This window comes from Scyliorhinus torazame, chromosome 11 (genome assembly GCF_047496885.1).
Source record: "Scyliorhinus torazame isolate Kashiwa2021f chromosome 11, sScyTor2.1, whole genome shotgun sequence".
Taxonomy (NCBI): domain Eukaryota; kingdom Metazoa; phylum Chordata; class Chondrichthyes; order Carcharhiniformes; family Scyliorhinidae; genus Scyliorhinus; species Scyliorhinus torazame.
In genome coordinates, this window is record NC_092717.1 from 20,154,325 (window position 1) to 20,298,503 (window position 144,179).

General features: G+C 45.2%; 1 protein-coding gene across 1 annotated transcript; it reads right to left on the reverse strand.

Moving 5' to 3' along the window:
* Positions 1-441: 441 nt before the first annotated feature.
* Positions 442-99,582, reverse strand: dspa (desmoplakin a). The gene is made up of 24 exons (XM_072467012.1): positions 99,043-99,582; positions 93,390-93,486; positions 80,096-80,247; positions 74,634-74,817; positions 72,021-72,149; positions 68,614-68,682; positions 68,362-68,523; positions 68,032-68,136; positions 63,439-63,534; positions 60,433-60,558; positions 59,614-59,778; positions 58,189-58,343; positions 57,966-58,092; positions 54,411-54,618; positions 48,580-48,743; positions 45,868-46,040; positions 35,654-35,792; positions 31,312-31,505; positions 27,307-27,469; positions 24,422-24,505; positions 24,219-24,326; positions 13,937-14,035; positions 11,827-13,644; positions 442-4,215 (listed from the first exon to the last, which is right to left on the reverse strand). Exons 1-24 carry the CDS (start codon positions 99,321-99,323, stop codon positions 1,063-1,065), a joined length of 8,151 nt encoding a protein of 2,716 aa, XP_072323113.1. The 5' UTR covers positions 99,324-99,582; the 3' UTR covers positions 442-1,062.
* Positions 99,583-144,179: the final 44,597 nt, after the last annotated feature.

Consider the following 144,179-nt stretch of genomic DNA (forward strand, 5'->3'; position numbering starts at 1 on the left):
TGAGCAGCCGCTCTAAAAAGGCAGAGTCTCACCGGTGCCATCCACATCTGGTCGCAGCCGGCGGGAACTCTGCGCGCAGGGTCGGGGGCGGCCTGTGGGGGGGGGGGGGGGGGGACTCCGACCCTGGGGAGGGGCCTCCGATGGGACCTGGCCCGCGATCAGAGCCCACCGATTGGTGGTCCGGCCTCTCGCTCCTCGGGCCTATTTTCTTACGCACCGATCCCTGAACTCCCGCGCCATGATGCGTCGGGGCCGGCACGTTGAGGGAGGCCACTGCGCAAGCGCGGGTTGGCGTGGCGTACAGTTCACGCCGGAATGGGAGGCGATGGCATTTCTGACGGCGTTGGCACTCTTGCTGCCGAATGGGCGAATCCCGCTCATGATATTTCAACAAGTGAACATGGTAGCATTGATAATCTAAGTAGTTAATCATATACAAAGTTACTTCAAATAATGTAACTTTATTCATGAAGAAAAGCAAGAATACACAATTCAGCATGCATACAAACTGAAAAATCACTCATTTTCATTACATATGGCTGGAAAATCTTGATACTGAATATTCATCGTTCAAAAAAAAAAAATTACATTTTAAGCACAATTTCCTCTTCCTCCTCCTCCCACCCCTTACAAGAAACATCCCACTACAAGTCAGTATGAAACTACATTCACTACAGTGGAGCCCATTTAAGATCAATTTATGTTCCTCTGTACAGAAACTTTGCACTGCAGAGTAAAACATCAATGCTGTACAATAAAATTCCTCCGGTTTTACCATTTTTAAACTGTTTCTCTGCATTGGCACCAATCCATGGCACTTCGAAACTGCTACATAGCGCATAGCATTAACTATGTAAAATAGAATTTCTTATTGTTAGAAACCTTGGGCTATGGATTACTAAATTCAATGCAAATTAATTTTCCCTCAGTAATATAAAGCTACTGACCTTGACAGGGAACCAGTGTATGATTAAAAACACGAGAGTTTCAAAAAGAAAAAGAAAAATTTGGATTGTTAAACATTTTGAAAATGCACAATATTTAGATATTTGTAGCAAAAGATTAGTGTGAGGAAGAACTGCTTACTACGGTTGTAAATGTACTGACAGATGTGTTGTACGAGGTGGCATCAAAACTTCCTCGTCTCGACCCACTTCGTGAACCCGACCGGGAACCTGAACGGGAATTTGGTCCCGAGAAGCCGCCTGCATTATAAGGACTGTTAATTCCTTTTGTAGAAAATGATGCCGCTTCCAACAAGCGCAGGGCGGTTTTATCTTCAACCATTGAACGGTCTACTGCTTGTTTATATGAAATCTTCAATTTTGTTTTGGGACAGGTTAGGATTTTTGAATGACTACTGGTGTCTTGCAGTTTTTCAGCTGTTTTGGCACTAATCAAGCCTTTACTTACTGCTTCATCAATGGTGATGCGTCCTGCACTATTTGGCACAACCAATCCACCTGTAACCATCTGGTACTCGAGGAAGCGTTGTCCAGCTTCATACGGTAGCCAACTTTCTTGCATTGCTTCTGCTACAGAAAGCCTTTTTTTGCTCTTCACATCATCAAAACCAACATATGCTTTTTGGGCTGGCTTTAATCTCTTTCCCATGTCTTCATCAACAATAGCTTGACATATAGCATCTTGAATGGACAACTTTTGACCAGTTCCAGGATTTATTATACCTCCTGTACAGGCCTGGGCTTCCAACAACCTCTGCCCTGTAATAGCATCAACAATATTACGACGCATGGCTTCGGAAATTGTTATTTTTTCCAATGTTTCAATATCAAATATGGCTGCAATGGGAGTGGAATCATCAGAAAAATCATAAGCCGTTATTTTAAAACTTGGCAATGGACTTGGACAATTGTTTGTTAAACTATTTGGTTTGCTCTCAGATGTGTTGATGTTGATCTTATCAGTGAACATATCTGCAAACTGCGTTAGTGTCATCCTTCCAGAGCGGTAGTCATCAAAACTCTTTTTATCAATTACACCTTTCTTTAATGACTCATCAATGTCATATTGATTACCAGTTTTTCTGTCAACAATAACTGTTTTTGTGGTCCCATCTGATCCTGTAATTGTTATTTCTTCCCACTCTGCCTCTTGTTCAGAAAGTTCCAGAAAAGTCTCATAATCTATCAAGTCTTTATGGTAGGCCTCGCGCACCGACATTTCGTGATTTGTTTCAGGATCTACAATAACAACTCTACGCTTTCTCACCGCAGAAGACCTGGTGGATTTGGATTCCTTTTTCTTTTCCTTCAGCGGCAACAAACAAAGACCTGTGGCTTTATCACTAATGCAACGGTCCATTAACTGAAGGTAGGTAAGATTTTCTTCTGTGTTGGGATCAAAGAAGCCTTTAGTGTCATCACCTGAATCCACCAGAATTTCATTCAGTTCTTTATCAAAGTAATTCCATTGGTAAGCGACTTCAACTTGCAAACGAAGGCTATACTTTGGATCAATAATTCCACCGGTCGCAATTTGGGCTTCCAGCAAGCGAACTCCATGAGTGTGTTCAATCAGGCCTTTTCTCATTGCCTGAAACAATGAGATGATATTCCCAGTTTCAGGATCTTTATAACCTGTAACAGCCCTCTCTGCTGAAAGAAGTTTATTTAAGAATTCTGGACCCACAAGTCCTTTTGTAGCAGCAGCCTCAACTGTCAGCCTTTGGTTATTGACGGGATCAATTATATGCCCTGTGGCTGCCTGAGCTTCCAGAAGTTCAAGAGCTGTGCCCTGTCTCAGCAAGCCTTTCTTCATGGCATGATAGATTGGAAGCTTCTCCTTTGTGGCTTCAACATACACTCCCGAGATACTACTCTTGCCTTGCAGGTAACCTCTACACAGTTCATAGAGTCGATCTAATGTCATGAGTCCACTTTTAAAAGCAGCAGCTGTAGCTTCATCTATAATCTTGGCTTCCAAAAGATGGTCTACTGACACATCTTTTCTAATCCCTGGTAATGTTATTTCATTCTTTTGTACTGGCAAAAGAAGCAAGTCTGTTCCAGGATCTGTTCTACAGGCTAATTTCAGCTGTTGATAGGAAACTTTTGTATTTGTATTTGGGTCAACAAAAATTTTTGAATCATCAAAAGGAGAAGTAAGTGTCTGATATATTTCTGCATCAATTAGCCCACGTTTATACGCAAGCTCTTTTGGTAAATATACACTGTTTATTGAATCAATTATTCCACCTGCTGCAATCTGTGCTGCAAACAAGCGGAGAGCTGTTTCTCTGCCAACAATATCTTTTTTCATTGCTTCATACAGGGAGATAACTTTTCCTGTGAACGGATCTTTAAATCCAGTTGCAGCCTTCTCTGCTACCAGAAGTTTGTCTCCGTCTTTGTGGTCGACCAGGCCCACCGCAACAGCTTCTCCCACTGTCATCTTTTTGTTTTTGTTTGGATCGGTGATGTACCCAGTAGCTGCTTGTGCCTCTAAAAGTAACAGGGCCACATCCGGAGCAAGAATATTCCTCTTCGTTGCTTCTGACATCGAGAGTTTCTCTCCATTTTTCTGTGAGTAGACTCCAGCTATGTTCTCCAACCCATGAAGATTCAATTTAATTTCACCCGAAACATCCATGACTGTTTTTTGTCCTCTTAGCAGCTGATCTAAAGTCGATTTATCAATGAGCTGACAATCATACAACTGGTTTGCTGAGACGCTTCTACGGACTCCATCAAATAAAAGTTTTGAAGAATCTACCGTGAATACATAATCTGTTTGAGTCTGCTTGTCGAGTGTTGGCGGCTCCTGTCTGAGCATGTCAATTTCTAATTGTGTTTTTATGCGCAGTGCTTCTAGTTCAGATCGCTTTGCTCTTTCACTTTCTCCAAGTTTTTGCCTATAGTTTGCTTCCGTCATTCTCAGTTCTGTCTGCAGTCTGTCGATTTCAGCCTTCAAACGCTCAAACTCACTACTCGACTTTTCTTTATCTCGCCGTCCTAGGTCTGCTTGATTCTTTAGGTAACTTAGATCAGATTTGATCACATCATTTTCATCCTGAATTCGCAGTTTCAAGCGGGATTCAGCTTCTAGCAGTGCCTTTATTCGAGTTAATTCATCTTCATAATGTTGAAGTCTTAATTTATCCTGCTCCAATAGTTTGATCTTCAGTAGAAGCGATTCTTTTTCTTGCAAAATGTCTTTATGAGCAGTACGTGTCTGTTGAATCATATTAGTTGCCTATGTCAAGGTAGAAGATAAATATTATTTTTTTCACATTTCAAACATGAAGTCAACAATACGAAACTTTTAAAAATGAGTATTGCTGAAAAATGAGATATAATTGTCAAAGCTTTTAATCTTGCACTCATCAGGACAGTTTGCAAGAATACCAAAGGGAAAAGGAACAACCATTTATACTGCATGAGAGGAGTGCGCTGATTGATTGGCATGTGGACTGATTGATCAGGGCATTGCCATGGGGAATGAACTAGAGGATAACTTTTTTTTAAAAAAATCGTTCACAGGTTGAGGGTATCACTGGCTAGGCCAACATTTATTGCCCAAGCCTAGTTGCCCTTCAGAAGGCGGTGGTGAGCTGCCTTCTTGAACCATTGCATTCCCTGAGGTGTAGGTACACCCACAGTGTGGTTAGGGCTGTTGAAAAAGGCACAATGCATGGACATGTACCTTATCGGCAAAGGACAGGGTCATGTGTGAGAACATATGTAGCTTCTAGCATGTGTACGTGAGCCACCGTGAGAGTCTGACTGATAATCCTAAATTGCTTTTCAGTGTAATTCTTAGCACAATCAGGATTGTTTAGCAGGTGCTGTCCAGTTGCAGAATCACATCTAATGTTGAACACTATGTTTTATGTTTTGCAAGGATGGGCTGGTTGGGCATGGTCTGTATTTAGCCTTTTGCAAAAAGCCAAAGGGTGATCTGCCAGCCGATGGGATGTATAACCTACATAACTGGCATCTACAAGCAGTGCCTCTACCAGAATCTACTTGCCAACTAATAAGTATTAGTAGTTGTTCCCTTTACTATTGATATTCTGGCAAACTGGCCTGAGGAGTCCCAGACAAAAAGCTTTGAAAGCATGATTCTTTTTTTCAGCAATATTTAAATTCTGTCTGACAGAATGGCATTTTAAAATGGTTATTTTAAACCAGACTATTGTTCTTCAGAACTATTCTTCCAACTGTCAACAGTTTTAAGGGATCTATATTTGTATTGTTAAATATTAGAAATAAGAGAGAGTTTTAAGTGGGTTTAATTTAATGTTTCTGTGTAAGGATGGATAAACCTATAGTTAGATTGGTGTTTGCAACTGGTTTTTGTTGGTTTCAGATAAAACTGCTTCTGCTATGCTTAGAGAGTGCTTACGGTGTGAAAATTAAACAAGCTGGCAGAGGCATAAAGTCCTGGCTTAGCAACCAGAGTGGGGGAAGGCTTTTAACTGATTTCATATCAGTTGGTTATAGGAGGCTAAAGAGGGAACATCTCTCTCAACTTTGCCAGAAGAAGAAACTTAAAAGACAGCTAGTTAAGGAAACTAGAGAAATGAAGACAAGTTTCCAGGGAGTCTTAAGTTAAAGGAAAAGAGGAACTGCCTTTGAGAACAAGATACTATTTATGAAAATTAAAAGACTTTGGAAGTCTTTTAATGATGAGGTTGGATACAAGCCACATAACTGAAGCGAATCTAAGGGTTGTGAGATTTTACTGCAGCCTGTGGAACGGGAGTTGAAATAATTGTGGAAATCAGTGGCAAAATCTCAGAGTTTGTAAAAGCACTTGAGCCAAAGGAAACCTGAAAGGAAAGATGGAAAGCCTGATACTGGTTCTTTCGGAAACTTAGTTTGAAAGGAGTTAGAAAACCTGGAGTGGGTTCTTAATGCAAACAGCCGATGGAAATCATTGTTTGAAAGAGGGTTTTAAAGTGTGGGGTTTTTTTGGGAGTGGAATTTGGAAACTCTCGTGACAATCATCTGGAGGGATTGTGAATGAAATCCACAGAAGGTCAGTCGAGTGCCAATGGCCATTTGATTCAGAGTGGTGTGTTATTTTAGAAAATTGTGTACATTTGTGAAGCTAAAGTATTATAATCAAACTTTTCATGTTTAGTAATGTTTTTTTTGCTGTGAAGTCCTGTAATTCTGTTCCTTCACATTTTCTTTAAAAAAAGGTTAAAACTTACGATATTTTGAGCCAGGATTCCATCTTGGAACCTTCCCGCCCAGTAGTGACACCATTTAGGATCGTAACACAACTAATTTCTAGCTATTCTTAGTATATGTTAACTATTCCTTGTTGTACGCCCTTTCTCAATTTCAAGTTTGTGTTGAAGAAATTAATCTTTCAAATGAGGAGCCAGGTTATTCTATGTTATGAGTCTCAAAAATATTCCTCCGGTGATTAGCTATCTATTTATAATCACATCACTATATAAAGAAAACAGGTAATTCTGAAATCGATTTATTGAAGGGGTTATATGCCTCCATTGTTGATTGTATGCAACTGGGCAGTCGCATTTTAAGACAGCAGAAATCCTCGTAGTCAAATTCTTCCTCCTTCCGACATTGGCAGCCAAGTTCTGGGTAATAGCCAAAGGTTATGCTGTTAAAGCGCCTTGCCTACTTAATGAAAAATTATAAATGACACACCAATGATTTTCTGGTGTATCCTGGTACTGAGCATGCATAGGAAAAATGTGGTCCAATTAATTATTGTTTGTCCAAGTAAGATTTGACAATACTCAACAAAAGCAGTATAGAACTTATTTGGAAAAAATATAACCAGATAGTACTGGAAAGAAGATCAAGATTACAAGCATTCTTTTAGAAAACCATGGAGATATGATTATCCACCTGGTAGTACATGAATGGAAAATCAACTTGTATATATATATTTAAGCCCAGGATACTGATGACGTTTTGAGCCTCAGTTGCATTGCTTCTAGAATCAGGAATCTCTATAATGCAGAAGGAGCCATTCAGCCCATCGAGTCTGCACCGACCCTCTGAAAGAGTGCCCTATTTAGCCCCCCCCCCCCCCCCCCCCCCACCCTATCCCGTAACCCCACCAACCTGTAGAACCTTGGACACTCAGGGGCAATTTATTATCTTGGCCAATCCACCTAACCTGCACACCTTTGGACTGTGGGGGAAAACCGGAGCATCCGGAGGGGAACCCACGCAGACACGGGGAGGAAGTGCAAACTCCACACAGTCACCCAAGGCCGAAATTGAACCCGGGTCCCTTGCGCTCTGAGACTGCAATGCTAACCACTGTGTAACCCTTCTTGAAGAGGTTAAAATCATTGAATGCCGCAGAGCTCCCTGTGAATTGATTACAGTAAAGATCCCCTGGGAAACAGCTGTGAAAATTCTGTGACGTTCCCACAGCTGTAAATGGGCTGCACAAACAAGATGAACAATGGACAAAGAGGATAGGAATTTTGATAAAGCAGAAGGAGGTAACAAGCCATGGCTCAAGATAACGGAACTTTAATTGTTCCCCATTGGGGGCCGAGTAAACAACTGCCCGAGGCCAAAGGTCTTGAACCCATCCCTAAATCTCTACCTCTAGACCTCAGTTCCTCATTTTACGGGAATTCTTAAAAGCCTACCTCCTCTTTGACCAAATTTAGTCATCTGCCCCAATACCTCTTGTAGCTCAGTGTTATATCTTGTTCTGAAATGCCCTGGAGTGTTTTATTACATTTTAAGGTGCTACATGTTGTCTCTTCCATGTGTTTCAGAATAAGTAGAATTGTTTGTCTCCTTTTGGCAAGTCAGAAGATAATCTTGGAATCGGAGTATTCCCAGAGAATTTGGGGAACAAACATTCATTCAGCTAGGTATTTCAAAAGTTGAAGGAATCCGGTTGTTTCAAAGAACAAAGAACAGTACAGCACAGGATCAGGCCCTTCGGCCCTCCAAACCCGTGCCGACCATGCTGCCCGACTAAACTACAATCTTCTACACTTCCTGGGTCCGTATCCCTCTATTCCCATCCTATTCATGTATTTGTCAAGATGCCCCTTAAATGTCACTATCGTCCCTGCTTCCACCACCTCCTCCGGTAGCGAGTTCCAGGCACCCACTACCCTCTGCGTAAAAAACTTGCCTCATACATCTACTCTAAACCTTGCCCCTCTCACCTTAAACCTATGCCCCCTAGTAATTGACCCCTCTACCCTGGGGAAAAGCCTCTGACTATCCACTCTGTCTATGCCCCTCATAATTTTGTAGACCTCTATCAGGTCTCCCCTAAACCTCCTTCGTTCCAGTGAGAACAAACCGAGTTTATTCAACCGCTCCTCATAGCTAATGCCCTCCATACCAGGCAACATCCTGGTAAATCTCTTCTGCACCCTCTCTAAAGCCTCCACATCCTTCTGGTAGTGTGGCGACCAGAATTGAACACTATACTCCAAGTGTGGCCTATAAGGTTCTATACAGCTGCAACATGACTTGCCAATTCTTATACTCTTATAATTCTTATACAATGTGAACAAATGTGGAGAGTCATGCTATATAATAGTTGTATGGTGAACAGTAAGTGAGAGTTGAATCAATGATATGTTGTGGGAATCTACTCAAATAAACCAGAAGGTTAACGTTGTCAGACAATTCACAAATTCTATAGCCAGACAGAACTGAAACAGGTTTAGACAAACTAACTCGAAGAATAAAGCGGAGTCCTTGTAACATGTCTAGATAAGAAAAGAATAAAGGTGAATACATTGGCCATAATAATCATGGTGAGCTTCTGCTATTGTTCTTTAGGCCATTTTACAAGGAAAATGTTTTTCCTAATTTACAACAGTAATTACACTTAAAAAGTAGTTAACTGGGCTGTAAAGTGCTTTGGGATGCCCTGAGCTTGTGAAAGACACTGGTCTGGAAATTTCCACTCCCATGAACGCATGACACATTGTCCCCTGCCCGTATGCCTGACTAATTCCCCACCCCTGTAAAAGAAAATCTATTCACAGTGGCATGATGGCAGAACGTGGTGAACCTTGACTAGTCTCCAAAGGTGTGCATCAGATAAGCAGACATCCCAGGGGAGCACAATTGAATGCAGTGCTCGGTGGGGGGTGCGGGGGGAAGAAAGAGACCGGGTCATGCACAGGTAGTACCCTGGCACATCCAGCAGTGCCCAAGCACCTCCTTGTACTGCCCAGGGCAACCCTGCACTGCCTAGGTAGTACCAGGGGGTGCCCTGGAACATTGACTGACACAAGAACATCTTTGAAAAGGACTCTTCGATCGAATTTTTAAAAAAATTAAGTCAGAAAATAAATAAAACCCTTATGAAACATTTAGAACATGGAATAATTTAAAAGAATGAACAATACTGCGCAGAGGCAGATAAAATAAAAGATTCAGGATGGAAAAGATTGGACATCCTTAATGTTTCACTGTCACATCAATTACAAAAAACAAAACAAAGGGTTTTAGTGGCAGAAAGAGAGCAATTTAAAGGAGTGCCAAACATAAAATATGAAAAGAAAAAAAAAAAACTTCCATTTATTATAGCATCTTTCATAACCTCAAGGTGTCTCAAATCACTTTACAGGGATTAAAGTGCTTTTGGATTGTTATCACTGCTGTACCATAGGGAAAGCTGCAGCCAATTTGTACACAGTAAGATCTCACAATGAGATAATGCCCGCATAATCACTTAAAAAATAATGTCAGTTGAAGGGCATCTATTGCCCCCTGCACCAGGAGGAACTCTCTGCTTGGTGAACCTCAGACAAAAGCTGTAAATGTTCATTTAGTCTTTTTCTGTGTGTTCCTGCACCAATATATGACCATGAAAGGTCAAGAAACTGAATAATTCCATCCCATGGGGGACAACAAAAGGGAATGTAATTTTGTAGTGCTACAGAGATTTTCTTTTATTCATGTGGACATCACTGGCAAAGTCCATCGTAAATGTCCTCGAAGGTGGTGAACTGCCTTTTTGAACCACTGCAGTTCGCATGGTTAAGGTATTCACAACGCTACAGCGTTCTACGATTTTGGCCCAATATACTTCCAAATCAAGATGGAGTGTGACATGGAAGAGATTTTGCAATTACTTGTGGCCCTTGTTCCTTTAGATAATGAAGATTTGGGAGCTTTTACGATTGAAAGAATCACTGGATTCATAGCGGTCATAGTTTGAGGATATGGGGTAAACCTTTTAGGACTGAGGTAAGGAGAAATTTCTTCATCCAGTGAGTGGTGAATCTGTGGAATTCGTTACCACAGAGTAGTTCAGGCCAAAATGTTGTGCAATTGCAAAAAGGAATTAGATATAGCTCTTGAGGCTAAAGAGTTCAAGGGATATTGTGGGGGGGGGGGGGGGGGGGGGGTAGGAAGCAGGATCAGTGTATTGAACTTGATGATCTGCCATAATCATAATAAATGGCGGGGTAGGCTCGAATGGCCAAATGGCCTCCTCCTGCTTCCATTTTCTATGTATAATCACAATGTCACTGTACTCAAAACACCTCAAGATGCTACTTAAGAAAATTGAAAACAATCATTTTTTTACTGCCACAATTAGACTGATGAATGTTGATAGGGGTCCCCAATCTTTTTGTAACTTTGACAGAAGATCAATTGGTAGAAAACAACTGCTTTGCCATTTTTCTGGGCTTGACAATTTTCTGCATGTTATGACAAGCGTTCGGAAAAAAAGGCACTGTTGATTGGTTTTAGAATTATTTTTATTTGTGGGGTTGAACAGTGCTCACATTTATGAAGTAAGTAATTAGTGAAGTAGTCAATTTATAAAAAAGTGCTGAGCACTGTAGTGATGTTTGATCATAATTGTTTTAATTAAAATTTTAAATCCCGGATTCTGTAAATATAGATAAGCAGCAATCAGATAAAAGCAAATGACTGCATATGCTAAATTTCTGAAACATAAACAGAAAATTCTGGACATTCTCAGCAGGTCTGACAGCATCTGTGGAGAATGAAGTGACTCTGGGTGACTCCTTGTCAAAGCTGGAGAGAACTGGAAATAGGGTCAGATTTATACTGTGAGGGGCGGGGGGAGCATGGAGCGGTGGTTAGGGGGCCAGGGATAGGTGAAAATTGACAAAGATGTTGAGGGCAGAAGGCAGAAAGACAAGAGGAACATAAATGGGGGTGATTAAGACTAAGAAGGGTGGTGACAGTGGCACAGAAAGAGATTAGTATGTGTGAATTGCAGAACAAAGGTGAGCAGTTTGTCAAAGGGCAACTAGGAACAGATGGCCACGTGGGATGGGAGGAGGGGGAACAAAGGTGAGGGGAAACTAGATCACTGGGAGAAATGAAAATAAATTGATAAAAATAAAAATAAGGTGAATGTGGAGAAAGAGAGTTCACCGTCTGAAGTTGTTGAACTCAATGTTAAGGCTGTAACGTGCCTAATCGGAAGATGAGGTGCTGTTCTTCCAGTTTGCGCTGGGCTTCACTGGAACAGTGCAGCAGGCCAAGGATGGACATGTGGATGTGAGAGGAGGATGGCGAGTTGGAATGGCAATTGACAAGAAGGTCCGGGTCCTACTTACGTACGGGGGTGTTCTGCAAAGCAGCAATACCTTCTGCAGGGGTTCACTCATTAGGTTATGCAACTTGAATGAAAATCCAGACAACAAACAGCCATTTTACCAATCTGCTATGTTGGGAGATTGGGGCATTCCCACAGGAATTCTGCCTTAATTTACTTCCATAACTAGGGGTGCCCTAGTACGAATACTGAGGTTTTTTTTTTTTTAAACACGGAGTAAAGATGGTTAATAGAACTGATAAAAAATACTTTACATGATAAAACAGTAAAACTTGCATGTACCTCTAGAGCCTGCTTTTGGAATGTTTCAACCTCCAGTCTCAACTTTTCCCTCTCATTCTTTAACTCATTAATTAGCCCTTGAAGGTCAGAGGTTCTTTTTTTTGTTAGTTCAAGCTGGAGCCTCAGTTCAGAGATAGTTTTTGATTTATCATCTTCGGCTTCATTTTGGACTCTATGAATATCATCATAATTTGACCTCAAATTCCTTAACTCTTCTTCCAGCTTGAGTCGTTCTTTTGTGAGATTTTCTACAGTTGAACGCAGTCTGTCTATGTCGCTTAATCTTTCATTCAAAGCCTTGGTTTTTTCTTCAATAGTCTTTTGCAAATTTTCATTTCTCTGACACGCCTGTCTTGTATTTTCTTGTTCTTGATTCAACTGGCGACGCAATGTTTCTACATCAACATATAGTCTGTTCAATTCCCCTGAGCTGATATTCTTTTCTTTCAGCTGTTGGTCAAAAGCTTTCTGCTGCTGGCAGAGGTCATCTTCAATTTTTTTCTTCATGATTGAGATATGCTCAATCTGCTGCGTGAGCTGTGTAATTGTGAGCGTATGCTCCCAGAGTTTCTTTTCAACGCGTTCAGCTTCTTCTTCAGCCCTCTTTCTCTTTGAAGATTCTTCAAGTACATTCCTCCTCAGGTGTATTAATTCCTCGTCTACCTTATATTTGACATTGTTTGCTTCCCTTGTATTGTTCTGGAGACGTGCAATTTCTTGCTCCAGTTTAGATTTTTCTCTGGATAATTTCTCATGTTCTATCTTTATGATTGTAATCTCCTGCTCTGTAATTTTAACTTTACTAATTCTTTCTGTGTCCTTCTTCTGAAAATCAATTTGCAGTTGTTTTAATTTGTCATTTTCATTTTCTAAATATTTCCGTTTTTTGACTTCTTCGTCGAATAAACTTCTTAGTTTATCAATCTCCTTTCCTTTGTCTTGTATAGCCTTGGATGTATCTTGCTGAAGTAATTTAAGCCTCAGCGTTTCATCTGTTTTAAGTCTGGTGAGTGTTTGAATTTCTATTTCAAGTTCCTGTCTCCTTCTCGATTCCTCAACGCAAGCTGATTTCTGCTGCAAAGCATCATTTTCTGTTGTTTTTCTCCTGAATTCGGTTTCTCTGATGGAACTTCTTAATCGTTCTATTTCATCCGTGAGATTCTGTTTCTCTTTCAATGTTTTCTCCAACTGAATTTTCAAAGTTGTAATACCATCTTCCTTTTGTTGACCCAGCGTTGCAATCGTGGTTTCTTTTATATGAATCTCTCTTTCAACCTGTGACTTCAAACTCCTGTTTTCCTGCTCAAACCTGTCCCTAAGCTTATCTCGTTCACTTTCAAAATGTCTGACTTTTGAAGACTCTTCCTGCAATGCATTCCTAAGCCTTTCTATCTCTCTCTCTTTGTCTTTGATTGATTTCTCAATTTCCGATTTCTGCCACAAAGTCTCATCCAGTCCTTTCTGCGTCATCCGCGAAGCTCTGTCATGCTCATCCTTTTGCTGTTCGTACCGGTTTTCAACTGCTTTTCTCTTTCTTCTTTCCTCGTCAATTTCAAATGTCAGCTTTGTAGTGCTCTCATTAATTTCTTTTATTTGGAGAAGATGTGTATCCTCCCTCTGCTTTATGGTATCACGGTCCAACTCAATATTTCGCTTCTGCTCTTCGAGGATCATAATCCTTCTCCTCAAGTCTGTACAATCAGTTTGAACCTGGCTCAAATGTTGATCAAGAAACTTCTTCTTCTGAATACTATCAGCATTCTCATCTTGGGAATGTTTAAGTGTCTCTTCCAAAAGTTCTATTTTTGTGTTTTTTATCTGTATAATTAAAATTAGATGGAAGTGGCCTGTGATATTTTGCTTTGTATCCTACATTTTTAATACAAACAAAAATGCAATCTAAAAAGTTATTTATATTTGTAACCATAGTTATTTTTTAGAGAGTAAATAAAAGGCTATTCAATTGGTAAATATACATCAAACTATATTACAAAAGAAAATACATTTTACTTCCTATTGGAAAACAGCCAGCTACCATTGCAATAGTTTCAGGAAGAGCAACAATGTGAATATTAACTTTCTTGGAACAGGTAAAGAAAAATATGTTCACCTTTACTTCTTCCATGTTCTTTAGCATCTCACTTAGATACTTGTAGTAGTCACCAGATCTTGTAAGAAGTTCTACGTAACGAGATTGCAGATCTGCAGACTAAATGAAAACAAGAAGGGATTTTTACAAAAGCCTCCAGAGATATTTCTGGAACTCATATTACCATGTTCACTGAATTCACATCTTGCTAAAATAGTTATTGGCATGACCTCTGGATTACTAGTTTACTATCATAACCACTATTACTATATCCAGTGACCTACATCAACTGCTGCAGTCAATTAGCACCAGAAGTTCAATGACAAAATGTTTGATCACTCTCCTCACCTGATATCAGCCTCATTAAAGAATGTTTTCTGGCAGCCTTTGGGAAGGGTGGTGCCCTGGCACCCTGGCAGTGCCAGCCTAGCACCTTAGCAGTGCCAACTGGGTGCCAGGCTGGCACTGCCAGATGGTAACAGCCAGGCTGCTGCAAGGATGCCAAGCAGATATTTTTCGTACACGATAGGGCTGGGGGTGTCCTGCTTGGGTGTTGGGGTGCAGGGCGGGGACTCTCCCATAGTGCGTTTGGGCTGGGGTGGTGGGGTTCGAGGATCACTTCCATGTTTGAATCAAGGCTGTTATGGCAGAACCCAAACTGAGCACCATTGAGCAGGTAATTGCTGAGAAAATGCCAGTGATAGCATTGTTGATTACACCTTCCATCACTTTAAATTTTCTGTGTCCATGCCGTTGATTCAATTGGGCCAAATGCAGGCAAATGGGGTTAGCTTGGATGGGCTTTTTGGTTGGCATCGAACAGTTTGGGCCGAAGGGCCTGCCTCCGTGCCATAGATTCTATGATTCAGACTGCATTTCATAAGATGGAACGCAAATTAATTCACACTGTGTTCTTGTTAAAGCAGAAAATGACCCACAGCCTCAGTTTCGCAAGGCCCTGCTGGAAAGCATCAGCTGGCCTGACACTGAGGGTGCACAAAGGAAAAGAGATTGGGACTGAAAGGCATCAAGGAGAAGCATAGAAAAAATAACGCATGAGGTAAGAAGGCAAATAGATTGTTTTACTTAAAATATTTCTGCAGGACTGGAACATTTAGGATTATGGGCTATTTAGTCCCTCAAGCCTGTGCTGCCAACCAATGAGATCATGGCTGCTCAGCAACCCGTCTTTGGATAACAAATATCTACTAATCACAGATTTAAGAATTAGAATGATCTAGCATCAATTTCATGTTCAGAACACTCTACCAGACATGTAGAAGCATTTCCTCGGTTGGAATTTTACAGATCCATTGGGGCCGAGAAATGCCCGGAGCTGTTCAGAAGTCCATAGACTTCGACAATGGACTCCAGCAATTGTATTAGCCAAAACCAGTCCACTTTCATATACTTACAATCTGACATATAACAAATTTGGCACTGGCACAATGACCAATTATTATCTACACGTAGTTAGAGTACAGAATCTGTACCAGATGTTTTTACAAGTGGCAGACCCGACTTCAGGACTACAACTGCCAAAGTTATGACAGAACCATCCACACAACCAGAGACAGTTCCCGAGTTGGTTTCGCTAGATGTAACACCAACCAGTGTACAGAACGATACTCCTAGTACCTCTTAAGAGTCAAGTTCCTGAATGCTTGGTTCTGTCAACAGAGACATACATCATGTGGATGCCAAGTTGCTGGCCAAAATTTTGGCCTACAGGATTGAAGATTGTGCGCCGGATGTGATTATGGAGGATCAAACCGAGTTTGTCAAGGACAGGCAGTTGGTGGCCAATATAAGAAGGCTGCTGAATGTGATCATGATGCCCCCGGAGAGAAGGGAGATTGAGGTAGTTGTGGCAATGGATGCGGAAAAGTCGTTCGACCGGGTGGAGTGGGACTATCTACGGGAGGTGCTGGGACGATTTGGGTTCGGTAAGGGCTTTATCGACTGGGTCAGGCTGTTGCAACAGGCCCCGGGGGCTAGTGTAAGGACGAATAGGATGACCTCGGTATATTTTAGACTGTACCGGGAGACAAGACAGGGGTGCCCCCTCTCCCCACTGTTGTTTGCGTTAGCTACAGAGCCGCTGGCAATTGCTCCAAGAGCTTCAAGGGGCTGGAAGGGGCTGGTTCGGTGGGGGGGATGAAACATAGAGTCTCGCTGTAGCGGACGACCTGCTCTTATACGTATCGGATCCAGGGGCAGGGATGGGAGAAATTATGGCGATTTGGGGGAAGTTTGGCCGGTTTTCGGGGTATAAACTAAGTACGACAAAGAGTGAGATGTTTGTAGTCCAGGCGAGGGGTCAGAAGGGTCGACTGAGGGAGCTGCTGTTTAGGTTAGTAGGGGACAGTTTCAGGTACTTAGGGGTACAAGTGGCGCGCGACTGGGGCCGGTAACACAAGTTGAACTTATCCCGGTTGGTTGAACAGATGAGGGGCGAGTTTTGGAGATGGGATGCACTCCCGCTGTCGTTAGCTGGGAGAGTGCAGATGGTCAAAATGACGGTCCTACCTAGATTTCTATTCTTATTTCAGTGTCTCCCAATTTTCATCCCGCGGTCCTATTTTTAAGAGGGTTAATAAAATCATCCTGGGCTTTGTATGGGCAGGTAAGTCCCCACGAGTGAAGAAGGTGATGCTCGAGCAGAATCAGGGGGAGGGGGAGGGCTTGCGCTGCCGAATTTTAGTAATTATTACTGGGCGGCTAACATAGCCATGATAAGGAAGTAGGTGGTGGGGGCGGGGTCGGTTTGGGAGCGTATGGAGGCAGCCTCGTGTCGGGGCACCAGTCTGGGGGCGTTGATAACGGCATCTCTGCCGTTCCCGTCGGTGAGGTACTCCACCAGCCCCGTAGTGGTGGCAGCCCTGAGAATCTGGGATCAGTGAGGAGGTACGGTGGAGCAGTGGGCGCATCGGTCTGGTCCCCAATATGTGACAATCACCAGTTTGTCCCGGGGGAGCTTGGATGAGGGGTTCAGAGTATGGCGAAGGCCAGGAATTGAGAGTATGGGGGACTTGTTCTTAGAGGGGAGTTTCCCTAGCTTGAGGGCGCTGAGGAGAAGTTTGGGTTGGTAAGGGGGAATGACGTTTAACACATACAGATGCGGGACGTTCTGCGTAGGCAGGTATCATCTTTCCCACTCCTGCCCCGAAGGGGGATCCAGGACAGGGTAGTGTCTAGAGGATGGGTGGGGGAGGGGAACGTCTTGGACATCTAAAAAGAACTCATGGGGTCGGAGGAGACGCAGACCGGGAGCTGAGAAGTGGGAGGAGGAGCTTGGTGGTGAGATGGAGGATGGCTTACGGGCGGACACGTTGAGTCAACGCGACCGCAACATGCGCCAGGCTCAGCTTGATCCAATTCAAGGTGGTCCACCGGGCCCACAATGACAGTGGCCTGGATGGGTAGATTCTTTGGGGCAGAGGACAGGTGTGCAAAATGTGCGGAAGGACCAGCGAACCATGTTCACATGTTCTGGACGTGTCCAAAACTTTGGGGATATTGGCAGGGGTTTGTGGATGTCCTGTCCAGAGTATTGAAAATAAGGGTGGCAATGGGTCCAGAGGTGGCGGTTTTTGGGGTTTCGAAGGACCCGGGGGTCCAGGGGGAGAAAGAGGCTGACGTTTTGGCCTTTGCTTCCCTGGTAGCCCGGACATGGATGCTGCTAGCTTGGAGGGACTCAAAGCCCTCGAAATCGGCGACCTGGCTAACTGACATGGCGAGCTTTCTCGGCCTAGAGAAGACTAAGTTCGCCCTGAGAGGGTCACTGCTAGGGTTCGCCCGGGAGGTGGCAACCATTCATCGACTTCTTCGCGCGAACTGATCGTCAGCAGGGGGCTAGGGTAGGGTAGAATAGGGGGTCAATTAGGCGGGTCTTGGTGGGATGGGAGTCGGTGATTGCACTATGTTTATTGTCCTTTGTACATTGTTTTATACTGTTGATGTTTGTAATGCCAAATATACCTCTTTAAAATTGTTTATTAAAAAAACCAGACAGACATCCACCCAAGAGAGTGTCTTAAATATGTTAGTTATGACATTGTGTGTTGGATCTGTTTTAAATGTTTGATTAAGTAAAAATGCCAGGGACACTAAAGGAGTAATGAGGGAGGGACGTTATGTATCAGAGTGTAATGGTGTAATGTCACGTGTTCCGCAATGACATCGTCGGAGTGTTTCACAGGCTTTTGTGGAGTTCACCATTGTACCAGTTTGAGCAGCATCTTGTAAATAAACCCCATGCACTATGTTTTACGAATTCAACATGTGCCAACTCAGATTCCCTCTCTTTGCAGCTGCAACAAAGAACATAACAGAATACACCCCCTAGTTTGTATAATTTCTCTTTGTAAATTAGCCTCTGCACTCATTCCAAGACCTTCCCAAGGTGTGGTACCTGAACTGCTCAAGTACTTCAGGTATGGTCTAACCAGAGCTTTGTATAACTGACAAAGCAAGACATCACCCTCCTTTCATTCCAGCCCTCCAGATACTCAGGCTAGCATTTCATACGTTTTTCAAATCATTCTCTGGTTCATGGCACCTTAATGATCCATGTTGATAAAGGGTCATCTGGACTCGAAACGTTAGCTCTTTTCTCTCTCTACAAATGCTGCCAGACCTGCTGAGATTTTCCAGCATTTTCTCTTTGGTTAATGATCTATGTACCTGGACCCTTACAGTTTCTAGCATTTAGGAAGTACCGTGTTCTATTCTATCTAACTCCCAAATGGACAACCACCCATTTACCTATACCAAAATCCATTTGCTCCAGTTTTACCATTCAATTAATCTACAAAATATCTGTAATTTTATGCTTCTATCAGCACCGCTTATAATGCTGCCTATCTTTGTCCCATCAATGAATTTGGACATGCAACTTTCTACCCCAATACCGGTCCTTTGAGACAGCATTGGTTATATCCTGCCAATTAGAAAATTTGCCCCTTATCCCTGCTTTCTAACTCCTACCACTCAATCAATTTCTGAACCAGGTCTGTAATTTTGCTTACAAAACTCGATTTACTTCAGGCAACAGTCTTCTATGAGAGATTTTATCAAATGCCTTCTGAACACCACATAAATGACAACCGGACATTCCCCATCCACAATTTTCGTCACCTTTTCAAATAAATTCAATCAGGTTTGTTGGGCAGGGGATACTTTTTACAAATCCAATGTTGGTCCTCTGTCGACTGAAAATTTTCAAGGTGCTTGTTTAGTCACCTTATCCTTAATTATAGACTCCCGGCAGCAGATGTTTAGATCTACAATTCCCTCGGCTGTCCACTCACTTTTGTTAAATAGTAAAATGACGTGTGCAATTTTCCAAGCTAAAGGAACAGCTTTCAAAGAAAGAGTGCTTTGGAGGATTATGGTTAGGGCATTTCATCCATTTCCTCTGAATCATCTAGTCCTGGAGATGTGTCACTCTTTAGCGAACCAAAATAGTTTCCTTGTGCTGCGGAATCTAGAAGGGGATTTGTCTCTGGATAAGGGACCAGACATTTAGGACTTCAATGACGAGAAATTTCATCCCACAATGGGTTGTGGATCTTTTAAATGGGTCAATACCAGTGGCTCTGGAGGCTCAATCATTGAGTATATTCAAGATTGAGATCATCAGATTTTTAGGACTAAAGGAATGAAGAGATCTGGGGAAAGTGGAATTGAGCGCAAACATCAGCCATAATCTTATTTTGCAGAATAGGCTCATACGGCAATATGGCTTGCTACTATTTCTTACATTCTTATCACCTCCGGTAATTTTTGCATGTGCTCAAAATTACTCTCATCAATTCAAAAGCTGGAATATTGTTTTTGTGGTTATAGCTTAATTTTGCAATGCAGGATTCCATTTTTACAGTTCTATCATCACAGCATTGCTGACACAAGCAGCTATCAACCTCTGCTCTAATCATCCTGCTTAATATAGGCATTTCGCAAACATAACTGAGGGGATTTTCTGCCCGTTTTTGGTGGGAGTGGTGGTGGTGGAGATTCGAGGGGGGAGTCCCAAAACAGCTTTCATGCCAGAGAAATTTATTATTTATTTTTTAGATCTGGGTGCCCTTTAAAAACAGCGTCCCAATCTCTAGAACGCCAGGGTTGAGACAGGGTGAGCTCATTCAGAGCCAGTGTGATATCTGGGGACCCGCCTCCAGGTTTTTTGACTGTGTCCAAATGTATGGTGGGAAAAGCCAGCAGTGCTACACCACTCCTTTCACTCAAGTTGACGCTTAGTCAAAAAATGAGAAAATTCCACCCAAAAGAAATTGACAGACAGGATGGGGTGAATTTTCCCCTTCAAGTCACGAGCCCAATATTGGGCTCATTTTGAAGTTGTAAATTCGATACATGCATGGCAAACAAATGGGCACAACTTTCGCAGAAAGGGCCAATTAAATCAATGCCTCCGGGAACACTGGAGCACCAGTTAAGGGCAATGAGCACCTGAGGATTTGGGAAGGCCAGAGCGCCCAAAGTGAAGGGCAGCCAGCAGAGCCACTATGAATGCCCCCTGCTACTGAAGGAGAGACAAAGGATGGAAGTGCCAGATTCTCCAAGTCCGTGTGAATCTTCCGTACTTTGGGCCAGGGCACATGTGGATGAGAATGGGTGCAGGTATTTGGCAGCGCGGTCTTGGAAGGGAATTTCCCCCAAAGTTCATCGAGGACCACCCTCCCCTCCACAATGCAAATCATAGAATTTACAGTGCAGAAGGAGGCCATTCGACCCATCGAATCTGCACCGGCCCTTGGAAAGAGCACCCTACTTAAGCCCACGCCTCCACTCTATCTCCGTAACCCAGTAACCCCACCTAACCTTTTTGGACACTAAGGGTAATTTATTATCGCCAATCCACCTAACTTGCACATCTTTGGACTGTGGGAGGAAACCGGAGCACCCGGTGGAAACCCACACACACACCCGGGAGAAGGTGCAGACTCCGCACAGACAGTGACCCAGGCCGGGAATCAAACCTGGGACCCTGGAGCTGTGAAGCAACTGTGCTAACCACTGTGCTACCGTGCTGCAAATCCTGCTCTCACTTCCACTTTTTCTCTGCAGAAAACACTTTAACTGCCTTTGATGTGGTCAAAGAGTTGTCAATCATTGCTCGATGTTTATAAACTTGGTGGTGGCACAAACCCACTGCCGCCTCACAGCTCCAGGGCCCCCGGTTCAATTCCCGCCTCCGGGTATTCCAGTTTCCTCCCATAGTCCAAAGATGTGCAGGCTAGGTGGATTGGCCATGCTAAATTGCCCCTTAAGTGTCAAAAAGGTTAGGTGGGGTTACTGGGTTATGGGGATCGGGTGGAGGCATGGGATTAAGTAGGGTGCTTTTTCCAAGGGCCAGTGCAGACTCAATAGGTCGAATGGCCTCCTTCTGCATTGTAACTTCGATGAAACATGGTTAGTTTCACAGCTGACTACTTGAAATCCACTCGAGTGTGAAGGGAAATGAGATTAAATAATCCAGGGAGCTGGTGGTGTGTGGAAGCTGTCAGTCATAGCCCAGTAAAATCAATTTCACATTTATATGAATGAAAACATTCCAGATCAAAGATCTAAGGGGGTTTAAAGTCAGCTGATGTGGCTTTCTCTTTCTGTAAATTGACAGGCGCTGCTTCCTCTGCCTGAGCCAGCAGGTTTATTGCACAGGAGAGTTTTAAAGCAGCGATTTTTTTCCCCCCCCTGTCTCTATCTGGATTGTTCCAGGCAGGGGTCTCTGTAATGGGGGGGCGTTTCTGATTGGGGTTCAGGTCACCCTTGTATTGTTGGGGGCAGATTAACAGAAAATTGCATGTTGAAGGTGCAGGATTGCATTGTTTGGGGGGGGGGGGGGGGGGGAGAGGAAGAGAAGAGGAGGAAGTCGCCAGACCTCGCTATGAAGCCGCCTGCTCATAATGGCAGCCCAATAGTGGGATTTGCAAAGAAATACCTTGCCTCGTGAATCACCTCTGATTTGTGCTCCCAAAACAGCCTCCCAAAAGGAGAATTCTGGCCAATCTCCAAAGGATCGATCTGCAGATGACTCAAGACATTTCAAGCTTTGGTCTGCAGATTACATAGATTACATAGAACATACAGTGCAGAAGGAGGCCATTCGGCCCATCGAGTCTGCACCGACCCACATTAATCCCTCACTTCCACCCAATAACCCCTCCCAACCCTTATGGACACTACGGGTAATTTAGCATGGCCAATCCACCTAACCTGCACGTCTTTGGACTGTGGGAGGAAACCGGAGCACCCGGAGGAAACCCACGCGGACACGGGGAGAACGATAGTCCGAAAGATATCCTGACTTAGGGTGACCCTTGCATATACATCCTGTGGCACTCCAACCTCACGTGCTGCTGTCATCTCCTGTGAGTAGACAAGCTGCAGACATGTAGGGTCAAACTACCATGGGCTGGATTCTCTGTTCCTGAGACTAAGGGCGACGCCAGAGGAGGATCCGTGGTGTTTCACGATGGGAAAATCTGCGTGAAACCCTCACCGATTCCTCTACCAGTGACGGGCTAGCACCGGTGTCGTGTGAAACACCCGCAGAATGCATAGAAATTTTTGGAGAATCACCGGGTCCGTCCTGCACAGGCGCAGGGCGGACAGGCCATACGCCTACACACCCCACACACGCACTGATTGCGCCGGAAAAGATGGCTCCAAGCTGCGCTGGACCACATACCCGCCCACCGAACCCCCCCCACTGCCCCCAGCCCTGGCAGGAGCCCCCGGCCAGCGGCACGGATCTCAGCCAAGTGTGGCGGTGCTGGACACTGTCCACACGCCCTCTCGCTCTCCCTCCACAGGCGCCATGCCAGGCTCATGGCTGCTGAGACCACACATGGCCCGCACCGTCGGGAACTCGGCCCAATGGAGGCAGCGAAACATGGGTGGGCCTGCGAATTACATTCCAACGGGGTTGCGACTGCGTGCGGCGCATGTCTCGATGTCGCCGACTTGGAGGGGGTGGAGCATCGCGACCCGGCGTCAAACCAGTGCCTGCTGCAATTTCGGCGTCAGGAGCCATTCTCCACCCGATCGCCTTCCAGATTTCGACGTAGGGCTGTGGAGAATCCCGCCATATAACTTTCCAAAACTGTTATTGGCTTCCCACCGCGAGTGGGTGGATTGCTGCCACTGCTCTGGAGGCACCACTGGTAAAAGTGCAAGGAGGCAGTCCTCTCCACTTCCCAAAAAAACGCCCCCTACCCCGAACCAAACCTGTCAAGGGTGCCAGAAATGCCCCCCCGGTCAATGCTTCCCTTCCCTGATACCCCATAATGTCTACACCTCAAACTCCAGCTCAACATTCTGGGAGATGAAGCTGCTCAAGGTGAAAATACTTTCTGCTGATGTGATTAGCTGGGACTATAATATTCTCCAAACTCCGATGTGCTATACTGCCATTCATATATGAACTTGCATTATTTATTTTATTAAATTAGCCTTGATTGGAGGGGGGTGGAGCTTAAACTATGCAACTATAACTAGATGATAAAAGGGAGAAAGAAAACCCAGAGAGTGGAAAACATGGGAAATTTATGAGCAATAATTTAAATATAACTTTTAATAGTATTGGATTTATTAGGATTAATTAAGATTTAAATGCTGCTTTAACTGAGAATGCAGGAAGGTCTAGGAAAAGCGTTTGTCTGTAGTTATCACCAGTAGTAATCGGTTGCTTATTGATTGTCATGCAGCTTGATAGAAAATGTAATTTTACAGCAACTTTCAAGTACAGGAACACACAGCACATCTTAATGCCGTTTCTAAAACAATGGCCAGAATTTTCCGGCTGTTCCAGACAGCGGGATCTCCTGGTCACACTGACGGCAACCCCCCCACCCCCCCACCAATGATGGCCCCAGTGCAAACAACAGGAAACCCCGTTGACATTGATGGGACCATGGAACCAGAATATCCTGCTGCCAGCCAAAGGCACTCTGCCTCTGTCGTGGCGAAACGCGTCATGATAGGCGTGAAATATCCCGCCCAATATTTCTGATGTGTGGGCTAACATTCAGAAACACACGTTTTACACTTCAATGAGCACCGAACAAGGTTAGCAAATTATTTTAGGTTGCATTAACAACCAGATGTTTAATGGGTTTAAATAAATGGATTTATGCCGTAATTCAAATAGTGAACAGAGAATGTCATGTCAAGGGATTAAGAATTTAATTACTATTTTAGTCAGTCGTAACTTTTGTGCTCAACTCAAGATAAGGAAATAGATTGCAGCAAAAGTTCAGAACAAGTAAATGTTTCCTACCTCATGAAGAATTGTACTGGAAATTGATTGAGTCAGCTGTCTTTTGACTGGAATATTGAGCAGTGTTTCCAAACCAGCACTGTATGACGCTAGTTGTAGCTCATAATCCTGTTGAATAAATAATATTATGTATATAACATATACCACAATAACACATACAAAATTAAATTATTCACCTACAAGACCGTATTGGAGTTTCTTACCTTTACTGACGTTGCACATAGGTCTGCATGCTTTTGGTAATCTTCAACATTGCCTCGTTTGCTCTTTACTTCAGAGTACAACTTCTGTTCAACAGTAAAGTATGTTTGCATTCAAGTAGGAAAACATTTTCAATAAAATTAGTCCATCTCAGTTATAATAATGAATGGTTGGTAATTGAATTAACATTCATTTCAGAGTTGAGGTGAATGGGAGGAAAGTCATATGCGAATCGAAACATTAAACTCAGTTTCTCTCTCCAATGTTACTGCCAGGCTTGCTGAGTATTTCCAGCACGGTTTATATTTTAAATTCTTGTCAAATCCCTCAATGACATCACTACCTCCCCATCTCTGTAACCTCTTTGAGCCATACAAACCTTTGAGACGCTGTGCTTCTTAATTCTAGCCACCCTGCACCACACCACCCTCCCTTACCCCACTTCCTCCAATTTTAATAACTTCTGTCTTGGTTGCCATGCCTCCAACTGCCTAGGCCCAAAACTCCAGAACAACATTCCTCCTCCCGCACCCCCATCTCAGCCTTAGGGATGCTTGTGAAAATCTCACTTTTTGACCAGGCTTTTGATTATCTGCCCCAAAACCTCAAAATTGTGTTTAATAATACTTCACCGACATGTCTTCAGACATTAAACCATGTCAAACATGCTGTATAAATCCAATTTGTTGATGAAAGCATCCCTGGCTGTTGCTTTCCCCCCACAGTAGGTCATTACCAATGTCACAAGACGGAAAGGACACAGATTTCCTTTCCTACACTGGACCCAGGCCACTGTCAGGGTAATGAAACACACTGGGTTTCCGCGAATGTCTTGAACGCAGCTGTATGCTGCCTGACAGACACTTCAGCACCTTCCCAAAGACGGTTGTGAAAAACTAGAATGAGGTGCAACAAAGCCATAATGATGAGTCTTGCAACAAGTAGGCAAGAGAATCAACAGGGAACTTGAGGTGGTGGATTTCCCACTCTCAATCCACAACTGTTGTGTGCCGTGGAAAAACCAGAAAAGTGGGGAAAATAAAATGGTGTGGAGAAGCAAAACAGACACGTTATGATGATCCTACAATTTATTTTAATCATTGCCAGTGTATAATTCAGGGCCCAGATTTATGCTAAAAATAACAATGACGCCATGGGCACTCACTCCTTTTATGGAGTAAATTGGACAACTTCCAAAGCACGCAGGTGTACAATTAAACATGGAAATCCTAAAGTTGCTTTTTAAGTTACCCCATTCCTCCCAGACGCCCAGAATTGAAATCCATGCAACAACATGAAGTTGCTGTAATTGCCCACTGGGCATAGTGGAATAAACTCACCCTGGTGCTTTCAAGTGTAATACCCAAACGGGCGCTGTAGTGTGACAACTAGGGGATTTTCACAGTAACTTCACTGCGGTATTAATGTAAGCCTACTTGTGGCACTCGTAAAGATTATTATTATTAATTTTTAAACAGCATGCCATGTCAGAATTATTTCCAAATAACCTCTCTGGCACTAAAAATTTAACTTTACAAGTGTGGAGTCAGATTCCGTCAGCGTTTTTTAGGGTTAAGAATTAACTATTTTTCTGTCCCTTATCTCTCAATCTCATCTGTCTTTCTCTCTTTATTTTGGTTTCAGCATGATTTAGATTTCCTAAAGCTTACGAGAGTGAACAACTCGCACCATTTCTTGGCTCCAACCCCAAAATTCAGGCAAAATAGATACCAAACAGTTACTGTAAATCTTATTTTTTTTGTGGAAATATCCAATACCACAATTGGTCATCAGCTTTTTTGAGATGCACGATGTACAATCTGGAGAGCAAGGATCAACAGAGAGAGGCAGACCCGGCCAGTTACAACAACGGGGGAAAAGAGAGCAGCTTCAGCACGAGAAACAGCACGGTGAGAGGCGGACCAGGCCACTTAGAACAGCAGGGGAAGGGAGAGTAGCTACAGAACGAGAAACAGCACAGAGAGGATCATCCAGTCAGTTAAAGCAACAGGAAAAGGGAGAGGAGATTCAGAGTGAGAAACAGCATGGAGAGAGGTGGACCCAGCCAGTTAAAGGTAAAAAGGAGAAATATTTAACAGATTAAAAAAAACTAAATATCAGCAGGAATTTCTTTTTAAAAATACAAAAATTAAATAAAATAGAGATGCAAGGCCAAGCGATGTGCTGTACCTGCATGATGTGGGAGCTGGTTACTAGTTACCACATCTGCAGCAAGTGTTGGTTTCTCGGGAAACGTCAGCTCAGAGTTGACACGCTGGAGTCTGAGCTTCGGTTGCTGCGATGCACGAGGGAGAGCGTATGTTCCCTGGGCACTGTATTTCAGGAGACAGCCACTGCCCCCTAGATTACCTTGAATTTGGACAGTGCTCAGGGACAGGAGGTAGGGTTGTAGCAGTTTCAGCCCCTGTCCAACAGGGCAAAATTCTTTCTCCTTGGGTGGATGAGAGCGGAGTCTGTAGAGAGGATGAGCAAACTGACCACAGCACCGTGGTATAGGGAGCCATTCAAGCGGGGGGAGAAAACAGAATTGTAGCCGTAATTGGGGATAGCATAGCTAGGGGCATAGACACTGTTCTCTGTGATCAAGATCGAGAGTCCCAAAGGTTGTGATGCCTACCTGGTACCAGGGTTCGGGATATCTCATCTGGGCTGCAGAGGAACTTGAGATGAGATCAGCCATGATTGTATTAAATGACACCGCAGGCTCGAGGGGCTGAACTGCCGAGACTCCTGGTTCTTACATTCTTATGAAACTTTCACTGGATTTAACCAGTTAAATTGGTTTGAAATCAATACACGAATAAAATGACTTTCTCCAGTAATTACAAGAAGACAGTATAGTTCAAAAAAGTAAATTCATACAAACCTTCTGCTCATTTAGCTGATCCACTAGGATATTTATATCCCCAAATCTATTAACTTGCAATGTATCCTGTTTCTGTTTTGTCACGTCAATCCACTTGCTCAGGTTCTGGAACAATTCTCCATAGTCTTTCAATTGCCTATGTTCCTTATCCAAGTCTAAATATCTGCAGAACAAAGAAAAAATACATATCTCATTCCATGGGTGTAATAATGAATTGATTGCAATGTCTTTATGATTTAACTTTTATTCTTTTCTTGTAAATTATTAGCCAGTAAAATTACTGACATATCATGGTTTCTAGCCACAATTTCAGAAATGTTATGGGCTGTAGCAAGGAACAGCTGCGGAGAAGCATGAATAAGAGAAGCTATGAGTGAGTAACTTAGAGTGAAGAGAGTCACAGCCTTGACATCAAGGAGATTGTGGCATCAAGGTGCCTCAGCAAAACTGGAGTCAATGGGTATCAGGTGGAAAACTCTCCACTGGCTGGAGTCATACCCACAAAGAAAATAGTTGCAGTTGCAGGAGGTCAATCATTTCCATTCCAAAATATCACTGCAGGAGTTCCTCAGGGTAGTGTCTGAGGCCCGACCACCTTCAACTGATTCAATGACCTTCCTTCCATCTTAAGGTCAGAATGGGGGATGTTTGCTAATTATTACACAACGCGCAGCACCATTTGCAACTCCTCAGATACTGAAATAACCCATGTCCAAAGGCAGCAAGATCTGGACAATATCCAGACTTGGGTTGACAAGCAGCAAGTAATCTTCACACCATGCAAGTGACAGGAACTAACCACCTCCAACAAGAAAGAATCTTAGATTCATCATCCCCATGTCATTCAATGACATTACCATTACCGAGTCCCCCACTATCAACATCCAGGGGATCACCATTGACCAAAAACTGAACTGGTCTTGCCAAATGATTATGCGGCATTTTCTAGCCCTTTCTTCCAGCATGCTCCTCCAGTACTGCTGAAGGTTCCCCGGTGATGGGACTGTCGAGCGAACCATGCAGAATGCTATAGACTTCAGTGGGACCAGACGATCTGCCAGCGGCCAAAGACGAGCTGCCTCCATCGCTGGAAAGGTGCAAGGGAGGATGGGGGGCTACTAGAAACTCCCGGCCACCATGGCTGTAACAGATCAGAGGCTGGGAATCCTGCAATGAGTAACTCATTTCCCAAAGCCTGTCCATGATTTACAACGTACAAGCCAGGAGTGTGACGGAATCCTCCCCATCTGCCTAGATAAGTGCAGCTCCAACAACACTCAAGATGTTCGACACCATCCAGGACAAAACACGCTTCGTGGCCCCGATCGACAAACATTCATTCCCTCTACCATCGACGCACAGTGGCTGCTGTGTATCTTTAACGCACTGCAGACTCACCAAGGCTCTTCAGCCAACACTTCCCAAATCCTTGGTCATTACCAACTGGAAGGACAACCCAACGGACTCAGAGAACACCACCATCTTGAAGTTCCCCTCCAAGCCACTCAATTTCCTGGCTTGGGCATATATCACCGTTCCTTCATTGTAGCGGAGTTAAAATCTGAGAACTGTATGGTGCGTGTACCTACGTCACAAGGACTGAAGTAGTTCAGGAAGGCAGCTCACCACCACCTTCTCAAGGGCAATTAGGGATGGGGAAAAAATGCTGGACCAAATATATAAATGAAATTTTAAAAACGTGAACATTACAATACAATATGTATTATGCTGCTTGTCAACTGCTTGGTCCAGTATTTACGTTGAAATCACAATCTTCCCCAAATGTAAATGAACTGCTATTGGGCAGCTAGTGCTGACTGATGCTAATCCTAAAAGAGTCCTACAAACATCAGTGAACATTAAGAATCTGCTTTGACCTGCTTTTGTCAATATGGGTGGCATTAAACTGGGTTCAGAATTGGTCCACTTCAACACCCTTTACTTTGGAGTCCGCAAACATTTAGACCCTTTTCCTGAAATTGTTTGGGACGCAGGCACTTAAGTTTTTTTTCCCCCACTTGATTACAGATCTGGACATCCCTCAACATCTTCACATACCAAACATCAATATACTTTCACATCAATATAAGAATTCGCTGAATGGCCATCTTCTGTAGGGATTCTATAAAAATGGGGTAGAGATTATGATATAAAATGGGTGACTTAATTTAAAGGGCGGCATGATGGCATAGTGGTTAACACTGCTGCCTCACAGCGCCAGGGACCCGGGTTCAATTCCAGCCTTGGGTCACTGCCTGTGTGGAGTTTGCACTTTCTCCCAGTGTCTTTGTGGGTTTCTTCCAGGTGCCCTAGTTTCCTCCCACAATCCAAAGATGTGCATGTTGGTGGATTGGCCATGATAAATTGCCCTTTAGTGTCCAGGGATGTGGTCAGGTTATGGAGTTACGAAGATAGAGGGGATGGGCATGGGTAGAGGACTTTTTCGAAGGGTCGGTGTAGACTCGATGAGCTGAATGGCCTGATTCTGCACTGTAGGGATTCTATGAAAATGGGGCAGAGATTATGATATACTCATGACAATTTTTGTGAAATGCTTTGATGTCTATCTTTGGGAGTATCCAAATCCTTCTCCATAAGAATTAATACTTTTCATTTCACTATAATAAGAATCTTTATTATTGTCATAAGTAGGCTTACTTTAACACTGCAATGAAGTTACTGTGAAAAGCCCCTTATTAAGACACTTCTACCTTCCTTAGCTGCCATGTTTCCCCACCACTAGATTTCAAGCTCCACATTCTCTACTAGGGGACAGTCTGGAGTGACCTCAGCCTCTAGTCAGTAATGGAGACAAATGAGGCTATTCCACCAGAAAACTGGGTATTGACATAGAATCCCTACAGTGCAGAAGGAGGCCATTTGGCTCATCGAGTCTGCACCGGTGATTTGAAAGACCATCCTGCACAGACCCAATCCCGCCCTATCTCTGTAACCTCACCAAAGCTTTGCACACTTCGGGGCAATTTAGCGTGGCCAATCCACCTAACCTGCACATCTTTGGACTGTTGGAGGAAACCGGAGCACCCGGAGGAAATCCATGCAGACAGAGAGAATGTGCAAACTCCATAGACAGTCACCAGAGGTCGGAATCGAACTGGGGTCCCTGGTGCTGTGAGGCAGCAGTGCTAACCACTGTGCCACCGTGTCGCCACAAACTATTAGTCTAAGGCCACAACACTCTGGCTCCAGAAGCCATTTTATTCAAGATGTTGCCTTTCCTTCAGGCAGGCTTCTTGCTGAAGATGCCTTTTGAACCACCCCCAAAGGAATATAAATTGAAATGCACAACCAATCTTACCAAGTCCAGCATGTTGGAATTGGGCGCACTCCTTCAATTACTGTTTGTTTACAAATATTATCTTCTTATGGCAATTCGACCATTCAAAATTCAAATCCTGAATGACCCATCCACAAAGTCAGTGCGTGGATGGCACTGCTGCATCACTGCGCCAGGGAGCTGGGTTCGATTCCGGCCTTGGGCGACTGTGTGGAGTGTGCATGTTCTCCCAGTGCCTGCGTGGGTTTCCTCTGGGTGCCCTGGTTTCCTTCTACAGTCCATAGATGTGCAGGTTAGGTGGACTGACCAAGCTAACATTGCCCCTTAGTGTTCAGGGGTGGGTCTAGGTAGGGTACTCTTTTGGAGGGTCGGTGCAGACTCACTGGACTGAATGGACTGTAGAGATTTGATGGTTCTATGTATGACAGCTACCAATACTTCAGCAGGATTTTGTACATTTATCGGAGGTACAATAAACTGGATGTGTTTAGTGGTGTTCAAACTATTAGTTACCTTTCCTGTTCTTGTGTATCCTCCCTTCAATTTACAACTAAAACCCAGTTCCGTGCAGAATTGACAAGCTCAAACTTCCAGGATCCTTGACAAGAAATGTGAACCTATAATCTCTTCATTCAGGACAAGATTTCTACCGACTGAACTGAACTAATATACTTAATTTTTAAAATTTTAAATAGGCAATATCCAACCTGCTATCAATTTCTTTGTAAATTCTCTGCCATCGGTCAGACATCTGCGTGACCTTTTCATTGTATTTAGTGAGGTCAATATCACATTTGTAGAAAGATGGCATTATGTCATTGTTGATTCGAAGGGACTTCTGCATATTTTGCTGCATAGTCATAATTAAGTCTTTCTTCTGATCCAGTTCACTCTTCATTTTCTAAGAAAAAAAAAAGTGTAAAACATTAGTGCACATAGCTACTTTTAAAAAAAGACAATGGGCGGAATTTTCAATTCCCTGCACAGCCGGGAATCCAGAGATCAGGGCAGCGTTTTAATGAGAGCTCTGATCGGCGATATGCAACACCGGAACCCCCCCCCCCCCCAAAACAATGCACAGATACCACCCTACCCCCCCCCCACAAAATCAATAAGAGGAATCCCCCCCCCCCCCCCCCCCCCCCCCCAGTGGAGCTCTTCAGTGGTCCCACTTCCAGCACCCTGACACTGTCCCATCAAATTACTTCTCAGACTTCCAATTTGCATGGTTTGGCTTTTAACTCTAACATTAATACTAGCCAGGTGTGCCAGTGTAAAACTGGCGGGAGATGGGCAGGGTGGGAGATAAAACCACCCAGTGACGTTTGACGAATCTTGTCCTATTTTCTAGATTCCTCAGTTAGGTATAAGAGCATAAGAACATAAGAACTAGGAGCAGGAGTAGGCCATCTGGCCCCTCGAGCCTGCTCCACCATTCAATGAGATCATGGCTGATCTTTTGTGGACTCAGCTCCACTTTCCGGCCCGAACACCATAACCCTTAATCCCTTTATTCTTCAAAAAACTATCTATCTTTATCTTAAAAACATTTAATGAAGGAGCCTCTACTGCTTCACTGGGCAAGGAATTCCATAGATTCACAACCCTTTGGGTGAAGAAGTTTCTCCTAAACTCAGTCCTAAATCTACTTCCCCGTATTTTGAGGCTATGCCCCCTAGTTCTGCTTTCACCCGCCAGTGGAAACAACCTTGCCGCATCTATCCTGTCTATTCCCTTCATAATCTTATATGTTTCTATAAGATCCCCCCTCATCCTTCTAAATTCCAACGAGTACAGTCCCAGTCTACTCAACCTCTCCTCGTAATCCAACCCCTTCAGCTCTGGGATTAACCTAGTGAATCTCCCCTGCACACCCTCCAGTGCCAGTACGTCCTTTCTCAAGTAAGACCAAAACTGAACACAATACTCCAGGTGTGGCCTCACTAACACCTTATACAATTGCAGCATAACCTCCCTAGTCTTCAACTCCATCCCTCTACCAATGAAGGACAAAATTCCATTTGCCTTCTTAATCACCTGTTGCACCTGTAAACCAACTTTTTGCGACTCATGCACTAGCACACCCAGGTCTCTCTGCACAGCAGCATGTTTTAATATTTTATCATTTAAATTATATTACCCTTTTGCTGTTATTCCTACCAAAATGGATAACCTCACATTTGTCAACATTGTATTCCATCTGCCAGACCCTAGCCCATTCACTTAGCCTATCCAAATCCCTTTGCAGACTTCCAGTATCCTCTGCACTTTTTGCTTTACCACTTATCTTAGTGTCGTCTGCAAACTTGGACACATTGCCCTTGGTCCCCAACTCCAAATCATCTATGTAAATTGTGAACAGTTGTGGGCCCAACACTGATCCCTGAGGGACACCACTAGCTACTGATTGCCAACCAGAGAAACACCCAATAATCCCCACCCTTTGCTTTCTATTAATTAACCAATCCTCTATCCATGGTACTACTTTCCCCTTAATGCCATGTATCTTTATCTTATGCAGCAACCTTTTGTGTGGCACCTTGTCAAAGGCTTTCTGGAAATCTAGATATACCACATCCATTGGCTCCCCGTTATCTACCGCACTGTTAATGTCCTCACAAAATTCCACTAAATTAGTTAGGCATGACCTGCCCTTTATGAACCCATGCTGCGTCTGCCCAATGGGACAATTTCCATCCAGATGCCTCGCTATTTCTTCCTTGATGATAGATTCCAGCATCTCCCCTACTACCGAAGTTAAGGTCACTGGCCTATAATTACCCGCTTTCTGCCTACCTCCTTTTTTAAACAGTGGTGTCACGTTTGCTAAGACCACCCCAGAGTCTAGTGAATTTTGGTAAATTATCACTAGTGCATTTGCAATTTCCCTAGCCATCTCTTCTGGCACTCTGGGATGCATTCCATCAGGTCCAGGAGACTTGTCTACCTTTAGCCCCATTAACTTGTCCATCACTACCTCCTTGGTGATAACAATCCTCTCAAGGTCCTCACCTGTCATAGCCTCATTTCCATCAGTCACTGGCATGTTATTTGTGTCTTCCACTGTGAAGACCGACCCAAAAAACCTGTTCAGTTCCTCAGCCATTTCCTCATCTCCCATTATTAAATCTCCCCTCTCATCCTCTAAAGGACCAATATTTACCTTAGCCACTCTTTTTTGTTTTATGCATTTGTAGAAACCTTTACTATCTGTTTTTATATTTTGAGCAAGTTTACTCTCATAATCTATCTTACTCTTCTTTATAGCTTTTTTAGTAGCTTTCTGTTGCCCCCTAAAGATTTCCCAGTCCTCTAGTCTCCCACTGATCTTTGCTACTTTGTATGTTTTTTCCTTCAATTTGATACTCTCCCTTATTTCCTTAGATATCCACGGTCGATTTTCCCTTTTTACCGTCCTTCCTTTTTGTTGGTATAAACCTTTGCTGAGCACTGTGAAAAATCACTTGGAAGGTTCTCCACTGTTCCTCAACTGTTTCACCACAAAGTCTTTGCTCCCAGTCTACCTTAGCTAGTTCTTCTCTCATCCCATTGTAATTGCCTTTGTTTAAGCACAAAACACTAGTGCTTGATTTTACCTTCTCACCCTCCATCTGTATTTTAAATTCCACCATATTGTGATCGCTCCTTCCGAGAGGATCCCTAACTATGAGATCCTGAATCAATCCTGTCTCATTACACAGGACCAGATCTAGGACCGCTTGTTCCCTTGTAGGTTCCATTACATACTGTTCTAGGAAACTATCGCGGATACATTCTATAAACTGCTCCTCAAGGCTGCCTTGACCGACCTGGTTAAACCAATCGACATGTAGATTAAAATCCCCCATGATAACTGCTGTTTTTCGCCTTACTATTCCTGATTTCCACCCAAATGGATTCAACCTTATCCTCCATAGCACCAATGTCATCCCTTACTGTTGCCCGGATGTCATCCTTAAATAACAGAGCTGCACCACCTCCCTTACCATCCACTCTGTCCTTCCGAAAGATTTGATACCCTCGGATACTCCCAGTCGTGACCATCCTTTAACCATGTTTCAGTATAAGTCATCTAATATCTCAAAGTGTGCCTAGCAGAGGCAGATCAAAGTGGGCTTAGCAGAGGCAGTTTTTTCAGGGGAAGATTTGCTGATTCACTGACTGCTATTGGAAAGTGTATGCATGTTGTGGGACTACAGATCCAGTCTTGGATGTGATTCCCTCCATCACTGAATAACCTAACACTCACTGTTTTCACCCTAAAAATGATCTCTTTGTACTGCAGGGGTACAAATGTTTATTGAGATGTATCCCAGTGATAATTTGAGCAGATCACATCGACTTTGTAGAAATCAATGGGACCAAAATAGGACAAGTTCTACAATGGATGGGCAATCAACCACAACAATTTAACTATCTACCCCCCAAAAAGGTGAAAATTACCCCCAATGTGTTTAATGAGAACTGAAAGTAACACAAGTGGCTCTGATACAGTGAGGCTGTGGCACAGTGGTATGGCGAGGCAGAGGAGCAGTGGTGTTGTCACTAGTAATCCAGAAACCCAAAATAATACTCTGGGGACCCGGATTCAAATTCCACCATGGCAGATGGTGAAATTTGAATTCAATAAAAGTCTAATGATGACCATGAAACCATTGTCGATTGTCGTAAAAAGCCACCTGGTTCACTAGTGTCCTTTAGGGAAGGAAATCTGTCGTCCTTACCTGGACTACATGTTATTCTAGACCCATAGCAATGTGGCTAACTCTTAAATGCCCTCTGAAATTGTCTAGTAAACTACTCAGTCCAATAAATGAATGAAATGAAAATCACTTATTGTCACAAGTAGGCTTCAAATGAAGTTACTGTGAAAAGCCCCTAGTCGCCACATTCCAGCGCCTGTTCGGGGAGGCTGGTACGGGAATTGAACCGTGCTGCTGGCCTGCCTTGGTCTGCTTTCAAAGCCAGCGATTTAGCCCTGTGCTAAACAGCCCTGGCCCAGCCAGTGACGCTCTCACCTCCTGAACGAATAAAATCAATTCGGTTTACCTTGAGATTGAATCGGTGTAATTCTATTTTATCCAAACTCATTGGGACTGTTTCCTCTTCAGTTAGTCGAGCTTCATAAACTTTTATCACATCCTCCGCCTCCAGAATATTTTGAAAGAGCAACTTCAGTGCTTTCATTCTAAAACCAAATTAATGCAATTAGTGCATTCATGCAAAAATAGAAATAAACAATTAACATGGGCTCACAAATAACACTCCAGCATGGTTCTTAAAGCTGAGAAGAGGGGATTCTACAAAGGGCCACATCTCTTATCATTTAGAAATCGATACAATGCCTGATATCCTCTCTTGGTTAAGTTACAATAAAGCAGAAGGATATATTTTTGATTCAGTTGCAATGGAGAAGTCTTATTCAACAATAATTCTTATGTCTATGTTCGGATGGTAGCACAGTGGTTAGCATTGATGCTTCACAGCATCAAACTGCTTCAAACCCAGGTTTGATTCCCACTTGGGTCACTGTCTGTGCGGAGTCTGCACGTCCGGGGGCTCCTCCTACAAGTCCCGAAAGATGTGCTGTTAGGCGAATTGGACATTCTGTATTCTCCCTCAGCATACCCGAACAGGCGGCAAAGTGTGGTGACTAGGGGCTTTTCCCAGTAACTTCATTGCTGTGTTAATGTAAGTCTACTTGTGACACTAATAAAGTTTATTATTATTGTGGGTTTTTCCCAAGTACTGCAATGGGTATGGGCCCACAACAACATTCTAGCAGTACCAGAGACTTGTGCTCCAGAACTATCCAAGCTATTCCAGTACAGCTACCACACCAGCATCCACTAGAGTTGTCGCTGAACTGGCATCTATGTGGAAAATTGCCCAGGTATGTCCAGTCTACAAAGGCAGGACTAATTCAACCCGGTCAAATACTGCCCCATCAGTCTACTCTCAATCATTAACAAAGTCATGGAAGGGGTCGCTGTCAGTACTACCAAGCGGCACCTATTCTGCAACAACTTGGTTCACTGATGCTCAGTTTGCTTCTACCAGGGGCACGGTACCCCTGACCTCATTACAGCTTTGGTCCAAACATGGACAAAAGAACTGAATTCCAGAGCTGAGAGTGACCCAAAAAATCCTGGCACAATTGAAGTCAATGGGAATGATGGAAAAGTTTGGTTGGAGTCATACATTGAATCTCTACAGTACAGAAGGAGGCCATTCAGTCCATTGAGTCTGCACCGACTCTCTAAAAGAGCACCCTACCTAGGCCCACTCCCCTGCCCTATCCCCATGCCGTTGGACACTAAGGAGCAATTTAGCATGGGCAATCCACCTAACCTGCACTGTAGGAAGAAACCAGAGCACCCGGAGGAAGCCCACGCAGTCTCGGGTGAGAATTTGCAAACTCCACATAGTCAGTACGGTCGAATCGACCCCGGTCCTGGCGCTGAGAGTTAGCAGTGTTAACCACTGTGCCACCCTCATCTTCAGCTGCTTCAATGATCTCCTGCCCATAAGGACAGATGTGGGATGATTGCGTAACATTTAGCTTAATTTGCAACTCCTCAGATAATGAAGCAGTCTGTGGTCCACATGCAGCAAGGCCTGGACAACATTCAGGCTTGGGCTGCTAAGTGGCAAATGACATTCATGCCACACAAGCGGCAGGCAACGACCATCTCCAACAAGTGAGAATCTAACCATCACCCCATGATATTCAATGGTATCACCATCACTAAATCCCCTACTATCAACATCCTGGGGATTGCCACTGACTAGAAACTTAACTAGACCAGCCATATGGATACTGTGACAACAGGAGCAGGTCAGAGGCTGTGAATTTTGAGCTCGGCAACTCACTTCCTGACTCCAGAGAGCCTGTTCACAAAGCACAAATCAGGAGTGTGATGGAATACTCTCCACTTGGCCGGTACTACTCCAACAACACTCAAGAAGCTCAAAACAATCCAAAACAAAGTTGCATGGTTTATCAGCACCCCCCCCCCCCAGCCCAAATATTCACTCCCTCCATCAATGATGCAGTGGCAGCAGCGTGTACCATATACAAGACGTCCCAAGGCGCGTTACATCAGCGAGACCATGCAGATACTAAGACAACGGATGAACGGACATCGCACAACAATCACCAGGCAGGAGTGTTCTCTTCCAGTCGGGGAACACTTCAGCAGTCAGGACTTTCAGCCTCTGATCTTCGGGTAAACATTCTCCAAGGATGCCTTCAAGACACACGACAATGCAGAACCGCCGAGCAGAAACTGGTAGCCAAGTTCCGCACGCACGAGGACGGCCTCAACTGGAATCTCGGGTTCATGTCACTTTGCATGTAACCCCCACCATACTGCCCGGGTTTGCAGAATCCTACTAACTGTCCCAGCTTGAGACAATTCACACCTCGATGACCTGTGATTGTCCCTCATTCCACTCACACTGTTTGTACCTGTAAAGACTTGTTTACCTGTAAAGACTTGCATTCCAACCATTCTTCACATTTTAACCTGTAATTGTCTTTGCAATTGTGTCGCTGCCTATGTATGCTGTGTTTATGAACCTGCCTCCACTTCATCCATGAAGGATCAGGCGCCGAAAGCTTGCGATTTCTAATAAACCTGTTGGACTTTAACCTGGTGTTGTGCGACGACTTAATATGCAAGATGCACTGCATTAACCCATCAAGGCTCCTTCAACAGCACCTTACAAACCCGTGAACACCACCACCTGGAAGGACAAAGGCAGAAAATGCATGGGAACACCACCAGCTGTTAAGTTCCTCTCCAAGCATGCGGACTTGTATCACTGTTCCTTTACTGTTACTGGGTCAAAGTCCTGGAACTCTTTCCAAATGGCACTAAGATTGTATCAACATCGTACGAACTGCAGCAGTTCAAGAAGGTCACTCAGCACCACCTTCTCAAGGACCATTAGGCGTGAGCAATAAACTCTGACATCCCATGAAAAAATAAAAAGGGAAGACTTGTCATTGATCGTGTACTCTGGCTACCAGCTTCCCATGATTATTCAAAATGCTTTCTAAAAAAAAAAATCAGCTGTTTTTCCCCTGCAAACTGTAATTTTTTATATCCAAAAATAAGGGTTTGAACTAGATTTAAAAAACATATTTCACAATAAGATGACTAAATGGACTAACAGAATTGAGATGTTAAATCTTCATGTGCCTACATTAAAGCTTATACCTGATCTCAGCCTTTAGAAAACGCCTGGGCCAAATTCAAACCAGTTATAACATTGGCGTAACTACGATCTGAATTTGGATCATGCAGTCTGTACATGTACAGTTCCCTAATTTCTTAGGATGCATCCTTACCAGTCTTCTGTGCTAATGGAATATTTTTAATCTGAAGAACTACTAACAAACAAAATTTGACAACACCATAATGCAATAGCAGGTGGCCAAAAGCTTGGTCTACGAGGCAGGTTTTAAGTAGTAAAGGACTGAAGTGAGTGAGTGGCTGGGGGTTGAAGGAATTCTAGATGCTTTCTAGAAGAATTCTAGAGGCAAATGAAGGCAGAGCCACCCATGAAGTAGTGGGAAAAAGAACAGATGAGAGCAGATATCAGAGGGTTGAGGGAAGTTAGAGAGATATAGAGAGGGGAAACACTGACAAAGTTTGAAAGCATGGATAGAATTTTTTTAATGAATAATTAATTAATAATCATTTAAAATTAGGGAATTGCTGAACAAAGAGCCAATGGTCAGTCAGTGAGTACAGGGGTAATGAGTGATTGGGGTTTGGGCATGCAGGGTTTTGGATGAGTGGAGAATGCAATGTGAACGATTAGTCAGGGAAGAACTGGGATCGTGGAGTCTGGACGTAACACAAGCATGGATGAGGGTTTCAACAGCAGACACATAGGGTCCGTGTGGAAGTAGACAATGGCCAAGATTTTCTGCTCCAATTTGCATTGGGCGAGTTTGGAAATGGGAGCAGAGGACTTCCGGGTGCGGCGATGACCAGCTGAGTCGCACGTTTCGGCAGCTCCCTGTGAAACGGACTTTTGGGCTCTTGATAGGAGCCCCAACGGCAATTTTAACGGCTGAAAACACCGTGCGGTAAAACCAGAAGGGTGTTCCCCCTGGACACTGATGGGAAAAAGGAGAGGAAAGTGGCCGGATTGCAGCGGATCCTTTGGAACAACGGCAAGGAAGGCAAGCAGAAACCAAGATGGCGTCGGAAGGTGGCAGTTTCATATGGGGCCCTGAACAACAAGAGTTTTTGAAACGCTGCGTGGAGGAGATAAAAAAGGAAATGAAGAAAGAGTTGTTGGCCCCGATACTACAGGCGATTGAAGGGCTGAAAGAGGAACAAAAGACCCAGGAGCAGGAGCTTCGGGTCGTGAAGGCGAAAGCAGCAGAGAATGAAAACGACATACAGGGCCTGGTGGTGAAGTCGGAGATACAGGAGGCACACCAGAAACGATCTGTGGAGAGGTTGGAGGCACTGGAAAATAACGCAAGGAGGAACAACTTGAGGATTCTTGGCCTTCCTGAAGGTGTGGAGGGGGGCGGACGTCGGGGCATATGTGAGCACGATGCTGCACTCGTTAATGGGAGTGGAGGCCCCGACGGGTCCGTTGGAGGTGGAGGGAGCATACCGAGTTATGGTGCGAGGACCGAGAGCAGGAGAAGCTCCCAGAGCCATAGTGGTGAGATTTCTCCGTTTTAATGGATAGAGAAATGGTCCTTAGATGGGCGAAGAAAACTCGGTGTAGTAAATGGGAGAACGCGGTGATCCGCGTCTATCAAGATTGGAGTGCGGAGGTGGCGAGAAGGAGGGCGAGCTTTAATCGGGCCAAAGCGGTACTTCACAAAAAAAAGATAAAGTTTGGAATGCTGCAACCGGCAAGACTGTGGGGTCACATATCAAGGGAGGCACCACTACTTTGAGACGGCGGATGAAGCGTGGACTTTTATTGTAGAAGAAAAATTGGAATGATTGGACTACGAAAATGAACGTTTGGACAAAGTGGTGGGACGAGTGGGGGGGGGGGGCGAAGAGGGATTGTATGATTAATCCTGCGGTATGGTAACTTTTCTTTCTCCCACAGGTGGTGAGGGGGGGAGGTGGGGGAGGGAGAGGAGATGGGGCGTTGGCCATGGGAGGCGGGGGCCGAGGGAGGGGCGCGGGCTTGGTTCCCGCGCTATGATAATTATGGCGGGAATAGAGAAGCAGGAAGGAGGGGGGCGCCGCACGGGGCGAGCCGTGATCACGGGGGGAAGCCGAGGTCATGCCAGAGTTTGCTGACTTCTGGGAGCAACATGGGGGGAGTAATTACGCTAGCGGGGGGGTCTAGCGGGGGGGGGGGGGGTGGGGGGGGGGGGAGGGGGGGAATTACTGGGTTGCTGCTGCTGGGGAAAGGGGGGAGTGGGTGCGGGAAAGGATGGGCGGGGGGGGCACCGTCTGGGAGAAATACATCTCCTTTCGTAAGAAATTTCTGAGTTGCAGGTACCTTAGCTCGTTCCCCCCGGCTAGCTGGAATTTGGTTGGGATAGGGTGGCGGTGTTGACCTTGGGTAGGGTGCACTTTCTGAGAGCCGGTGCAGACGCGATGGGCCGAATGGCCTCCTTCTGCACTATAAATTCTATGATTCTATGATTCTATGACTCGGGATCCCTTTGGCGGCCGTTTCCTGGGGCGTCCTGGCCTAGATGGGCCAGGCTGCGGCCCGGGCGACTGGACTTGGGGAAGCGGGTAATGTTCGAGGCAAAGACTATAGTGGCGGATAACGGGGGCAGATACGTGATGGTGAGTGGCAAATTACAGGGAGAGATGGTGGTGTTGGTAAACGTGTATGCCCCGAATTGGGACGATGCCAATTTTATGAGGCGAATGCTAGGACGCATCCCAGACCTAGAGACCGGAAAGCTGATAATGGGGGGAGACTTTAACACGGTGTTGGAACCAAGGCTGGATAGGTCGAAGTCCAGGACTGGTAGGAGGCCGGCAGCAGCCAAGGTGCTTAAGGATTTTATGGAGCAGATGGGAGGGGTGGACCCGTGGAGATTCAGTAGACCTAGGAGTAAGGAGTTCTCGTTTTTCTCCTATGTCCATAAAGTCTATTCACGCATAGACTTTTTTGTGTTGGGTAGGGCATTGATCCCGAGGGTGAGGGGAACGGAATATACGGCTATAGCCATTTCGGATCATGCCCCACACTGGGTAGACTTGGAGATAGGGGAGGAAACAAGAGGGCGTCCACCCTGGAGAATGGATATGGGACTAATGGCGGATGAGGGGGTGTGCTTAAGGGTGAGGGGATGCATTGAAAAGTACTTGGAACTCAATGACAATGGGGAGGTTCAGGTGGGAGTGGTCTGGGAGGCGTTGAAGGCGGTGGTTAGGGGGGAGCTGATATCAATAAGGACACATAAAGGGAAGCAGGAGAGTAAGGAACGGGAGCGGTTGTTGCAAGAACTTTTGAGGGTGGACAGACAGTATGCGGAAGCACCGGAGGAGGGACTGTATAGGGAAAGGCAAAGGCTGCATGTGGAATTTGACTTGCTGACCACAGGCACTGCAGAGGCACAATGGAGGAAGGCGCAGGGTGTACAGTATGAATATGGAGAGAAGGCGAGCAGATTGCTGGCACACCAATTGAGGAAAAGGGGAGCAGCGAGGGAAATAGGGGGGGTGAGAGACGAAGATGGAGAGACGGAGCGGGGAGCGGAGAGAGTGAATGAAGTGTTTAAGACATTTTATAAAAAATTGTATGAAGCTCAACCCCCGGATGGGAGGGAGAGAATGATGGAGTTTTTGGATCGGCTGGAAATTCCCAAGGTGGAAGAGCAGGAAAGGATGGGATTGGGAGCACAGATCACGGTAGAAGAAGTGGTGAAAGGAATTAGGAACATGCAGACGGGAAAGGCCCCGGGACCGGACGGATTCCCAGTTGAATTTTACAGAAAATATTTGGACTTGCTCGCCCCGCTACTGACGAGGACCTTCAACGAGGCAAAGGAAAGGGGACAACTGCCCCCGACTATGTCAGAGGCAACGATATCGCTTCTTTTAAAGAAGGAAAAGGATCCGCTACAATGCGGGTCCTACAGACCAATCTCCCTCCTCAATGTAGATGCCAAGGTCTTGGCCAAGGTAATGGCAATGAGAATAGAGGAATGTGTCCCGGGGGTGGTTCATGAGGACCAAACTGGGTTTGTGAAGGGGAGACAGCTGAACACGAACATACGGAGGTTGTTAGGGGTAATGATGATGGCCCCACCAGAGGGTGAAACGGAGATAGTAGTGGCGATGGATGCCGAGAAAGCATTTGATAGAGTGGAGTGGGATTATCTGTGGGAGGTGTTGAGGAGATTTGGGTTCGGAGAGGGGTATGTTAGATGGGTGCAGCTGTTGTATAGGGCCCCAGTGGCGAGTGTGGTCACGAATGGACGGGGATCGGCATATTTTCGGCTCCATAGAGGGACAAGGCAGGGATGTCCTCTGTCCCCATTACTGTTTGCACTGGCGATTGAGCCCCTGGCGATAGCGCTGAGAGGTTCCAAGGGATGGAGGGGAATACTTAGGGGAGGAGAAGAACACCGGGTATCTTTATATGCGGATGATCTGCTACTATATGTGGCGGATCCAGCGGAGGGGATGCCAGAAATAATGCGGATACTTGGGGAGTTTGGGGATTTTTCAGGGTATAAATTGAATATGGGAAAGAGTGAGCTGTTTGTGGTGCATCCAGGGGAGCAGAGTAGAGAAATAGAAGACCTACCGTTGAGGAAGGTAACAAGAGACTTTCGTTACCTGGGGATCCAGATAGCTAAGAATTGGGGCACATTGCACAGGCTAAATTTGACGCGGTTGGTGGAACAGATGGAGGAAGATTTCAAGAGATGGGACATGGTAGCATTGTCAATGGCAGGGAGGGTGCAGGCAGTTAAGATGGTGGTCCTCCCGAGATTCCTTTTTGTGTTTCAGTGTCTCCCGGTGGTGATCACGAAGGCTTTTTTCAAAAGGATAGAAAAGAGTATTATGGGTTTTGTTTGGGCCGGGAAGACTCCGAGAGTGAGGAAGGGATTCTTACAGCGTAGTAGGGATAGGGGGGTGCTGGCACTACCGAGCCTAAGTGAGTATTATTGGGCCGCTAATATTTCAATGGTGAGTAAGTGGATGGGAGAGGAGGAAGGAGCGGCGTGGAAGAGATTAGAGAGGGCGTCCTGTAGGGGGACCAGCCTGCAGGCTATGGTGACAGCCCCATTGCCGTTCTCACCAAGGAACTATACCACGAGTCCGGTGGTGGTAGCTACACTGAAGATTTGGGGACAGTGGAGACGACATAGGGGAAAGACCGGAGCACTGGGGGGGTCCCCGATAAGAAACAACCATAGGTTTGCCCCGGGGGGAATGGATGGGGGATATGGAATGTGGCAAAGAGCAGGTATAACGCAATTGAAAGATCTATTTGTGGATGGGAAGTTTGCGAGTCTGGGAGCGCTGACCGAGAAATATGGGTTGCCCCAAGGGAATGCATTCAGGTACATGCAATTGAGGGCTTTTGCGAGGCAGCAGGTGAGGGAATTCCCGCAGCTCCCGACACAAGAGGTGCAGGACAGAGTCATCTCAAAGAAATGGGTGGGGGACGGTAAGGTGTCGGATATATATAGGGAAATGAGAGACGAAGGGGAGACTATGATGGACGAACTAAAAGGGAAATGGGAAGAAGAGCTAGGGGAGGAGATTGAGGAGGGGATGTGGGCAGATGCCCTAAACAGGGTAAACTCGTCGTCCTCGTGCGCCAGGCTAAGCCTGATTCAGTTTAAGGTATTACACAGGGCACATATGACTGGAACACGGCTCAGTAAATTTTTTGGGGTGGAGGATAGGTGTGCGAGGTGCTCGAGAAGCCCAGCGAATCATACCCATATGTTTTGGTCATGCCCGGCACTACAGGGGTTTTGGATGGGGGTGACAAAGGTGCTTTCAAAAGTAGTAGGAGTCCGGGTCGAACCAAGCTGGGGGTTGGCTATATTTGGGGTTGCACAAGAGCCGGGAGTGCAGGAGGCGAAAGAGGCCGATGTTTTGGCCTTTGCGTCCCTAGTAGCCCGGCGCAGAATATTGCTAATGTGGAAAGAAGCCAAGCCCCCGGGGGTGGAGACCTGGATAAATGATATGGCGGGGTTCATAAAGTTAGAGCGGATTAAGTTCGTCCTAAGGGGGTCGGCTCAAGGGTTTACTAGGCGGTGGCAACCGTTCGTCGAATATCTTGCGGAAAGATAGATAGGGGAGAACAAAGAAGGCAGCAGCAGCGGCCCAGGACTTGGGGGGGGGGGGGGGGGGGATGGGGGGGGGGTGTGGCCTGAGACAAGGCAGTTGCCAATTAGGGCTAGTTTTTTTTTTTTTTTTTTTGTTATTTAATATTTATTTATTTGTTGTTGTTTTTGTTTAAATTTAAAAAAGGTCATTATTATCTGTATTGTTACAATGTTGTGTAAAGGATGCACAATGTACTGTGTTGGTTGACCAAAAATTTTCAATAAAATATTATTTAAAAAAAAAGGAAATGGGAGCAGAAAATATCACAAGAAGGCCAAAGTTGCTTTTCACAACAACATCAAAGCAGGAAGCGATTGTTCCCTCCTGCCGTCAGTGACAGGCCATGATTCTCAATGTTGAACATCGGGAACCACATTATAATGAAATAATAAGTTAACATATAATTATCAGGCCCACATGGTGGAATCACTCCCCTCCCCTCCCCCCCCCCCCCCCCCCCACATCAAAAAAAAAACCATCCACGGCACCGTGATACATGACTGGTCTCAAAAGGCGTGCATCTGGCAAGCAGTACTCCCAGAAAGGCTTGGGAGTAGAGTTCAGTGCTCAAGAGGGTCATTCCAGGGTAGTGCCAGCGGATGCACCTGGGTGAAACTTGTTTCCTGGCTTGCTAGTCATGTACCTGAGTGAACTTTAGAAATGGCACCCGGATCATCGAATGTCCGATTTGATTGCGTAGCGGACGAATTAGAGGCCGGCCGGCCAGCGATACATCATGGTGCCGTGACTGCAAGGTTTTTTTTTCCATGTCGCGGACTATATGGCAGACAAAGCCACCCTCAATGTTGCTTTCCCCACCCGACATCACCCTCCGCATTTTTCATATTTATACTATTCTAAAGTATATTTGTACATGCACGTGATCCATTGCAGTTTCATTCAGATTACTTAAATTTATAAATCATAGCTTTCATTTTCTCGCTCGCTCACCTTTCTAAATAAGCAGAAGAAAAATCACTGCCGTTCTTCAGTCTATGGGCTATCACTCCAAATTCTGTTTCAAAGAATGCTTTTAATTCACTTGACATATTGGGCGACTGATACAACCTGTTCTGTAGATTTACAAAGTCATCATCAATTGTATTCAACTCATCTTGGGCAAGCTGTAAAGAAAAAAAATCAAGAAGTGAAATCAAGAAAAAAGATAAACAAACACAGAAACAAATTGGCAGTATTCAACATTTCTTGTAATAAAACTTGATGTTAAACGCAAAATTAGGTTTTAAAAATCCAGGACAGGTTTCAAATGTAATCTAGATACCTGGTAGATGCACAATTTCTAAGAGATAGCACACAAAGAATAACCAACGAGCAAAGAGTCCGTTATTTAATTTTCATACACGAATGCCAAACATTAATATGTGATGAAGGGGCACTGAATACAGAACTAGTTGTTTTTGACCAGCGCTGTGCAATGGGCTGACGGGCCAGTGGGTGGGAATGGCGGTGGGTGCAGAGAATCGAGGGGGGAGTCCCAAAGTGAACTTCATGCCAGTGAGATTTTCTCAAATCGATTGTCCCCACCCAGCCTCCCCTGCCAGTAATGGAGTTTATGCAATGAAGGGAGCCCCATTAGAATACATTACCATGTACTTCCTGCTGTATCTCCCCCCTACATAGGAAATTCCTGTCACGCCAGCATGGTTTACTTGGGTTTTGTAAAACAACGAACTGATAAACAGAACAGGGTGGTGGTGCACAGCTAAGTACAGCCCCCAAGGGGGATAAGGTCATGTCCGGGCAGTACCCTGGCATTGCCAGGTTGGGAGGCGGAGGGAGTTTATTAAAATCAGGGCCCCCCTTTATCGTTCAGAAATTTAAAGTGCTGGCAAGCCCGTCCCGCCAGCATGACATTGTGGAACCCGCCCCTTAAGAGTTGAAAAATACAGTGGGAAAAGCTGGGGAGAATGTGCAAACTTCACACGGACAATGACCCAGAGCTGGGATCAAACCTGGGTCCTCGTCGCCATGAGGCAGCAGTGCTAACCACTGCACCACCATGCTGCCCGCAATGAGTTTATTTTACTGAATTGTGTACCCATCTTGATAAACACATTGTTTAATGGAGTGCTTTCTTATTTCACACATGCATGCGGTGAAATTCTACTTTGGCACTGTTTATACCAGAAATTGCACAACCTGGATTTTTTTATCATTAATTTGAAAGCAGAATACCTAGCCTGGGGTTTCTGAATATTGCTAATTATTGATAATGTTCAACCTATTCAAAATTAACAAGTTCCAACAAAATGTCAGATTTTTAAAAAAACTTGTTAGACGTGCTAATAATTGAAGAATCAAATTCCAATGCATTCTCGTCAGCCTGTCTATGGTCAAGTGCAGTCACTTCTAGTACAAAGGTCCTTCTCCTCTGTCTGAACATGCCCTGGGCCTAACCAGAGCGGAGTACCCACATGGCATCACTATTGTTCTTCTACTTCCCACTTTGAGACTGAAAGTTAGGTGTTGAATAGAGGTGATTTTCTGCAGTAGGAGGCCTGCATGCTTAAGGGCTTGCTTCAGACTGACCAAAACCATTTCACACAGACCTCTGCACCTGGAGTCCCATTTAGTCAGGGTTGGCGTTTGTGTGATGAAAAGACAGCTTTTTAATAATATAGCTAGAGCGGTAGATTTTCAATTGTTGTGCTTGGAGGTAAATTGCCAACTGACACACGTCAGACAATGACACATGCATGTGGAGCCTGCATAATTTACTTGCCACTTAAATAAAGGGAAAGAAAATGTGAGATCTTCCTAACTGTCCAATTTTCCACTTATGCGCTCTACTCAGCCAGTTATTCACCCCAATGCACAGAGGAAAATATTCTTGCTAGTTTCAAAGACGATTCCAGTCACCTTTGTATCGACTCGTGAATGCAATAGAACTTTTTATTTCATAATCATAAATGTCAGGAGAAATATAGCATTACATTGCTGTGACGCAACATTATAAATATCTCCGATTCAGTGAAGAGCTTTCTATTTCTGATTTTCTGTCTTCCATCATTTCTTTGGGCAGAATTTTCTGGCCCTTCCCACTGGTGGGATCTTAGTGTACTGCCGATAACGGACCCCTGGCAGCAGGCTCCCAGGTTCGGGCCACGCAAAATCCTAGAGACATTGGTAGGACCGGTAGATCCCACCGCTGGCCAACTGGGGGGGGGGCGCAAAAATCCCACCGTTGATATTTTTCTCTCCTTTCATCTTTTCCCTCTTATTTTAAATACTCTTAAGGGTAATAAAGCTATTTGATGAACTTAGCCAAGTTTTTAAAACCAGAAACAGTAAATAAGATAAAAGCAAATGCTTTAAAAACAAATGCAAATAAGATAAAAGCATTAAATAAGAAACATTTGGGAGCCTTTGTCAAACGCTGCCTATCCTGTCATTGTTAGGCCAAAGGTTAAAACATTTCTTTCAGCTCTGGGACTCATGTCACCTCTCACAAATAACCTATTATTCAGTTGGCTGAGTAGTGATCAACTCAAGAGCTATTTTTGCACACATATTAACCAGGTTTCATGACACAATTGGTATATATTTATAAAGTTCATCATCAATAAAGGAAAACAAGCATTACAAATAACTGCTATAAAATTTCAACTTTAAAATTTCAGATTGCTAATACTTCCTACTAACCTCCAACTCAGACATCCTGTGTGCAAAGTCCAGTTGCGCATTAGAATCAATGAGGAGATGTATTTTTTCCATCATTTTATACTCATTCTGATCTAAACGGCAACGTATGTTCTGGAGTTCATGCTGGAAATTCATGTCAATCTTTGGCGGTATTGTGTGTGTTCCTATATTTCAAAACAAAGTAAAAGCTTTGGATGAGATAAATCAATAAAGTCTATAAAGACCATTACCTTCAAGAACCATAGAGAGGGCGGCACGGTGGTGCAGTGGTTAGCACTGCTGCCTCATGGCACCGAGGACCTGAGTTCGATACCGGCCCCAGGTCACTGTCCGTGTGGAGTTTGCACATTCTCCCAGTGTCTACATGGGTCTCACCCCAACAACCCAAAAAGATGTGCAGGCTAGGTGGATTGGCCACGCTAAATTGCCCCTTAATTGGAAAAAAAGAATTGGGTACTCTAAATTCATTTTTTAAAAACAGAGAATTAGCTTCATCAGGAATCCTCAGTCTCAAGAAGCACACACTACCCACAAAGCAGTCAAAGCTCTAAAATGATAATGCAGCATTTTTCTCAATACCCCACCTCACAAATAAAGAAACAGCTTAAGTTCTGTATAAATCTGTCAATCTGCATTCCATCGGAGATTCATTCAGTTCCATCAACACCGGAGGACCCTCCAGTATGGTATTTGATTAATTGATCCAGCCTTACCTTCATTTCTTTCAATTCCATTCTTAGCTATGTAGGTATTCTACTGTTTTATTCAGTTAATCATGACATGAATTGTGTTTTCTGTACTTACTTTGTGGGGTGGGGTTGGGGCATGTGGGGAAGAGTTTGATGGAGATAGGAGAAGAAAGATGTCTCTGATCTCTCGAGGCTTTCCTGTTGCATGTCCTTTGGGCTGTACAATTAAAACACTAACATTGATTCACTACCATCATTTTTCAGAGATTCACATCTGCCTCACAAATAAGTGCTAACCAGAGTTTGTATTTAATACTGAAACTGACCATATGTGATAACTAAATGCTTTCAGATATGTTACCCAGGGACAGCATATAGGTGATACATAGAAAGGGGCAAAGGGTAGATCCAGATTTAACAGAGCAGGAGCAGGATGAAAAACTATTGCAAGAGATTCACCAGCAACGAGAAGGTAAATAAGAATGATACATCAGGTAAGCAACAGTCTCACCTAGCTCGATAATAGTGGAGTTGCAGGGAAGGAGGATGGATCTGTTTCAAAGGCTGCGGGTGGGCCACAATAAATGATGAAGGAAAGTTTACCTTTGTCACATAGGATGGCATTTGTGCCTTTTGATGAGAGCTGTTTCAACATCAGAGGAAAGAATGGAAAGATCATGTCTGACAAATTTGTTAGAGTTCTTTGAGGAGGTAACAAGGATGTTAGACAAAGGAGAACCAGTGGACAAGAATTATTTAGATTTCCAGAAGGCCTTTGACAAGGTGTCGCATAGGAGACTGTTAAATAAATTAAGAGCTCATGGTGTTACGGGTAAGATCCTGGCATGGATAGAGGATTGGCTGACTGGCAGAAGACCAGTGGGGATAAAGGAGTCTTTTTCAGGATGGTAGCCGGTGACCAGTGGTGTGCCTCAGTGGTCAGTGCAGGGACCACAACTTTTCACAATATACATTAATGATTTGGAAGAAGGAACTGAAGGCAGTGTTCAGGCTAAGCTTGTAGATGATACAAAGATCTGTAGAGGGACAGGTAGTATTGAGGAAGCAGGGGGGCTGCAGAAGGACAGGCTGGGAGTGGGCAAAGAAGTGGCAGATGGAATACAATGTGGAAAAGTGCGAGGCTATGCACTTTGGAAGGAGAAATGGAGGCATAGACTATTTTCTAAATGGGGAAATGGTTAGGAAATCAGAAGCACTAAGGAACTTGGGAGTCCTTGTTCAAGATTCTCTTAAGGTTAACGTGCAGGTTCAGTCGGCAGTTAGGAAAGCAAATGCAATGTTAGTATTCAGATCGAGAGGGCTAGAATAAGACCAGGGATGTACTGCTGAGACTGTACAAGGCGCTGGTCAGACCCCATTTGGAATATTGTGAGCAGTTTTGGGCCCCGTATTTAAGGAAGGACGTGCTGGCCTGGGAAAGGGTCGAGAGGAGGTTCACAAGAATGATTCCTGGAATGAAGAGCTTGTCGTATGAGGAACGGTTGAGGACTCTGGGTCTGTACTCGTTGGAGTTTAGAAGAATGAGAGGGGATCTTATTGCAACTTACAGGATACGGCGAGGCCTGGATAGAGTGGATGTGGAGAGGATGTTTCCACTTGTAGGAAAAACTAGAAGCAGAGGACACAATCTCAGACTAAAGGGACGATCCTTTAAAACAGAGATGAGGAGGAATTTCTTCAGCCAGAGGGTGGTGAATCTGTGGAACTCTTTGCCACAAAAGACTGTGGAGGCCAAAACACTGTGGCTTTTAAGACAGAGATAGATAGGTTCTTGATTAATAAAGGGGATCAGGGGTTATGGGGGGGGGGGGGGATGAGAAAACTATCAGCCATGATTGAATGGCGCAGCAGACTCAATAGGCCGAGTGGCCTAATTCTGCTCCTATGTTTATGGTCTTATGGTTGGAGATGAGGTTTTAATGAAAGACGAAAAAAAGAGTTCGCAAAATTGCCTTCATCCGAGAGATACCAGCAGAGAACAGACCCAGAATACGGACGTTTATGGCCCTGTTGTGGCAGGACCGGAAGATCCTGTTGACGGGAGGGGGCTGTAATATTCCAACCTCAGGGTCAGTTTGTCACATTTAAACATCCCTCCCTTCTGCCTCCACCTGTCAAACAATTACCAACCCACAACAAAAGGTTACCCCAATGGTGTGTGCCTTTACTCTAACAACTTATTTTGGACAACCTCAACTGTCTTCTACAAGCATATACATATAGTCTCCTATCCACGATGTTAGCGGCCTCCTCAAAAACTACAATTAGGTCAGTTAAACAGACTGATATTACCTCCTACTTGTTTAAGTGCTCAGCTATTCTGTCCTTGGTTAGATTCCAGTAAACCCATAACGGAAGCCTGGAGTTTATTGTTCTCCCCTTCCCCGTCCCGAAATAATAGTGACATTTGCAATTTTCCAATCAATATAAACAATTTCTGAATCAGAGGAGGCAGGGGAGGATATTGTCCAGGTCCTCTGGTCTTGCTGAAAGTGGAGGTCCTGCGCTAGGTACCCGGTGAGTAACGCAAATAGCCATTCATTTCAGTGGGACAAGATGATCACGTCAGCAGTCAATCGGGAGCCACCCCACAACCACTGAATAACTACCGTGCCTGCAAATTCCTCACATATTTCTCTTAATAACATGAGGTAGAAACTGTCAGGTCCAGAAGATTTGCCTATTTCATTAATTTTTATTTTCACTAATACTTGTAATTCCCTCGCCTATTGTGAGGGGGGGTAGGATCAGACTATGTGGGGATTGCGGGTGACACAAAGATTGGACAGGTGGTTAATGGTGCGGTTGTGTGTCTTAGGTTATAGGAAGATATGGACGGGATGGTGAAGTGAACTGATAAGCGGCAGATAGAATTTAACCATGAAAAGTGTGAGGATATACACTTTGGAAGGAGTCATTTGACAAGGAAGTATTCAATGACTGGCCTGACACTGGGAAAGTGTGAGGATATACACTTTGGAAGGAGTAATTTGACAAGGAAGTATTCAATGACTGGCCTGACACTGGGAGATTCCGAGGGACAAAGGGACCTTGGCGTGTTTGTCCATAGATCTCTGAAGGCAGAAGTGCAGGTTAATAGGGTGGTGAAAATGGGCAAATGGGACACTTGCCTTTATCAATCGAGGCATAGATTACAAAAGCAGGGAGGTCACATTGTTCTATCGAACTTTGGTGAGACCGCAGCTGGAGTAGTGTGCGCAATTCTGGTCACCACATTATAGGAAGGATGTGATTATACTGGAGCAGGTGCAGAGGCGATTCACCAGGAAGTTGCCTGGGATGGAACACTTAAGGTTATGAAGAGGTTGGATAGGCTTGGATTGTTTTCGCTGGAGCAGAGAGGATTGAGGGGTGACCTGATCAAGGTGTACGAGATTATGAGGGACATGGACAGGGTGGATAGGGAGCAGCGGTTCCCCTTAGTTGAAGGGTCAGTTACAAAGGGGCACAAGTTCAAGGTGAGGGCAGGATGTTTAGGGGGATTTGAGGAAAATCCTTTACCCAGAGGGTGGTCTGGAACGCACTGCCTGGGAGGGTGTTAAATGTAGCTTGCCTCACATCCTTTAAAAAGTACCTGGATAAGCACTTGGCACATCATAACATTCAATGTTATGGGTCAAGGGCTGGTAAATGGGGTTAGGTAGACAGGTCAGGTGTCTTTCATGAGTTATTGCAGACTCAAATGGGCCGAAGGGACTCTTCTGCACCATATTATTCTGTGATTTAGGTTCCCTTGTATGCCTGGTATGTTGTTTTCCTCTAATGTTAAAAGGAATACAAGGTATCTTTTTAACATGTCTGCCACTTCTTTCCACACAATCTAACAGAAATGTTGCCAAGTGTCATTTGTGGAGAGTTTTGCTGGGAGTTTCCTCCCAGCTCTGTCAGCGAGTTCCCCACCGCTATCTAGCCATATTTACATGATTTTTACGCCACGCTGAGCCCGAAATCCAGCTCGCCGTGGTGAAGCCTGGCCGATAGAAGCTGGGAGTCTCCGCTCCCAGGGTTGCAACGCCTCACAAGGTCTAACTTGATCTTGCACGATATTGCGATGTAAATATGGACGGGATCACTTTTTTGGCAAATCTGCATATGAGAGCGAGAGAGCTAGTCTCACTGTAATATGCAGTTTTCCAAGGTACCCGAGGCATGGAATCTATCCCCGTTCGCCTCGGAGACCTTGGGTGAGCGCCATTCAGTACTGGTCTCCACAAACGGGGACCAGATGGAACAGCACTCATGGGGTCTCCCAGGGGATCAGAGGCCCCCTGGTACTCTGGCACTGCTGGTGCCACCAGGGCACTCTGGCACTGATAAAGTGTCCAGCTGGCAGTGCCAGCTGGCAGGACACACTCTCGCTACACTGAGGAGTTCCAGCGAGCAGAGCTCCTCAGTTCACAAAACAGGGCTATGTGCAGCCTCAGCCACGCATTCCCTGGAGCTATTGAATGTGCAGCTGGTTAGATAGATGCCCTCTATATAACCAGGGACACGTTAAATAGCAGGTTTTTCCACGCTACGAGTGATGGGAAATATATGGCTAAACGCACTTGCTATGGGACATTGTTCCAATTTAGTTAAATTGTAAATTTAGTCACATTTTTAAGCCCTGGGGAGTTTAGCCCACTTATTTTCATCGCTGCGGAGCTGAACTCACTGGCCAGGCTGGCTCCTCAGAGATTGGACCCCAATCTTTAAGTGAGCTGGAGAGACCACCCCACACATATCCCCAACCCCACCCTCCGCCAAGTAAGGACACACCGCTATGGAGGTTGTTGAGTGCCCCCTTTTTCAGGTCTTCTCATGCCCCCATTCAGAGCCCCCCCCCCCCCCCCCCCAACCCTCCAGAGACCCCTGCACCTCCCCAGCCCTTCATAACCCCCTCCACTCTTTCATGGGCATGACCTGCCTCAGGCCCTGACCCTTGGCAGTGCCACCCTGGGAAGCCTGGCATAGCTGCCCTGGCACCCTGAGAGTGCTCCTGCTGGCTTTGCAGTGCTACCAAGGGAACCATGGCAGTGCCAGGGTGGCAGTACCAAGGTGCCCACATACCAGGCAGCGGCCACACACACACACACACCAAATGGTAATATTACAAACCATGTCCTGCTCCGGTTCGTCGATCTTCAACCAAAACATTCACCATTTTTACATATTGCTCTTTGCTTGAGCTGTAAGCTGATTCCAGTCTTCTCTTATCGTCATCAGAAAAGTATTGCGAATCCTTACTGTACAACTGGAAAAATTTAAAGTTCTTTTCCAGGTTTCTTATGACAAGCTCATAATCCTCAGGAGACATTGTCCGTAACTGAAAACAAAAGAAAGATTACTTGCAAGGTACACTTCTTTGTTACTTACTTCCCTACCAGGTCACATCAGCTCCCTGGGGGAAAAGCAGGTGTAACATAGGCCTGGATTTTCACAATGATGGGGAGCCTCTAAGTTGCTGTAAAAACGGTAGAGATGCCAAAAATTAGAAGTCCCACTCTAGTCCTGCACCAATCATTTTCGCAGGGTCGGGAATAGGAGCGGGTCATATTTCACATTTGTGCGTTTTGCAGAGGCAGCTGCCCAGACAAATTAAATGCTTCCAGTCACATCAGCATTGTTCCAGAGGTCTGTCCATGGTGGATACTGGATAAGTTGCCATGATTGGTGTCGGGGCAAAGGATGGTGGGTGGTTAGGGATGCATTGGCATGAGTTGGTACTTTTGGCATAAGGGCCATAAAGGGCTTTTGAGATTGGCTGAGGGGCATAACTCGGCATGGAGGGTATGAGATGCCATGAGGTGGGTGGAGTACATAGGTTGTCATGCTTGGGGGGGGGGGGGGGGGGGGGGTGTTTGGATTTAACTTTATTAATTTAAAAAACTTCAACACAATACTGGAGCACTGATGCGGGTCTTCTGCCCAGCCCACCTCCACACCCAGCATCCTCGGTACTCATTCCAGGTTGCCACGCCTAACTCCCAGGGAACCCCACCATCCCAGAACAAACCCCCCCCCCCCCCCAAGCTTCTGGGGCGCTTTTTCCGAAGTCGGGTTTGCGGGGATGAACATTTTCCCAACTGTGTGCCCCTGACATGGGAGCAAAACATTCAGGCCATAACCTCAGGTTTCTGATACACACCCCTGGAAGAGATGACTCCTCACTGGAAGAGGACAAACAAATTCTCCAATAGCTACCAAAGTTGAATAGACAAAAAAGATAACGTTTTTTATTTTTCTTCTCATTTTCAACATTTTACGTAAATTTTGCCCATCTTTTAAGTTCCATGTATTGATGGAGAGCAGAGGCACTCTTCACTCTACAGGCTAATCCACGAGCTAACTGTGACGGTGGTTCATCACAACAGGACAGGTCATTAGTCTAGAGTTTACAGTCAGTGGCGAAGCGGTCACTCACCACTGACCTCAAAAGAAAGCTGCCGACAAAAGATCTATGATCTCAATGGTGGGAATTTCCCCTTTCCCAGTGGCCGTTTAAATCTGGCATCAAGCCAAAGAGGTATCTCTACATGCAGCAGCGGTGACATCAGCAAGCAGGCAACCAATCAAACTGACTACAAACCAAGAAGTTTGTTACAAGATTTATAATCATCCAGATGGGAATAATATGATCAGGGATAGTCAGCATGGCTTTGTGAAGGGTAGGTCATGCCTCACAAACATTATCGAGCTCTTTGAGAAGGTGACTGAACAGGTAGACGAGGGTAGAGCAGTTGATGTGGTGTATATTGATTTCAGTAAAGCGTTTGATAAGGTTCCCCACAGTAGGCTATTGCAGAAAATACGGAGGCTGGGGATTGAGGGTGATTTAGAGATGTGGATCAGAAATTGGCTAGCTGAAAGAAGACAGAGGGTGGTGGTTGATGGGAAATGTTCAGAATGGAGTTCAGTTACAAGTGGCGTACCACAAGGATCTGTTCTGGGGCCGTTGCTGTTTGTCATTTTTATAAATGACCTAGAGGAGGGCGCAGAAGGGTGGGTGAGTAAATTTGCAGACGACACTAAAGTCGGTGGTGTTGTCGACAGTGCGGAAGGAAGTTGCAGGTTACAGAGGGACATAGATAAGCTGCAGAGCTGGGCTGAGAGGTGGCAAATGGAGTTTAATGTAGAGAAGTGTGAGGTGATTCACTTTGGAAGGAATAACAGGAATGCGGAATATTTGGCCAATGGTAAAATTCTTGGAAGTGTGGATGAGCAGAGGGATCTCGGTGTCCATGTACATAGATACCTGAAAGTTGCCACCCAGGTTGATAGGGTTGTGAAGAAGGCCTATGGAGTTTTGGCCTTTATTGGTAGAGGGATTGAGTTCCGGGGTCATGAGGTCATGTTGCAGCTGTACAAAACTCTGGTACGGCCGCATTTGGAGTATTGCGTACAGTTTTGGTCACCTCATTATAGGAAGGACGTGGAAGCTTTGGAACGGGTGCAGAGGAGATTTACCAGAATGTTGCCTGGTAGGGAGGGAAAATCTTATGAGGAAAGGCTGATGGACCTGAGGTTGTTTTTGTTGGAGAGAAGAAGGTTAAGAGGAGACTTAATGGAGGCATACAAAATGATCAGGGGGTTAGATAGGGTGGACAGTGAGAGCCTTCTCCCGCGGATGGAAATGGCTAGCACGAGGGGACATAGCCTTAAACTGAGGGGTAATAGATATAGGACAGAGGTCAGAGGTAGGTTCTTTACGCAAAGAGTGGTGAGGCCGTGGAATGCCCTACCTGCAACAGTAGTGAACTCGCCAACATTGAGGGCATTTAAAAGTTTATTGGATAAGCATATGGATGATAATGGCATAGTGTAGGTTAGATGGCTTTTGTTTTTTGACTTGTCGGTGCAACATCGTGGGCCGAAGGGCCTGTACTGCGCTGTATCGTTCTGTGTTCTAAGTTAAAAGCACTTAAAATCTTCCCGTATTCATTTAAATTCTCAGGCACCAAAATCATATGACTATTAAGGTAGAAGCTAAAATAAAGATAGACTTAAAAATAAATAAACCATTTTATTTTTAAGAAAATGTGGAATTTTTGCTGCCATGGTGGAAAAAATTAGTTGGCCACATCAGCTTTTCAGGGCCAGTAATGGAAGATAGCATCAATTATCAAGTTAAAAACCCAGTTACATCTCATGCAACAAAGTGTAACTTTCTAAGGGGTTTTACAGCAAGACAGTGTAGGAGTGGAAGTTATCACCATTATTGCAATAGAGATTGCATCCTGGAGAAACCTCTATGGTGCACTTTATAGAGGTGGATATTCCAACTGCAACCTCCGAATTTCCGCATTACCTTGCGGTCACCTGGACCCCCAAAGTTGCTGCCAGTTTCAAGTGGAACAATGATGGCAAACGTTGACAGTTTTTCCATCTTAACTACAGCAACATCCAAGCCATTGTCCTTCCTTGTTTCATCTTAAAATGTCCCCGACAATCAGGTTGTACTTGGCTATTGTGGAACGCCGGTCTTGAAATTAATCGATACAGTACTGAAGCGACATACACTTTTGTTTTCTATAATATGAATTACCTAATGTGCTTTCACAACACCCCCCCCCCCCCCCCCCCCGCCCACACACACACACACACACACACACACACACACAGAAACAGCCAAGATTTCGAGAACACACAAAAATGTATATTGAAGGTCTTTACCACTGATATGGTCCAACTGCGTATCTTTTCGACATCCATCATGCAGTATTGCCAAGATACCAAGCTCTTCATCTTAATATACAATTGATTCCACAGAGCAAGGATAGCCTCATAATATTGATCAATTCTGATTTCAAAGAACAAAATAACAATCAACAAAGCATCTAAATTATATTCATAACTTGCAAAGACAAATAACGGAACAAGGGACGGAACTTCCTACTTGTTTGCAAGCTCAGTTGCACCAGGATTTGGAGGTGGGATGAGGAGACAAACAGATGGAACCATCATTTCCATCCCACCAGGTCCCATCACCTTCCATTTGCTGCGTTGTGAGTTGTCCAACAAAATGCATTCATTTCCCCTGTGGATAACCCGCTGGAAAATAAAAATGAAAAGTTAATTATTTATTAGAATTGTCAAAAAATTATTTAAAAGCATATTATATCCCCTCAAGGAATGTACAATGAAGTAAATGTTGTCATTATTTAGCACATTGGTTCCAGTAAACTATAGGAAACTTATACTTGAACCAAAAAACACTTCAATATTTGATAAAACGTTTCCTGGCAACACTTTGCAATCTCAAACCGTTCTCAACCACTAACATAGGGCGAAATTCTCCCGAAACGGCGCCAATCAGACGGGCTCCGCATCTTTGGGGGCCGAGCCCAGTTAATGGTAAATCCCATTGACAAAGGCGTAACCGTTGTTTAGATCCCACTAGTGGGCTGCCTCTGCCGCTGAAAAACACACGGCGGGATGGTGGGTAAATCCCGCCCATTAACTCGGTTTGTTTCTTTCCACAGATGATGCCTGACCCGCTGAGTATTGCCAGCATTTTTTGTTTTTATTTCAGACTTCCAACATCCACAGTATTTTGCCTTTGTGTCCAACGGGGTAGTTTCTCAGTTTGATCGGACATATCCCACATGTTAAAACGGATTGTTATTTGTTATAACAATATAAAGCAAGTATATTCTTCCAATGTAGTTCTACTCACCACATTATTAAGGACGTGGAAGCTTTGGAGAGAGTGCAAAGAAGGTTCACCAGGATGTTGCCTGGTCTCGAGGGTATTGGCTAGGAGGAGAGGTTGAGTAAACTAGAATGGTTTTCACAGGAAAAATGGAGGCTGAGGGGAGACCCGATACTGGTCTACACTGGGTGGATAGTCAGGCTTTTCCCAAGGGTGCAAGTGTCAATTACAAGGGGGCACAGGTTCAAGGTGAGAGATGGAAAGTTTAAGGGAGATGTGCAATGTCAGCTTTTCATGCAGAGTGATGGGTGCCTGGAACGTGCTGCCAGAGGATGCAGGCACATTAACAACATTAAGAGGCATCTGGATGGGTACACGAATAGGGAGGAAATAGAAGGTAACAGACTGAGTAAGGGTATAAGGTTTTTATTAGATACGGCATCATGATCGGCACAGACTTAACGGGCCGTAGGGCCTGTTCTGTGCTGTACTTCCTTTGTACGTCATAAGCATGCTTCACTGGACCATCTGCACAAAAAGTATCATTTACTAGCCAGCCTTTCGACACTTAAAAATAGAAACCCCACTTTGCACTGGCTATTTTAAAGATTTACAAGAGTGACTGAACTGACAAGGGTCAGTGAGCAAATTGTTCAGCAGAAATTATACCTGATCCTGTTTGTAGTCACAAAGAGCCTTGAGAACGATTTGGTTTGGAGTCCGATGATCAGTGCTAATAGGGGGATTGCGTGGTTTCAACTGTACTATCTTCTGTGATTTGGTTACCAGGTTTGACACCTGTCTTTTGTATTCATGGATTTTCTCTTGATCTTTCTGCCAAAGTAAAACAAAGAAAGCATATACAACGAATGAAAAACTCAAAGCCAAATAGTAGGAAGCAGGTCACTGGGGATCGCATGTTCCTACATATGTGCTACTGCATTACAATGAATGTTGAGAAGTCCAAGACTACATCAAAATTGTTCAATTTGTATGCTCGGTACGGGCATATGTCTCATGCTTTAGCATTCCAAAAATAATTTGAACAAAAATAACAGCCCATGAAGTTAATTGCTTCCAATTTTCTGAGACCACACCTTCGCTTGCCACCATCAGGTTGAGCAATGGCTGAGTTTGGTGTTGCGGGCTGTCAATACGACCTGGGGCATACCTAGTGCAGGCCCGTGAGTTAGGAGATGCCAGCACCAGAAACAAAATGTAGCTTCAAGCTTTGTAGCTGCTCTCTGACAACTCAAGACAGAGACACCCAGCTCTCCTCTCCCATGGGAACTCCTGTGCAATGCAGAGGTACAGAGGATGACACACACCACAATAGGTCTCTACCCCTGTTCACGTGGAGAAAAGTCATGTGGAGAAAGCATAGGAAAGTCACATCCAATGTTTAATTGTTAGATCTTTACGAAACTTAGCATACCTGATCATTCTTCCAACATTGGAATCTCAACTTTAAAATGATTTATTAAATACCTCAGATTCTGCAATCATCTTTTCCAATTGCTGCAATGGTGTTGACTTATCACAAACATATTTCTTTCTTAGGGATTCCTGCATTTTCTTCAATGAGTTTTCAGTTGCTTGCGCATCCTCAAAAAACTACAAAAACATGAAAGAACATGGGAGTTAATATGTATCAGTAGGAACAGAATCAGACAAATGTACAGTGAAGAGTGCAAGTTAGCCAATTAATTGAAATCTCTTGACCATCCGACTATTTCCGTCAAATGCTTTTCCCTTTTAAAAAAAATTCATTTACGGGATGTTGGTGTCGGGCATCGCTGGCTAGTCCAGCATTTATTGCCCATCCCTAGTTTCTTCAGAAGGTGGTGGTGAGTTGACCTTCTTGAACCGCTGCAGTCCCCGAGGAGTAGGTACACACTGAGCTGTTAGGGAGGGAGTTCCAGGAGTTTGCCCCAGTGACAGTAAAGGAACAGCGATATATTTACAAGTCAGGATGGCGAGTGACTTGAAGGGGAACCTCCAGGTGGTGGGGTTCCCAGGTATCTGCTGCTCTATCCTTCTAGATGGTAGTGGTCGTGGGTTTGGAAGGCGCTGTCGAAGGAACCTTGGTGAGTTACTGCAGTGCATCTTGTAGATGGTACACACGACTGCTACTTTTCGATGATGGAGAGTTTGAATGTTTGTGGAAGGGGGAGCAATCAAGCGGGCTGCTATGTCCTGGATGATGTTGAGCTTCTGGAGTGTTGTTCGAGCTGCACTCATCAGGCATTACACTCCTGACTTGTGTGTAGTGGGTTATCAGTTGGCGAGTTACTCGCCGTAGGTTTCCTAGCCTTTGACCTGCCCTGGTAGCCACAGTAATAATATGGCTAGTCCAGATCAGTTTCAAATCAATGGTACCCCCCAGGATGTTGATTGTAGGGGATTCAGTAATAGCAATGTCATTGAATGTCATGGGCAATGGTTTGATCAGCTCTTATAGGAGATAGTCATTGCATGGCACTTGTGACGTGCAAATGAAACTTGCCACTTGTCAGCCCAAACCTGGATATTGTCCAGGTCTTGCTGCATTCGGATAGGGACTGCTTCATTATCTGAGGAGTTACGAATGGTGCTGAACATAGTCATCCGCAAACATCCCCACTTCGGACCTTATTATGGAAGGTCATTGATGAAGCAGCTGAAGATGGTTAGGCTTGGGACACAACCCTGGGGAGCACCTACAGTGATGTCCTGGAGCTGAGATAATTGACCACCAACCACCACAACCATTTTCCTTCCAACCAATGGAGAGTTTCCCCGATTCCCATTGACTCCAGTTTAGCTAGGGCTCGTTGATGCCAGACTCGGTCAAATGCTGCCTTGATGTCAAGGACAGTCACTCTCACCTCTGCCATTTAGCTCTTTTGTTCATGTTTGAACCAAGGCTGTATTGCGGTCAGGAGCTGAGTGGCCCTGGCAGAACCTAAACTGAGCGTCCATGAGCAGGTTATTGCTGAGTAAGTGCTGCTTGATAACTCTATTGATGGCCCCTTCCATCACTTTGCTGATGATGGAGAGTGTACTGATAGGACGGTTGATGGCTGGGTTGCATTTGTCTTGTTTCTTGTGTACGGGACACACCTGGGCAATTTTTCACATTTTTGATAGATGCCAGTATAGCTTTGCTGGAACAGCTTGGCTAAGGGTGTGGCAAGTTCTGGAGCACAATTCTTCAGTACTATTGTCGGAATATTGTCAGGGCCCATAACCTTTGCAGTATCCAGTACCTTCAGCCGTTTCTGGATGTCACGTGGAGTGAGTCGTATTGGCTGAAGACTGATATTGGTGATGCTGTGGACCTCCGGAAGAAACGGAAAAGGATCATCCACTCGGCACTTCTGGCTGAAGATTTTTGCGAATGCCTCAGCCTTGTCTTTTGCACTTATGTGCTGGGCTCCTCCATCATTGAGGATGGAGATATTTGAGGAGCCTCCTCCTCCTGTGAGTTGTTTAATTGTCCACCACCATTCATGGCTGGATGTGGCAGGACTACAGAGCTTAGATCTGATGTGTTTGTTGTGGAATCACTTAGCTCTATTATTTGTTGCATATGCTGTTTAGCACACTAGTCCTGCGTTGTAGCTTCACCAGGTCGACACGTCGGTATGCCTGATGTTGCTCCCGTCATGCTCTCTTGCACTCTTCATTGAACCAGGGTTGATCCCCTGGCTTGGTGGTAATGGTAGAGTGGGGGACATGCCAGGCCATGAGGTTACAGATTGTTGTTGAGTACAATTCTGCTGGTGCTGGTGGCCCAGTGACTGACTCATGGCTCAGTCTTCATTTGGTAGGTCTGTTCGAAGTCTATCCCATTTAGCACAGTGGTAGTGCCACACAACACAATGGAGGATATCCTCAATGTGAAGACGGGTCTTTGTCTCCACAAGGATCGTGCAGTGGTCACTTCAACCGATACCGTCATCAACAGATGTATCTGAAGCAGGTAGATTAGGGAGGATGAGGTAAAGTATGTTTTTCCCTCTTGTTGGTTTCCTCACCACTGGCTGCAGTCCCAGTCTAGCAGCTATGTCTTTTAGGACCCGGCCAGCTCAATCTATGGTGGTACTACCGAGCCATCCTTGGTGATGGACATTGAAGTCCCCCACCCAGAGCATATTCTGCGCCCTTGCCACCCTCATTCCACATTGAAGAGTACTGATTCATCAGCTTATGGTGGCCGGTATGTGGTCATCAGTAGGAGATTTCCTTGCCCTTGATATTTTAACCTGAAGCCATGAGACTTCCAGAGTGAATGTTGAGGAATCCCAGGTGCCAGAGTTAGACAGAGTGAGGGTGCAAGCTCATAGGGCAATATTAAAATATTGGTTTCTTCCAACTCACACTGCCCCATCTGCAAGTCTCCAAAGTCAAAGCAAGAAACAAAATAGCCATACAAGTATCTCAACTAATCGGCCACGAATAATTTTCAAATTTAAATTACATTCAACTGATCTGCTGAACTGGATAGTATACCTGGAAGTAATTGGAATTTTCTTTCAGATGAACATCAATGCACTTGGTAAGCTGGAGAATCCAACTCCACTGTGTCTGTAGAGTATCGATGTAGGCCTGCAATTTTTAAAAGAGTGCACAATATTCTCTAATATTTTTCTGTAGATTCAGTAAAAAAAAAATCATATTGTGATAAAATAGAAATGTATAGTTTGCTATGATGAATATTACCATTCTTATACAAGCTTTTCCTGGTGTCCTAATGCATGTTTCATATGTTTGACACATATGTACATATGTGACTTTACCATTGGTGCACATCTTTTTAAAAAAACATTACGTACCTGTCAGTGTTCTTATAAAGCTACACAAGTTTTCTGGAAAACCGGAGTTTTCCCGCTGGAGCTAGGAGCGAACCGGACATGCCATCCAATGGCATTGAAGAATTTTTTTTTTAAATTTTAAACCCACAATCTAGTTTTTCATGCCATTCAATGGCACATTGGGGTGGTTTTTTAAAAAAATGTTTATTCAAAGTTTTTCCAACAAAAATGTTCAACCAGTTAAACCTCCCCCCACCCCCCCGTAACAGGAAAAAGAAAAAAGAGCAGAACAGAACATAAACATATCAATCAAACATAATACAGAACTTATACAATGGGTTTCTCCCGCACATATTAACCCTCCCGTATGCTTTTACAAATACCACCTGGGGAAAAAACCCTCCCCCACCCGCCCAAATCCCCCCCCCCCCCCCTTCCCTCCCTGGGTTGCTGCTGCTGATCAAGCTCCTTCTAGCGCTCCGCAGATAGTCTAGGAACGGTTGCCACCGCCTGAAGAACCCCTGTGCAGACCCTCTCAAGGCAAACTTTATCCTCTCCAGCTTAATGAACCCTGCCATGTCATTTATCCAGGCTTCCACACTGGGGGGTTTCACGTCCTTCCATAATAGCAAGATCCTCTGCCGGGCTACCAGGGACGCAAAGGCCAGAATACCGGCCTCTTTCGCCTCCTGCACTCCCGGCTCATCCGCCACCCCAAATAGTGCCAGCCCCCAACTTGGTTTGACCTGGACATAGTCCTCGCGAAACCCCTCCAGAACCCATCCAGTGCCAGGAATGACCAAAACATGTGGACTTGATTCGCCGGGCTTCCAGAGCACCTCCCACATCTGTCCTCCACCCCAAAGAACCTACTCAGCCTCGCCCCTGTCATATGCGCTCAGTGAATAACCTTAAACTGTATCAGGCTGAGCCTGGCACATGAGGAAGAGGAATTGACCCTCCTCAGGGCATCCGCCCACATACCTTCTTCAATCTCCTCCCCCAACTCCTCCTCCCACTTGCCCTTCAGCTCCTCCACCAAAGCCTCCCCCTCTTCTTTCATCTCCTGATATATCGCCGAAACCTTGCCTTCTCTGACCCATACACCCGAAATCACCCTGTCCTGAATCCGCTGTGCCGGGAATTCCCTCACCTGCCGCCTCACAAACGCCCTCACTTGCATATACCTGAACGCATTTCCCGGGGGTAACCTGAACTTCTCCTCCAGCGCCCCTAGGCTCGCAAACGTCCCGTCTATAAACAGGTCCCCCATCTTTCTGATCCCTGCCCGATGCCAGCTCCGAAACCACCCATCCATCCTCCCTGGGACGAACCGATGGTTCTCCCGGATCGGGGACCACACCGAGGCTCCCATCTCACCCCTATGTCGGCTCCACTGACCCCAGATCTTTAGCGTTGCTGCCACTACCGAACTCGTGGTGTACCTTGTCGGCGAGAGCAGCAGCGGTGCAGTCACCAGCGCCCTCAGGCTCGTTCCTTTGCAGGACGCCATCTCCAACCTCTTCCATGCCGCCCCCTCTCCCTCGATTACCCACTTACGGATCATCGCTACGTTGGCTGCCCCATAATAGCCATCCAGATTCGGCAACGCCAGCCCTCCCCTGTCCCTACTACACTCCAGAAACCCCCTCCTTACCCCACATTGGGGTGTTTGCTGGACCTGAGGGGGGCAGGGCCTAATCTCTTTGGCCGGTGAATGGGCTTTCAAGGAATCTCTTGCTCCCCGGAGTTAATAGATCCCTGTAGAGCTACATAAATAAACAAAAATAATCCTTCCTTTGAAGCTGGCTTGACCTGTCAATCAAAAGGCTTTTAAAAGGCAACAGTCCGTGAAATTGAACGCAAACAATGCAGTCCAAAGCTTCTCGCCATGCAAACAGACTTGACAAAATTAATGGGCAATGTGAAAAAAAAAATTTCAAAAATTTTCCACTACATTAAAGGGAATACTTTCACCTCCATCTCACAGATCTTTGAACTTGGCATGCTGTCAAACTGTTTTATGGCTACAGATGGGAAGACCAGCCAAACAACCCCCATCCCAGGAAAGATCCCTGTGGTATTATCAGGTATTGCAGTACCCGAGAGGCTGAAGTTCCATTGGTTAAACCTGGGGGTTTACCATTGGCTGTACAGAATGTAGCTCCACCCTGATAGGCGGGGTATAAGAGTCAGTGCCATCCCAGCAGCCCTCATTCTGTACCTGAGCTGCTGGGGAACAGTTCTAGCCTATTAAAGCCTTCAGTTGTGCTACAACCTCGTTTTAGTAGTTATTGATCATGCATCAATCCCCGAACTGAGCACCTGCAGCACCACCCCCCCCCCCCCCTCCCCCTCACCTCCCATGAAGGACCCCCCTCAGCACCCTGGAGGCAAGTGTAAGGAAAGTACTCAGCCCTTTGTCGCCCCTTGGAGTGCAAGCCACCAGCTCCCCATTTCTCAGGATTTACATCAATTCAAGGCAGTGCGAATCCTGGAGTATCCCAGGCAGCAGCTAATCGGGCATCTTGTACGTAAATTACATTCAAGCTTTAGTGGGCAGGAACCTCATCAGGGCCGATGGGGTCGGCCAGGAGACAGTCAACGGATTACACATCTGACATGAAACCTATTTATTTCCCTCCTACCCAATTCACCAGGTCATCTTGATTCCAGTCACTAGCTGGCGACCCTGGAGAATCCCCCACATAGATTTTTTTTCTTACAGTTTTCGGTTCTATTGCAAGCTGAAGTCTCTTTTGAAGATTTTTTTTCAAATAGCAAGCATGAAGATTATTTTTTTGTTCCATGCATACTGACTCTTAAAAAAGATGTTTAATATTAGAGTCTATGTACTGGATCAGGATTATTCAGGGCAAAAATGCATGCAAAGTTCTTATTTCTAGGATCTTCCAGAATATACATGTGGCATTTCTAGTCTGGAAATGACAGCACAAAGCTTCATTGAATCATAGAATTTACAGTGCAGAATAATATTATAATAATAATCGCTTGTCACAAGTAGGCTTCAATGAAGTTACTGTGAAAAGTCCTGAGTCGCCACATTTTGGCGCCTGTTCGGGAAGGCCGGTACAGGAATTGAACCCGCACTGCTGGCATTGTTCTGCATTGCAAGCCAACTATTTAGCCCACTCTGCTAAACCAGCAGGAGTCCATTCGGCCCATCGAGTCTGCACCGGTTCTTGAAAGAGCACCCTACTTAAGCCCACGCCTCCACCCTATCCCTGCAACCCAATAACCCCATCTAACCTTTGTTTGGACACCAACGGCAATTTAGCATGGTCAATCCACCTAACCTGCACATCTTTGGACTGTGGGAGGAAACCGGAGCACCGGAGGAAACCCATGTAGACACGGGACGAACGTGCAGAGTCCGCACAGACAGTGACCCAAGCCGGGAATTGAATCTGGGACCCTGGAGCTGTGAAGCAACTGTGAAGCTTAACATGCTTTTACTCCCATTTAATTTAACATAATATTAAGGTGGAAAATGAATGGTGAGTAGTGAATAAAGCCTTCATGAGATATCAAATGACGCAATTTCTATTGAACAAAAAGTGCTACAAATGCATTATGCCAAGTTAATGAGGCAAGAATTTCTGACTCACTACTTTTGTATCAAACTCTTACTGGGGCAATAATTTATTTATTTTAATCACATTAATTAAAATAACAAAGGAGTTCAATGCAATCGCATCACCCAATCAAATTTTCAGGCTTGTAACAATTGTCACTAACATCTTGTGCAGATACCTAGGTAATGAATGGTGATCATGCGCCACATTTTTAAGAAATGTTATAATGCAGCACGGTAGCATTGTGGATAGCACAATTGCTTCACAGCTCCAGGGTCCCAGGTTCAATTCCGGCTTGGGTCACTGTCTGTGCGGAGTCTGCACATCCTCCCAGTGTGTGCGTGGGTTTCCTCCGGGTGCTCCGGTTTCCTACCACAGTCCAAAGATGTGCAGGTTAGGTGGATTGGCCATGATAAATTGCCCTTAGTATCCAAAATTGCCCATAGTGTTGGGTGGGGTTACTGGGTTATGAGGAAAGGGTGGAGGTGTTGACCTTGGGTAGGTGCTCTTTCCAAGAGCCGGTGCAGACTCGATGGGCTGAATGGCCTCCTTCTGCACTGTAAATTCTGTGATAATCTGTGATGTATAGCAGTGCTATCACTTCCCTATCTCTAAACCGGACATTAACCTTGAGTAACACGACTAGGTCAAGATTTACACTGCCCCTAAATGAATGATTAACCAAGCACCCCTACCTCAATCTTGTCAGCTGCAGGATGATTATTTGCTACTAGCTGGTCACCATCTTGTTTGAGTAGGTTTAATTGCTTTTCTTTGACTTCCAATTGGCTCATCATTATCTAGCAAAAGCAAGTAAAATTTTAATAATTAAACATAAGATGCCCACAAACAAAGCAGTAAACGGTCACTTGGTAGTAGAGAAATTGCATATTACTGAAAAGAGACATGTTGGCAAAGCTTTTTGTCTCGCACTCATCAAGACAAATGCAAGAATGCCAAATTTCAAATGGTCACAACAATTTAAACCTGTAGAATGATTTTTATTCCAAAGCATAAAGACTTACAGAAAAAGCTTCTTGTTTTTCAGCAATCTTCGTGTTCTTATCACTCCAATCGTGAACAAGTTCTTCTTCTTCACGCTCATTGATCCACATAATTTCATTGCTTGTGGCTGAAATTATGCTCTGGAGCTTTCTTAGTTGATCAAGTCTATCCGATGAAGCTTTCTAGTAGGCATGCAAAAATCAAGACTCATTATCTGTTGAATGAAGTTATCAAAAAATCTGCTTTTAACTCAATGAAAGACTTGTGCTTACCAAAATGCTGTCGTATTCACTTTCCATTAATAGCAAGCTTTCTCTGGCACTGTCAGAATAGTTGCCTGTCTAGAGACAAAGCAAAGCAATCAGAACTTCCGAATGCACAATCATCATTTGACATTTGATTTGCATCATCATCAGAAAAGTGGCATTGGGAATTAGACACTGCTACCCAGATGGTGTAATCAGTGGACACTGCTACCCAGGTGGTTTAATCTTCAAATCCACATACAGGAGTTATTAAGCAGCAAATAAATTAATCAAGATCCTTGTTAATGACACCCACTCAGCATATCCACGTCTTGTTCAGTTTTCTCCAATCAGAAAGCAGGCTTGACGGAATTGGCCACAATCAGTAAACCAGAAAGACTTCATTACTGTATTACCTGGGTCACCCACAGCAAATCTCAAAGTTACTTCTGAATTTCAGCCGAAAGGACAAGTATGTAACACCAGGAAGTAGGCAGAAGAATTTTTAACCTTCAGTAGCAGGCAGTAAATGTACTATTAACATTAGGGATCCACGGGGGCGGCACAGTGGCACAGTGGATAGCACTACTGCCTCACGCCACCAAGGACCCGTGTTCGATCCTGGCCCCAGGTCACTGTCTGTATGGAGTTAGCACATTCTGCCCGTGTTTGCGTGGGTCTTACACCCACAACCCAAAGATGTGCAGGGTAGGTGGATTGGCCTCGCTAAATTGCCCCTTAATTGGAATTAAAAGAATTGGGTACTCTAAATTTATTTTTAAAACTTTTAAGGATCAGCCACACATTATATCGTTAGGTTTGGCAAGGAAAAGTAAAACAAAATCAGGAGGGCTGTGCAAAGGTATTAAATGCTGCCACCAGTTTCTCACTTGGCAATGAAAGTTAAAATCTTACCCACAGGTGAGTGTCACCAGTGTAAAGTTTAGTATAATACGAAATATATTTCTATGAAATATAAAAGAGGTCTTTCAAATAAATCTTTCAATACCATCCAAGTTTTACTGTCAAGGTAAAGCAGGCATCTGCAAGTCATCACAAGTGGTAATTGAAGGTTAATGGCCTAAGCTGCAATTGTGCAAATTGGTTGTGGAGTCATTTGGCATATGCATTGGGCCACCTTCTTATTTTACAAATAGGGTGGACTTGAAATTCATTCCACAACTAATAGCATGCATCCAGTACACAGCCTAACCAGGTCACCATGTCAATAAAATCCGTGCCTCTTGTAATAATATTTGCAGCGAGCTAGAGGTGCCTGCTGTTCCTCCAAAGAATGAGGGAGGCCCAATGTAAGGTTCCAGGTGAGCGACCACACGGAAGTGACGTCTGTTAGAAAAATATTTATTTTACCTACTAGAATACAAGTCCTACTCCCCGAAGGGTCTCCCACACCCGGCCCAAGGTATTTACATCCCAGTGAACCTTTACTCAAGGGTGTCGCTCCGGCCCTAGATCTGGGGAGATCATATTCAGGTGGGGCCACTGGAACTCTGATGTTGCAGACCCTGTGGCCTCCGGTCGGGTTATGAAAGCAGGGGCCAGCAGTGGCCCAAATATGGACTACTGATTAAGTCACTATAGAACTGGAAAATAAATCTGAACATGCCTCGTATTCTTGGCTTCTGCAATGGAGGAGGTTTTTACTTTCAGTGTGAATAAATCTGTATTGTGCAGCACAGCCATTGTTGGCCCTGCAGTAAAACCAGACACTTCAAAGAAGCAACTGCACAAATAAGTGAAGTGAACTAAAAATGGATTTTATGAATGCACATAAAGTATTATTGGCCAAGGTCAAGCTAAATGCCCATTTTTTTTTTTTTTAAACTGTGAAATACATTATGAAAAACATAAATCACTGAACCCCCTCCTGAACAGCACTATGGGTGTACCTACACCACATGGTTCAAGAGGGCAGCTTAACACCGTCTTCTCAAGAGCAACTAGGAATGAACAATAAATGTTGGCCTATCCAGCGAAGCCCAAATCCTAAACTTTCATTTCTGCTTCTAAGCAGATGTGCTTAACTGGAACTTTTAAAATTACCAACAGAGGGCTGGAGACCACCAGAATCGTACAAATTTAACTTGTTTACTAAGATGGTCAGCTCCAGATCTTGGTTAGCTCCAGATCTTGGTTAGCTCCAGATCTTGTTTCTAAAATTGTAACTGATCCGCAATAAAAGTTCAATGATGGCTACAGAGAGATTCCAGTTCTCTCAGTGTTGGCAACAAACTTTCCGAGGCTTTGGAGCATTTGCTAAGGCAGCCATTCAAATAACACAACAATGGGCCTCATACATTGGGGACCACTTGCAGCCCACCTTGTCCTCAACTGTGCAATGAGTTGAACCATCTGCTGCACACCCACAGCTGGCTTAGCCATGGAACGTCACTCAAACCAAGAAAAGGCACCAGTTTTTTTTGTCTCTAACTCAAAACAAAAGCAAAGCTGTTGGTCCCAGTGTCCCTCCAGCTGTACTTTGAAATATGGAATAATTACCTGGCTGCGCCACTGCTATGGGAGGAGTGGCACAGTCCGCAGTAAAACATGTTGGAACATTCCAATGTGGCTTGAAGCAAGACACTGACCTGTAACTCTCAGCAAAATATCACACCATGACATAATGATGCTCTTAAATTCTTCACCAATTCTCAGTCTCAATTTTAAAAAGCACCTTCTCGCTACTTTACTGCTCTTCATACATACTTCCAGCACAAGCTTAATATTTGTTAAACTATTTCTGGTTACATTATCGTGCTCATTTTCAAATACTAAAAATTATAAATCTGCAGCTTCACACACAGTTCATGCAAAAATGGAACCTCCTCAACCAAAAACACAGGCCGTAGATTTCCACTTCCATACAACTCAAGAGAATGAATCATAGAATCCCTACAGTGCAAAAGGAGGCCATTCAACCTATCGAGGCTGCGCCGAGCCTTCGACAAACCGCCCTCCATAGACCCAATCCCCCACCTTATCCCAGTATCCCCACCCAACTTTTAGACACGTAGGGGCAACTTAGTACGGCCGATCCACTTAGCCTGCACATTTTTGGACTGTGGGAGAATTCCGGAGGAAACCCACGGAGACATGGGGAGAACGTGCAAACTCCACAAAGACAGCCACTTAAGGCCGGAATCGATCCCGGGTCCCTGGCGCTGTGAGGCAGCAATGCTAACCACCGTGCCACCACGCTGCCCGAACAACAGTGCAAAAATATCAGGGAGTGAATTTTTACAGCTTGCTTGAGAACATTCCATTCTCAGCAGTGTCTCGGTAGCAAAGACCAGTTTGGAAAATATTCTGTTCCAAGTACTGTCGTAGCCTTCCTTCCAAATCTGTTTCCATTATAACGAAGCATTATTTTTGGGAGGGGGGGGGGATATTCAACAATGGCTTTGCATAATTACCTGTTCCATTTTGGCTTTATTTATTTTCCAACGATACTCTTCTAGGTTCCTATGGTATTTTCCTTGCTCGTTTATCTGGTGTTCTACTGAGGCTGCATCTGCTCCCCATTCTTGCATGTCTAATGCCTGCTGTATGGAAAATGAAGAGATCAATTTAATAAGAATATTTATGATTACTATACATTCCTATTACAGAAGGTTATTTGTAAATTGCGATCTTGGTGCCAACCATTTTGACTTAATACATAGATACACAGAACATACAGTGCAGAAGGAGGCCATTCGGCCCATCGAGGCTGCACCGACCCACTTAAGCCCTCATTTCCACCCTATCCCGCTGACCCCTCCTAACCTTTTTGGACACCAAGGGCAATTTAGCTTGGCCAATCCACCTAACCTGCACGTCTTTGGACTGTGGGAGGAAACCGGAGCACCCAGAGGAAACCCACGCAGACACGGGGAGAACGTGCAGAATCCGCACAGACAGTGACCCAGCGGAGAATCGAACCTGGGACCCTGGCGCTGTGAAGCCACAGTGCTAGCCACGTGTGCTACCGTGCTGCCCTAATACAAGACACAAGCATGAGGAATGACACCAGAGGGGGTAAAAAAATCAAACCTCAAGAGACACAGTTCTGTCCATGTGGTTCAGAAAATCAAGCAAAAAACAATACTAATGGCCTTTACATTTAACACGCAAGAAATGGATTTAACTCCCCTACACCACCCAAGCAGCAAGGTCTATAGCCAGTTTCCTGCCTCCAAAGCCAGCCACTGTAAACTTACCTCTCTCCCTTTCATTTCCCAATTCTCCCTCTGGCAGTGGATGCTTGCCCCATGCCCAAGGAAATAATCCAGCCCTTAACTAAATTCAATTTTGAAACTCTTTAAACCAGCACAATTTTGCTCTCCTGCCACTGATACCAAAACCACTTGAAGCACGGGTGTCACCCTGTACAACACAGGTTTTGTATTGCTAGGATCTATCTAGCTGCAGACTAGATGTTGCGCCAGAAAATGCACATCATAGTATTGTAGGCTAGATAGCAAGAGCTCTTCATAAAGCAAAGCACAACTATTCAATCAACCTCATTAGCCTAAAGGTCTAATGAGTGTAATGTGTTTTTTAAAAAAAAAGTAATAAACTTAATAGCTGAATAAATCATTGCGTATATTGTGCACAAGTGATTAAATTGATAATGCAATGGCATCATGTGGCATTATACAACTGATAGTTACTATATTACCTCCTGGAGTTCCATGATGTCCATTCTTGGGATTAAGAGGACGAAGGCTACATGGAGGGGAGGATGGTAGCCAAGAAAGGACAGTATCTGGAGCACAGGCAACACCCAAGTTGTGGATACTAATACCAGACAGTTGACCAACCAAAATAACTCACATCTAGATTTTTCTTATTGCTTTTGCGTAATAAGATTTCCATTTGCCCCAGTGCAGAAAATGAGATTTACCAGCAGTTGGCACATAACATGCAGCTTCTTGCCATTGGGCACAGCTGTAAAAGTGACAACTACTCCAAATGGGTAACTGAGCATTTTCAAGTGGCTTCAGATTATATTCCAACAAGCAACAGTGCAGTTGGCAAAATAGTTGGCGAAAAAGCTGATCAGGCTCTTATCAAATTAATTTATTTTCAACCATATACCCAATTAGAGGGGGGGGGGGGGGGAAACAGATGGGGAGACTGAACGAGAGGGAGAACAAAGACATGGAATGCTACAAAGAAAGAGTGCAACACCAACGAGGCAATAAGGGCCTCATTGCAAATTGCTGGATTAACAGTAGGTTGCGAGTGACACCAGCTACTTCCCTCTGCATGGCAACACACTTTACGCAAACAGCTGCCATTCTTTTGTTCTCAGACAATCAATGATACCTGACCTCCCCAGCCACAGCAACATGACCAGAAATACCCTTTCAGTCACATCTGATGACACCTCTCTGTCAACCAAGGACAGAAGCTGTAAAATAGGTACAACAAAGTGCTGAGTGCTACTTGATTAATAATTGAGATTCTGCAGACATTTCATTGTGGTAATGCTTGGTAGTGTAGGATTTCCTCAAGCTGTCACTTAAACATAGTCAGCCTTGGACTTAGGGACTGCAATAAGGAAACATTAAGAGAGATGCCTTAGAAATAAATAAATTAATGAGTCAGTTAACATGCAAGAGATGTGAAGATCAAAAAGAATCCCAATTCTCCTTCAACCAAGCCCAGTTCCCTCCCTTCTAGCCACTTTTCATTGAGCTGGAAATAGCAACATTATCAACCATCTCATTATACAATAGGTGGCATAACAACATGCTCGCCCCATTATATTCACTTTTGGGAAAATATGTTTGCATCTCATGAATTCTCCCATAGTTTTGACGGATGAATGTCTAATTGATGTAAACACCAACTTCAGTTAAGATTTATTCCTGGTGTCCTTTTCTTTGAAATCAAAAATGGTTCAGTGGACAAATAGCACAACTTAAGGATAAAAAACTGAAGAAGAAGAAACTTTGAATTCAGGTTTTTAATTAATAAAGCCAATCCTTCTTTTCATTATTCTAAAAATACTTAAGACACTTTTTTAAAACTTGACTTACCCTTTGTTGGCTTAACCAACTGAACAGCTCATTAGTCGATCTTGACAGTCCTTCGTCCCAGGAGGTTTTGTGTCTTGGGATGCTGTGGTGCCTCAGTGACCGGCTCCGTTCAATCATTCGCTCACTGTATCGGTCAGTGATAGTCTTTGAAATGATATGCATCTGATTCCGAAGCTGCTGCACACTGCAGGGAAGTTTCAAAGATAGTGAATACTGAACAGGTCTAGCTGAAGAGAGCACCAACAAAGTACAATATTGGTTTTCCGCTGTCAGTTTTGATCTTGCGGTTTCCACACTAGTGTTATTATGAGGGGTATCCAGCAAATTTGTGGAATCAATTTTCCTCTTCATCCTCTAGGTGGAGCACAAAGCACGAAAATTGGGATATTGTGTCCGTAACAGAGCCTACCTTACACAAATAAGTCAAGAGAACATATGAACATAAGAACTAGGAGCAGGAGTAGGCCATCTGGCCCTTTGTGTCTGTTCCTCCATTCAATGAGATCATGGCTGATCTTTTATGGACTCAGCTCCAATTTCCCGCCCGAACACCGTTCTGGTCACCGCATTATAGGAAAGACGTGGAGACTTTGGAGTGGGTGCAGAGGAGATTTACCAGGATGTTGCCTGGTATGGAGGGAAAATCTTATGAGGAAAGGCTGATGGACTGGAGGTTGTTTTCGTTGGAGCGAAGAAGGTTAAGAGGAGACTTAATAGAGGCATACAAAATGATCAGGGGGTTGGATAGGGTGGACAGTGAGAGCCTTCTCCCGCGGATGGAAATGGCTGGCACGAGGGGACATAGCTTTAAACTGAGGGGTAATAGATATAGGACAGAGGTCAGAGGTAGGTTCTTTACGCAAAGAGTAGTGAGGCCGTGGAATGCCCTACCTGCTACAGTAGTGAACTCGCCAACATTGAGGGCATTTAAAAGTTTATTGGATAAACATATGGATGATAATCGCATAGTGTAGGTTAGATGGCTTTTGTTTTGGTGCAATATCGTGGGCCGAAGGGCCTGTACTGCGCTGTATTGTTCTATGTTCTATGTAACACCATAACCCTTTATTCCTCTTTATCTTGAAAACATTCAATGAAGGAGCCTCAACTGCTTCACTGGGCAGGGAATTCCATCGATTCAGAACCCTTTGAGTGAAGAAGTTCATCCTGAACTCAGTCCTAAATCTACTTCCTCTTATTTTGAGGCTATGCTCCCTAGTTCTGCTTTCACCCACCAGTGGAAACAACCTGCCCATATCTATCCTATCTATTCCCTTCATAATTTTATATGTTTCTATAAGATTTCCCCCCCCCCCCCCGCCCCCCCCATCCTTCTAAATTCCAACGAGTACAGTCCCGGTCTACTCAACCTCTCCTCGTAATCCAACTCCCTCAACTCTGGGATTAACCTAGTGAATCTCCTCTGCACACCCTCTAGCACCAGTACATCATTTCTCAGGTAAGGTGACCAAAACTGTACACGATACTCCAGGTGTGGCCTTACTAACGCCTTATACAGTTGAAGCATAACCTCCCTAGTCTTAAACTCCATCCCTCTAGCAATGAAGGACAAAACTCCACTCAACCTTCTTAATCACCTGTAAACCAATTTTTTGCAACTCATGCACTAGGACACCCAGGTCCCTCTGCACAGCAGCATGTTTTAATATTTTATCATTTAGATAATAATTCCTTGTTGTTATTCCTACCAAAATGAATAACCTCACATTTGTCAACATTGTATTCCATCTGCCATACCCTAGCCCATTCACTTAACTATCCAAATCCCTCTGCAGACTTCCAGTATCCTCTGCACTATTTGCTTTGCCACTCATCTTAAGTGTTGTCTGCAAACTTGGGACACATTGCACTTGGTCCCGAACTCCAAATCATCTATATAAATTGTGAACAATTATGGGCCCAACACAGATCCCCGAGGGACCGCTAACTACTGATTGCCAACCAGAGAAACACCCATTAATCCCCAGTCTTTCAGATGATCAGCTCTACCCCACCTCGACCCATTTGTTTTCATTTCATTTTAACTGTCTTTTACCATTTCTTTCTTTATATACATTTAATTCCCCCCCCCCCCAATTTATCCACCTTTCCCTCACCCTTCTCCTCTTTGCTTCCCCTTTCCCCTCCCCCCACATCTACAGTTCATCATCTGATGTTAGTTTCCCTTCTGTTTGACCTTTCACATCTTTTATCCTCTCTGGGGACTGCCATTAGCACTCTTTCCCCTTGGTTTCTGTGGCCATTAGCACCAGGTTTCCCTGGGTTTCTGTGGCTATGACTCATCTTTCATCTCACTCCACAGTATACATATTTCCCACTTTCTCTGTCTGTTAGCTGACAAAGTCATCGGACTCGAAACGTTGCTCTTTTCTCCCCCTACAGATGCTGCCAGACTTGCTGATATTTTCCAGCATTTTCTCTTTCATTTCAGATTCCAGCATCTGCAGTAATTTGTTTTTAATCCCCAGTCTTTGCTTTCTATTAATGAACCAATCCTCTATCCATGCTACTACTTTACCCTCAACGCCATGCATCTTTATCTTATGCAGCAACCTCTTGTGTGGCACCGGTCAAAAGCTTTCTGGAAATCCAGATATACCACATCCGTTGGCTCCCCATTATCTACCGCACTAGTAATGTCCTCAAAAAATTCCACTAAATTAGTTAGGCACGACCTGCCCTTTATGAACCCATGCTGCGCCTGCCCAATGGGACAATTTCCATCCAGATGCCTCGCTATTTCTTCCTTGATGATAGATTCCAGCATCTTCCCTACTACCGAAGTTAAGCTCACTGGCCTATAATTACCCGCTTTCTGCCTACCTCCTTTTTTAAACAGTGGTGTCACATTTGCTATTTTCTAATCCACCACGACCACCCCAGAGTCCTTGAATTTTGGTAAATTATCACGAGTGCATTTGCAATTTCCCTAACCATCGCTTTTAGTACCCTGGGATACATTCCATCAGGGCCAGGAGACTTGTCTATCTTTAGCCCCATTAGCTTGCCCGTCACTACCTGCTTAGTGATAACAATCGCCTCAAGGTCATCACCTGTCATAGCCTCATTTCCATCAGTCACTGGCATGTTATTTGTGTCTTCCAGTGTAAAGACCGACCCAAAAAACCTGTTCAGTTCCTCAGCCATTTCCTCATATTAATGACTCAACAACCTTTCGTAAGGATTTCAGCCCAACAAATCTTACGCATCTTTGTGTCTGCTGACTACTCTAATGTCACTGGGATGAGACTTCTCAATTTAAACAAGCCACATGTTCTTCTGCAGCAGGAACCTCAGCCGACTTCAAAGAGAAGGTAAAACATGACCAGGCATTAACAGCACAACCTTAGGCCAGTAAGTGGACTCTGCTCGATCCTAACCACCATGCTAGCACTACTCTCGTTGGGCGAGGGTGGGTTAAAAATTGGGCCAAAAAGGACACAAGAATCTGATGAATCAGACTAATTTGCAACAAACACTGTAAAAATAAACAGGTGACTTTCTGGCCCACTTTGTTTTCTGTTCACCCTTAATACGGCTGGGCTTCCATCATTATTCCAATTTGCAATTATATCACAGTTACAAAATTTCAGTAACTTCACAACTCGTCCAACATTTTTTTATTACCCAGGCAAATAAATTTAATGGCGAGCTCAGTTAGGGATAGCTGGACTTGCAATGTAAAAGCCTTTGAAGTTGAAACTGTCTCATTTAATTTGGAGCTACAGAAGAAAAATTGCTGCAAACACATTTTATTTTAGAAGTGTGACAGATTGGATCTCCCAGATGGAGACTGTAGCACAGTGGTTAGCACTGTTGCTTCACAACGCCAGGGTCCCAGGTTTGATTCCTGCTTGGGTCACGTGCGGAGTCAGCACATTCTCCGTGTGTGCGCGCACGTGTTTCATCCGGGCGCTCCGGTTTCCACCCACAAATTCCGAAAGACATGGGCCGCGATTCTCTGGTCCGGCGCCAGAACAGGAGTACTTTACTCTGGCGCCGACCCCAGTTCCGAGACCCGGTTTCCGGGTCCTGCGGGGTGGGGGGGGGGGGGGGGGCCAGCACGGCGCTGGAGCAGCCCACGCTGCTCCAGCTGCCGGTCCAGACGTCGACCCGGCACTGCGGGGTCCGCTCATGCGCAGTTGGGCCGGTGCCAACTAGCGCATGCACAGTGGCAGTCATCCCCGCGCCTGCCCCGACGCCAAATACCGCAGGGATCCTGGAGCCAGCGCGGATGAAAAGAGGTCCGCAGCCAGAGAGGCTGGCCCCGTTTGTGGGCCAGGCCACTACGGAGGGCCTCCCCGGGGTTGGACCCCCCCCCACCACAGGCCATCCCCGGACCCTTCAACTCCGAGGTCCCGCTGGCGCAGAGCATGTTAGAACGGCGCTGGCGGGACTCAGACTTTTTCGGACGGCCGCTCGGCCCAGAGAATCGCGGCGCCGCCGGAAGATTGCCGCTCCGGCCATTTGCGGCGATTCATAGTGCAGCCCTGCACCATGCGCGCCCGCCCGCCCGTTTTTTTTCACAGGTGGGAGAATGACGTCCCGGCATTGGGGCGGCTTGGCGCTATTCGCGCACCCCCCCCCCTGCCGATTCTCCGGCCTGGCGGGGGGTCGGAGAATCACGCCCATGCTGTTAGGTGAATTAGACATTCTGAATTCACCCTTTGTGTACCCTAAAACAAATGTAGCGACTAGGGGATTTTCACAGTAACTTCATTGCGGTGTTAATATAATCCTACTTGTGACAATAATAAAGATTATTTTTATTATTATTACAATGAGTGTCTGATCTTAAATGGCTTGTCAGAGGGGAAGATGTTTTTGAGCAATAGGGAATGAAAGCAAGCTACTTTTAACATGCTTACACGATGATACCCATCATAATACGGAACAGAATTAAGATAGTGCTGCTTCAATTCAAAAGTACACATTGGACTCTGCAAATTAAGTGACAGAATTGTTTGACAGAAAAGTTCCTGGCCATATTCTTACCTGTATTCTGTGCACGGTTTAGTTTGCCCCATGTTTCAGTCAACAAAACTGTCCTGTTAATAGTGGCAGGTTGATTAATTGGCCACTTAACCGCCTCAATAGGCTGAAGTACAGACGGGCTGCCCAACGGCCAATGGGAAACAGGTCTGGGGGGAGCGCTGCATTTTACAAACCCACCAGCAAGGGACCATAACATTTCGGCCAATAAGTTTTTAATTTTGCGATATCAGAAGGACACGTTCTGTTACCAATCACATTGCCCAACTAATATTTACAAGTTTTTGTGTAGATATTATGAAGTATGGAGATGGAATTGAGGTATAGATCAGCCATGATCTAGTCAAATGGTGGCACAGGCCCAGAGGGCTGAACCCAGATTCCCAGTTCTACGGTTCAAAACAGATCTTCAATTCAGCTTACACTTGAATAGAAGTATTTTTCCTTACCTTTTGAGAGTTGGTTCAAAATCCAAGCCTTTACGCCTCAAATCATTGGCATGGTCTTCAATATTTGCTAGTTGCTCACCAGCGCTTCTCAAATGTTCATCAATTTGTATTCTGAATTTTCCTTGCAAACCCAAATCAAAAGCTTGCAAATCCTGGAACAAAATAGTACGAGAACAAAAATGGATCTTCACCAAAGAAAATTTTATTTAATTGTAAGCAGAAACGGCATCATTTCACAAATGACTAACGTTAAAATATTCAAATAATTTTGTACAGAAATATGACAAGTTGTTTTAGTTTGGCGGAAGCATTCAGTGATTGCGTTTGAATACATTGTATTTTGTGCAGTTTCTCGATGTAGTACAATTGTTGAATGTACCCTGAACGTTAAGTTACCATTTATAAACTACTCAGAGGGCGGGATTATCCGGACCCTTGCCGGCAGCAGGATTCTCTGTTCCTGCCACATGCCAATGAGATTATGGCCACCCCACGCCGGCGCGAAACGCGCAGGCGTGGGTGCGCTGCCAGCGGAGCGGAGAATCCCACCCAGGATGTCTGCAGCTCCCAGTCACACAGTAACAATTACTACTCAAACTGCACGTAACTCTGGTACATACAGACCACAGGAATTTTGCCATGGTATAAAGGTAGTGCTTCCTCATGCTCCTAACTACACTTGATGCTCTATTATAACCGTACACCCAAAACAAGGAAACATTAGACTGGGTTCTCCCAAAGAACACATTATTGAGATTTCATTCCTTCTCTCCTGAAGTTGACAACTTGCTGGGTTGTGATTTTGTGGATGTCATGCACATCTTCAGCATCTTGCCCAAGAGGCATTCTTCCCACCAGCGAGACTGAACACCAACTAATGTTCAGCTTCCAGCTCATCTCGTATATAAAAGGATGTCAGGTGAGGACCAGGTTCAGCGGGGATCAGTGCAGGAATCCAAATCAATCATCTCCTCCCCAATCCAAATGGTACCCTGCACCCCATTTCAACTTAAGACCTGCTCTTTTAACAGAAATTAGCAATTGGATCACTAATAACAAATGGATCATCTGGAACAAATGGTGTCAAGCATGTAGCTAACAAAATAATTGTACCTGGTCTATAGTATGCCATGCTCGGTGTTTGCAGAGTATGGGAGCTGCAATAGTATAGGGGTGATGTTACTGTTACTTGCCAGAGCATGGCAGCCCAATAGAGAAAGAGCAACTGCAGAGTTGAGTGATTTTAGTATCAGATGACTTGAGGGGTAGAGACAACCTGGCTTGGGATCTTGTAGAGTTTGCAGCCTGAGCTTCGATCATCAGCAAGAGGAACAGCTAAAAGATGGAAGTTGTATGGGAGACTGACTGTCCCAGAGGAACCAGTTTGTCCTCAAGCAGGAGCTCACCCAGCAATAAGGGCCGAATTGGCAATGTGCCAGGGATGGGTAAGTTCTGGGATGGACTTATTACAGGAAAGTGAACCATAAAGGGCACACAATAGTACTCTGGAGTCAGTTGAAAATCTCCTTTCCCACTTTTCTTCAATACCCTCCAGACCTAGGTCACCATAGAACTGACATAACCAGTCACAGCAAACACAGGGCTTGCTTCATCTTACTTTTGTTGTGCATTTTGTTGAAGGACATCTGAAAGGGCCATTCTTTGCATTTTTAAATTGTTCCAACATCACTTTCAGATGGCCACCAGCAATGCTGTCAAACTGTGAAGGTCAACATAGTGACCCTTGGACATCTAACACATGCCAATTACTACCTTAGGTGTGTCCAAATTGCATGTGTTGAACGTAACCCATGCCAAATGAGGGCAGCATGGTAGAACAGTGGTTAGCACTGTTGCTTCACAGCGCCAGGGTCCCAGGTTCGATTCCCGGCTTGGGTCACTGTCTGTGTGGAGTCTGCACGTTCTCCGTGCCTGCGTGGGTTTCCTACGGGTGCTCCGGTTTCCTCCCACAAGTCCCAAAAGACGTGCTGTCAGATGATTTGGACATTCTGAATTCCCCCTCGGTGTACCCGAACAGGTGCCGGAATGCGGCGACTAGGGGATTTTCACAGTAACTTCATTGCAGTGTTAATGTAAGCTTACGTGCAACAATAATAAAGATTATTATTATGTCAGGATGTTGGGTCAGGTCTAGGATGTAAAAGGAGCTTGATGCCCATAGCCTAGAAGGAACATTGATGCATTGGAATACCATCAACTCCAGGCTCTCTTACCAACTCGCACATAAAATGCTGTTCTTTCAAATGCTGTTATTTCAATCATCGCTGGGTCAAAACCTTGGAACTCATTACCTAAAATCTTGGAACTCATTACCTAACAACATCGCCATTGCATGGACCATGATAATTCAAAGTGACCCATAGTAATTCAAAATAAACAATAGCAATTCAAAATAAAAGCCAGCCTAGCCAGAGTTGCAAACATCACAATAATAATTTTGTTTTAATCCTTGGCCTGCGGGGCTACTCAATGTTAACCAATGAGCCACTGATGGAAGAGCGAAATAATGGGGGGGGGGGGGTGCAGAGCTCCATCAGGACCACTCCCTGATGTAGTCCATACTGTGACACAAGACAGCTCCCTGATGCAGTCCCAACACTGTGACATTTTGCCACTGGCAGGATCAAATGGAGAGCAGCAGTCTTCGCCAAGCGAGTGAGTTATCAATTTGCATACTTAGACGCTCCACTAAGGGACATTTTATCAAATCTGCAACGGGTGGAGGGGGGCGGGGGGGGGGGGGGGGGGGGGGGGCATGATGGAATTTTTTATCAACATGGAGAGTGAAGTAGTTGATTCGGAAACTAGGGTGCTGAATCTTAATAAAGGGAACTATGAGGATATGAGGCTTGAGTTGGCCTTGATAGATTGGGGAGAGTTACTTAAAGGGATGACAGTGGATAGACAATGGCAAACATTCAAGGAATGCCTGGAGGAACTACAGCAACTGTTCATTCCTGTCTGGCACAAAAGCAAAGGGGGTAAGAGGGCCAATCCATGGCTTACAAAGGAAATTAGAAATAGTATCCAATCCAAGGAAGAAGCATACAGATTGGCCAAGAAAAATAATAGTTCTGAGGATTGGGAGCAGTTTAGAATTCAGCAGAGAAGGACAAAGAGATTGATTAAGAAGGGGAAAGTACAGTACAAAAGGAAGCTTGCAGGGAACATAAAGACTGACACAAAAGAGTTTCTACAGCTATGTGAAGAGAAAGAGATTGGTAAAGAGAAATGTAAGGCCACTGCAGACAAAATCAGGGGAATGTATAATAAGGGACAAATAAATGGCTGAGCAATTTACATACTTTGGTTCTGTCTTCACAAATGAGGACTCAAATCAGATCCCAGAAGTGTTGGAGAATGAAGTTTAGTGAGAGGGAAGAACTGAGGGATATCAACATTAGTAGAGAAATGGTGCTGGGAAAACTGATGGGATTGAAGGCGGATAAATCCCCAGGGCCTGAGAATTTGCATCCCAGAGTGCTTAAGGAGGTGACTCTGGAAATAGTGGATGCATTGGTGGTCATCTTCCGGGATTCTATAGACTCTGGAAATGTCCCTGCAGATTGGAGGGTAGTTCACGTCACTCCGATATTCAAAAAGGGAGGTAGAGAGAAAGCAGGGAATTATAGACCAGTAGGCCTAACATCGGTTGTGGGGAAATGTTTGAATCCATTATCAAGGACTTTATAGCGGAACATTTAGAAAGCAGTGGCAGGATTAGTCAGAGTCAGCATGGAATTATGAAGGGAAAATCATGCTCGACAAATCTGTTGGAATTCTTTGAAGAGGTAACCAGTACAGTCGACAAGGGGGAGCCAGTTGATGTGGTATATTTGGACTGTCAGAAGGTGTTTGACAAAGTCCCGCATATGAGATTATTGTGCAAAATTAAAGCACATGGGATTGGGGGAAATGTATTGAGGTGGATAGAAAACTAGTTGGCAGAGAGGAAACAAAGAGTAGGGATTAATGGGTCCTTTTCAAATTGGCAGGCAGGGACCACAGGGATCGGTGCTGGGACCCCAGCTATTCACAATATATATTAATGATTTGGATGAGGGAACAAAATGTAACATCTCAAAGTTTCAGATGATACCAAATTAGGTGGGAGGGTGAATTGTGATGAGGATGCAGTGATCTTACAGCAAGATCTGGACAGGTTGGGCGAGGGGGCAAACCAATGACAGATGCAGTATAATTTGGATTAGTGTGAGGTTATTCATTTTGGAAGCAAAAACAGGAAGGCAGATTACTACGTGAATGGTTGTAAATTGGGAGAGGGAAGTGTGTAGCAGGATCTGGGTGTCCTTGTGCATCATTCGCTGAAGGTAAGCATGCAGGTGCAGCAGGCGGTAAAGAAGACTAATGGTATGTTGGCCTTCATTGCGAGAGGTTTCGAGTATAGAAGCAGGGATGTGTTGTTACAATTGTACAGGGCCTTGGTGAGGCCACACCTGGAATATTGTGTGCAGTTTTGGTCTCCTTCTCTGAGGAAGGATGTTCTTGCGCTCGAGGGAGTGCAGCAAAGATTTATCTGGGATTCCAGGGATGGCGGGACTGCCATATGAGGAGAGATTGACTAGGTTGGGATTGTTCTCGCTGGAGTTCAGAAGAATGAGGGGGGGGATCTCATAGAGACTTATAAAATTCTAACAGCACTAGACAGGGTAGATGCAGGGAAGATGTTACCAATGATAGGTGTGTCCAATACCAGGGGTAACAGCCTGAGGATTCAGGGTAAACCATTTTGGACAGAGATAAGGAGACACTTCTTCACACAAAGAGTGGTGAGCCTGTGGAATTCATTACCACAGGAAGTAGTTGATGCTAAAACTTTGAATATATTCAGAGGCGGATGGATATCGCACTTGGGGAGAATGGGATCAAAGGCTATGGGGAGAAAGCAGGATTAGGCTATTGAGTTGGATGATCAGCCATGATAGTGATGAATGGCGGAGCAGGCTCGAAGGGCCAAAAGGCCTCCTCCTGCTCCTATCATCTATGTATCTATGTATCCGCCTCACTTGGTGGCAACTGAGGCTTCACAGTTGTTAGTCCTCTGATTGAACGGACAGCATTAGGAGCCTGCCTACTGTCCCTAATTGAATGGTTGACCTGGAGGCAGTCAATTAGGCTGCCACTGATTGTAAAATTGCCGAGCCGTTCCAACTGCCAGAACATGAAGGCTCAGGACCCGCTTTATGCACTGACATTGGGATCCTGAAGTTCACGGTAAAATTCAAGCGTGTAGCTCTGGGCTTTGTTGTCAGGATGTGCACAATGTTGATCCACATTTATTACCTGTTCTTATTTGCTCTGTGAAGGGGACACCCTCCCTTTTGCTTTGTGCTCATTGCTTTACAGGTGGTCATTGCAAGTTAACCCACTTGGTGTAGGTTTCATGATCACTTTTTTCTGTTAGCCCATGATTTACCAGATGTACTGATTCCAATAGTTGAATTTAACCCAACAATCCCACCTCCTCCTGTTCCTATCTTCTATGTATCTATATTACTAGTTTACTCCTATAACCACTGCCCTGTTATATCCTACATTATTTAGGGCCCTATATCAGCGAAGCCCATCAAAACCTTTTCAATGAAAAATATATTTGCGCTTAAACAAAATCCTTGCAGGTCCACTTTTACACAACTCCATTCATATATAAAACAATATTAATTTAGCCATGTAACTATTATAGCCAATAATGTTCCTCAGAACAAATGTTTATTCTTATATGGTGGCACATTTTGTGGTGTGTGGAAAATTATTTTATACCAATCGTGGAAATTTCCATTCCAGAGCACATTGGGGCTCGGGATTGATCAGGCTACGGACATTATTCTTATTGCTTAGTTTTCCCACATAATGCCATTAGTAACCATTCATTGGTACCAAAGGTTTCAAACTGTAGTTGATGTCACAGCAAGAATCAACACTGAATATTGTTTGCTTCATTTCATTATTAAACTAGAAAATAACTGGAAAGAGGAATCAACGGTGGTGTGTTACAGTTCACTCAGCAAGTCAGGGTTTCTGTGACAACACAAACTCTGAGCATGTTGTCACCTGGTGCTATGGATAGTAATTGTAGAGTATCCACCTTTCTTTCCATCACAAGACTGACCAGAAATCTCCCCCGCTCTTACTGCCTGCCACAGACATGCAAGAGAAACATTTGCAGGTTGATAGTCAATCTGGTTGTGTTACGAATGAACCTTCCTTGAGCATCAAGTCCTGGGGTGTTATTTGAACCTGGAGCGCCTGCTCAGAGGTAGGGACACTACTGCTTGCGATGATTAGCTTTGAAAGGAATGGGAGAGTCCTGTTCAACCAGTTTGACAGAGTACGTGTGGAACTGGAGACGGCCATTTACACTCTCAAGCCTGTTCTGTTATTCAGCAAGATCATAATTGATCTGTAGCTTAATTCCAATTACCTACCTCTGCTCTGTACTCGCTGTACCTTATCTAACAAATAGTCAAACCTGGTGCTGATGATTTCACCTGGTTCCACACCTGTGGCCCTTTAGGGAAGTAAGATCCAGATTCCCTTTACCTTTTGTTGTACAACCCAATTTCACTCCTAAATGGCTTAGCTTTAATTTTAAGGTTATGTCTCCTTATTCTGGATTCTTTCTCTTGGGCAGTCCCTCAGTGGCGAGGATGACATGCTTCCACTCTGGGGAGGTGGGTTCTGTGGTGACTGAATTGTCCAATGCTGGATCCGTAGATTCTGCCACAGGTTTGGCAGGTAGTGTTTGATGGGGTGGGTGAGACGCTCTGGATTCTGCGCTCTCTTTCTGCTGTTTAAGCTTGGCCTCCGCATGCTCCACCCTAAGGTGCTCAAGGTGATTGGTGCCTTCACAGATGCTTCTTCTCTAGTTGGTGCGTTCTAAGGCAAGCGATTCCCATGTGTCGATGGGGATGTTGCATTTATTTAGGGTGGCTTTCCAGACCTACCTTGTAGCATTTCCTCTGCCCTCTGACTGATCGCTTGCCATTGCAGAGCTCTAAGTAGAGCACTTGCTCGGGAGGCTTGTGTTGGGCATGCGCGCAATGTGGCCCGGCCATCGCAGCTGGTCAAGCATGACCAGTGCCTCGATACTGGGGATATTGGCCTGGGAGAGGACACCTCTCCTGAGAGTGGATTTGCAGGATATTGTGGAGGCAACTCTGGTGATATTTGATATTCTGGATTTACTCACCAAAGGAAATAGTTTATCTGCATCTAAACTACCAAATCCATTTTGTTCATATTAAACACCTTGATTAAGTTACACCTCAATCTTTTAAATTCAAGAAAATATAAACCCTGTTTAAGAAGACAATCCAGCTGTGCTTCTATTATAAGTTTATAAGATATAGGAGAAGAATTAAGCCATTTGGCCCATCCAGTCTGCTCCATCATTCGATCTTGGCTGATCTCAGCCTGGCCTACCTCCACCGTCCTGCCCGTTCACCATAAACATTCAACCAGTTACCAATTAAACTCCTCATTAAATGTATTCACTGTCCCAACAGCCACCTCACTCTAGGATAGCGAATTCCACAGATTCACAACTCTTTGGGAGTAGTTTCTCCTCAACTCTGTTTTAAATTTGCTACCTCTTTTCCTTTCGCTCTAAAATGCCCCACAGGAGGAATGTCTACTTTACCATCTTGTATACCTCAATTTGATCTCCCCGCATTCTTCTAAACTTGAGTATATAAGCCTAAACTGCTCAATCTCTCTTCATACAACAAACCCTTCATCTTTGGAATCAATCTAATGAACCTCCTCAGAACAGCCTCCTCAAAATAAGGGGACCAAAACGGTGCACAATAGCCCTCCAGCTATGGTCTCACCAATGCCTTGTATAGTTGCAACAACAGTTCCTGACCTTTATACTCTATTCCTTTAGCTATAAATGCCAACATTCCATTGGCTTTATTATCTGTTGAACCTGCATGCTAGTTTTCTGTGAATCATGAACAAGGACCCCCAGATCCCTCTGCAACAGAGCATCCCGAAGTCTCTCCCCATTTAAATAAGTTGCCGTCCCAATTTTCTGAACAAAATGCATGACCTCACTTATACACGTTAAATCCCATCTGCCACATTTAGGCCCATTCTCCTAACCTATCTTTATTCATTTGTAAGGTTCTTATTTCTTCAATGCAACTTATGGTCCCGCCTATTTTTGTGTCGTCTGCAAATTTAAAAAACAAATTCTTTAAACAAACATTTTGTTGAGGCATTTATGGTTTTATAACAACAAAAGATGCAAATACAAATGTGAACATAATTCAGTGCGTAACACCCCCCCAACCAACAATACCCCGCCAACTTGGCCTATACACACACTCCCCAAGTTCCTCCATCTCTTCACGCTGTATCCGCCTAAACTAAACTGTGTCGTCTGCAAATTTGGCTGTAGAATCTTCTATCCCTGTATCCAAGTCGTTCATATAGGCTGTAAATAGCTGGTGCCCATTGAGCTACATTTTCCTACGTTTTAAATCTGGGTTTTCCCCCATTGATAATCGCACACTGTTTGCAGAGGGGGAGCATAAAGAGGCAAATAAAATCATCTTTGGTTTTGTGGCATACATTTTAGAGCCAGGAGGGTTTTTACTAAGGATACTTAGTAAATAAAGGCAACTGCCTGGTAAAACTAAATAAATACTTAGAAAATGCCTTGATAGAGCTTCAACCATCACCTCCAGAGCCATGTTGCTTAACAGAAAATAGCACCAAGCCCTTAATGTGTCTCAAACTACAATTTAAATGTTAAACTGTACAAAACATACCCAGAACTTATAAACACGAGGTACAATGGCAAGCTATACGACAAGACGATCTCAAGTTGAACTTCTAGTTTGTGATGAATTGGCTAATCGGAGTTGGGGTGGCGGGAGGAATATTGCAGCCAGCCTCAACCTCTGGGGTAAAAAAGATAATCAGCCAGGATTTCCTTCCCCAGTGGTTGCCGGTAATTCCTGCTGCACACATTCATGGATTGTGGAATAGAACAGCTGTGCTGTGGTCTCCCCACAGTGTGACAGAAAAATGGACAAGAAATTGGCCATTTTGGGGCAATTCCCCAGCGGTTTCCCCAACACAAAATTGGGAGGTTGCGGCTGAATTTCAGGTCCAACTTGGAGGTTCAATTGTGAGGAAAGGCCTCGGCGGAGGTATCTCTCATATTGGGAACTACTTTCCATCAAAACTAAACACCTTTGGTAGAAAATGGGGGGAAACAGTTAACGAACAACTGTAATAGCCCGGACCCTCTGGGTGGGAATGATAAACTTCCTGTGGTCCTTGCGGAGTAAGGGATCTCTATTAACCGCTGTATAAAAGCCAATAAGGCACCAACTAGAACAGGAACTCGGTAGGGATCTACTGGGTATTGTATATATTGCATTGTAAATAAAACTATGTTTCTTTATTTTACTCGTTGTGGACTCCCCGTGCCCTTATTAAAACAAGCATAATTGCATTCAAGGGGCAACAAAATCAGAGAATCCCTAAAATGCAGGAGACAGCCCTTCTGTCCAGCGGGTCCGCAACGAACCCTCGAAAGAGCACCCTATCTGGACCACGTCCCATACTATCCCCATAACCCAGTAACCCCACCTAACCTTTTGGACACTAAGGGGTAATTTACCACGCCCAATCCACCTAACCTGCATATCTTTGAACTGTGGGAGGAAACGAAGCACAGGAGGAAACCCACAGACACGGGAAGAAAGCAAATGTCACACAGACAGTCGCTCAAGGTCAGAATCGGACCCGCGTCCCTGGCGCTGAGGCAGCAGTGCTAACCACTGTGCTGCCCGTAAATCGGCACAAGGGAGAGAAGGGAACGGAGAGCGATGCTGACAAAAGTTAAATAAGAATAAGAGGAGGCTTGAATGAAGTATAAATGCTGACATGGACTTTTTAAGCCATTTCAGTGCTATCTTCCCAAATGTAATTCTATACATTGCTTAGCTCCCTCTGCCACATGGAAAGTGAGATTTGGGGGCCGGATTTTCACAGAGTAGGGATGACTCCAGAGACCTTTATAAATGGAGGGGAGGACCTGAATGCAAATGGCCCACCTCCATTTCCAGCTGATAACATTTTCTCCGATAGAGGATAGGAGGTGGGGAGGGGGCTCACAGGGCAAATCACACAGATGAAACATTAACCTGCTGAGCTATCCCAAGGGGCTTAAGTTGTGGGAGTCACAAATTTATGGATGAGAAGTAAGCAGATCAAGAGTGTCCACCCGTTATGGTCTGAAGTGATTTAAACCCACAAGCCCTTGGCAAAAAAAAACAAATTAGGCTGTAAATGTCAGAATTTTTAAAAGCACATGCTATTGGAGTGCATTGATTGACAGACCATGTGGTCTAACTTTAGAAACAAAATATCATCTGTTCCTGCAGTGTCATTATAGACATTTCCCAAAGGTTTTTATTATGAATGTTTGGCTGAGTTTCAAAAGGCTAAACCACTAAGCTCAATTTTGATTGATGGTTTTAAGCTATTAACTGATCAGCTGTCTTAGATGTGATTACTGAATAGAAGTTTATTTTAAATCACAGATTGACCACTTGAGAGTATTTAAAATCTTTGAATGGGTTTCCTGAATGAAAGTTATTTTCTGTATCAAGTGTGTACGAATTAAAGTTATTGGATGGTTAGAAGATTTTTTTCAAATGCACAAGGCAGTGGAGAACTATAGTGAGGCGGCATGGGATTGGAGGGATGAGGGCTAGAGGGCCCAATAGCCTTTTACAAAATGAGCTAACATTTTTTAAAAAAAAGAGAAGTGAGCCAATTCTTCAAGCCATCCTGCCTCAAAACTCCAAACTGTCTCCAGAGGCAGCCGGTCTAACTCCATCATGCACTCTGCCACCCCAGAGCAAAAATTGCATTGAATGGACCCTTTATATTGAGGCAGATCTGCTGATTCAAGAATTCTTCCAACTTAAACTTCTAAGTTTCAAAATCAATATTTTTAGTGTGACAATGATTTTGTCGTCTGAATCGGCATGTTATTTAGTCATGTAAATCACACAGAGAGGAAACATTAACCTGCTGAGCTATCCCAAGGGGCTTAAGTTGTGGGAGTCACACATTTATGGATGAGAAGTAAGCAGATCAAGAGTGTTCACCTGTTATGGTCAGAATTAGCATGGTCAGAAACGACTTGTGTTCAGCAGAAATTTTAAAAACTAAACCAGTTACTGCACTACAGAGTGCACTATACTGCAGTTTAAGGTCGGTGCAGACTCGATGGGCTGAATGGCCTCCTTCTGCACTGTAAATTCTATGACTCAAACCAGCCATACTATTTAAAGTGTTCATTCTAGCCATTCTACGTTGAGTCTGTAAAAGCTGATGTGATTTGCAATTGGCAAGTTACTGCAAGCAAGTGAACCACATAAACCTTCACATGCACCAACTTCACATGCACCAACTCAGTGGCAAATATCCGGCCCTTGAAGTCACTTTGAATATGGCACAAATAACAATATAAATGGAATCCAATTCTTAATCTTCCTTCAAAAAGTCAGGTATTAGGACAACACGGTGACGCTGTGGTTAGCATTGCTGCTTCACAGTGCCGAGGCCCCAGGTTCGATCCTGGTTCTGGGTCACTGTCTGTGTGCAGTTTGCACATTCTCCTCGTGTTTTCATGGGTTTCGCCCCACAACCCAAAGATGTGCAGGGTAGGTGGATTGGCTACACTAAATTGCCCCTTAATTGGAAAAAATGAATTGGGTACTTCAGGTATTTCAAGATCCAATTTTTTCTGCTGTAACAATTTCTGTTGGCTGACACTTTATTGATAGCAGCAAACTGCCCTCATTCTAGATATCTCAAATTTGAAGAAGTGCCAACCTTATTAATATAACATAGGTAAAAATAGTAGGGAAACAAGTGCATCGAATTTGCACCCTAATTTTGTTAACCCAAATTCCTTGCCTCTTCTCCACATCCCTTCCCTTCCACACTTTCCAACTAAGTATCCGTATGCTTTTAAATATATCAAATTACTTTGCTTTCATAGTCTTCCCCAGGCGGTCTGTTCTACTCTCTCACAATGGGAGTAAATTCTTCCTAGATTCACTTTGAGCTGTCACCAGGGTAAGGCAAACTACTTTGTCCTGAATGTTGTCAAGTTTCTTCAGCATTGGTGCAATGCAGCTGCACCAAATATTCTATCGTATTCCTGATTTAAGCCTTGCAGGTGGAATGCAGTGGTTCAAGAAGCCAGTTCACCTCCACCAACAAATGCTGACTTTACCAACAACGCCTCCATCCCAAGAACAAATCTATTTTTTAAAAGCAGAGAGTCTTGAAGTCACTGAAGAATACCCAGCTTCTACCATGCTATCTAGTTATGTTATGATAAATGGCAACAACCCCCCCCCCCCCCCCACACCCCCAGATGAAAATGATGGTCTAGTAACGGCAGGCAGGGTCTTGGAAGATCAGGGTTGACGATAGTCATTTTTTGTTATTGCAAATACTCCCGTCATTTTTCAGCCCAAGTCTGTCCCCCTCATCTAAAAACACTCTCAATATGCAGTGAGACTTGCATGGAGAGATGTTTAAAACAAGAATGTCCCCTGCAGCACTGGAAGTTGGCAAGTATTCCATTTGTGGCAAATTTATTAATGGTGTTGACTTTTAAAAAAATGTTTTTTTGTCAGGTGGCAGCTTAGACAAGAATGTTAATAGAAAACCAATTCCAACTTCACTATAATTCAAGAATATTTTTACATTAGTCTTATACAATATTGCAAACCAGACACTATTTCACAAAAGCCTGTTAAATGTAATGTACAATATACACTTCTAATGAAGTCAATATAACTGAACATTAGACAGCAGACAATTGGTACGATAAGCTCAGTGCCTCACAACTGTCTGAGACGTATTTCTACCTCACTACCTACATAGCATTATCATACCTGTGAGGTTGATCACTGTCTGAGTCATAATATAGGTCTAATGACTGAAAACTGAGGTTACAGGGGTAAAAATGAAACCAATACATTGTTAATGGAAAAAGCCACTAAAAAAATGACTGGAAGGTTTTAATAAAACAGAAAACCCCAAGGCCAATGTGCAGGATCATGTACTTCCATTTTAAAAATAGGGTACATTTGGAAATCACTTTTGACCATTGTTACATTGATACTGCAGGTATAGGAATATCAGATTCTGTGCACGAAAGGTGTTCTTGTATTCTAAAACCTTTGTTCCAATCTATGTGAGAATTTACCTGTTGAAGTAGATATTCTGCCTGAAGGAGGTTCGTCGCACAGCTTTCCGTTTTCTGTTCAATCAGGTTATAGTGCCTTTTTAGCGAATCCATATTACTTAAAAAGAAACAGATAAGAATGTGTGCAGTACAATCAAACATGTTTATCAAAATCAGTTTATTCTGTATTAACACACGGCTGTAGTTCTTTTTTAATTCTTAATCTTTACCCTCCTAGATACCTGTCGTCACACCTCCTTTCATCTGTCCCATGCCCCACTCAATTCCCCAACCCAACCTTCAGAACTACTCGACAGTTCTGCTATCCTGGTGCCACACTAGATTCAACTCCCTTCAAAAAGCCTTCGCACGATGCCTCTCTTGGTATCCTCCGAAGGACCCATCAAGACATTCATCACTGCATCCCTTTGGGCAACAACCAGAAGTGGCCCATCCTATTCATTGAGTTTCCCATCTACCTCATTCACTGGGGGTCTCCAAATCACCCCTCCCAATGCTAATTCCGTGGATCAAGTTTAACATCTCGCCTTGTTCTATCGCATCACCTTTCATTTAAAATCCTTATTCACTACCACCCGCCCAAGTACAATTAAAGTTTTCTCACCAAGATAATTTCACTGCTTTCTTTCCTCACCCTCTGGCCCAAGTGACTTCACACCCTCAATAATTTCAACCTCCATCTCAATTCATGCTCTCTCTCCACTGCCCTCCTACCCTCACCCAGTGCTCCCCTTCATGTAAACACCCAAGCCATAACTATGACAACACCCGTGATCTTACCATCATCCATGGTCTCACCATTTCCATCACATTAATCACAGAGGGGCCATTTCTGATCACTTCCTTGTATCATTTTCCACTCACATCTACCTTCCCCTTCCTACTTCATTCTGTCCACTCCACTCCCATTTCACTTACAACTACAAACAACTTTCTTTTAAAAAAAATATATTTATTAAAGTTTTTTTAACACAATTTTTCTCCCTTACAAACAATAACCCCCCCCCACCCCCTCCCTCTCGTGACAAAAAAAAAGAAATCGCGCAGAGCAAGATATATACATGGCAAAATGATATATTTACACAGCTTTGTACACTGGCCCTCACCCGTACGTGCCAGTTTCCCCAACTCTTCATGTTATCTCTTGCTCATCCACGCCCCCAGGCAGTCCCCCCTCCCCCCCCAAGGTTGCTGCTGCTGCTGACCGACCTTCCTCTAACGCTCCGCGAGATAGTCTAGGAACGGTTGCCACCGCCTGTAGAACCCCTGCGCAGACCATCTCAAGGCGAACTTAATCCTCTCCAACTTTATGAACCCAGCCATATCATTTATCCAGGCCTCCAGGCTGGGGGGGCTTCGCCTCCTTCCACATTAGCAAGATCCTGCGCCGGGCTACAAGGGACGCAAAGGCCAGAATGCTGGCCTCTTTCGCCTCCTGCACTCCCGGTTCGTCCACTACTCCAAATATTGCTAGCCCCCAGCTTGGCTTGACCCGGACTTTCACCACCTGAGATATTGCTCCCACCACTCCTCTCCAGAACCGGGCATGATCAAAACACATGGACATGGTTCGCTGGGCTCCCTGAGCACCTTCCACATCTGTCCTCTACCCCAAAGAACCTACTCAACCTCGCCCCCGTCAAGTGCGCTCTGTGGACCACCTTAAATTGTATCAGGCTGAGCCTGGCACACGAGGAGGAGGAATTAACCCTACCTAGGGCATCAGCCCACAGACCTTCCTCGATCTCCACCCCCAGCTCCTCCTCCCATTTACCCGTCAACTCTTCTACCAGCACTTCCCCCTCTTCTTTCAACTCCTGGTGTATTTTCGACACCTTGCCCTCCCCGACCCATACACCCGAGATCACCCTATCTTGAACTTCTTGTGCTGGGAGCAACGGGAATTCCCTCACCTGTCGCCTCACAAAAGCCCTCACCTGCATATATCTAAAGGCATTTCCCGGGGGTAACTCGAACTTCTCCTCCAGTGCCCCTAGGCTCGCAAACGTCCCGTCGATGAACAGGTCCCCCATTCTTCCAATCCCCGCCCGATGCCAGCTCTGGAACCCCCCGTCCATCTTCCCCGGGACAAACCGGTGGTTACCCCTGATCGGGGACCACACCGATGCTCCCATTGCACCCCGGTGCCGTCTCCACTGGCCCCAGATCCATAGCGTTGCCGCCACCACCGGGCTCGTGGTATACTTTGTCGGCGAGAGCGGCAGCGGTGCCGTCACCAACGTCCCCAGGCTCGTTCCTTTACAGGACGCCATCTCCATCCTCTTCCATGCCGCTCCCTCTCCCTCCATAACCCACTTGCGGATCATCACCACATTTGCTGCCCAGTAGTAGCTCCCCAGGTTTGGCAGCGCCAACCCTCCTCGGTCCCTACTGCGTTCCAGGAACCCTCTCCTTACTCTCGGGGTCTTATTCGCCCACACAAACCCCATAATACTCCTGCCTACTCTCTTAAAAAAGGCCTTAGTGATCACGATGGGAAGGTACTGAAACACAAACAGAAACCTCGGAAGGACCACCATTTTGACCGACTGCACTCTACCCGCCAGCGAGAGCGGTAACATGTCCCATCTTTTGAAATCCTCCTCCATTTGCTCCACCAACCTCGTCAGATTCAGTTTATGTAGGGTCCCCCAACTCCTGGCTATCTGGATCCCCCTACAAACAACTTACAAAATGTCAATTGCCTAGCCTTTGTTCCTCAGTACAACAAAACATTTATGTTGTTATAAATCACACACTCACCTCCACCTTTGATGCATGCCCCAGTTCTCATTAAAACCATTATGCTCTCGCACCCAGACTGTCCCCCAGGTGTCACCCTCATCACCAATCCCTCAAGTCCAGGGGATATGGAATTGTGATCATCTAGTTCAGCCATTCATCACCAGAACTAGCTGGACGACATCAATCCTTGCTAGAAATGCTATTGCAGGATCATTACGAAATGTAAAGATAATCCTAGTTTATTTTCTTTATCAAACTATCTTCTTAATCCCATCTCCTCCACCCTCGCCTCAAACAAGTGCGAAGAGTGGGTGGGCATCTTTTTCACTAAAGTTGAGATCAACCCATCAGCTGCCTCCCTCCCAGACCCAAAGGGTTCTCCCCACCCTAGCCTTGAATGCAAAACCTTCTCACATTGTGCTCATATTTCCCCTCATGCACTCTCCAAGCTCATCCTGTCCATTTGACCCACCCACTGCTCACTCAACCCAATTCCCAAAGTGCTGACCAGCCAACTTTCCTTTTTAGCTCCCATCCAGCTGATTTAGCCAAGGTTCTCTCTCTTCAGATACTGTACCAAGCACTCAGGATAAATCTGCTGTCATTACCCCTTTTCTCAAAATAACTAACTTTTGACCTTAATCTCTTTGCAAACTTACTATTCCATCTTCAGCCTCCCTTTCCTCTCCAAAGTCATTTAATGTGTGGTCGCCTCATGAATCGGTGTCCATCTTTCGCACAATATGTCTGAATTCTCCCAGTCAGTTTTCCACCCTGTCACACTCCAGAAACAGTTCTATCGTCACAAAATAAATCCTTTGTTACTACGATCACGGTAAACTACTGTGTCCATCTCAACTTGTCTGCAGCCTTCAACAAAATTAACCAAATCATTGTCCATCTTTCCAAAGCCTCTTTTTTAAAGTCTTTTTATTTCCTTCACTTTCCACATTTTCAACAAATTAACAAGTGAAACCCAACAATAACAAATACAGTACCAATCCCCCAAACAGCACCCTTCAATATACAAACCCCAACATCGCCAATACAGAAAATTAACTGCCATCCCATAAACAATGTGCTCAACACCACCAATAACCCCCTCTTCCCCCCCGGCAATGTTCAATGGCAACCGATTCTTGAAAGTGCATGTTAAACTATCCCCATGAATTATAAAACCCCTCCATCCTCCCCCCTCAGCTCAAACTTCACCTTCTCAAGAATCAAAAATTCCAGCCGGTCCCCCCAGTCAAGCCGAGGCACAGGGAGGAGAAGCTGACCTCCACCCCAACAGGACCCACCTCCGGGCAATCAGCGAGGCAAAGGCTAAATCGTCTGCCCCAGGCACCCACCTGCAGCCCAGGCCGGTCTGACACCGTGAAAATGGCCCCTAAGGGCCCTGGCCTTTCCAATACCTATTAACCATCTTCCAGCTATGTGGAACTGCACTCGCATTCTAATCTCTCTAGTCATAGCTAGCATTACTTGCAAGGCCTTCTTCATGTCCCAACACCATTACCTCCAGCATTCACTGTGGATCTATCCTCGCCCCCATTTGTAACCTACATGCTGCCCCTCAGTATCATCAGAAAACAGTTTCCACTTGCAGGCAGACATCACCTAGCTCTACCATATCACCACCTTTCTCAATCTGTTTACAGCTCTAAACTGTCAGACTTCTTGTCCAAATGTCCAGTACTGGCTGAATAGAAATTTCCTCCAACTGAACAATGGGAAGACTGAAGCCATGTCTTCAGTTCGGTCATACGTCCTTGCCATCACCAAGACACCCTATTTCTCTAACATTGCCTGACCTTGCCCCATCTCAGCTCATCTACCACCGAAACCCTCTTCCCCACCTGTTACTTCCCATTGGCGGTGAAGCCAATGGAAGGACTGGAAAACAAGGATGGGAATTTTTTTAACGGATGTGTTGCCAACACAGTAGCCAATGAGTGCAGGGTAAATGGGCAAGTGGGTCATAATGTAAGTCCTGGTTGAGTTCAAGTTTATGGAGGGTACAAGGAACGAGGGCAGCCAAGGACGCACTGGAATAGACCCCAGTCCAAAGATGAGAAGGCATGGATCAGGGTTGCCACGGTGGATGAGCTACAGTGGGGCAGATGTGGGCAGTGTCAGGGAGACGGAAATCGGGTTTCAAGATGTCCCAAAGCACCTGACGGCCAATTAATTACCTTTGAAATGTAGTCACTGCCTAACACACAAAAGCAAAGCAGCCAATTTCCAGATGGCAACATCCCACAAACGGCACTGCAATTATTACTAGATAATCTGCTTTTATTGTTTTTGAGTTGAAGGTTCAATACCATCGAGGATTTAAAAGAAATCCGACATCAAGCATTCAGAATTCTCCTTCAGTGCGTCAGAATGTGGTGACTAGGGGATTTTCACAGTAACTTCATTGCAATGTTAATGTAAACGTACTTGTGACACTCAAAGAGTATTATTGCACAGTGCTTAATTTGTGAAAGTATGTCACTTTTTCAAGCTATCCAATAAAATTGGACGGCCTGATTCCTAACACTGCGAAAGAGGCCGGATTCCCGATCATGTCGATTGTCTGCAAACTGTAGAAACACAGCTATCTCGTTTCATGACTTCATTTTGATTTGGTTTTTTTTTAAAAATAAGGTGCGGCAGAGGCCTGACACGCCCTGTGCAGGTGAGACTCTGACAACAATGTGTCCATTTTGAAGCACTTCAGAAAGTACTTTCTGATCGCGCCTCCACACCCAAGTCCTTGTCTCGCACACACAAAAAATACAATTACCAAAAAAATTATGCCAAAATATTTTAAGAGAGGTTAAAATAGAAACAAAACGTTTTTTAAAAATAACTTTTGTCACAAAGTTGAAGGGAAGGGGGGGGGGATCAAAAGGGTCTTTACCTGGGGTAATGAGTTGTCTCCACCATGTCGTGAGTGGACATCCGCGGGTTCTTGCTGTACATCAGCGGCCGGGTCTGGAAGCTGACGGGCAGGTCGCCGCCAGCCCCGCGGTGCAGCTGATGCCCGGAGAACTGCAGGGTGCCTCCTCCGTGCATCGTCAGGTTGGGGGGCATGAAGACGTCGCCCGGCCCGTCGCTGCGGGTGGAGTAGTCGCCGGACATGCGAGCCAGGTGGGAGGCGGAGCGGCGGTTCAGCGCCGTCTGCGAGCCGTGCAAACTCATCGCTGCAACCTCCTCAATCCACCCTCAACAAGAGATCTAAAATCCAGCCCGGCTGCGCTGCACGGGAGGAGAGCTCTTTCCCCCTCCCTCACCACCTCCCGCAGCCACTGCAATCAAACTGCAGGAGCAATCTTCCCCCGCCTCTTCAAACTCCTCCCCAAACTTTGGGCGCTACGAAGTTACACCCTCAGCCAGCCACACCTGAGCAACTAACTGGCCTTCTCTGTGCTGGAGACTGGACCGCCTGTTGCCCTCCAGCGACCAAGTCTTAGAGTGTGTGTGCTTTTCAAAGAAAAATGTCTATTCCAACGAGATGAACGTCACTCCCCCTTCCCTCAGACTTTTATCTCTAACCGGGTGGAGCTTACACCAGAAGCATTATGGAGTAAAATCTGTGTTGTTGCTTGGTGTTTGGTTTCAAAGTGGTGGCAGTGTGTTTTCACAGTAACTTCATTGCAGTGTTAATGTAAGCCTACTTGTGACAATAAAGATTATTATAATTAATCTGGATTTGTGCTCCAGCTCATTACAACTGGAAGTTGAAACCTTTTGAGTTGTTAATCGACTCGAAATCGATTGTTGAAGTTCCTGGTGTTTTAAGTACAAAGTTGTTTTAAAAATCAAGTGAAAGTGAGGTGGTCTGGCAGTGGAAACATTGGTAAATGCTTCTGATCAGCTGGGATTTAATCTGAAATAGGTTTCCTTGTTTATAATGTGACTAATTGAGACAGAATTAACAATTGCAGGTCCGATCTTTCAGGTGGAATGAAGGGTGAATTTTTGTTTTGTCTGATTGTTTAAAAACAATATATATATGCCTTAAGCCTCTGGCTGAACCAGGCTAGCCACTTATTGGACATTGATACACTGGGGTGGAGTAGCAGGGTTGTGTTTCAAGTCTGCTTTTCCATCATCACTTTCGAACAGAAAGGCTTGCAAACAACTTACCGCTTTTTAAAAAACTGAAAGTGGCTTTAAAATAACAAATATTGGGCCCTTTAGTAAGAACATAAGAACTAGGAGCAGGAGTAGGCCATCTGGCCCCTCGAGCCTGCTCCACCATTCAATGAGATCATGGCTGATCTTTTGTGGACTCAGCTCCACTTTCCGGCCCGAACACCATAACCCTTAATCCCTTTATTCTTCAAAAACTATCTATCTTTATCTTAAAAACATTTAATGAAGGAGCCTCTACTGCTTGACTGGGCAAGGAATTCCATAGATTCACAACCCTTTGGGTGAAGAAGTTCCTCCTAAACTCAGTCCTAAATCTACTTCCCCTTATTTTGAGGCTATGCCCCCTAGTTCTGCTTTCACCCGCCAGTGGAAACAACCTGCCCGCATCTATCCTATCTATTCCCTTCATAATCTTATATGTTTCTATAAGATCCCCCCTCATCCTTCTAAATTCCAACGAGTACAGTCCCAGTCTACTCAACCTCTCCTCGTAATCCAACCCCTTCAGCTCTGGGATTAACCTAGTGAATCTCCTCTGCACACCCTCCAGTGCCAGTACGTCGTTTCTCAAGTAAGGAGACCAAAACTGAACATAATACTCCAGGTGTGGCCTCACTAACACCTTATACAATTGCAGCATAACCTCCCTAGTCTTAAACTCCATCCCTCTAGCAATGAAGGACAAAATTCCATTTGCCTTCTTAATGACCTGTTGTACCTGTAAACCAACTTTTTGCGACTCATGCACTAGCACACCCAGGTCTCTCTGCACAGCAGCATGTTTTAATATTTTATCATTTAAATAATAATCCCTTTTGCTGTTATTCCTACCAAAATGGATAATCTCACATTTGTCAACACTGTATTCCATCTGCCAGACCCTAGCCCATTCACTTAGCCTATCCAAATCCCTCTGCAGGCTTCCAGTATCCTCTGCACTTTTTGCTTCACCACTTATCTTAGTGTCGTCTGCAAACTTGGACACATTGCCCTTGGTCCCCAACTCCAAATCATCTATGTAAATTGTGAACAGTTGTGGGCCCAACACCGATCCCTGAGGGACACCACTAGCTACTGATTGCCAACCAGAGAAACACCCAATAATCCCCACCCTTTGCTTTCTATTAATTAACCAATCCTCTATCCATGCTACTACTTTCCCCTTAATGCCATGCATCTTTATCTTATGCAGCAACCTTTTGTGTGGCACCTTGTCAAAGGCTTTATGGAAATCCAGATATACCACATCCATTGGCTCCCCGTTATCTACCGCACTGTTAATGTCCTCAAAAAATTCCACTAAATTAGTTAGGCATGATCTGCCCTTTATGAACCCATGCTGCGTCTGCCCAATGGGACAATTTCCATCCAGATGCCTCGCTATTTCTTCCTTGATGATAGATTCCAGCATCTTCCCTACTACCGAAGTTAAGCTCACTGGCCTATAATTACCCGCTTTCTGCCTACCTCCTTTTTTAAACAGTGGTGTCACGTTTGCTAATTTCCAATCCACCGGGACCACCCCAGAGTCTAGTGAATTTTGGTAAATTATCACTAGTGCATTTGCAATTTCCCTAGCCATCTCTTTCAGCACTCTGGAATGCATTCCATCAGGTCCAGGAGACTTGTCTACCTTTAGCCCCATTAGCGTGCCCATCACTACCTCCTTGGTGATAACAATCCTCTCAAGGTCCTCACCTGTCATAGCCTCATTTCCATCAGTCACTGGCATGTTATTTGTGTCTTCCACTGTGAAGACCGACCCCAAAAACCTGTTCAGTTCCTCAGCCATTTCCTCATCTCCCATTATTAAATCTCCCTTCTCATCCTCTAAAGGACCAATATTTACCTTAGCCACTCTTTTTTGTTTTATATATTTATAGAAACTTTTACGATCTGTTTTTATATTCTGAGCAAGTTTACTCTCATAATCTATCTTACTCTTCTTTATAGCTTTTTTAGTAGCTTTCTGTTGCCCCCTAAAGATTTCCCAGTCCTCTAGTCTCCCACTGATCTTTGCTACTTTGTATGTTTTTTCCTTCAATTTGACACTCTCTCTTATTTCCTTAGATATCCACGGTCGATTTTCCCTCTTTTTACCGTCCTTCCTTTTTGTTGGTATAAACCTTTGCTGAGCACTGTGAAAAATCACTTGGAAGGTTCTCCACTGTTCCTCAACTGTTTCACCATAAAGCCTTTGCTCCCAGTCTACCTTAGCTAGTTCTTCTCTCATCCCATTGTAATCTCCTTTGTTTAAGCACAAAACACTAGTGCTTGATTTTACCTTCTCACCCTCCATCTGTATTTTAAATTCCACCATATTGTGATCGCTCCTTCCGAGAGGATCCCTAACTATAAGATCCTGAATCAATCCTGTCTCATTACACAGGACCAGATCTAGGACCACTTGTTCCCTCGTAGGTTCCATTACATACTGTTCTAGGAAACTATCGCGGATACATTCTATAAACTCCTCCTCAAGGCTGCCTTGACCAACCTGGTTAAACCAATTGACATGTAGATTAAAATCCCCCATGATAACTGCTGTACCATTTCTACATGCATCAGTTATTTCTTTGTTTATTGCCTGCCCCACCATAATGTTACTATTTGGTGGCCTAAAGACTACTCCTATCAGTGACTTTTTCGCCTTACTATTCCTGATTTCCACCCAAATGGATTCAACCTTATCCTCCATAGCACCGATGTCATCCCTTACTGTTGCCCGGATGTCATCCTTAAATAACAAAGCTACACCACCTCCCTTACCATCCACTCTGTCCTTCCGAATAGTTTGATACCCTCAGATATTTAACTCCCAGTCGTGACCATCCTTTAACCATGTTTCAGTAATGGCCACTAAATCATAGTCATTCACGATGATTTGCGCCATCAACTCATTTACCTTATTCCGAATACTACGAGCATTCAGGTAAAGTACACTTATGTTGGCTTTTTTACCTCTGTTCTGAATCTTAACACCTCGATCAGTAAACTCTCCTAAATTATATTTCCTCTTAACTTTTCTCCTAATTTTCCTTGTCGTTGAACCCATATCTTCATGTAACAACCTGCCGCGTCGCTTACCATTAATGTTTTCACTTCCCGTTTTATTCCTTTTAGTATTCCTGGTCCTATTCACTGAGCTCCCCTCAGTCACTGTACCTTGAACTGTCGCCCTTTTTGATTTTTGACTATGGCTTCTCTGCCTTACAATTTCCCCCTTACTGCCTTTTGTTTCTGTCCCTGTTTTACTAACTTCCTGCATCGGTTCCCATCTATGTTAAGAATCCCAAGAAGTTCCCAAGAATGTTAACGCTGCACAATAGTGGAACCTTTTCAACGACCACGCCCCTTATATGAAACAATGGCCGAGAGTTTGATTAGATGGAGAGTGGAAGTCATCCTTACTTTGAAGGATAAAAAGGCCAGTGGGGCCGAACTGGGTAATAGTTTCTCGGCAATATTCCGCCCCAGTTCGTCAGCCCTGGTCTCATAAGTGTGTATGTACATCATTACACTCCACACCCTCCATCCTTTCAGAGTGAGATTTGCTAAATTAATCCCAAATTTGGTCCTGACCATCTATGCCAACTTGAACTTCATTGAGACTCATGGTGTGGAGATGCCAGCGTTGGACTCGGGTGGGCACAGTAAGAAGTCTTACAATACCAGGTTAAAGTCCAACAGGTTTGTTTCGAATCACTAGCTTTTGGAGCGCAGCTCCTTCCTCAGGTTCATTGAGACTGGTTAATGTATTTAAAGTACTTTTTTTTAACAATCTGCAAACAAAGGTGAAGTTCATCTCATGATTTTGGATAAGATTTGAATGTATTCTCCAGTGACTATGGACCCTTTTCCATTCCTTGTTCACCTTAATTTATGCCAATGTCACTAAACTGCTGAATGCAACACAGACTGGAAAGGGGCTGGAAGCTCCATGGTAAATTTCCAGGTAGTTTCCTGATGTGGAATTGTATTTGGAATTCTACAAAGCTTTGATTAATGTCCCTTACATAGCAGCATTGCTAAACAATCCTGTTCCCATGCGCGATCACAGCAAAATCAAACAGCATTAAGGTCTGCTCCAGAGGACCATGTAGATTTGCCACTGAGGCTAGAAAGGTTCTGGTCAGACCCCATTTGGAGTATTGTGAGCATTTGTGGGCCCCATATCTAAGGAAGGATGTGGTAGCCTTGGAAAGGGTCCAGAGGAGCATTTCCGGTGGTGGCTATGAAGGAGTAAGTCGCACATTTGGTGGCTCCCGCTCGGGCCGGACTTTTGGACCTTTTCCCCCGATTTTCTACCGGACTTGAATTGAAAAATTGATGACAGAGGCAATTGTGTACTGAATTCCCACATTGGTGCATGGAGAGGAGGACTGGAAGTGCTCGGAAAGGCAGAAACAGAAAGACAGAGAAGGCTTGGGTGAAGCTGCAGCGGGGGAAAGCATTGCTGAGGACCGGACCTCTGGCTTGTCGACCCAGCAGCCAACGGAGCAGCTGATGCAAGTTATTCAGGAAGGCTTTGCTAAGCAGAAACGGGACTGCTTGGACCCGATAAAAGAGTCAATTGAGCGGCTGGAGCTTAGATTGGATGCCCAAGATCGGGCGATCCAGAAGGTAGAGAAGGCGCTGGCTGAGCAGGAGGAACATTAAACTGCAGTGAAGCTGGAAGTGGGGATGCTGAGAGACCAGCAGAAGAAGCTCCTGGAGAAAGTGGAGGACCTAGAGAATAGGTCCCGCCTGCAGAACTTGAGAATCATTGGGCTCCCGGAGGGGGCCGAAGGAGCAGACGCTGGGGCATACATCGCGGACATAATTGAGAAGCTGCTGGGGGATGGGGCATTCTCCCGACCCTTGGAGGTGGACAGAGTTCACAGAGCACTCACGAGGAAGCCGCGAATGGGAGACCCCCCTAGGGCAATGGTGGTGAGATTCCACAGGTACTTGGGTAAGGATCGCATTCTACAGTGGGCCAGAGCTGTAAATGGTACAACAGTATCCTGCGGATCTACCAAGATCTGAGTGCGGAGGTGGCCAGGAGAAGAGCAGGCTTTAACCAGATCAGGTCGATCCTTTTTAAGAAAAAGGTGAAGTTCGGACTGTTGTATCCGGCCCGACTCTGGGTCACGTACGAGGAACAGCGCTTTTATTTTGAGTAGCCGGAGGACGCACTGGAAAAGGAAAGGACTGGTGGTGGACTGAGAACTTTTGTATTTTGCTGGGTTTTTTTTAAGTTTCTCGGAAAGGGTCCAGAGGAGGTTCACAAGAAGGAACCCTGGAATGAAGAGCTTGTCGTATGAGGAATGGTTGAGGACTCTGGGTCTGTACTCGTTGGAGTTTAGAAGGATAAGGGGGGGTCTTATTGAAACTTACATGATACTGCGTGGCCTGGATAGAGTGGATGTGGAATGAATGTTTCCAGTTGTAGGAAAAACTAGAAGCAGAGGACACAATCTCAGACTAAAGGGACGATCCTTTAAAACAGAGATGAGGAGGAATTTCTTCAGCCAGAGGGTGGCGAATCTGTGGAATTCTTTGCCGCAGAAGGCTGTGGAGGCCAAATCACTGAGTGTCTTTAAAACAGAGATAGATAGATTTTTGATCAATAAGGGGATCAGGGATTATGGAGAGAAGGCAGGAGAATGGGGATGAAAAAAATATCAGCCATGATTGAATGGCAGAGCAGACTTGATGGGCCGAGTGGCCTAATTCTGCTCCTATGTCTTATGGTCTTATAAATCAGTTAACTCAATTCCCCGTTTCTGTGCTGTAAACTTGATGTAACTAGATGATGTAACTTGAGTATTCCCTTTCCTTCCACAGCACATTGTCTCTGGAGCAGAGGGTCGATGCAGACGCAATGGGCTAAATGGCCTCCTTCTGCACTGTCGGAATTCTTTTGATTCTACGGATTCATTCAGGTCCACAGGACATTTAAGGCCCCGGCAGATGTACACCATAAAAACCTCCATAATCATTGAAGAAAATGAATTATGATTTAGCTTTAGTTTCACCTTGCGCATCTTTCAGAGGCGCTAGTTATATTTTGGTGCAGATGGTTACCCCCATGTTACTCCAATGGTCAGCTCAAGATGGTCCCAGTACCCAGTTGAACTTGCTTGTGTTACCAGGTTTAGTAAATAAACTTTAAATCTAATTTCTGGGCAATAAAGAACTTCATGGCTGAAACAATGGTGAGCAAAAAGATTTTTCTTTAATTTATACTTTAATTGCGCATGCATTACTCAGGTGGGCGTATGCAAGTTTTGGTGGAAATGTTTTTTGTTTTGAAATCCAATTTCCTATCACCAACCAATCGTTTTGACCAGCTTTCTTCATCACCCTATCCACACCCTCCCACTTCAACATGAAAACCTTATCACCAATGTGGAGATTTCTGTTTGCTTGGGTTTGACTTATTGAAATCCCCATGTCAGATTTTGAAACGTGAAATTCCCACAGAAATAGATGTTATGTGCACTGGAATTTACAAAGAGAACCCAGAAACACTGTGGTGTCTATGCCCACATGAATGATAGCTGAGGTGCAGATTTTTCCTTAACAATCACCTCCAAACCAGTTTAATAGATAGCAGATAATGCAGATTTTTTGACAGAAACCTGGAAGTGAATCAGCTACGATTCTATTAATCAAGTTAGTGGATTACTCCTAGAGTCCAGAAAAGCAGGAAATAAATACAGTAGTTACATTATCGATAAAAGCAAATTACTGAGGATGCTGGAATTGGAAACAAAAACAGAAAACACTGGGCAATCTCAGCAGGTCTGACAGCATCTGTGGAGAGAGAGAAGGGAGTTAACATTTCGAGTCCGGATGACACTTTGTCAAAACCATTGCTTTCTATACACAATATAATGCTGACTGACAAATGTGGTATTTATGTACACTTCTGGTAATTGAAGAGCTAGTTAATCATTCACAAGATACTTTCAAAGTTGCTAAAAGCTAGTTATTATTTTCAATGAAATGATAAGATGAAAAAGGTAAACTAAACCTCATTTGTAACCCAAATATTGACCATGCCCCACTGCAGCAGAGCCCAAACATGAATCAAACCCTGACTGCAGACCAGCCTGAAATTGGACCAAGCCCAACCTCGGAACAGAGTAGGCAGAGGTTAAAGATATCCGCAAACACACCCGACAGTTGGTCTGCGCAGGATCTGACTGCACGACCAGGGACCCGTTGCTCTCTGTGGGTTCACTTTCGAGAAGGCTGATCTACCTTCTGAGGCAGTAACGGTAGGTGTGGGTGTGTCTGGGGCTTTTGACAATGGTTTGTTGGCTTCCTGCTCAGAACAAGTATAGAATGCATTGAGTTCGTCGGGGAGGGCTGCGCTGTTGCCAGAGATTTTGCTCAGCTTTGCTTTGTAGCCCGTCATATTGTTTAAGCCTTGCCACAACCAATAAAAGTTTGTGTCTTTAGTCCGGGACTCCAGCTTATTTATTTTTAAATTTAGAGTACCCCCAAAAAAATTCTAATTAAGGGGCAATCTAGTGCGGCCAGTCTTCCTACCCTGCACATCTTTGGGTTGTGGGGTGAGACCCAGGCAGACACGGGGACTTTAGCTTAATTTGATATTGTCTCTTGGCGTCCCTGATGGCTTTGTGGAGTTTGTACCTAGATTTCTTGTATAGGTCAGGGTCACCCGTCTTGAACGCCTCAGACCTGGACTTCAGTAGGCAGTGGACCTCCTGGTTAAACCATGGTTTCTGGTTGGGGAACGCATGTACTACCTTTTTTGGCACACAGTCCTTGCCTGTAGTGGTATATTCGTCTAGGTTGGCCGCTGAGTTCCTGAATATGGATCAGTCCACTGACTCCAGGCAGTCATGTGGGAGCACCTCGGTTGCCTCGGATCAGCATTGCACTACCTTCTTAACCGGATTCTCCCACGATAGTTTATGCTTGTATGGCGGGCGAAGGGGCACCATCTTGTGATCCGATTTTCCGAAATGTGCTTGGGATATGGAGCAGTAGGTGCCCTTGATGTTTGTGTAGCAGTGGTCAAGGATGTTAGGGCCCCTGGTGGGACTGGTGATGTGCTGGCAGAAGTTTGGCAGAAAATCTCAATTGACATGCTTTTTGCTAATCATCACAACCCAAAATTAATTTAAAGAGATATTAATTTCCAACTTATTAAAGAACACGAAGCGATGGATCAGAGGATAGGGTAGCTGTTGAACAGGCAGAATAGTATGCAGCGAGTCTGTGAGGAAGGATAGACCGTTGATAGGGCAAAGTTGCACTCAGTGGGATGGGTTAAAGTGTGTCTGTTTCAATGCAAGGAGTGTCAGAAATAAGGGAGATGAACTTAGAGCATGGATCAGTACTTGGAACTACGATGTTGTGGTCATTACGGAGACACGGATTTCACAGGGGCAGGTATGGTTGTTAGATGTTTTGGGGTTTAGATGTTTTAAGAAGAATAGGGGGGGAGGTAAAAGAGGAGAGGGAGTGGCACTGTTAATTAGGGAGTGCACCACAGCTGCAGAAAAGGAAGTTGTCGAGGAGGGTTTGTCTACTGAGTCAGTATGGGTGGAAGTCAGAAACAAGAAAAGAGCAGTCACTTTATTGGGAGTTTTCTATAGACCCCCCCCCCCCCCAATAGCAGCAGAGTAGGAGGAACTGATTGGGTGACAGATCTTGGAAAGGTGCAGAAGTAACAGACTTGTTATCATGGGTGATTTCAACTTCCCTAATATTGACTGGAACCTCCTTAGTGCAAATGGTTTGGATGGAGCAGATTTTGTCAGGTGTGTCCAGGAAGGATTCCTGACTCAATATGTAGATAGGCCGACTAGGGGGGAAGGCCATATTGGATTTGTTGCTCGGCAATGAACCAGGCCAGGTGTCAGATGTCTCGGTGGGAGAGCATTTTGTTGGCAGTGACCACAACTCCTTGACCTTTACCATAGTCATGGAGAGGGATAGGAACAGACAGTATGGGTAGGTATTTAATTGGAGGAGGGGAAATTATACTGCTATTGGACAGGAGCTGAGGAGCATAAATTGCGAACAGTTGTTCTCGGAGAAATGCACAACAGTAATGTGAGGGTTGTTTAAGGAGCACTTGCTGCGAGTGCTGAATAGTTTTGTGCCAACATGGTGGTATGGTAGCACAGTGGTTAGCACTGCTGCTTCACAGGGCGGTATTGGTTTTAAAAACTGCAGTGTGTGTGGCTGGAGAGCCGCTGATAAGTCTGGCAAATGATTAAGTGTGTAAATATTAAGCCTAAGCTAACACCTCAGTTTTGTGAAAATACTGAAAGTATTAATTTTAGCTGGGAGACAGGTACTCTCTGTGTCAAAGAAAAACTATTTTAGATGATTCAGATTTGAGCTCCAGCTCATTAAAACTGGAAGTTGAACATTTTTGAGCCTACCTTTCGTACAATATTGTTGAAGTTCTTGAAACTTTTCCAGTACATAGTCCTTTTTCAATCAAGTGAAAGTGAGGTGCGATTTTTCAGGCGGAATGAAAGGTGAATATTTGTTTTGTCTGATTTTTAAAAAAATGCTTTAAACCTGTGGCTGACCCAGGCTAGCTGCCTATTAGAGCGGAGATACACTGGGGTGGAGTGCAGGGTTGTGTTTCAAGTTTGCATGCTTTCCTATCACCACTTTCAAACAGAGGCTTGCAAACAATTTGCCGTTTAAATTGCAGGGGGAAATACTTTAAAATAACAAATGTTGGGTCCTTTAGTATGAAGTTGCACAATAGTGGAACATTTTCAAATTCCGCTGCTTCCATATGTCACTATCACAGTTGCCATTTGTGACCCTTGCCCGGATTAACATCCCGCAGAGACACGACCGCTGATGGTGCTCCTGCTCTGTCAGGTCCTCTTCAGATGCTCAGCCGGACCCATCCCCGAGATGGGCCGGAGGAAGTTTGCCCAGCAGCAGGAGGCCAACTCGGGGGGGACCGGGCGAGTCCCCTGCAGACCGAGGGCCTGCTCCAGGAGTTTGAGCTGTGGCTGTTCGGCCTGCGATCCCGCACTCCATGGTGCACCTGTACTGGCTGCACTCGGCCGAGGAAGGGCAGGCTGGCCCAGTCCCTGCCCCGGCTCCCCAAGAGGCCAGTCAGCCAGCCACGCCAACAGTCAGGAGCTTCCACCCCGAAGGTCAGACCTCAGGCTGCCCTCAGGGGGGTTATAAACATCAGAGACCTCTAAGGGCGAGAATGCAAATCTGTCACACAGATCATACCTGTACAGAGCCCGGCTGGTACAACACAAACCTTACACTAATTCCATGAATGTACAATAGACAGTCACACACATATATCCAGTATTTGCTTTATGTATTCTCTATGATCATTGAGTCATTTCCTGATGATGGACTGGTATTTGATGACTCCACAAAACTACTGAATCGGTTCGCAGCAAGAGATCCGTGGTACACCTGGGATGAGCCTGACCTGCGATGACTATTGGGTGAACCGATGCATTGGGATTTTGGCATGTTTATTCGGAATTGTGGTGGACATGACATCATTGCGGGAGGGCTTGACAGCCCTGGTGTGTGTCTTGACATCATTGGCATTGGAGGTGGGCTGCTAAGAGGGAGAGCACGGGGCCCCCCAAAAGTGTAAGACCGCCTCTGCTTACACCATCACAGCAGGCACACTTACCTCTGGTAATGTTCGCTCATAACTCCAGTTTTTGACTAACCTCCTCGAGTTCCAATTTGTCCGAAATTCTGCTACCAATATCTTGGTCCATAGTAGCTCCCGTTGCCCATTTTATTTTCCAATGTCTTAGTTCCCTGTCCCTCAATGTAACAAATTCAACATCTTTATCTACATCCTAAATGAATTCATAAACTATGTGTAGCATTGGCAAAGCCATCATTTATTGTCCATCCCTAATTTCTGTAGAGAAAGTAATGGTCACCTGCTTCTTGAATGTAATGAAATAGCTTGCTTGGACATTTAAGAGGGCATTTATGAATCAACCAATTTATGTGTCTGGAGTTAATTGTCAGCCAGACCAGGTAAATAGAGCAGATTGTCTCCCATAAAGTATATTAGTGAAACCAGGTGAGATTTTACAACAATGCAATAGTGTCATGGTCATCCTTACTGACACTAGCTTTTTTATTCCAGCATTATTTAATTAAACTAAAATTCTTCAGCTGCCATGGTAGGATCACTGGGTCATTAGTCAAAGTCTCTGGATTTACTAGTCCTGTAACCACTATGCGACCATCCCCTATATTCTGCCATGTCCCTGTGCCACATGGGTTTTGCATTATTCTTAGCTCAATTCTCGTCTACAGTGCATCTTCCCTTGGCACAGCACACCACCATTCCTATCTCAGTGGCAAAGCTTTCAAATTTTTATGCCCCTATCCTCTGAAATGCCCTCCTTTATGCTCTTTACATGGACGATTTTCCCTGCCTTTATGCCAACAACAATAAAAACAATATTTTGGTCAATTCTCCAACAGTTTCATTTGTTCTCATGTTATCATAGAATTTACAGTGCAGAAGGAGGCCATTCGGCCCATCGAGTCTGCACCAGCTCTTGGAAAGAGCACCCTACCCAAGGTCAACACCTCCACCCTATCCCCATAACCCAGTAACCCCACCCAACACTAAGGGCAATTTTGGACACTAAGGGCAATTTATCATGGCCAATCCACCTAACCTGCACATCTTTGGACTGTGGGAGGAAACCGGAGCACCCGGAGGAAACCCACGCACACACGGGGAGGTTGTGCAGACTCCGCACAGACAGTGACCCAAGCCGGAATCGAACCTGGGACCCTGGAGCTGTGAAGCAATTGTGCTATCCACAATGCTACCGTGCTGCCCCTGTTGTAAGGGCCTTTCTGGTTGACTCCCTTAGTCCATATATCTTTTGTTGTGTTTTTGTCTATGGATCATTAATGGAGACATACCATAGCCGAGTAGAGGAAGTAAGGGACTCAAAGTGTCAAAATAGTATACTGTGTTATAAAGTTTTGTATTGTGATCGGTGTGGTCCCCGATCAGGGGGTAACCACCGGTTTGTCCCGGGGAAGATGGACGGGGGGTTCCAGAGCTGGCATCGGGCGGGGATTGGAAGAATGGGGGACCTACCTGTTCATCAACGGGACGTTTGCGGGGCACTGGAGGAGAAGTTCGAGTTACCCCCGGGAAATGCCTTTAGATATATGCAGATGAGGGCTTTTGTGAGGTGACAGGTGAGGGAATTCCCGTTGCACGAACCGGGAGTGCAGGAGGCGAAAGAAGCCGGCATTCTGGCCTTTGCGTCCCTAGTAGCCCGGCAAAGGATCTTGCTAATGTGGAAGGAGGCGAAGCCCCCCAGCCTGGAGGCCTGGATAAATGATATGGCTGGGTTCATAAAGTTGGAGAGGATTAAGTTCGCCTTGAGAGGGTCTGCGCAGGGGTTCTACAGGTGGTGGCAACCGTTCCTAGACTATCTCGCGGAGCATTGGAGGAAGGTCGGTCAGCAGCAGCAACCTTGGGGGGGGGGGACACGTCCTGGGGGGGGCGTGGGGAGGGGCGGGAAGGGGGGACTGCCTGGGAGGGTGGATGAGCAAGAGATAACATGAAGGGTTGGGGATACCACGAGCCCGGTGGTGGCTGCAACGCTAAGGATCTGGGGCCAGTGGAGACGGCACAGGGGTGCAATGCGAGCATCGGTGTGGTCTCCGATCAGGGGTAACCATCGGTTTATCCCGGGGAAGATGGACGGGGGGTTCCAGAGCTGGCATCGGGCGGGGATCAGAAGAATGGGGAACCTGTTCATTGACGGAACGTTTGCGAGCCTAGGGGCACTGGAGGAGAAGTTTGAGTTACCCCCGGGAAATGCCTTTAGATATATGCAGGTGAGGGCTTTTGTAAGGCGACAGGTGAGGGAATTCCCGTTGCTCCCGGCACAAGAAATTCAAGACAGGGTGATCTCGGGCGCATGGGTTGGGGAGGGTAAGGTGTCGGAAATACACCAGGAGATGAAAGAAGAAGCGGAGCGTTAGAGGAAGGTCGGTCAGCAGCAGCAGCAACCTGGGGGGGGGAGGGGAAGTCCGGGGAGGGGGGGGGGGGGGAGGGGGAGCTGACTGGGGGTTGGATGAGCAAGAGATAACATGAAGAGTCGGGGAAACTGGCAAGTACGGGAGAGAGCCAGTGTACAAAGCTATGTAAATATACTATTTTGCCATGTATATATCTTGCTCCACGTGATTTCTTGTTTCTTTTTTTTGTTACGAGGGGTGGGGTTATTGTTTGTAAGGGAGAAAAATTGTGTTAAAAACTTTAATAAATATATATATTTTTTTAAACGTGAAGGATTGGGGAAACTGGCATGTACAGGTGAGGGCCAGTGTACAAAGCTGTGTAAATATATCATTTTGCCATGTATATATCTTGCTCTGCACGATTTCCCGTTTTGTTTTTGTTACCGGGGGGGGGGGGGGGGGGGTTATTGTTTGTAAGGGAGAAAAATTGTGTTAATAAACTTATATTAAAAAAAAAAGTTTTGTATTATGGGCAGAAGAACCCAGATTTATGGCACCCAAGAGATTGGAGTGGTTCATTTTGGTTGACTGGTGGTCAGTGGATTGGCCAGGGACAGTATTCTGCCCAGCAACCAACAGTAATTGGTTCCTGTCAAGTGTGGCTTTTTGGAGAGAACCCAGGAGAAGCCTCAAGTTGAAAACAGCTCTCTCGCTCTGCTCTGCCGCCTACTGTCTGAAGGCAGAAGCTTTTAGACCCTGAAAGAAGAAGTTGTCTCTCCCTCTCCCTCTCTCTCCCCCTCCCTCTTTCTCTCGAGAATGCTGCCTGCCTGCTATTTCTGTGAGTCCGCAGTGAAAACCATTACAAGCTGAAAGAAAATGTGACATCCATCTGAAAGCCTAGACTAAAGAAACTGCGAACTGGAAGACGTTCACTGTGAAACAAAGACTCTTATCCTTTTACTTTCATCATTATTTTACACCCCTCTTTCCCCTCTGTGTTTGTTTGTCTGTGTGCTTTTCTAGAGTGTAGGGTAAGTTAAAAAAGGGGGGTGGTTGGAGATTAGAATGTAATTAACCAGTTGTATTTGTTCCCTATTTAATTATAGCAACTGTTAATAATAAAAAGTTAATTGTGTTTACATTTACAAACCTGGTGACTGTAGTTATTGAGCAGCCAAAGACCTTGGATATTTTAAAAATAAAAGTTAATTACAACTGTGTTGCGATTTCGGGTCAAGTGGGGCTGGAATTGACCGCGTACTGGCCCAGAGTGTCGTAACAATGCGTAAAACACCAAGAAGCACTTTATGATATTAATTGCACTACACATGTATTGTTGGGAGGTTTTGGGGTGCAGTGGTTAGCTCCGCTGCCTCTGAGCCAGAAGCTCCGCGGAGGTTTGAGTCCCACCCCAGAACTTGATGCCAAGGAAGATGCGTTCATAGTGTGGCCAAACTAGGTTGAGTATTGTCAAATCCTTCTAACATATGCCAGCAAGAGTGGGAGAGAGTCCTGGTCAAGTGATGGAAAGAATGTTGGAGCCTGTACCATTGCTATCCATCACTCTAGACAACAATATGCATGTGGAAGTGCATGTTGCCACAGCAGTTTGGACTCACTGAGTGTACTGTAACACGCCACCACAGATATTGTGAGGATTATTTGAACTCACAGCCCCTGGCGATGAGATCATTCGCTACACGGAACATTATTTGCTAACAATACAATGATGTTTCTGCAATGCACTGATCTATTTTATGTTGTTATGGTCGACCAACACTTTTCCGTAAAGGGCTCCCTTCTGTTGCATGCAAAGTGGCTGCTGCATTCACCCACATAATAACCGTGATTACACTTCAAAACTCTTGTATGTAAAACTCTTTGGAACATGTCTTTGTGATGTGATACAAATGCAAGTTTTCCTTTTTGCCCCTGCACTAAAGTATGGTAAAGGATAATCATCACTTTGTGGAGGATAGTGTAAATTGATAGGAGGGCACAAATATGCTATTAAGTTGTTTGTGCCTGGAATGGCTTGTTAAGATCATGACAGTTCCTGCTCCATATAATCAGACCCTTGATTCATCTTTACTGCCGGAACAAAGCTTCCACATAGCTCAACATGCTATCACCAAATACCGATCTATGTATGATCCACAATATACATATCGGCAAGCACTGTGCAATTTGTGAATTACAATGATCCTCTAAAGTATGTAAATTTCACTGAATTCATTGAAGAATTCCCTGTAACAATGTGAACCAGAAAAGAGTGGAAAAGCCGTAAAGAGGCGATCGCATGGTGTTGTGGAAAATACAATTTATCATGTGAGTAGATCGACAATTCCTCAGTCACAAGTTTTACATATATTGTCCATGTAAAGTAGCCTCCATGTGACAAATAATTCATAGTTTGTTTCTAAATTAGGGGTTCAACATAATTTATTAATAGTAGTTGATTCTACAGCTGTTAAATTTATTTCATGAGGAGTCGGTACATGTCCCAGTAAACCATATCATGAACACGGGGCTGGATTCACCTTCGGCAGGATCCTCCGTTTCGCCAGCAGCGCACTCACGCTCGCGGATTTCCTGACTACATGGGGGTGCCCACAATGGGAAACCCCATTGGCCGGCTGCTGGGACGGAGAATCCCGCTGCCGGCAGGGACGCGCTGCACCAGAAAACGGATGTGGCGGGATGGAGAATCCTGCCCATGGCCGGGATTCTCCCCTACCCGGCGGGGGGGGTCCCGGCGGGTGGAGTGGCAGGAACCACTCCGGCGTCCGGCCGCCCCAAATGTGCGGATTTCTCCGCACCTTTAGGGGCCAAGCCCTCACCTTGAGGTGCTAGGCCCGCGCCGGAGTGGTTGGTGCGCCGCCGGCTGGCGGGAAAGGCCTTTGGCGCCACTCCAGCTGGGGCCGAAAGGACTTCGCCGGCCGGAGGAAGTCCGCACATGCGCGGAAGCATCAGCGGCTGCTGACGCCATCCCCGCGCATTCGCAGGGGGGGTGTCTCTTCCGAGTCAGCCATGGTGAAGGCTGTGGCCGAGGCAGAGGGAAAAGAGTGCCCCCACGGCACAGGCCCGCCCGCGGATCGGTGGGACCCGATCGCATGCCAGGCCACCGTGAGGGCACCCCCGGGGCCTGATCGCCCCGCGCCCCCCCCCCCCCCCCCCCCCCCCCAGGACCCCGGAGCCCGACAGCGCCGCCTGGTCCTGCCGGTAAGAGAGGTGGTTTGATTCTCGCAGGCGTGACTGGCATTCCAGCAGCGGGACTTCGGCTCATCGCAGGCCGGGGAATCGTCGGGGGGGGGCGACTGGCGCGGTGCGATTCCTGCCCCTGCCGAATTTTCAGTGCCGGAGAATTCGGTGGCTGTCGGGGGCGGGATTTACGCCGCCCCCCCCCCACCGGCGATTCTCCGACCCGGCGGGGGGTCGGAGAATCCCGCCCCATATCTTTAACACAATTCAGATTGTCTTCAAATTAATCATCTCCCTTACTCAATAGAATGATCAAGTTCCAACTCTGCAACTGGCAATGCTCACAATAACACACAATATTTGTCATTAAAATTGTCAACATTGAATGCAGTCATAAATTCAACATTAAGCCCAAATATTGATTAAAATGTTTAGATAGGTATAAAAGGTTCGTTGAGATATTAAAATAGGACATTTGCTAGTGCATAGATACTACTTCTTGCTGTCAGAAAAAAGTCAATGAGTAGGTTGTATTGTTGGAACATGTTGACACCTGTGAAGGATTTTTGCAGTCACGTCATAAACACTTTTGAGATGTACACACCTAGTATTAGATTCTATGCATATCTCTCTGTAGGATTTAGTCTCTCAAAAAATTAGCTGACATTGCCACCCTAGTGCACAACAGTCAGATTAGATTTAGTATGAGAGGTCACACTCACAACAAAGTCAAATTTAATGACAGGAGCAAGAGTGGCAACACAAAAGTGTTCAACAGGATGCAGCTCAAAATATCACATGCTATATGGTCCAGAAAATAGGTCAATATATGGGAACAAAGATATCAATTGTGCTGTCAAGAACATAGATATAAAGGAAGGAACAATGATGGCACTACCTGCAAGGCTGTAGCTATCTTTTACTCCTAATTGAGTTGAATGTGCAGCAAGATATTATCAAAAGGTTCTTTAACATTGACATCAAGTATCACAACTTCATTAAGCAAACATGCATAGGTACTAAATTCATGCACTTAAAAGTTTGCAATTACAACTGCACCTGATGTTGGTTCGGTTGGAGATTCAAAAACATTATACTATGGTTATGAGCTCATTATCTTTGATTTTTATGATATAAAAAAATGTTTTTTATTGAATGTGGCATCACTGGATGGCCAGCATTTATTGTCCATACTTAATTGTCCTTGAAGGGGCAGTTAGGAGCCACAATGCCGTGGGTCTGGAGTCACATGTAGGTCAGACCAGGTAAAGATGGCAGATTTCCTTCCCTAAAGGGTATTAGTGACCCAATTGACAATGGTTTCACAGTCACCATCAGACTTTTAAATTTAGATTTTTATTGAATTCAGATTTAGCCAGCTGCCGTGGTGGGATTCAAACCCATTTCCCGGAGCATTACCCCTGGACCTCTGGATTACTAGCCCAGTGCCAATTCCACTAACCCACCACCCCCACTGATCCACATACTCAATAACAGCTGCCCCTTTATGGGTGGCACAATAGCACAGTGGTTAGCACTGTTGCTTCACAGCTCCAGGGTCCCAGGTTCGATTCCGGCTTGGGTCACTGTCTGTACGGAGTTTGCACATCCTCCGTGTGTGTGCGTGGGTTTCCTCCGGGTGCTCCGGTTTCCTCCCACGGTCCAAAGATGTGCAGGTTAGGTGGATTGGCCATGATAAATTGCCCTTAGTGTCCAAAATTGCACTTAGTGTTGGGTGGGGTTACTGGGTTATGGGGATAGGGGGGAGGTGTTGACCTTGGGTAGGGTGCTCTTTCCAAGAGCCGGTGCAGACTCGATGGGCCGAGTGGCCTCCTTCTGCACTGTAAATAATCTATGACAAGCTCCAGGGTCCCAGGTTCGATTCCAGGCTTGGATCACTGTCTGTGCCGAATCTGCACGTTCTCCCCATGTTTGCCTGGGTTTCCTCCGGGTGCTCCGATTTCCTCCCACAGTCCAAAGATGTGCAGGTTAGGTGGATTGGCCATGATAAATTGCCCTTAGTATCCAAAAACGTTAGGTGGGGTTACTGGGATAGGGTGGAGGGGTGGGTTTAAGTAGGGTGCTCTTTCCAAGGGCCAGTGCAGACTCAATGGGCTGAATAGCCTCCTGCACTGTAAATTCTATAATTCTATGAAATGATTATACAATAATTAAATACAACCCTTTAAATAAAATTTAAGTGCCTTAATTCTTATTAATAACTGTCCTTTTCCTTGCTTAATTGCCTGTTTTTCCTTTGGGTAAGGAGATTGATACATAATTATCATTGATAATTACAGTCTTTTTTATACAATTGTTAACCTATTTACCAGCTGAAACCTTCAATTATAAGCCTGTATTGCTCTGTATAATTAGTGGTGTATGCCTAGGCATTCTCCTTTGCAGAACTAATTGTTTTCTCACATTTATTATCAAATAATTAACATTTTCTGAAACTTATAGTTGGGTAAGTGTTTAATTAAGTTTACTGAAATGATTGAACTGATCATTGCTGTCGTGTTAGTCTCAGTTCAACAGTTCAGTGGTCACTACTTTAACATTGATTTACACCATTAAGCTTAACAGGCAAACGTTAAAGGTGAATATTGGTACTATATAATTAGAAATCAATAGTAGTATATCATTAGTAGACTCGAACAGTGTGGTTAACTATTTTCAAAGCGTTAATTAAAATATCATTTCCTGAAAAGCTAATACATGGGACAGATTAAATAGATGGGCAGCATGGTAGCACAGTGGTTAGCACTGTTGCTTCACAGCTCCAGGATCCCAGGTTCGATTCCCGGCTTGGGTCACTGTCTGCGTGGAGTCTGCACGTTCTCTCCGTGTCTGCGTGGGTTTCCCCCGGGTGCTCCTGTTTCCTGAAAGATGTGCTTGTTAGGTGAATTGGACATTCTGAATTCTCCCTCAGTGTACCCGAACAGGCGCCGGAATGTGGCGACTAGGGGCTTTTCACAGTAACTTCATTGCAGTGTTAATGTATGCCTACTTGTGACAATAAAGATTATTATTATGTTGTGAAAAGCCAATCCCATCGACAAAAGAAACACAACAAAGTACATTCTAGGGATAGGTTGAATACCTGTTACAATTTAGCTTTCCTAAATTCACACCTAAGTGGTCATGTACTGTACTAGATTTAACAGCAATATCGAGCATGCAAACAATACTAAAGTACTACATTTCAGTATGAGCTCTATATGATTGACCTGGCACACTTCATTGTAAGCTCATTAGAGTATCTTCACATCTTCTTCCATCATGATACTAGGATCATGATGCGCTGTGCACCTAATAATACAGGCCAGAGTGGCTAGTATTTGGTAACTAATTAAACATAATAAGTTAATTATAATTTAGAGGGATATCTAAGCCAGAGATCGGAGAGTACTATAGTTAGCTATCGCATTTCTATTAGAAATCTAGTGCTAGGAAACAGATAGTTGACAGTAACTTTGAAATTTTTTTTTAAAATATTTTTTTTAAAAAGACAAATTTTAATTTTAATTAATTGACGCAATGTCAGTTAGAGGGGTGCTGTGCTCTGACTGTGAGATGTGGCAGGTCCGGGAGGCTTCCAGCGTCCCGGATGGCTTCATCTGCAGAAAGTGTACCCAACTGGAGCTCCTCACAGACCGCATGGTTCGGTTGGAGCAGCAATTGGATGCACTTCGGAGCATGCAGGTGGCGGAAAGCATCATAGATCGCAGTTATGTAAATGTGGTCACACCCAAGGTGCAGGCAGAGAAATGGGTGACCACCAGAAAGGGCAGGCAGTCAGTGCAGGAATCCCCTGTGGTTGTCCCCCTCTCGAACAGATATACCCCTTTGGATACTGTCGGGGGGGATAGCCTATCAGGGGAAAACAGCAGCAGCCAGAGCAGTGGCACCACGGCTGGCTCTGATGTTCAGAAGGGAGGGTCAAAGCGCAGAAGAGTAATAGTAATAGGGGCCTCTATAGTCAGGGGCACAGATAGGCGCTTCTGTGGATGTGAAAGAGACTCCAGGATGGTATGTTGCCTCCCTGGTGCCAGGGTCCAGGATGTCTCTGAACGGGTAGAGGGCATCCTGAAGGGGGAGGGCAAACAGGCAGAGGTCGTTGTACATATTGGTACTAACGACATAGGCAGGAAGGGGCATGAGGTCCTGCAGCAGGAGTTCAGGGAGCTAGGCAGAAAGTTAAAAGACAGAACCTCAAGGGTTGTAATCTCGGGATTACTCCCTGTGCCACGTGCCAGTGAGGCTAGAAATAGGAAGATAGAGCAGCTAAACACGTGGCTAAACAGCTGGTGTAGGAGGGAGGGTTTCCATTATCTGGACCACTGGGAGCTCTTCCGGGGCAGGTGTGACCTGTATAAGAAGAACGGGTTGCATCTAAACCGGAGAGGCATAAATATCCTGGCCGCGAGGTTTGCTAGTGTCACACGGGAGGGTTTAAACTAGTATGGCAGGGGGGTGGGCACGGGAGCAATAGGTCAGAAGGTGAGAGCATTGAGGGAGAACTAGGGAATAGGGACAGTGTGGCTCTGAGGCAGAGCAGACAGGGAGAAGTTGCTGAACACAGCGGGTCTGGTGGCCTGAAGTGCATATGTTTTAATGCAAGGAGCATTACGGGTAAGGCAGATGAACTTAGAGCTTGGATTAGTACTTGGAACTATGATGTTGTTGCCATTACAGAGACCTGGTTGAGGGAAGGGCAGGATTGGCAGCTAAACGTTCCAGGATTTGATGTTTCAGGCGGGATAGAGGGGGATGTAAAAGGGGAGGTGGAGTTGCGCTACTTGTTCGGGAGAATATCACAGCTGTACTGCGAGAGGACACCTCAGAGGGCAGTGAGGCTATATGGGTAGAGATCAGGAATAAGAAGGGTGCAGTCACAATGTTGGGGGTATACTACAGGCCTCCCAACAGCCAGCGGGAGATAGAGGAGCAGATAGGTAGACAGATTTTGGAAAAGAGTAAAAACAACAGGGTTGTGGTGATGGGAGACTTCAACTTCCCCAATATTGACTGGGACTCACTTAGTGCCAGGGGCTTAGACGGGGCGGAGTTTGTAAGGAGCATCCAGGAGGGCTTCTTAAAACAATATGTAGACAGTCCAACTAGGGAAGGGGCGGTACTGGACCTGGTATTGGGGAATGAGCCCGGCCAGGTGGTAGATGTTTCAGTAGGGGAGCATTTCGGTAACAGTGACCACAATTCAGTAAGTTTTAAAGTACTGGTGGACAAGGATAAGAGTGGTCCGAGGATGAATGTGCTAAATTGGGGGAAGGCTAATTATAACAATATTAGGCGGGAACTGAAGAACATAGATTGGGGGCGGATGTTTGAGGGCAAATCAACATCTGACATGTGGGAGGCTTTCAAGTGGCAGTTGAAAGGAATACAGGACCGGCATGTTCCTGTGAGGAAGAAAGATAAATACGGCAATTTTCGGGAACTTGGATGACGAGTGATATTGTAGGCCTCGTCAAAAAGAAAAAGGAGGCATTTGTCAGGGCTAAAAGGCTGGGAACAGACGAAGCCTGCGTGGAATATAAGGAAAGTAGGAAGGAACTTAAGCAAGGAGTCAGGAGGGCTAGAAGGGGTCACGAAAAGTCATTGGCAAATAGGGTTAAGGAAAATCCCAAGGCTTTTTACACGTACATAAAAAGCAAGAGGGTAGCCAGGGAAAGGGTTGGCCCACTGAAGGATAGGCAAGGGAATCTATGTGTGGAGCCAGAGGAAATGGGCGAGGTACTAAATGAATACTTTGCATCAGTATTCACCAAAGAGAAGGAATTGGTAGATGTTGAGTCTGGAGAAGGGGGTGTAGATAGCCTGGGTCACATTGTGATCCAAAAAGACGAGGTGTTGGGTGTCTTAAAAAATATTAAGGTAGATAAGTCCCCAGGGCCTGATGGGATCTACCCCAGAATACTGAAGGAGGCTGGAGAGGAAATTGCTGAGGCCTTGACAGAAATCTTTGGATCCTCGCTGTCTTCAGGGGATGTCCCGGAGGACTGGAGAATAGCCAATGTTGTTCCTCTGTTTAAGAAGGGTAGCAAGGATAATCCCGGGAACTACAGGCCGGTGAGCCTTACTTCAGTGGTAGGGAAATTACTGGAGAGAGTTCTTCGAGACAGGATCTACTCCCCTTTGGAAGCAAATGGACGTATTAGTGAGAGGCAGCATGGTTTTGTGAAGGGGAGGTCGTGTCTCACTAACTTGATAGAGTTTTTCGAGGAGGTCACTAAGATGATTGATGCAGGTAGGGCAGTAGATGTTGTCTATATGGACTTCAGTAAGGCCTTTGACAAGGTCCCTCATGGTAGACTAGTACAAAAGGTGAAGTCACACGGGATCAGGGGTGAGCTGGCAAGGTGGATACAGAACTGGCTAGGCCATAGAAGGCAGAGAGTAGCAATGGAGGGATGCTTTTCTAATTGGAGGGCTGTGACCAGTGGTGTTCCACAGGGATCAGTGCTGGGACCTTTGCTCTTTGTAGTATATATAAATGATTTGGAGGAAAATGTAACTGGTCTGATTAGTAAGTTTGCAGACGACACAAAGGTTGGTGGAATTGCGGATAGCGATGAGGACTGTCGGAGGATACAGCAGGATTTAGATTGTCTGGAGACTTGGGCGGAGAGATGGCAGATGGAGTTTAATCCGGACAAATGTGAAGTAATGCATTTTGGAAGGTCTAACGCAGGTAGGGAATATACAGTGGATGGTAGAACCCTCAAGAGTATTGAAAGTCAAAGAGATCTAGGAGTACAGGTCCACAGGTCATTGAAAGGGGCAACACAGGTGGAGAAGGTAGTCAAGAAGGCATACGGCATGCTTGCCTTCATTGGCCGGGGCATTGAGTATAAGAATTGGCAAGTCATGTTGCAGCTGTATCGAACCTTAGTTAGGCCACACTTGGAGTATAGTGTTCAATTCTGGCCGCCACACTACCAGAAGGATGTGGAGGCTTTAGAGAGGGTGCAGAAGAGATTTACCAGAATGTTGCCTGGTATGGAGGGCATTAGCTATGAGGAGCGGTTGAATAAACTCGGTTTGTTCTCACTGGAACGAAGGAGGTTGAGGGGAGACCTGATAGAGGTATACAAAATTATGAGGGGCATAGACAGAGTGGATAGTCAGAGGCTTTTCCCCAGGGTAGAGGGGTCAATTACTAGGGGACATAGGTTTAAGGTGAGAGGGGCAAGGTTTAGAGTAGATGTACGAGGCAAGTTTTTTACGCAGAGGGTAGTGGGTGCCTGGAACTCGCTACCGGAGGAGGTAGTGGAAGCAGGGACGATAGTGACATTTAAGGGGCATCTTGACAAATATATGAATAGGATGGGAATAGAAGGATACGGACCCAGGAAGTGTAGAAGATTGTAGTTTAGTCGGGCAGCATGGTCGGCACGGGCTTGGAGGGCCGAAGGGCCTGTTCCTGTGCTGTACATTTCTTTGTTCTTTGTTCTTTGTTCTAAGATCAACCCTACTCACTAAGAAAACCGGCAACCTCTCAGATCCCAGTGCCATTCCTTCTTTCTCCTGGCAGTCCCTGGAATTGGCAGAGAGAGTGGCAATCAGGATAGAAATGGGGAGGCTTGTCGGGTCCTGCGTCCAGTGGGAAAGGGGTGGCAATCCTGGAAGGGACAGAAAGAGGAAAACTGAGCTCTGCTCTCCAATTTGTCCAATGTGTCTTCTCAATTTCCGGCAGGTTAGTGGGGGAAATCCAGCCTCAAATGTCTGTCTCTTAGCTCTGACCACTTAAATATTGAAACAGATGTTTTCAGGATTAGATTCCCTGAGCAGTTAATCTGAATTGGTCATTGGACTTCATTTAAATAAAAGATGCTGGATAAGGATGAAGGGTGTTCTATTTATATGGTAGTAAATGTCTTGCTGTTATTTTATCAGTTAACTCAAGTTTAACACTTCAAAACATGCACTCTGAAGAGTCATTTTGGCTCCAAATGTAAATCCTAGTTCTCTCTCCACAGATGCTGCTGGACATGCTGAGCTTTTCCAGCATTTTCTGTTTTTACTTCGAAGTGTAATGTTGTACAGCAAGCTGAGCCACCAATATTTACGTACCTATCACAAGTTCATTAATTCAATACAGAATATACACAAGTTGTTTCTTCTGTGCATGCACCAAAACATCTCTCACGCACAGGAATAATTCATGGAACTTTGTGCAAAGTCCTAAAATTCGGCTACATTTCCTGTACCATGTGAGCAGTGAGAAGGTCAGCAACTCGGAGGTCCCGGCAGCGTGCTAATTCCTTCAGCATGCACCCATTACTGAGTCGACAAAGTCTTCACTGGTTTGGCCACCTTCATCAGATAGGTGACAAAGACCTCTGTGATGAACTGGCAATGCCTTCCTGGTCGTCCCTACCTCCGCTACAAGGGTAGTTGCAAATGAGATATGAAGATGATGGAAATTGACACTGACAACTGGGAGACAGTTGCTGACAGCTGTGACCTCTGGACGCTGGCTGTTTGGAAGGGCATCAGAAAAGGCAGCCACGAATGATAAGCTCAACTGGCTGCGAAGAGTGGCAAACAAAATTGAGGCCAACGATTGTGCACCCTCTCAATCCACTCTCTTTCCAGCAAATACAGCAGAGACTGCCTCCAGGAAAGGGGTGCCTGAGCCACACCAGGCGATGCTTAACACAGAGTTGACCATCGTCTTACGAGATGAAAGGTTGCCACCAACAAGATTATGACCGGCTTAGAGAAAGTAGACAAAGACAAGTGGTTCCCATACTGGGGGGACAGAGAGAAATACGGAGGGCAACGTGAGGAAGAGTCTTTTAATGTAGCGAGCATTTATGGCCTGGAACTTACTGTCATCGAGGCTTCAAGTGAGAGCACAGAGTGATGGGGACAAGACCAAACTATAACAGAGCACCCTCTTCCATATGAATTCTTTCATTGTCTACATCACTGCCCGGGGGTTTACGCCATCCCCCCTCCCCCCACGGCGGATTTTCCAGCCGGGAAGGCAGCTCGCCAGAGGCCGCCGGCCTGATCTTCCAGTCCCGTCGAAGGCAGTGGCATTTTGCATGGCTCACTGCCCTTGCCTCCGGGGAACCTACCGGTCAATGCCGACCCACCTCCACCACTGCAAAATGCACAGCCAGAGAGCAGGAAATCCTGGCCACTAATTCTTATGGCCTCTTTAAAGGGAGATTTCTCATTTAATGTTCATTTGCATCAAATAAGACAATTCTTTGCGATGGACAATGATGTTACATGCAGGAAACCTTGCAGCCAGCAGGTACTCGTGATGATCACCTGAAATGTTAACTCTGTTTCTCACTCCACAGGTGCTGACTGAGTTTGCAAGCATTTACTGTTCTTATTTCAGATTTTCAGCAGCTATAGTATTTTGTTTTTGTTTCAGTGTTTAATTCTCTACCCTTAGAGTACCCAATTCATTTTTTTTCCAATTAAGGGGCAATTTAGCGTGGCCAATCCACCTAACTTGCACATCTTTTGGGTTGTGGGGGCGAAACTCTCGCAAACACGGGGAGAATGTGAAAACTCCACACGGACAGTTACCCAGGGCCAGGATCGAACCTGGGACCTCGCTGCCGTGAGGCCGCAGTGCTAACCCACTGCGCCACCGTGCTGCCCCCCACGAATACCCACCTTGACGAAGTTCTGCCCTTCTCTCCAACAGGATTTCCACTTTGTTGGTTTGTTTCCCTTCTCATGTTTGTTTAGGTTATTGTTCTATCAGAGACCTTCTCTTTTGTTCTTTGTTCTCCACCTCCACCACCTGTGCCAACTCCCGCCCCCCGCCCCCTGTCTCCCCCTGTCCCTGCAACAACTCTAACGTTTTCCAGTTCAGACCTGAAACATTCAGCAGGATTTTCCAATCCCTCCAGTGGCAGGCAGCATCCTGGGCAGGATGGGACAATTTGGATAGCGGCCATCAGTCAATGGACTTTTCACCGCTCTCTGGATGTTCCTGTCCTATCCTCAACTTTGCCCGCTGCTGGCGTGACTGGATAATACTAGCCATTAACTCTGTTTCTCCGTCCAGAGATGTTGTCTGACTAGCTGAGTGTTTCCAGCATTCCATATTTTTTATTTATGGTGATCACCCCATCAATTCTAAGATGGTTTCAATCTTGGCTCCCGAAAAGTGAGAAGTCATTGTTCCAACCCCATTTTTCCATCCTCATTTCTGCACAAAGATTAAATATGTTTTCCAATGATGGGTGGAGAGGGGAGTTAGGGTATTAAAGGATTTGTTTCATTGTGCCATTTTGCGAGGTTGGAGGGGTTGGGGGAGAAATATGGGGGCAGGAAGAGGTATTTAGATATCTGCAGGTCCAGGATTTTGCCAGGAAGGAGGTTCAGAGCTTCTCGAAAGCGCCGGCCTCCACATTGCTGGAGGAGTCATTGACGGCAGGGGAATGGAGAGGTGGGGTGGTGTCGGCAATCAATGGGAAGATTCTGGGGGAGGACAATGTATCATTGGAGGGGATTAAAGCGAAGTGGGAGGAAGAGTTGGGGGAGGGTATGGAGGAAGGGCTGTGGTGTGAGCTGCTCCAGAGGGGGAATGCCTCAACCTCGTGCGCAAGGTTGGGGCTGATACAGTAGAAGGTGGTATATAGAATCATAGAATTTACACTCCAGAAGGAGGCCATTTGGCCCATTGAGTCTGCACTGACCCTTGAAATGAGCACCTTACCTAAGCCCACACCTCCACCCTATCCCTGTGACATCAGCGAACCTTTTTTGGACACTAAGGGCAATTTAGCGTGGCCAATCCACCTAACCTGCACATGTTTGGACTGTGGGAGGAAACCAGAACACCCGGAGGAAACCCACGCAGACACGGGAAGAACATGCAGACTCCTCACAGACAGTGACCCAAGCCGGTAATTGAACCTGGGACCTGGAGCTGTGAAGCAACTGTGCTAACCACTGTGCTACCATGCTGCCCTTAGGTCACACCTCACGAGGGCGAGGGTGAGCTGATTTTTTGTGGGGGTGGACAATGTGTGTGAGCGCTGTGGGAGGAGCCCCGCAAACCATGTTCACATGTTTTGGTCCTCTCCGAAACTGGAGGGGTATTGGAAGGAGGTCTTTGAGGTCAGCTCGGGGGTGGTGCATGTGAGATTCGAACCAGGGCACCTAGAAGCCAAATTCGGGATGTCGGGCCAGCCTGGGCTGGAGGCGGGTGCGGGGGCAGATGTCTTAGCCTTCGCCTCACTGAATGCCCAAAGGCGGATCCTGCTGGGGTGGAAGGCAGCTTCCCCGCACTGCCTCGCGTGGCGGGGGGACCTGCTGGAATTTATAACGCTCGAGGAGGTGAAGTTAGAGCTGAGGGGAAGGGTGGAAGGGTTCTACAATTCATGGATGTTGTTTATCATGCATTTTCAAGAATTGGATGCCATTGAACATTGTGGGGGGGGGCCGGTGGCTGGGGGGAGGTGGATGTTGATTGTTGTTTACCATGTATGGGATGACCGTGGATTCTCTTTTTCTTTCTTGTTTTGTATTTGGGATGCAGGGGGGAAGTTTGGGTTTGTATGATAAGGGGGTTGTTGGTCGGGGGAATTGCTATTGTATTTGTTATTGTTGGTTATCTTTTGTTGGGTGATGAAAATGTGGAAAATGAGGAGAATAAAAATATTTTTAAAAATATAGATACATGTTTGCCCACTTTACTGCTGCCACTTTTTAAGGACCTAGAAAAATGATACAGACCAGACTTTGCAAAGATGAGTCAGTGATGTGATGTGTTTGGCTGTGATTTTATACTGGCCATTCCCCTGCTGTGATGTGGTGCAATCAGTCTGTTTGCACATTCGAGGCACGAAATAGTTTCAATACTCTATGGAGGGCCTGTCAGACAGTTTCCCAAACCACACCTTTACCTGGGGCGAGGTACAAAGTTACAGTCATTTTTGGCTCTCTGTGAACGCAGGCTCTTACTTGTTCACCATGGGCGCACTCCCATGCAGTTCAAAGTTTTAGTTGCGTTTGAAATGTTGGTAGGTTCTTGTGCAACTGAAAGAATCTTAAACAAACATATTTTGAATTGAACGCCTGAAAGTTTTTGAAGTGTTTTCAATTATGTTGAGCAGGAACGTTTTTATTCAGTTCCCATTCTCTTCTGAAGGCAATAACTCACACACAGAGCTGCAATTCCACCATCACTGATAGCCTTCAGCTATCGAGGTGCCATTTTTAATCTGTAATCCTAGAGGGTGAATTTTAGCAGACGATTGAACCATGCAAGACATAGCACATAAGGCAGACCTTATGCTAATACGAACTGGGTTAAAATCAGTGTAAAAGGCATACAGAGCACAGATTTTTTTAATGCATTTTGGGGAAGTTGGTACTGGTGCATGAGGAACCTAATTCAAAAATGAAAAATTTTGGATTTTGTTTTAGACAATGAAGTTGGGCAGGTGGAAAGGGTCTCAGTAGGAGCAAATTTGCTGGCAGTGGAAATAATTCAATTAGATTTAACATTGTTATGGAAGAGGACAACAAATTTCAAAGTATCAGTTTCAGTGTCAGTGTGCCAGAAGGGACAGTGGTCCCAGTGATTGGCTGATCAAACAGCATGTTCCTTCTATCGTTCATAATATGCAGAGTACAGATTGTACTTCACCAGCCTGTGCTTGCAAACCCAAAACAAAACAGCTACTGTTCGATGTGATTCTGTGATTGAGCAGCACTTGCTGAACAATCCTGAGTGCAGTAATATCTACACAAACAATCAATTTAAAATAGTAAGAAGTCTTACAACGCCAGGTTAAAGTCCAACAGGTTTATTTTGAATCACTAGCTTTCGGAGCGTAGCTCCTTCATCAGGTGAGTGAAGAGGTAGGTTACATAAACACAGCATATAAAGACAAAGCCAATGGTGCAAGATGATAATATTTAAAATATTCAGTCACGTTTGTAACCTGGTTCAATATACAGTTGGTAGAAGTGACGTATGTTCATAAGCAGGGACCTGTTCTCTAAAACCATAGAATCCCTACAGTGAAAAAGGAGGCCATTCGGCCCATTGAGTCGGCATTGACCCTCTGAAAGAGCACACTAGATCCATTCACCACACCTAACCTAAGGGGCAATTTTATCATGGCCAATCCATCTAACCTGCATATCTTTGGACTGTGGGAGGAAACCAGAGCACCCGGAGGAAACCCACGCAGACACGGGGAGAACGTGCAAAATCCACACAGTCACCCAAGGCTGGAATTGAACGCGGGTCCCTGGCGCTGTGAGGCAGCAGTGCTAACAAAAGGAATCTGTTCAAGCCTGCTCCTTTTTCAAATTATCCAGGAGCTGGGGGTGGCACAGTGGTTAATACTGCTGCCTCATAGCATCAGAGACACGGGTTTGATTCTTCACGTGTCTGCGTGGGTTTCCTCCGGGTGCTCTGGTTTCCTCCCACAGTCTAAAGATATGCAGGTTAGATGGATTGGCCATGATAAATTGTCCCTCGATGGGATTACGGGGATAGAGTGGGGAATTGTGCCTGGATGTGGTGCTCTGTCAGAAGGTCGGTGCAGACCCGATGGGCTGAATGGTCCCCTTATGCACTGTAGGGATTCTACGAGTTCCCCATTGCTTTCTTCATGGCAACGTCTCAACCAATCTGAGTCAACTTGCCAATGAATCAACACTCTTTCCTCCTGCAGCATAAATTGTGATTGTTTCAAATTTGGCATTTTTTCATTTGTCCTGATGGGTGCAAGATGAAAAGCTTCAGCAACCTGTTTCTCTTTTCAGCAATATTCAAAATCATTTATTCCCCCCTCATGGATGCTTTTGGAAGAGCTGGGAGAAGATGGAGGAGAAGAGCACTGTACAGGAGGCCCTATCCACAGAGTGTCTTCAGGGAGCTTACCATCTCTTAAGCTGATCCAGGAGCAATGTGTGAAGTGCCAATGCTTCACCAGAAAGGCCAAAACTGAGCCATGTCACCTGATGCCACAACCTAAGCTCCAAACCTGAACAAGATCAGCACTGTTCGTGGCTTTCAAGGTCACTGCTACCCTTAACCTTTCTGCTACTGGGTGACTCCAGCCTGCAGCAGATGGCATCAGTGAGATGTGCCAGTTCTCAATCCACCATTTTATTATGGAGCTGAATGGTACTCTCTACACAAAGAGGAAGACCCCTTTCCCTATGGGCCAGGCGGAGGAGGATTTTGTTTTTGCACCCTTACCATGTATCCCTTGAACCCAAGGTGCCATAGGCTGCTTAAAATTGTGCTGTGTGCTCCATATCACCAGCCTGGCCTCTTCCTCAACTCAATGTGATACCATTCCTTCGGCATTCAACTTCATTGCAACTACTGGCATCATACAATGCCAAGCCCGTGTCTGCTTTCGTAGCAGTAGTCTTGGGGCATTCATCCTGTGTTGGTCTCTATCCCACCTGTGCTCTAGGCCATCAGGTCACAAGCTGGTTATTTGATGACATGGGATATTGACCCCGGCCTCACCATCCCACCATCTCCGCCAGACGTAGCTTATGATTCCTGTCAAGAACCCAAGGCCTACACTGGACTGCCACCAGAAATGTCATCGAGTCTCATTGAGAAAACCATTACTGACATCAAATTCCACTGCCAGCACTATTCTGAAAGTACACTTCAGTACACCCCTGACCAGTTTCCAGTTTTGTTGTAGTGCGCTGTATCATTCTGCTATATATAGAGATACCTGCCTTTACTATCACTTAGGCAGGAAGAAATGGAGAGGAAATGGAGGATAGACCTCAGTCACCATTTTCCCGAGCTACCAGAGCTCTCAGAGAACAACTTCCCAATACACCTATCATTATTATCACCATCAATCACCAATTCCCCCCCGCCCATCCCACCCAAACCCCCTGACCCCTCCCGCCCCAACCATGTGAATCATTGCCTAACTCAACTACAAATATTAGCACTAAATCCAGACCAAAAAACATTACTCCAACAACTCAATATGACAGCAATATCATGCCACAGAAATATGATTAAAAACAGTAGATTGTGGCACTCACATGGGCTTGTCCATCCTTGAATCAAGTGCGTTGCTTGTTAACACCTGTGTGGGCATTCCAAACCACTGATGTTCTTCAGCTTTGGTTGCAGAAATCACATGGCATCTCCTCATAAGTACAGGAAAACATACAGACATCAGAAAGCCTGTCGTATTCCATTATAGTCGAGTGCTGCTTTTCAACACTTTCTTTTCCTACTTGCTCCATGTGGTAAATAATATTTACCACAGCGCCCAAAGGCCCTTTCCATGGTGTTCTGCATCTTGGAAGATGTCCTCCATTAGACTGACGCCTATATCTTCAAACTTATCCATCTCCTGCTGAATGAGGCATGGTTGCCAGGCTTATCTTTTACCAAAATGCAGTTTTCACAACTTCTAAAACATTGAAAGGCTAACTCATCTCCAAGGTAACAGACATCTGAAATTACCTCATTCGACCATTGCACTGGCGCATGCAATAATGCCTTAGGAATTCCACATAGGGTGCGGGACTTGCATGGCAACTGGACTTGTATGTCTAAACAACAAACAGTCAAACAGAAGATGTTGTAAACCGTTATTTTTTTTTAAAAAAATGTCATTGGTTGGGAGCGTCATTGACATCCCTAATTGGCCTTGAGATGATGGTGGTGAGTCATGCGTTTGAACCACTGCAGGTTATCTGATGTAGGTACTGGACAAAATTGTTACTGGTCTAGAAATTCAAAGTCTCAGGATAATGCTATGGGGACACAGGCTCAGATCCCATCATGGCAGCTGGTTGAATTTAAATTCAATTAATTAATGTATCCAGAATTAAAAGCTATTCCCAGTAATGATGACCATAAAACTATCGGTTTGTCATAAAAATCCATTTGGTTCATTAATGCCCTTCAGAGAAGGAAATCTGCCGTCGTTACCTGGTTTGGTCTACATGTGACTCCAGACCCACAGCTATCAGGTTGACTCTTAATTGCCCTTGGACATGTCCTGATAAGTCACTCAATTGTACCAATCATAAAGAAGTAGGTATGGGTTGGAGGAGTAGACACCAGAATGAAGCTAGCAGAAAGGTGTCCTTGAAGAGATCAATTTTGAGGATGCATTTGAAGGTAGGGAGTGATGCAGCAAGATTAAGTGGTTTAGGAACGAAACATCTGAGAACGGAGTTATGATGGTTAAAAGCTATGTCATGGAGGGAAAAAAGGTGTTGTAGAATGAAGTTGGATGGATGAGTAGAGGATGCAAGCCTAGACATTGGGGTAGAGGGCAGTAGGGCAGAATCGGAGTCTGTATGATTTGGAATGTGGGCAATGGAGTTTTGAACAAGGTGTATTCTATGCAATTCGGTGGACCGGCAAGGAAGAAGTGGGACCTGGCTGTTAGAAAGCCATAAATGAAGGCTTTGTCAGTCTTGAAGCAAAGTGAGGTTAGCTGGTTCCCCAGCCTCACAGTTAGGGGTACCCCAATGATGTGCTGGGGAATCCCTCAAGGAAGTTCCCACATAAGAGTTTACCCGGCAGTCTCCCAGAAGTGCTAACTTCCCCTGGGTATGGGCGGCACGATAGCATAGTGGTTAGCACTGTTGCTTCACAGCGCCAGGGACCGGGTTCAATTCCCGGCTTGGGTCACTGTCTGTGCAGAGTCTGAACGTTTTCCCCGTGTGAACGTGGGTTTTTCCAGGCACTCCTGTTTCCTCCCGCAAGTCCCAAAAGACATGCTTGTTAGGCAAAATGGACATTTTGAATTCTCCCTCTGTGTACCCGAACAGGCGTCGGAGTGTGGCGACTAGGGGATTTTCACAGTAACTTCATTACAGTGTTAATGTAAGGCTACTTATGACAATAAAGATTATTATTATTACAATTGCGCTGGGCAGGGAACCATCTGACAGAAGTAATTTAAATCGATAATTTTGGATGGTTCTGCCAGTTTTACCCTGATGGTTGCTCTGAAAGAGTTAGATGGAAAAAAAATCACTTCTAACTCTAGAGTAACTATTTAAAAGATCCAGACCCAGCCTCACTCAGGACACCCCCTCCACCCGCCCACCCATCCACACACACACCAACCTCGACCCGACCCCTTCCTCCCAACCCACCCCAGCCCAACTCGACCCCCCCCAGCCTCAGTGCAACCCCACTCTCAACACCCCCCCCCCCCCCCCCCCCCCCCCTCACCGGTCTGACCTGACTCCACCCCACCCCCACAATTGTTGGCTGGACCTCTTCATTAACACCTCCTTTGCAGCAGCTAATGCTGTTAAAAGAGGGTGTTTCTTACCTCTGCGCCCCAGTTACTCCTTGCCAATGCAGGGCTTTGCTGCTACCGTCTCACCCATCCTGGTGAGGGTTGGGAGAGTCAGAGGCTTTGGAATCCTGGCATGGGTCAGTCCAACAAGAGTGGCAATCCGCCAGAGATTGCCACTCTGAGGGAGTGACCCGATTTTAATTCTGGGTACAGTTTGAGTTCAATAGTTTGCTGCCCATTAAATGGAGGTCTGGATTTCAATCCCTGACTTGGCTAGCTTGGAACAGCTGCCCTCCTCATTCTTTTCCAATCTCCCATAGTGTACTTGCACACCACCTTTGCCCTCGTCAGCTTGATGATTGGCTGACGAAAAGCGAGCTTGAGGCAGGTTGGTTTTGCTGTTCTTTAAAAATTCGTTGATTACTTCAGTGGTGCAGTGGTAAGAATAAATTGAAATTTGATCAGGACTCTCAAGATCATTTTGGTGTGCACATACCTCAATTGAAGTCCTCATTGCACACATATTATCTCATTGGCGTTGGGTAACATTAACAGACACAAAACATATGCTACCGCCAACACAAAACTGGCTGTGGGAAATAGCTGAAGGAATCAGAGCAGGAACGGATCCTCGTTGCATACCTATAAATCAACTTGTTGTTTGCTTATTCCTTGGCTATCACAGCCTGGGGTTTGCCAGACCTGGTGCACGTGAGAAGCAGCGAGCAGTGGCCTTCATAGCTGAGCAGTAAAAAGGTTATTCAACCTTTGTTGACTCAAAGAGAAAAACATTCCTTTCTGTTTGAACATTTAAAGGGGCATTGACACTTTATGAGTGAAGGGATTAGTAATGATGCTAAAATTGAAACTGTTAGGGACAGTGATGAGTGCAGTACAAGTACAATTGTTAGTAACTGGATTGCTATTTTAAAAAAAAAATCATTTCTAACCTGCTATCAGATGGCTATGAAGTATGTGATTTTATTTTCTAAATGGTCTGTTAAGTATATCATCGATGTGTAGCATGACACAACTCGAAGATCAAGACCAACAAAACTGCATTGGCTCTGTCAAAGGGGATTTAGAAAATTTGTTCTTGAACTGTGAGCATCGCTGACTAGGCCAGCATTTATTACTGATCTCTAATTACCCTTGAGAAGGTGGTGGGGAGCAGCCTTCTTGAACTGCTATGGTCCAGGTGCTGTAGGTACACCCACAGGGCTGCCAGGAAGGGAGTTGCAGCGACAGTAAAGGAGCAACAATACAGTCACTCTATGGTTTATTCCACATCTTCATCCTTCTCATAGTGCTCACTTCCTCAAAGAGACCCTTCACCTCTGCCCCGATTTTCCATTCAGACACAACTTTTCATCATGCAACTACCTCCATGGCCCAATGTTCAATACATTATCAACTGTACTCTCCACCCTTCAATACTCCTATCCTCTAAAGGCCCAGCCTCAGCTCTTTATCTTACTCAATTACTACACTCTCCCATTTAGCACAGTGGGCTAAACAGCTGGCTTGCAATGCAGAACAATGCCAGTTCGATTCCCGTACCGGCCTCGCCGAACAGGTGCCGGAATGTGGTGACTAGGGGCTTTTCACAGGAACTTCATTGAAGCCTACTTGTGACAATAAGCAATTACTATTATTTTCCTTAAGTAGTGTGTAATAACTGCCCAACGTCATGCCCATCTATCCATTCAGTCCCATTTCCAATTCTGCCTTGCCCATGTCAGCAAGATTGACTGCAATATTTTTAAACAAGCTTGTGTAAACATTTCTAAAGCAAATTTGAAGCCCAGAGAAGCTCAAAAAATGAAAGTGCGCCTGTGCTAATTTTGAATAAGAAATACAAAACTCAGTACACTTAAGTAGGAAATACAGAAGGCCAATGTGCAGAAATATGGGACCCAAAATATCCGCACTGCCATTGCACCATCAGAATTGAAGCTGGCTGGAACTTCAGCCCACATTCTGGCAACCGTGAATTAACTTAAATAGTCAGAGGCATGTAGGTTGTGTAAGTAATTTTGTAATGGCTCAGGCATGACATGTCGTAGGAGGAATTAAATATTGTAATGCAGGATCCATTTATGTCCCAAGTAGGCTATGAGAAACGGGCTTGAAAATATCTGGAGGAGAGTGTGGAAGGAGACGGGGTGTGTGCTGGAAATCGATCAGATAATAAAATACACCAGTGTTTTTCAAACTGTTTTTCCAGGGATCCATTTTTACCAGCTGGCCAACTTTTGGGACCCAACCCGGCCGACCTTCGCGACCCACGCCAGCCGACTTTCGCGACCCACGCCAGCCAGCGTTCGCAGCCCACGCTGGCCGTTCTTCGCGACCCACGCCAGCCGACGTTCACGGCCTACGACGGCTGACCTGCACAACCCACCATTTTCCCTTACCTTGTTTGCTGCTGACAAAAATGGAGGAAATGGTTTTGGGTCCCTTTGGCCCTCGTATGCTCCTCCAATGGAACCTGTTGGATGAAGGTGAAGCCTTCCAGTGTCAGAAAGTATGGAGTCTCCATCTGTCCAAAGTTATGCATATTTTTCCTGTAAAATCTTATCAAATAAAACTCCCCGAACTTGTAAGAAAAAATAAAAATAAAATGAATAAAATAAATGAATAAAACATTCCGGAACTTGTAAAACAAAAAGCTGCGACCGTTTAAAAAAAATTGTCTGCACTGCGCACGCGTGCCCGATCATCGGCGTGCATGCGCATAGTTTTGCGCATGTGCGCCGTTGATCTGGCACGCATGCTCAGTGCGGCCACATTTTTTTTTACATGTTTGTGGCCATTTTGAAGGCCGCCTGCAGCCGGCGTTATTAACAGCCGACTGCTGCGGCTGTTGCGCGCAGATTTGCGCGATAGGGCGCGCCGTGACACGCGGCTCAGCGGCCCTCCCGACACCCGCCTGCAACCCACCTGTGGGTCACGCCCCCAAGTTTGACAATGCCTGAAATACATGACTGCTACTTTGCGGGTGACTCACCTGATGAAGGAGCCACGCTCCAAAAGCTAGTGATTCCAAACAAACCTGTTGGACCTTAACCTGGTGTTGTAAGACTTCTTACTGTACTCCTTCTAATGAAGAAAGAGCTTTGATTGAGTTTGGGCTAGGTCTGGAGGGCAGGGACTTGACCATAATGTGGTGTGCACTTTGTGGTGGGAGCTGGCTGTGACAGTGATTGCTATTTCTTTAAACTCGCAGTGCCAGGGCACTATGCTAGCCTTGGCTGTGCAAGAACAAGCTTAGTGACCTCATTGGAACAACAAAGGTCAACCACCTTGTAATATCCGGCATAGGACTTACGGGGTGGAAATGATTATCTTCCCCGTGGTTTCACAGAATACAAGCTGCCCCGCTGAGGGGGAGAGACCCCCTCTCTCCGAGTATCTGGTAGGGATCTACCCGGAATTGTAGAGAAAGTAATTGCAAATAAACCAAGTTTGCTATTCTTACTCAGTGTGGACTCCTCGCGTCCTTATTAAAAACCTTCTCCCTCATCCTTGCAATCTCTTTGCATGTGTGTCACTCCTTCGTTATATACTCTTGCAGCGTCAGACAAGTCAGATATTGAACATTGTAGGGATAGAAATCTATCTGTAACAATAAATCTAAATAAATAGATTCTATAAACATGTGGTTTTATTTTGACCTCATAGCCCAATCAGGCTTGGACTGCATCCTGTTACTGTGGTAACACCTTCCAAACATTCAATGGTGGTTGATTTTTTACAATTTAATAAAAAAGGTTTAGAGTGCAATTGAATTTTATTATCCAGGAATTGGCAATAAAAAATATGAAAGTGTGTTATAATATTCAGTGAGGACAAGATGAAATATGATGTAACATTTATATGACTACTGCAAAACTTAATGTTATTCTTCAGAGAAGCTGAGTCAGAAACGTACCTGAAAATGACCATTTTAATCATTTGGTTTAATCTCAAATTAAATATTAAATGCTGTAAGATTCTCATAGAATCACGGAATCCCTACAGTGAAGAAGGAGTCCATTCGGCCCATCAAGCCTGCACCGAACATCTGAAAAAGCACCCTATCTGGGCTCACACCTCCGTCCTATCACCGTAACCCCATCTAACCTTTGGACACTAAGGGGCAATTTAGCGCGGCCAATCCACCTAACTTGCACATCTTTGGACTGTGGGAGGAAACCAAAGCACCCGGAGGAAACCTACCCAGACACGGGGAGAATGTGCAAACTCCACACAGACACCCGAGGCCAGAATTGAACCCGGGTCCCTGGTGCGGTGAGGCAGCAGTGCTAACCACCATGCCGCCCTGCAGGGATGAGGAAGCATTAGGTGATATTCTTTAATTTCGCTTAATTTGAGGAGACTATTTTTCCAGGCCTCTTATCAATATTGTTTTACAATTAGCTGAGGTGGATGCAGTGAGATGGTCCTAGCCCCTCCTGGAGAGTTCAGACAAGTAAATGGACCTCACGTATGTCACAGCAACAGCCAAAAATTACATTTTAATACGTCCATTAAGGTTCTGTATCACTGGTATACCACTTAAATAAAGCACTAAAGCAAATGAAGAATCGGGTAATTTAATGCCGATTGACAAGAGTCTAGATTTTATTAAGGAATCCATCTGGCTGGCACGGTGGCGCAGTGGTTAGCACTGCTGCCTCTCGTCGCCAAAGTCCCAGGTTCGATCCCAGCCCCGGGTCACTGTCCGTGTGGAGTTTTCACATTCTCCCATGGCTGTGCGGGTCTCACCCCACAACCCAAAGATGTGCAGGTTAGGTGGATTGGCCACGCTAAATTGCCCCTTAATTGGAAAAAAATAATTGTGTACTTTAAATTTATATTAAAAAAATGTGAAGTTCACATAAACGTACAAAATCAAACCCCTGAGGATCCTGTTAGCTGTTTGCATGGCCGGAGAAATTTACATTTTGCACCCAGAATCCCGCACTCGGAGTGTAAACATACACATACTGTGATCTGCCCATGAGTTTAAATGTCACAGTGACTTGGTAAAGATATAAGTAGAAGTAAATTCAATGCTAAGTTGATTTTCAATAGGAAGTGCCCTGCTGGCATGCATTCCTCAATCTATCTTGAATAAATTGTACATCTGAAAGATCCTCAGTTTGAATCCTTCTGCAATACCTAACTTCCCCCCACAAAATTTCCTGTGAAGTCCTTGGGCAGCGTTTTGGACTAATAAGAAAGCATCAACTCAGAACTATTCAATGGAAAATGCGTGCATACACGCTTTCAGTGCACCTGAATTCAGGAATGTGACAGAATCAACAAGTAATCACGGCTGTCTCAAGCTTCACAGTATAGGTCAAATTAAATTCTTCTGTGATTTCTTTTTTTGGATAAGTTTGTACATTGTGGACACTTCACCACCAGAGTTTAAGCAACAGGTACTAGAGATGGAATGGGGGCCTGGATAGTCTCAGATAGCTAGACCATGATAACATAAGATGTACAGCAACACATATGTCTCGTAAGATTTTGGCCCAACAGCAACGAAGGAACAGTGATATATTTTGAAGTAAGCATGTTAGGTGACATGCAGGGGAACCTGCAGGTGGAGGCATTCCCGTAATTATGTGGCCTTTAATCTTCTAGATGCCAGAGGTCCTGGGTTAGGAAGGTGCTGTCGAAGAAGGTATGGAAAATTGTTGCAGTGCACCTTGTAGATGGTACATACTTGCTGTCACTGGGCACAGGTGTTGGAGAGAGTGATTGCTTAAGATGGTGGATGGGGTGTCAGTCAAGCAGGCTGCTTTGTCCTGGATGGTGCCAAGTGTTGTTGGTGCTGCACTCATCCAGAAGTGGAAGGTATTCCATCACATTCCTGACTTGTGCATCATGGATAATGGACAGTCTTTGGAGAGTCAGGAGGTGAGTTACCCTCTGCAGAATGCCCAGCTTCTGACCTGCTCTTGTGACCTAGTATTTACGGAACTGATTGTGGGAGCGCAGCCCCTTGAAAGGGGTGGCCTCCACAGACCAGGTGATCTGCTCGGGGCCAATCACACCATGGCCAATGGGGAGTTTGTGGTGGTTGGGGGGGGGGGGGGGCTTGCGAGCAGAAGCCCAGGCAATGTGGACCAGGGAGCCGAAGTGTTAAGGTCTGTTGTATCGTGTTATGCGCCTGCTATCTAACTGCCTTTACCTTCCATGAATAAACCCCTTTAACTGCGGGAAGCCTCCAGTGTATGCCTCAGCGATGAGGCATATCAGCCGACAGTTTTCGTGAATTGAGGAGGGAAGGAAGGAACAGTTGAGAAAGTAGAGAAGCTCCAGCAAGTGTCAGAATCATTCAAACCATGAGAGGAAATGCCTATCACTGGAAAACTGGACTCGATTGACCAAGGGGGTAAGAGTTGGAGTCAGTACATCAGACAGCTCTGTTTTCTTTACTGTGAGCGAGATCACAAGCGAGGACAAGCAGAAGGTGATATTTCTGACAGTTTGTGGACCCTAACTGTATAATTTGATTCAGAGCCTCACGTACCCAGAGCACCCAACTTGAAGATCTTTGACCGGTTCGGGAAATTGGTTAAAGAACATTTCCACACAAGGCCCTCGATTATCCTCCAATGTTATAACTCTGCAGTGAGGGACCACGAAGACTCTGCATCAGCTTTCATAGCCAGGCTTCTCCAGCTTGCTGAGCACTCACTGAGTTTAGGACCGCACTCAGCGACATGTTGCGCAATCGGCTGATTTGTGGGATCCATGACCTTAATATCCAGAAGAAACTTCTGACGGAGACCACAATTACGTTGGAAATTGATATATCTTGGACGACGGCGTGCACTAAAAAAGTAGCCACTAAGCTTCAAAGCGTGGCTGAAGGGGAGGTTAACCACGAATGAGGTTGTATGGCTGCAAGGTTTGCAGCGGGATCAACAGGCACAGCAGAGAACCAGACACAGTCCTGGGACAGTACAGGACCCAAGGAGCGGGAAGGACTCGCAGTATCAACACAAATCCGAGGTGGCCTGCTATCGACGAGGGGGCGGGAGGGGGGTGGTGGTAGTGTGTTTGTGTGCTTCCGAAGAAACCAAAAGGGGAACATTCAAGCACTTTACTGCACGAGGCAAAGTGCATCATTGCAAAAGAAAAAAAACAACAGCAGCAGCAGTCAATCATAGAATTTACAGTGCAGAAGGAGGCCATTCGGCCCATCGAGTCTGCACTGGCTCTTGGAAAGAGCACCCTACCCAAGGTCAAACACCTCCACCCTATCCCCATAACCCAGTAACCCCACCCAACACTAAGGGCAATTTTGGACACTAAGGGCAATTTATCATGGTCAATCCACTTAACCTGCACATCTTTGAACTGTGGGAGGAAACCGGAGCACCCGGAGGAAACCCACGCACACACGGGGAGGATGTGCAACTCCGCACAGACAGTGACCCAAGCCGGAATCGAACCTGGGACCACAGCGCCACTTATCTTAGTGGAGAAGAAGAGCGTGCAATGTTTTGGATGAATGCAGCTCAATACCATCCAGGACAAAGCAGCCCGCTTGATTGCTCCCACTTCCACAAACATTCAAACCCTCCACCACCGACGACAGTGGCAGCCGTGTGTACAATCTATAAGATACCCTGCAGTAACCCGCCACGGTTCCTTAGACAGCACCTTCCAAACACACAATCACTACCATCTACAAGGATAAGAGCTGCAGATACCTGGGAACCCCACCACCTGGATGTTCCCCTCCAAGTCACTCATCACCCTAACTTGGAAATATATTGCTGTCCCTTCACTGTCACTGGGGCAAAATCCTGTTCCCCCTAACAACACTATGTGTGTACCTACACCTCAGGGACTGCAGCAGTTCAAGAAGGCAGCTCACAATGCCTTCTGAAGGGCAGCTAGGGATGGGCAATAAATGATGGCCTAACCAGTGATGCCCACATCCCAAAAATGAATTTTTTAAAAATTGAAGAAGACAACTCCAATTGAAATTGTCTTCAGGGTAAATGGTAGACCCCTTAAAATGGAAGTCGCCATCAGTGGTTAGCACTGCTGCCTCACGGCGCCGAGGTACCAGGTTCAATCTCGGTGCCCGGTCACTGTCCGTGTGGAGTTTGCACATAACTCCCCGTGACTGCGTGGGTCTCACCCCCACAACCCAAAGATGTGCAGAGTAGGTGGATTGGCCACACTAAATTGCCCCTTAATTTGGGGAAACATTTTTTTTAAAGGATGTTACCATCCGAATTTCCCCTGATGGTAATCTGTTTTTCAAGAATGGCTAACCTTTGAACGTCACCTGTCCATCCCTCACGCTGCCTCTGTTCCGTCTAACAGAGAGCGAAGCTGCGACATGGCAATGAAAAGTGGGATAACAAACAGGCTTTTAGTGGAAATGCTGTATTCACTCAGCACCTCCTCTTCCTTTTCATCTCCCGTACAACCCGGTCTGCCCCTTTCACACAGTGACACATGTAAATGCTACATAAATACAGTCTGTTGTAAAACTCAAAACAAACTTGCAGCGAGTTTGTTTTTAGTAGAGCACCAGCAAGGAGAAAATGCGCCACCCCCCTCTCCCAACTCAATACACGGCTATCCTACTGATCGTCTTCTGAAGTGTAGCAGATTTCCAGCATCCACCCATAAAAATTCCTTTGTGGGGTTAAGTGGTTAAATCCACAGTGTACGTGAGATAAAACGTAAAATAAGATTCCTAATCTTGTTCGCAATGCCCTAATCACTGTTTGTAGGTTTACATTTTGTTTCTTGAATCAGATTTAGCAAGATGAGGAAGAGCATTTTACCAAAACTCTTTATACCACGCCCTTGTCTTCAGAGGCAGGTTATTCTTGAATAAGAACCTTTGCCTGAGGGGGAGCTTTCACGAGCACAAAGAGCTATTTGTTAGTTCCACGACTCCACTGTGCTGTTTTATAATTGCTACCGTTGCATCACAGCCCACGTTTTAAACACACAATGGGATGGGCAAAACAGTTCATAGAATCTACAGTGCAGAAGGAGGCCATTCGGTCCATCGAGTCTGCACTGGCCCTTGAAAAGAGTGCCCCACTTAAGACCACACCTCCACCCTATCCCCGTAACCCAGTAACCCCACCTAACCTTTTTGGACATTAAGGGGCAATTTAACATGGCCAATCCACCTAACCTGCACATCTTTGGACTGTGGGAGGAAAAGGAAACCGGAGCACCCGGAGAAAACCCACGCAGACACGAGGAGAACGTGCAGACTACGCACAGACAGTGACCCAAGCCAGGAATCAAACCTTTGACCCTGGAGCTGTGAAGCAACAGTGCTAACCCTTGTGCTACCGTACCGCCCTCTACCTCTACCGTTATTCAGCGTATACAGGGGCGGCATTGAATGAATGTCAGAATGCGCGCATTGCATAGTTATATGGGCCGGTTCAGCTCAATTGGCAGAACAGCTGGTTCGTGATGGGGAACGAGGCCAGCAACGTAGGTTCAATTCCCCTACCGGCTGAAGTTATTCATGAAGGTCCCGCCTTCTGCACCTTGCCCCTCACCTGAGGTGTGGCGATCCTTGGGTTAAATCACCACTAGTCAACAATCCCGCTCAAAGGGGAAAGCAGCCTATGGTCATCTGGGACTATGGGGATTTCACTTTTACTTTTTACGTACATAGAATATACAGGGTAGCGACAAGTCATTTGGCCCAACTGTTCTATGTGTTACTTGAGCCTTTTTCCACTTCTCAACTAACCCTATCGGTATAACCCATGCCTTTCTCCCTCATGTTTATCTAGTTTACTCTTAAGTGCATCTACATCTCTGCTGTTCCTTGTGAGTGAAAAAGTTTCTCCTCAATTCCCTTTAGGATTTATTAGTGAGAATCATGGGCGGGATTCTCCACTCCCACGCCGAAGTGGCCGCGCTGTCGTGAACGTCGTTGAGGTTCACGACGGCGCGGAACGGCCCCGGTCCCGACCGATTCAGGCCCTGACAATGGGCCAGGATCGGGGCCGCGTCATCTACACGCGCCAGGCCTTGTCGCCCGCGTAAAAGCGGCGCCGCATAGATGACGCGGCCGGCGCCGCATAACGGGCATTATCCACGCATGCGTGGTTGCCGTCCTCTCTAAGTCCGCCCCGCAAGAAGATGGGGGACGGATCTTGCGGGGCCGCGGAAGGGAGGAGGTCCTCCTTCAGAGAGGATGGCCCGACGATCAGTGGGCTCCGATCGCGGGCCACCCCACATTCCAGGTGAAGCCCGGTGCAGGATCCCCCCTCGTCCCCCCGCAGCCCCCGCCCCCAGCATTCACGCACCGCTCACGACTGCAGCGACCAGGTGTGGACGGTGCCGGGGGGAACCCGCCGTTTTGGCCTGGCCGCTCAGCCCATCCAGGCCTCAGAATAGCGGGGGTGCCGGAGAATCGCCA

Coding starts and splice junctions, on each gene's coding strand:
- dspa (XM_072467012.1), bottom strand. CDS start 99,323: ATGAGTTTGCACGGCTCGCAGACGGCGCTGAACCGCCGCTCCGCCTCC. Junction 68,524..68,613: donor GTGAATACGACAGCATTTTG/GTAAGCACAAGT, acceptor CATGCCTACTAG/AAAGCTTCATCGGATAGACT. Junction 24,506..27,306: donor ATCAGCTAAATGAGCAGAAG/GTTTGTATGAAT, acceptor ACTGTTGAACAG/AAGTTGTACTCTGAAGTAAA.